This window comes from Rana temporaria, chromosome 8, assembly GCF_905171775.1.
Source record: "Rana temporaria chromosome 8, aRanTem1.1, whole genome shotgun sequence".
Lineage (NCBI taxonomy): Eukaryota > Metazoa > Chordata > Amphibia > Anura > Ranidae > Rana > Rana temporaria.
This window is the reverse complement of record NC_053496.1, coordinates 167,599,397-167,723,245: the sequence shown is the minus strand read 5'-3', so window position 1 is coordinate 167,723,245 and position 123,849 is coordinate 167,599,397. Positions and strand designations below refer to the sequence as shown.

At 47.5% G+C, this 123,849-nt stretch overlaps 4 protein-coding genes across 8 annotated transcripts; 2 read left to right on the top strand and 2 right to left on the bottom strand.

The window, feature by feature from the left end:
- Positions 1–11,190: 11,190 nt before the first annotated feature.
- Positions 11,191–30,686, bottom strand: LOC120909858 (oocyte zinc finger protein XlCOF22-like). 2 transcript variants are annotated; one of them, XM_040321602.1, is made up of 8 exons: positions 30,509–30,686; positions 26,944–27,016; positions 25,004–25,134; positions 21,417–21,522; positions 19,796–19,903; positions 19,566–19,660; positions 15,155–15,260; positions 11,191–12,871 (listed from the first exon to the last, which is right to left on the bottom strand). In XM_040321602.1, exons 2-8 carry the CDS (start codon positions 26,975–26,977, stop codon positions 11,400–11,402), a joined length of 2,052 nt encoding a protein of 683 aa, XP_040177536.1. In that variant the 5' UTR covers positions 26,978–27,016; positions 30,509–30,686; the 3' UTR covers positions 11,191–11,399. The 2 variants fall into 2 exon arrangements, with proteins under 2 accessions (XP_040177536.1, XP_040177537.1); XM_040321603.1 differs by having other exon boundaries at positions 25,034–25,134; positions 30,509–30,685.
- Positions 30,687–34,851: 4,165 nt separating this feature from the next.
- Positions 34,852–45,036, top strand: LOC120909912 (gastrula zinc finger protein XlCGF17.1-like). Of its 3 annotated transcripts, XM_040321723.1 has the most exons (6): positions 34,852–35,006; positions 35,093–35,267; positions 36,621–36,726; positions 39,890–39,999; positions 40,127–40,229; positions 43,613–45,036. In XM_040321723.1, the coding sequence occupies exons 3-6, from the start codon at positions 36,696–36,698 to the stop codon at positions 44,710–44,712; spliced, it is 1,344 nt and encodes a 447-aa protein (XP_040177657.1). In that variant the 5' UTR covers positions 34,852–35,006; positions 35,093–35,267; positions 36,621–36,695; the 3' UTR covers positions 44,713–45,036. The 3 variants fall into 3 exon arrangements, with proteins under 3 accessions (XP_040177657.1, XP_040177658.1, XP_040177659.1); XM_040321724.1 differs by lacking the exon at positions 39,890–39,999 and having other exon boundaries at positions 34,855–35,006; XM_040321725.1 differs by lacking the exons at positions 34,852–35,006; positions 35,093–35,267; positions 36,621–36,726; positions 39,890–39,999; positions 40,127–40,229 and adding an exon at positions 41,327–41,364.
- Positions 45,037–49,889: 4,853 nt separating this feature from the next.
- LOC120909894 (zinc finger and BTB domain-containing protein 24-like) lies at positions 49,890–93,029 on the bottom strand. 2 transcript variants are annotated; one of them, XM_040321691.1, is made up of 8 exons: positions 92,945–93,029; positions 76,097–76,181; positions 75,885–75,976; positions 75,712–75,793; positions 75,140–75,232; positions 70,719–71,138; positions 64,808–65,247; positions 49,890–50,395 (listed from the first exon to the last, which is right to left on the bottom strand). In XM_040321691.1, the coding sequence occupies exons 2-8, from the start codon at positions 76,128–76,130 to the stop codon at positions 49,985–49,987; spliced, it is 1,572 nt and encodes a 523-aa protein (XP_040177625.1). In that variant the 5' UTR covers positions 76,131–76,181; positions 92,945–93,029; the 3' UTR covers positions 49,890–49,984. The 2 variants fall into 2 exon arrangements, with proteins under 2 accessions (XP_040177625.1, XP_040177626.1); XM_040321692.1 differs by having other exon boundaries at positions 76,097–76,186; positions 92,945–93,023.
- Positions 93,030–100,654: 7,625 nt separating this feature from the next.
- Positions 100,655–113,292, top strand: LOC120909870 (gastrula zinc finger protein XlCGF57.1-like). Its single transcript, XM_040321637.1, has 6 exons — positions 100,655–100,747; positions 104,233–104,332; positions 105,455–105,550; positions 107,773–107,933; positions 108,020–108,128; positions 111,473–113,292. Exons 2-6 carry the CDS (start codon positions 104,272–104,274, stop codon positions 112,876–112,878), a joined length of 1,833 nt encoding a protein of 610 aa, XP_040177571.1. The 5' UTR covers positions 100,655–100,747; positions 104,233–104,271; the 3' UTR covers positions 112,879–113,292.
- Positions 113,293–123,849: the final 10,557 nt, after the last annotated feature.

Here is a 123,849-nt window from a genome sequence, read left to right as displayed (position 1 = left end):
AACTGACACCGCCGCCCCCCCCCCCAAAGAAAGCAGTATGTGTATATGTGTGTGTGTGTGTGTGTATATATATATATATATATATATTAGTAAAGAATATAAAAAAAAATGAATTGTAAAAAATAAAATTGTAAAAAAAAAATAACGGACAGTCCAAGCGTCAGTACTGTCAAAATAAAATGTAAAAAAAAGTATCGGTATTCGGTATCGGCGAGTACTTGAAAAAAAGTATCGGTACTTGAACTCGGTCTAAAAAAAGTGGTATAGTGACAACCCTAGTGTGTATGCAAGACGGCTTAAACAGAATTCCGACGGAAAATCCCATCGGAAATTCCAATCCTGTTTACAGGGCATAAGAATGCTGTTTTTATAATTTCCCACTTTTCCAGCTTTTACAAAGTGTTGGCACTGCTCTGGGACAATGAGAGCCAGTGTGTGAAAGTATTTTAAGCCTTTAGCTAAATATTCTTTAAAATGTGTATATTTAAATAATCACAAATAGATTTTTGATGACATTTCTTACTGTTGTTGTTTTTTTTTTTTACATCAAATTACAGAGTATGGCAAACGTGATGCAATACATTTTTTTTTTTTTTTTCATGAAACAGACATAAAGCACGTCAGGCCAAGTGGCCTTGATTTTAAAAACGTATGCCTAGTATACACAATCGGTTTTCCCGACGGTTAAAAGACCGCCGGGAACCGGCTCGGTCCCTTTTTCACCTGTACACACGGCCGGTTTTTCCTGACAGGAAAACTGCCAGAAGAACTTTGGTTGGGAAAACCGTCCGCGTGTATGCTCCCTCGCAGTGTTTCCCATAGGAAAACTGCAGGAAAAAAAACGCTGCGGTTCGCGGCGAGAAAAAAAGAGGACATGTTCTCATTTTTTTTAAACCGCAGTTTTCCTGTTGGGAAAACTGCTAATGAGCATACACACGTCCTTTTTTCCCGGCCAAAGGAAAACACAGCAGTTTTCTCGACGGGAAAAACGATCGTGTGTACTAGGCATTAGGAAGCTTTCATAACAGAATCGATACTGAACAACAACATATGAGAAAGGGAACGTTCATGTAGAGATAACCGGATGGATCTTCTGTAAAGGAGGGTTCCCTGGAAACAATAACAGGGTAGAGATGGGGATGGAAGAGGGGGAGGTAAGGGGTGCAGGGGGGGGATTGCACTAATTATGTAGCTTAATAACACCAAGACTGAGAAAGTAGAAACGGAGCGGGGTGCTCTTGGGGGGGGGGGGGGTGTTTACAATTGTTGAGATACCTGCGAGGTGGGGGTGGAGGGTAGGGTGAAACTTTCGAAGAAGTGTGATGGATTTCAAAAGTTCTCCATTGGCGGAGGTGGCCACTGACCCCGAGTTCAGTTAACAGGCCCCATAGTATGAGAAGGAGGTTTCAAAGTTCTCAAGTTCCTCAGGGGATAGTGTTGATACCATGAAAGCTTGCCATCTGGAGTAGAGACAGTGGGCCAGATCCACGAAGCAGTTACGCTGGCGTATCTATTGATACGCCGCGTAACTTCTAGGTTGCTCCGGCGTATCTTTGTTTTGTATCCACAAAACAAGATACGCCTGAAGCTGGGCTAGATCCGACTGGCGTACGTCTTAGTACGTCGTCGGATCGAAGGTGCATATTTACGCTGGCCGCTAGGTGGCGCTTCCGTCGATTTCCGCGTTGAGTATGCAAATTAGCTAGATACGCGAATCCACAAACGTACGTCCGGTCGGCGCATTTTTTTTTACGTCGTTTCCGTAAGCCTTTTTTCGGCGTAACGTTACCCCTGCTATATGAGGCGTAGCCAATGTTAAGTATGGACGTCGGGCCCGCGTCAAATTTTCCTTTGTGTACGCCGTTTGCGTAAAACGTACGCGAATAGGGCTTTGCGTAGAATGACGTTCACGTCGAAAGCATTGGCTTGTTGCGGGTTAATTAGGAGCATCCGCTCTGGGATACCCCCCACGGACGGCGCCGTTCAGAAAAAACGTAATTTACGTCGGGTCAAGACGTATTAACATAAAACACGCCCCCATCTCATCCATTTGAATCGCGCGCCCTTACGCCAACACAGTTACACTATGCCGCCGTAACTTACGGCGCAAATTCTTTGTGGATACGGGAAATACGCTGTTAGTTACGGCGGCGTAGTGTATCTGAGATACACTACGCTGGACGTAAAGAAGCGCCGCGCTACGTGGATCTGGCCCAGTGTCTGGGTTTTTCATGTTTAAAATCGGTATTGAGTTTGTCCATGAGTAGCAAGTGGAGGAGTTCTCATTTGATCAGAGAGACCTTTTGGATGACATGGGGATGTCCAGTACTTTAGAACAGGGTTTGACAAATTTGCTTGGAATCTAGGAGCCAGCTAAAAAAGTTAGGAGCCAGAAAACGCGCCCCGTCCCGACGAGCTTGCGCGCAGAAGCGAACAAATACGTGAGCAGCGCCCGCATATGTAAACGGTGTTCAAACCACACATGTGAGGTATCACCGCGATTGGTAGAGCGAGAGCAATAATTCTAGCCCTAGACCTCCTCTGTAACTCAAAACATGCAACCTGTAGATTTTTTTAAACGTCGCCTATGAAGATTTTAAAGGGTAAAAGTTTGTCGGCATTCCACGAGCGGACGCAATTTTGAAGCGTGACATGTTGGGTATGAATTTACTCGGCGTAACATTATCTTTCATAATATAAAAAAAAAATGGGGATAACTTTACTGTTGTCTTATTTTTTAATTTAAAAAAAAGTGTAATTTTTTCCCAAAAAAATGCGCTTGTAAGACCGCTGCGCAAATACGGCGTGACAGAAAGTATTGCAACGATCGCCATTGTTAGGATAAAAAATATATATAATGTTTGGGGGTTCTAATTAGAGGGAAGAAGATGGCAGTGAAAATAGTGAAAAATGACATTAGAATTGCTGTTTAACTTGTAATGCTTAACTTGTAATACCAACGGCCACCACCAGATGACGCGAGCTTACACATCTGGTGGTAATAACTTGTAATACCAACAACTCGCCACCAGATGGCACCAGCTCACAAAAAAAGTCGCCAGGACCCTATTTCTAGTCGCCATGGCGACCGGGATTTGTCGAGCCCTGCTTTAGAATGAATTTTCTGGCGACTAGGAGACCTATCAGGATCCAGTCTTTGTGTGGGATACGAGCGTAGGGAGGCCATGTTAGTAGTTGTTTGTCCCAATATCCAAAGATGATAAGTAGTGGGTCTTTTGGCAGTTTCAGCAGGGTTGTACCATAAATGAATGATAGGACTTGATTCCAGAAAGTAGAGATATACGAGCATGACCAAAAGCGGTGGGTTAGTGAGGGTTTGGGATGTTGGCATGGAGGGCAGGTAGCGGAGCCTGGGTTGCCTTTATCATGGAGAAAAAGGATATAGGTACGGTGGGGGATTTTTAGTTGGGTCTCTCCAAGATTCATTGGGGAGCAATTGTAGGGTTTTATTGTATGCAAAAAAGGGGGAGATCGCGCTAAGTATGTGCAAAAATAAGTGAACTATAAACACGTGAATGTTCAAATGAGTAATCAATCCACCACAAAGGCAAATTCATATAAACAATCTCCCAAGTGTATACACCGAATCCACAGGAGAAGAGTGCTTGAAAGGAAAGAACCTCCACCAAGGTTATATAAAGCCTCTTACCGAATGGAAACGATCTCCAAATTATAAGAGATCAAAAACAGCAAGGTAAGAGACGAGGATGGATGATGTCCGATAGGAATCCCAAGACGCTGATAGCCTGTATCCTTAGTATGGGTAAGTGACTCCCGATATGCCATCCAAGGGTATGTAAAAATAGAAGGGGCTCACATAGTGTAAAACCTTCTTTAATCGGTATAAAAACAAGTGGAAATGCACTTACAATTATCCAGAAATCATGGAAAATAAAATCAAGCCAGCCAGCTTAAACACACAGCCCGTATCCGGGTAGAGAATGCCCGGTGACGTCAGAACGCCGCCCCTCCCTACTTTTCGTCACGACAGGACTTGGTCACGGGATTTATTGTAGCCTTGTAGAATTTTGTCCACTATGTCAGGGTCGGGAAAATCTTTGCCCCAATTTGCTGTTGATGAAGACGCTAGTGACCGAGTTGTTTTCTGCAGTAGAGGTTTATATATATATATATATATATATTTATTTTTTTTGTTCAATTTGTAGGCCATGAAGAAACGTTAACTTTGCATTCAGAAGCTGTGAAACCAGAAATGTCTCCAGCTCCGGCTCTACTGTGGACGGGCTCCTCATCCCTGCCCAGGAGACCCCAACCCGTTTCTCCCCTGGTCCACTCCCCTTCTGCTGTAATGCCAGAGGCCTCCACAATCCCTGTCACCTTTTCTCCAAAACTAGAGAGGGGGGAAACCCCTCCATCAGCCACTGGTGCCTCCCCGTCTCCACAGCCATACAGAGAGCAGCAGCAGCTGGAGCTGCAAAGACAGCAGTTGCTTGCGCATCGCCGCACACACCGCGTGATGGAGGTCCAGGTGCGGCAACAGCGCCGCCACTATATGGCTGTGGAGAGGGCCCTAAATGCACTGGTGCAGCAACAGCGTACTTTTACACAAGAAATGGCAGGCATCCATTCAGTGCTCAGGCAGGCAGTCGCCATAATGGGTGAGAGCCGTCTCCACGTTGAACCCGGGGAAAGACGACAGCAGGCGGAGCAGGTGCACGCCTCCACCAATCCCGTTCCCACTGCACAGACCCGGCAAGGGCGAGCAAGAGGAGAAAATGGCAGCCATCCCTGCTGATGGATCACTTTTTATCCTGATATTGTAAATAATTATTTTTTATTTAGTTGTATAGAGCGGGAGGGAGGAATATAGAGATTTAATATTTATTGGGTTGTTCATAGCCAAACCAGTATTACTGTATGTGTCTTTTTGGAAGAAAAAAAACTTTTTTTTTTTTTAATCAACAAGACCATCTTTATTGTGGTCTGTAATTTAAAATACATTTTTTTTTGTTTAAAAAATCAACTGGTTGTTTGTTTTTTTTTTTTTTCCCTAAATCCTCCAAGTATCAAGGTCTATGCCTTCTATGGCTAATTCAGACAGGTTGTTGATTAGGATCTTCTGGCACAAAATGCAACTCATGTCAGGTAAGTCAAAAAGGGAGAGTATCGCCTCTGTTAAACTGACTATAAAAGTAGAATAAATGTGCCAGCATCCCGTTTAATATGAAGAAGGTGAGACCTAGATGAGAATACAAAAGGCTGCTTGAGGCCAATTGACATCAACACTCATAGGTCAACAAAGGGGGGTGTTGGTTGGGACTTTCAAGGCACTGATGGGCAAACAGGTTGGTATAAAAAACAATATTTATTTACATATGACAAAGTACAATATAAAAACATTTAGGCAGGGGTGTATTTAGGTTTTGTGCTGCCCTAGGCCTGACGAAACTTGTGCACCCCCTACTTTATATATGACGCACCCCTTCCTGTCAAGACTACACCCCTTCCTTTTTAAGACCCGCCCTGTCATTTACATGGGACAAGGACAGAGGGACGCATTGGTATGAGGACAGAGGGACAGGGTGGGATGAGGACAGAGGGAGAGGGTGGGGTGAGGACAGTGGGACAGGGTGGGGTGAGGACAGTGGGACAGGATGGGATGAGGACAGTGGGACAGGATGGGATGAGGACAGTGGGACAGGATGGGATGAGGACAGTGGGACAGGATGGGATGAGGACAGTGGGACAGGATGGGATGAGGACAGAGGGACAGGATGGGATGAGGACAGAGGGACAGGATGGGATGAGGACAGAGGGACAGGATGGGATGAGGACAGAGGGACAGGATGGGATGAGGACAGAGGGACAGGATGGGATGAGGACAGGGGGACAGGATGGGATGAGGACAGGGGGACAGGATGGGATGGGGACAGGATGGGATGAGGACAGGGGGACAGGATGGGATGAGGACAGAGGGACAGGATGGGATGAGGACAGAGGGAAGGGATGAGGACAGAGGGATGGGATGAGGACAGAGGAACAGGATGGGATGAGGACAGAGGAACAGGATGGGATGAGGACAGAGGAACAGGATGGGATGAGGACAGAGGAACAGGATGGGATGAGGAACAGGATGGGATGAGGACAGAGGAACAGGATGGGATGAGGACAGAGGAACAGGATGGGATGAGGAACAGGATGGGATGAGGACAGAGGAACAGGATGGGATGAGGAACAGGATGGGATGAGGACAGAGGAACAGGATGGGATGAGGACAGAGGAACAGGATGGGATGAGGACAGAGGAACAGGATGGGATGAGGACAGAGGAACAGGATGGGATGAGGACAGAGGAACAGGATGGGATGAGGACAGAGGGACAGGATGGGATGAGGACAGAGAGACAGGATGGGATGAGGACAGAGCATCGCTTTTTCGCCGCCACCCCCCTCCCCCCCGGAAAGTGCCGCCCTAGGCCTTGTCGGCCTAGGCCATAATACAGCACTGCATTTAGGGACAGACCCCACAGATCAGATCAGATAACAAAACCATCTGTGTCTAAAGGGTGGAGCCAATGACCTCGACCAGTTTCGCGGTTATACCGCTTCTTCAGGATACACGCCCCCCTCCAAGTCATTTGAATTAGGCGCCCTTACGCCCGCTCGTTTGAGGCTACGCCGCCGTAGATTAGCAGGTAAGTAGATTGAAAATCACTACTAGCCTAGTTAATTTACGGCGGTGTAGCCTAAACAGGCTAGGCCGCCCTAAAGATATTCCAATCTCTCTGAATCTACCTATATAGGATTATAAAAGACCCGGGACACTTTTGGGTGCCCCAAAGAGAGTAGTAATGCAGTGCGCTGGTGGTTGTGGCCAAATTGCTCTTGATGACATCATCGCCCCTGCCTACAGACAGCCTCCCGCAGCTCGTGGGTGGCAACAGATGTGTGTTTGACTATCTTGGTTACTTGGGGAGCCACAACCCGGTCTGAATAATGTGTCCGGGTTTCAGGCAGACATGATTCAAATCCCTGACTGTCCGGGTGAATCCTGGACAGGTGGCAACCCTACACTGGTCTCCTACATCTTCTTAGGTGGATTACTCTAACACACGAGCTGAGGCAAGATTTCTTATTTTCAAAAACTTTTATTTAACATAAACCATTAGATATTGCAAAGTCACAACTCCTATAAAGACCAGTGCAGGGTACATAAGGTTAAAAAAAAAATATCAAAAAGGTTCCTCAAATGGAAAAAAAAAGTGTTAAAGCTTGGCATATAAAAGCGCACATGTATGGAAAGCTTTAACCCATAACAGCTAAGGTTCCCATACACTCTAGGAGGATATCCTTAGTCAAATATTGTGTCTCTCGCTCTCATATATATATATATTTATTTATATATATACCGGGCTATAATGCGCCCTGGCGTATAGCGCGCACCCCCAAACTTAAAGGGAAATTCCTGCAAAAAAATTCCGGCGGCCATCGTGGTGTCCTCCCCGCTCGATCCCCGCTGTGTTCGAACCACTGCGCCGACATATACCGAGCGGAGTATAGTCGGGCGGGCTCGGCTCCTCTCGCGTAAAGAACGTACAGGTCGTGACCGTGAGAGGAGCCGAGCCTGCCTGACTATACCCGAGTGTACTCCGCTCGGTATATGTCGGCGCAGTGGTTCGAACACAGCGCGGGTATCGGCGTATATCATGCACTCACGATTTTGCACTGATTTTCAGGGCAAAAAAGTGCGCGGTATACGCCGATAAATACGATATATATATATATATATGAGGCTGTAGAGATTTGTTGTTAATACCCATTTGGTCAAAGCTCTCTTCAAAAGCTAACCAATCATATTACATGTTCCTCTTAACCACTTACGGACCGCCCACCATTGATATACGTCACTACTTTGACATTAAATGCCATTGTTATGGCAGCACATATCTGGCATAAGCCCGGAATTTTCTTCAACGGTGGGCGGTCCACTTTCGGATAAAAGTGGTCTCAGCGGCGGATTCACCGCAAGATCCCTTTTAATCTGCGGCAGGAGAGGTGCCCCACTCCTGCCGCATCCCGGTCGTCTCCGCCGTTTGCCAGATCTGTCGGTAGCAGCAGAAACAAAAATGTCCCCCCCCCCCCCCCCCCCCATAGGCAGGAAGTCGAGTGAAGGAATGATGGCCCCCGACTCCACTATTCCATCCAAAGACGGGAGCAACGTTAAGACACTTTTGCCTAATGGCCTTAAAGGGACAATTGTCATATATATATATATATATATATATATATATATATTTTTATTATTGCTTTAAAAACATAAATGTGAGATCTGAGCATTCTCATAAATGTGAGATCCACGTAACCAGCGTGGAACGCAAATGGCGCCGATATCGGAACCGACGTCAGCAGCCTGCGCCGCTGGATGGATGCCTGGGCTTCTCTTGCAGATCTGTACAACTGTAGTGTGTATCCATGCGCCACCCAGTGGTTGCCGGCGGTACTGCTTCTGATGTATAAAAAAAAGAGACCAGTGATATGTCTATTAAGTTAAAGACCATATAACTCCTATGAAAAAAGCAGAATCAAAGTTTTGATTCTGCTTTTTTCATAGGAGTTAAATGGTCTTTAACAACATTATAGACATATCACTGGTCTGTTTTTTATATATTCATATTTTCAGATAAATCACAGGTTTATTTATTTATTGATTTGGGGGGGGTTTCTGGCATTCAGTTTTTTGAGAATAATGATCTTTAGTCTAAGCAAAAGAATCGTGATTCTCATTCTGACCAGAATCGTGCAGCTCTACTGTAGGCATGTGCCTACAGGCATCCTTCATAGAGGGGTACTCACCAGTGGCGTCGCTATGAGGATGCAAGGCACTTTCCAGAGGGGTGACACCATCAAGTAGAAAGTGAAATCCGACCACAATGATCCCACCCCTCTGGTGGTAGCACGCCACTCCGTCCGCATCATTTACCAACTGTATTGCCTGTCCAAAACTAGTCTGGGGGAGGGGGCAATCGTGGTGCAGGCCACGTGACTCCAGGATGGTCAGTGCCAGACTAGAAGTGCTGTGCACTGATGGAGACGGAGGGAGAGAAAGAGCAAGAATGGGGAGGAATACCAGGGACAGGCAGGAGGAGCTAATAAGTCCAAAATGAAGTTTATTGCAAACATAAATTTTAGTACAAAAAAAACAACATGTTTCAGGAGCCCTCCCTCCTCTTCGTCAGGGCTTGTAAAGATTTGGATCAAATTGTTAGTTCCTTAAGAGATTTTCTTTTCTTGGAATAGTGTATTAACACAGCAACGGCGGTTTGAGCCCATTATTCTCCAGTGTTAATTTTGGAGACCAACATATTTTCATTGACAAATTTCACACTATTTTAGTCGACTAAAACACAATTAAAACAATGCAGAGGACTAAAAAAAACTAAAAACGGCATTTTAGTCAAAAGACTAGGGCGACTAAAGCTAAATTGAAATCGGTACATTTTAGTCCACTAAAATCCAATGGGTTTAGTTAAATTTTAGCATTATTTACGCATTTCTCTCGAATTTTCAATCTCATTATATACTCCTGGAGTAAAAAAAATCTAATATCATCATGTTATTATTTACGGTATTAAGGTTTTAACATGCACTACAGACAGATTTAGCTATTGTGATACATAACGTATAGATCACAACGGCAAAATCTGTGTCAGTAGTTTATTCAAACATTAACCGCTTAAGGACCGCTACACGCCTATTTACGTCGGCAGAACGGCACGGGCAGGCATAAGGGCGTCCCCTTTAACCACTTCCCGACCGCCGCATGTATATGTACGTCCACAGAATGGCACGTACAGGCAAATGGGCGTACAGGTACGTCCTTGCCTTTCCGCGGAACCCCCCCCCCCCCCCCCCCCGCTACATGCGGCGGTCGGATTCCCGCGGGGAGCGATCCGGGACGACGGCGCGGCTATTCGTTTATAGCCGCTATGTCGCGATCGCTCCCCGGAGCAGAAGAACGGGGAGAGCCGTATGTAAACACGGCTTCCCCGTGCTTCACTGTGGCGGCTGCATCGATCGAGTGATCCCTTTTATAGGGAGACTCGATCGATGACGTCAGTCCTACAGCCACACCCCCTACAGTTGTAAACACACACTAGGTGAACCCTAACTCCTACAGCGCCCCCTGTGGTTAACTCCCAAACTGCAATTGTCATTTTCACAATAAACAATGCAATTTAAATGCATTTTTTGCTGTGAAAATGACAATGGTCCCAAAAATGTGTCAAAATTGTCCGAAGTGTCCGCCATAATGTCGCAGTCACGAAAAAAATTGTTGATCGCCGCCATTAGTAGTAAAAAAAAAATAAAAATAATAATAATTAATAAAAATGCAATAAAACTATCCCCTATTTTGTAAACGCTATAAATTTTGCGCAAACCAATCGATAAACGCTTATTGCGATATTTTTTACCAAAAATAGGTAGAAGAATACGTATCGGCCTAAACTGAGGAAAAAAAACTTTGATATATTTTTGGGGGATATTTATTACAGCAAAAAGTAAAAAAGTATTATTATTTTTTTCAAAATTGTCGCTCTATTTCTGTTTATAGCGCAAAAAATAAAAACCGTAGAGGTGATCAAATACCACCAAAAGAAAGATCTATTTGTGGGGGAAAAAAAGACGTCAATTTTGTTTGGGAGCCACGTCGCACGACCGCGCAATTGTCTGTTAAAGCGACGCAGTGCCGAATTGCAAAAACTGGCCAGGTCCTTTACCTGCCTAAAGGTCCGGGGCTTAAAGTGGAGTTCCACCCATAAATATAACATTACATTAGTAGTTTTAAAAAAAATGCCATTAGTCCTTTAAGATAAATTTATTAAGATAGGCAGAATAGTTAATCTTCCCTCTTCCTGCACCTAGGTGCTTAAGCTTCCTAACCTACACCGCACAGACTCCTGGGAATGTAGTGGGTGTAACTTTCCAGGAGTCTGTGCACTCCCCAGTCTCGAAGAGCATGTGCGAGATCTGCAAGGCTGAAATCCAGGAAGTCATACAGTCTGGCTTCATGATGCCCACACTTAAGATGGCCCCAGTCAATTTCTATTTTATAAAGTGTCTAAATGCTGTAACAAAACGGACCTTAGTTTACAGACTAACTTTACTAGAATACATTAAGCTTGTGTATTACAGGGGTATTTATATTTAAAAAGTGAAATTGTGGCCGGAAACTCCGCTTTAAGGGGTTAAAAGTCAGCAGCTACAGGGTTTGTACCATAGCTTCTGACTTTACACAGCTGGACCTCCACTTTAAAACATCAGTAGCATTCAGAACAGGAAAAGGGCTTCTCGGTTGAGTGTATGCTCTTATGGGTAGCCAGATTGGATCGATTGCCAAAACTTTCCGTACATTCTGAAATTAATACGGCTTCCCTCCCGCGTGAGTCTTCTCATGAGCGACAAGTTGTTTTTTCCAAGAAAAACACTTTAAGCATTTTGGACAAGCAAAAAGCTCACTGCCCGTGTGAGCAAACTGATGCGAAATCAGATGGGCTTGCTGCTTAAAACATCGGCCACACTCCGAACAGGAAAACAGTTTCCCAGGTGTATGAGTTTTCATGTGCCCAACCAGAATTGTTCTTGCACGAAAACACTTTCCACATTCCGAACAAGAATACGGCCTTTCCCCCGTGTGAACTTTCCTATGTGTAGTAAGATTTGATTTCCGGGAAAAACATTTCCCGCATTCGGGACACGTATATGGCTTCTCTCCCCCGTGAGTCTTCTGATGCCTGGCGACATCCGATTTCTGTAAAAAACACTTCCCGCATTCGGAGCACGAAAACTGCTTATCGCCGCTGTGCGTCAACTGATGCGAAACGAGATGGGCTCTCTGGGTGAAGCATTTTCCACATTCCTTGCAGGAAAACGGTTTCTCCGAGGTGTGAGTCCTCACGTGACTGATAAGAGTGGACCTTTCGCTAAAACTTTTCCCACATTCTGAACAGGAATGCGGCTTCGCCCCCGTGTGGACTTTTCTATGAGTAATGAGGTTTGATTTTTGGGAAAACTGTTTCCCGCATTGGGAACATGAAAACGGCTTTTCCCCCGTGTGAGACCTCTGATGCTTGGCGAGAGTGGATCTTTCGGCAAAACTTCTCCCGCATTCTGCGCAGGGAAACGGCTTCTCTCCTGTGTGAGTCCTTTCATGTGAAATAAGATGAACTCTCTGCTTGAAACACCTCCCGCATTCCGAACACGAGTACGGCTTCTCCCCCGTGTGACTCCTCTCATGGGAAATTAGGTGGGCTCTCTGGTGGAAACATCTCCCACACTGCAAGCATGAATAGGGCTTCTCCCCCGTATGAACTTTTTTATGCGTGATGAGATTGGATTTCCAGGAAAAACTTTTCCCACACTCGGAGCACGGATATGGCTTTTCCCCTGTGTGAGTCCTTTGATGTCTGACAACGTCTGACTTCTGGATAAAAGATTTACCACATTCTGGACATGAAAACGGCTTGTTGCTGCTGTGCGTTGATTGATGCCTCTGAAGAAGCCATTTTTGAGCGAAACATTTCCCACATTCAGAACACGAATATCTTTCCACCGCTGTGGAAGTCCTCTGGGGGACATGTTCTTCGCGCTCAAAACTCAGACGCGTTTCACCCCCTCTATGAGTTGTATGAGTGACAAGATGGGGGCGATTGGTAAAACTCATGCCATTTGTAGAGGGATGGGATGACACATCTGGATTGTGAGGGGCTGAATGTAAATTTTGAGTAACAGGGTTTTCTTCTGAAAAATCATATGTGATGTCACGGGCTTCTATCTTCTCATCTGCAGAGCTAGTGGCATATTTCTCTATGTTCAATCTCTTGTACCGACCATCTGAAAGGAAAAAGGAGGTTGTATGGGTTATACTTATCAGCTGAATTTATAGCAGTTTACAAACTGCTTTGTAGTAACTAGATAACCACGATGGACATCTGTAACGGTATGGCCGGTGGGACCCAGAGGCTCTTGAAGGATACGGGGGTACTCCTGGTTCAGCTTCACCAATGACTCTTGGGTCTAGGGTCATTCTATGTCCACTAGGGGCATAGGATGACTGAGAACTGATATCTTGAATTACATGAGATGGGACAGTAAGGATAATTCACAATGTATTGCAGGATATCTTTAAATATTACAGGTGGTTAATTCTGAACCCAACAGGTCAATAGGACAGTGATTCATTGGGGGGACACATACTGTTAAGATGTTAATCACCTCCAGCTACCTGGCTGTAGTGATACCGCTTGCTGTGATTGCATTCTATTGTTTATTGTGTTAATTAAGTCTGGCTCCTAAGATATTTCATTGTGCTATGCTAATTGACACTGTATTGTGTGAAAGTCTATTGCTGATAATATGTGATGTGAATTAGCACAATCAATTAGGTAGATTCAGGTACGAAGGCTTAAACTTGCGGCGGCGTAGCTTAGCCTGTTTAGGCTACGCCGCCGTAAGTTAGCTAGGCAAGTACATGATTCTCAATGTACTTGCCTGCTAATATACGGCGGCGTAGCCTAAAGCGGGCGGGCGTAAGGGCGCCAAATTCAAATGTCTTGGAGGGGGGCGTGTTTGATGGTTATGAGGCTTGGCCTTACGTTTTTTTACGTTTTTTATAAACTGCGCATGCGCCGGGCGTCTATATTTCCCAGTGTGCATTGTGGCTACGTACGCCGCACGGGCCTATTGAATTCGACGGGGACGTAAACGACGTAAATCCCGATTCGCGGACGACTTACGCAAACGACCTAAAAAATTTGAATCTCGCGGTGGGAACGGCGGCCATACTTTAACATTGTTATTCCACCTAATAGGTGGAATAACTTTAGGCCTGCTAATGCCTTATGGAAACGGCGTAAATAGACTGCGGCGGCCGGGTGTACGTTCGTGAATCGGCGTATCAACTCATTTACATATTCTACGCCGACCGCAAAGGAAGCGCCACCTAGCGGCCATCCAAAATATTGCAATCTAAGATAGGACGGCGCAAGCCGTCCTATCTTAGATATGTTTAAGCGTATCTCTGTTTGAGCATACGCTTAAACATAAGTGGGCGTAGATTCTGAGTTAGGTCGGCTTATCTACTGATAAGTCGGCCTAACTCTACCTAAATCACTTTAAACCTTCTGCCTTTAGGAGTTATGGATAGCATAACTTTATATCCTCTGGCATTCCCTTTGTGTATACCCTTTAAATACTTTAAAACTATAGATAGTATTTTACAAACCTTTGTTTGGGGAGCTAATAGACAAAGGGCTAGATTCAGCAAGAATTTACGCCGGCGTATCTATTGATACGCCGCGTAAATTCAAAGCTGCGCCGGCGTATCTTCTTTCTGTATTCAGAAAACAAGATACGGCGAAATTAGGCTAAGATCCGACTGGCGTAAGTCTCTTACGCCGGCGTATCTTAGGGTGCATATTTACGCTGGCCGCTAGGTGTCGCTGCCGTCGATTTCAGCGTAGAATATGCAAATGAGCTGGATACGCCGATTCAGAAACGTACGTGCGCCCGGCGGATTTTTTTACGTCGTTTGCGTAAGGCTTTTTCCGGCGTAACGTTACTCCTGCTATATGAGGCATAGCCAATGTTAAGTATGGACGTCGTTCCCGCGTCGAATTTTGAAAATGTTACGTTGTTTGCGTAAGTCGTTCGCGAATAGGGCTTTGCGTAAATTACGTCCACGTCGAAAGCATTGACTATTTGCGACGTGATTAGGAGCATGCGCACTGGGATACGTTCACGGACGGCGCATGCGCCGCTCGCGAGAAAAGTCATTTACGTGAAGTCATGTTTTATTTACATAAAACACGCCCACCTTTTCAGAATTTGAATTCGGCGCGCTTACGCCGGCAGATGTACGCTACGCCACCGTAACTTATGGCGCAGGTTCTTTGTGAATCCAGCCCCAGCCTCACTAAGTTACGGCGGCTTAGCGTATCTCAGATACGCTACGCCCGCACAAACTTACGGCGGGATTTATGAATCTAGCCCAAAGTGTCCTGCCAATGATACTAGTGTTGTAGTGTAAACAGGGCACATAGAGAACAATTGTTTTCTATGTGCCCTTGCAGAACATGTGTAGAAAGACTGAACAGAGCCTTAGTGTTTATTATTCACCTGTGTTGATCTCTGGAGAGATGTCCTTTCCCTTACAAGGCCCATCACTCCTCACATCTGGATCTTCTGCTTCCTCTTTTACTTTACGCTTAAATTGATTGTCGTCCTAAGTAGCACAAAATATCGCAAACAGAAACTATTATTCAAGCCAGAATCAAACATTATCATTTCATCAGCAGTCTGCCAACTGTCACATTGGTTGTGCTCTAAACCAAAATTGTCAAACCATCCAATGGCTGGTGCCATAACAGATCACATGTGCAGCACCATGGCAACTGCAGTATAAACAGAGGCCAAGATGGCAGCTGCCTTGGCTTAAATAGATAGGAGGGTTAAGTCCAGCCTTACAGCGGAGTTTCACCAAAAAGTGTAAACTCCGCTTATCTGCCTCCTCCCCCCCTCTGGTGCCACATTTGGCACCTTTTGGGGGGGAGCGGGTGCCTGCTTTTGACAGGTACCCATCACCCAGTGGTGGAACTACCAGGGTCGCAGCAGTCACACTTACGTCCGGGGCCTGGTGTTCCGCCACGGTGGGATGGACCCCCAAGACAGCAAGAACATAGTTGCCATGCCAACCTACAGGACAGCAACACTACCTCAGGTGCCTGCAGATAACAGTGTGAGGTTTTCACATCGGGACACTGTACACATGTCGAAATAGAGATCCCTACCTACTCCCCGAAAAACAGATCAGGCTCCTCCGGGGACTCGAAATAGAGATCCCTACATACTCCCCCAAAAACAGATCAGGCTCCTCCGGGGACTCGAAATAGAGATCCCTACATACTCCCCCAGAAACCGATCAAGCTCCTTCAGGGACTCGAAATAGAGATCCCTACCTACTCCCCCAGAAACAGATCAGGCTCCTTCAGGGACTCGAAATAGAGATCCCTACCTACTCCCCCAGAAACAGATCAGGCTCCTCCGGGGACTCGCTCACTATTGCTAAGAACATCCCCGCTGCGGAGCCTGTGTTGTACTAATTGTATCAAGTTATTCTCCTGCACACTATGTTGAATTTCCCACCATTTGTTTCCAGGAGGGAAGGAGAAGCAGTGCACAACCAGGAAGTTTTCAGTTATCATGCTGTAAGGCATTGCTTCTGCAGAGGGGGACTCTGAACCCTTTTTTTTGGGTACTGGGCCACATTAATGCTGGACACCACCCCCTTCACTGCTGGGTTTACCTAGAGCCAGGAGAGGGGCATCACCCTGGACCTGGGCTTCTTCTTCTCCTTCACCATGCCCACCTCCCAACACCTGAGACACCAAAATATGCTGTCTACAGTTCCCCCCTGGTGGACTGCCTGGGACATGCCTCCCTCATCAGGATAATCATAGGTGAGTGCATCCTGCTGGTGGAAGGGTGGGCTCACAGGTCAGCATAGTCCAAAAGAGCCCCACAGAACCCAGCATGGCCTGATGGAGAACTACAAGTCATTTTCCATCAGGCCATGCTGGGGTTTGCAGATGTTTATGGGACTTAGGCTGGGTTTACACTTTCTAACTGGCCCAGTGGCAGAGGAAGGAGGAGGGGGGCCGAGGTAGTCACAGCGCAGTCTCCCGAAAGTGGGTGATGGCAGAGGCGTAACTAGAACCTTCAGGACCCTGGTGCAAGAAACTATGAAGAGCACCCTGACCCCCATCCCAGGGCCCTTCCCCATCCTAGTTTCAGAGCCCTTCCCTCAGAGCCCGGGTCCCTTTACTCCCATTCTGCAGCTTCTTATTATTTATGTGGAGTGCTGATGGCGCCCTTCCTAAAATCAAAGCACTGCTCGGCGCACAGGAGTAAGCACAAGAAGATTGGCAGAGGGAAATCAGACAGTAATATTCAATAAAAAGCAGCTGCTTAAAAAATTGTAAACATCAAAAAAGCAGTAAATAAAAGGAAAAAAACTCATAAAAGTCCCATAGTCCAGTAAATGCTGCAGCAGCGCTATTCCAAACCACAGTTTGAAAAAACAATAAACAGTTCAATAATGGTGCAGGTGGACAGAGTAGTTATCAGTGTCTTCCTAAACAAGTGCTCCTTATCACCAAGGGGGGTGTTTCACCACGTGGGGGGGGATGTTCTCCCCTTTTGGGGATGCACTCACCGAAACCGAGGAATAAAATAAGGGAAGACGAAGTCAGCCAATGACGAAACGCGTCAGGGCGTGACCACCATCGTACGACCAGCTGTACTGTGATACTGCCAGGATCAGAAACAGGAAAAGTCAGCTCTTTTCTGTGATGACGTTCGGAGACAGGCACATGCTTGATATTGTTTGCCCTGTGGTACGCATACTTTACAAGGGGACCTGTGGGGTTGAATAAACTTTGTTTAAATGTTATCACACTATATGAGTTTATTTTACTTATATGCCATCACGTTGGGGACCAAAACAATCTAACTGGTGGAGAGTGCAATCCTAGGACAGATGCAGTTGTGTATTCAAGGCTTCCTCGGTTCGGTGAGTGCATCCCCAAAAGGGGAGAACATCCCCCCACGTGGTTAAAACACCCCCCTTGGTGATAGGGAGCACTTGTTTAGGAAGAAACTGATAACTACTCTGTCCACCTGCACCATTATAGAACCGTTTATTATTTGTTCAAGCTTCTTATTATTATCTGGCATTGGGGCCCCTCCCTGCAAAATTGCCCCAAAAAAAAATTAAAAAAAGATGTCATGGACACTCTTTTTCACTTTGTGTTCAGCAAGCAATTCTAGGCAAAGAATTACTTTAATTTAGGGGAGGGCATACATTTAAAATGGGTGTGGTAAAAAAAAAAAAAAAAGAAGTATACAGTGCAGAGCAATGGAGGATATGGTATGCAACAGCAGGGCAGTCAGTGAGCGGTATAGCAGGGCAGTCAGTGAGCGGTATAGCAGGGCAGTCAGTGAGCGGTATAGCAGGGCAGTCAGTGAGCGGTATAGCAGGGCAGTCAGTGAGCGGTATAGCAGGGCAGTCAGTGAGCGGTATAGCAGGGCAGTCAGTGAGCGGTATAGCAGGGCAGTCAGTGAGCGGTATAGCAGGGCAGTCAGTGAGCGGTATAGCAGGGCAGTCGGTGAGCGGTATAGCAGGGCAGTCGGTGAGCGGTATAGCAGGGCAGTCGGTGAGCGGTATAGCAGGGCAGTCGGTGAGCGGTATGACAGGGCAGTCGGTGAGCGGTATGACAGGGCAGTCGGTGAGCGGTATGTCGGAGTAGTCAGTGAGCGGTATGTCGGAGTAGTCAGTGAGCGGTATGTCGGAGTAGTCAGTGAGCGGTATGTCGGAGTAGTCAGTGTCGGTGAGCGGTACAGCAGGGCAATCGGTGAGCGGTACAGCAGGGCAATCGGTGAGCGGTACAGCAGGGCAATCGGTGAGCGGTATGACAGGGCAGTCGGTGAGCGGTATGACAGGGCAGTCAGTGAGCGGTATGACAGGGCAGTCAGTGAGCGGTATGACAGGGCAGTCAGTGAGCGGTACAGCAGGGCAGTCAGTGAGCGGTACAGCAGGGCAGTCAGTGAGCGGTACAGCAGGGCAGTCAGTGAGCGGTACAGCAGGGCAGTCAGTGAGCGGTACAGCAGGGCAGTCAGTGAGCGGTACAGCAGGGCAGTCAGTGAGCGGTACAGCAGGGCAGTCAGTGAGAGGTACAGCAGGGCAGTCAGTGAGCAGTATGATAGGGCAGTCAGTGAGCAGTATGACAGGGCAGTCAGTGAGCGGTATGTCGGAGTAGTCAGTGAGTGGTATAGCAGGGTAGTCAGTGAGTGGCAGGGCAGTCAGTGAGCAGTATGACAGGGCAGACAGTGAGTGGTATGTCGGAGTAGTCAGTGAGCGGTATGTTGGAGTAGTCAGTGAGCGGTATGTTGGAGTAGTCAGTGAGCGGTATGTTGGAGTAGTCAGTGAGTGGTATGTTGGAGTAGTTAGTGAGCGGTATGTTGGAGTAGTCAGTGAGTGGTATGTTGGAGTAGTCAGTGAGTGGTATGTTGGAGTAGTCAGTGAGCGGTATGTTGGAGTAGTCAGTGAGCGGTATGTCGGAGTAGTCAGTGAGCGGTATGTCGGAGTAGTCAGTGAGCGGTATGTCGGAGTAGTCAGTGAGCGGTATGTCGGAGTAGTCAGTGAGCGGTATGTCGGAGTAGTCAGTGAGCGGTATGTCAGTAGTGAACATGCCACGTTCACACCGCTGTGACTTGTCATGCGATTTGACAGTTCCAAATTGCATGACAAGTTACCGTTCACATCACCGCAACTTGCATAGACTTGTGTTACATGAAGTCACAATCCACAATTAAATCGGCAGTGCAAATCGCACTGAAGTGCGGCTATGAAATCGCTTTGAAGTAGTGTGATTTTAAAGCCACACCGGTGTGAACCAGGACTTGGCCCGATACTGTCTACTCTTGTATTTGTTATTATGTAGCATGTTGTACAATCCGCAGTTCAATGTACCTGATGATAGAGGATCTCCAGAGGTTCTTGTGTGAAATCCCAGGAATAGAGAGGACGGGTACATCTCCTTGGTGGACATTCTCCATTTGTTCCATCTTTGAAAAAAAAAAAAAAAACATATAATCCCAAAAGAGTTATATACTCTAAGTGCCGTGCAGCGGGGACAAATGTACAAAATACAACAGCCAATGAAAAATAACCTCTGAATCCGTTCAGTACTTATTGCTCACCTGTGCTGAACCCTATAAGAATGTTCTCCTCTTTAATCCCCAGATGTCCTGCTTTTTCCTCCTCCTCATCCTTGAGGTTTCTCTGAGGGTCTCTGGTGTCTTCGGGATCTGTGAATAAAGATGAGAGTGAAGCCCCCTGTACTGAGATGTATGAGAGACCCCAGAGAGTGTGTGGGGGGGGGGGGGGGGACTGGTCACGTCTCTTGGCTGGTAACACACAATGACATGATGTGAGGAGGAGAGCCGGAGTCTAATAGAGGCTGATGGCTCCTGACTCCCCCACTGGGCACATACTGTCTCCCCATTACTGTCTACTGACAGAGGAGGGGGGAGAAGAAGAGATTGTAGTGACCGAACAAGGAGAATCTGGGGCTCTTCTCCGGATATATAGCCAGATTCAGATAGACTGGCTTAATTTTGAGGCGGCGTAGCGTATCGCATATACGCTACGCCGCCGTAAGTCAGAGAGGCAAGTTCTGTATTCACAAAGCACTTGCCTCCTAAGTTACGGCGGCGTAGTGTAAATGGGCCGGCGTAAGCGCGCCTAATTCAAATGAGGAACAGGGGGTCGTGATTTATGTTAATGACTGGTGACCCGACGTGATTGACGTTTTTAACGAACGGCGCATGCGCCGTCCGTGGACATATCCCAGTGTGCATTGCTCCAAAGTACGCCGCAAGCACGTATTGGTTTTGACGTGAACGTTAATTACGTCCAGCCCTATTCGCGTACGACTTACGCAAACTACGTAAAAAGATAGGCTTGTTCCGACGTCCATACCTTGCATGGGCTGCGCCACCTAGGGAGCAGCTTTATCTTTACGCTGGCGTATCTCTTACGTAAACGGCGTAACTAATTGCGACGGTCGCACGTACGTTCGTGAATCGGCGTATATTGCTCATTTGCATATTCAACGCGGAAAACAACGGAAGCGCCACCAAGCGGCAGGCGGTAAATATGCACCCTTAGATACGATGGCGTAGGAGACTTACGCCGCTCGTATCTTAGCCTAATTTAAGCGTATCTGGTTTCCAGAATACGCTTAAAGCGGATGTGCCACTAAAAACATATATTAAAAGCCAGCAGCTACAAATACTGCAGCTGCTGACTTTTAATATAAGGACACTTACCTGTCCTGGAGTCCAGCGGTGATCGCAGCAGATGACGAGCGATCGCTCGTCACCCTGCTGCTCCCCCCTCCATCCACGGTGAGGGAACCAGGAAGTGAAGCGCTCCGGCTTCACTGCCCGGTTCCCTACGGCGCATGCGCGAGTCGCGCTGCGCCCGCCGATTGGCTCCCGCTGTGTGCTGGGAGCCGAGTGTTCCCAGCATACAACGGGGGACGGACGGAAGGTAAGGAAAAAACCCGTCCTTTGCCCGTATCGTAGGGCCGGAAGTGGGTGCAGATACCTGTCTGTAGACAGGTATCTGCACCCCCCTCCCCCCTGAAAGGTGTCAAATGTGACACCGGAGGGGGGGAGGGTTCCGATCAGCGGGACTCCACTTTAGAGTGGAGATCCGCTTTAAATTTACGACCGCGTCGATTCAGAGTTACGACGGCGTATCTACTGATATGCCGCCGACACTCTATGAATCTAGCTATTAGTGTTTATTACTCACCTGTGCTGATCTCTGGTGGGGTTATTTCCTCCTTAAGCATCTCATCATCCGTCACATATGACCCTTCCGGATCCTCTTTAACTTCCACTTTAATCAGATTTTCACCCTGAAGAATGTTTAAATAGGACATAATCTTATATCTAGTGCCTCCCTGCAAAATATAATATATTATACACACACACACACACAATACTTAAAGTACAACTAAAAGCAATTTTTTTTTCTCAGTATTGGACAGAATAGAGATGGATTGGAACCCCTGTCAGTTTTTATTTCTGTCTATGCACCCATTAACCACTAGCCGACCAGCTGCCGCAGTTATACGGCGGCAGGTCGGCTGTGCGAGATCACGTAGCCTCTACGTCATCTCGCAGTTCAGCCAATAGGGGCGCGCACGCCCCCCGCTCGCCCCTAGTGCCGACCCGCGTGCCCGGCGGGCACGATCACCGCCGGGCACCCGCGATCACTCGTTACAGAGCGAGAACCTGGAAGCTGTGAGTGTAAACACACAGCTCCCGGTCCTGTCAGGGGAGAAATGACAGATCGTCTGTTCATACAATGTATGAACAGCGATCTGTCATTTCCCCTAGTCGGTCCCACCCCCCCTTCAGTTAGAACACACCCAGGGAACATACTTAACCCCTTCCTCGCCCCCTAGCGTTAACCCCTTCCCTGCCAGTGGCATTATTATAGTAATCAATGCATTTTTATAGCACCGATCGCTATAAAAATGACAATGGTCCCAAAAATGTGTCAAAAGTGTCCGAAGTGTCCGCCATAATGTCGCAGTACCGATAAAAATTGCTGATCGCCGCCATCACTAGCAAAAAAAAAAATCATAAAAATGCCATAAAACTATCCCCTATTTTGTAGACGCTATAACTTTTGCGCAAACCAATCAAATGCTTATTGCGATTTTTTTTTGACCAAAAATATGTAGAAGAATACGTATCGGCCTAAACTGAGGGGAAAAAAAAAAATCGCTTTTTTATATATTTTTTGGGGATATTTATTATAGCAAAAAGTAAAAAATAAATTTTTTTTTCAAAATTGTCGCTCTATTTTTGTTTATAGCGCAAAAAATAAAAACCGCAGAGGTGATCAAATACCACCAAAAGAAAGCTCTATTTGTGGGGAAAAAAGGACGCCCATTTTGTTTGGGAGCCACGTCGCACGACCGCGCAATTGTCAGTTAAAGCGACGCAGTGCCGAATCGCAACAAGTGGCCGGTCATTGACCAGCAATATGGTCCGGGGCTGAAGTGGTTAAGGAGATCCACTCTATGCCATACCACTGCTGATGTTATTTGTGCGTAGCACATAGCCTGTATACGCACCTTTGATTGCCGTGCAGCAAGTGGAATAGGATCATCCGCCAGTGCTTATACTTTCAGATATACCCCACTTCAGGGGTTGACAAATTTGCTTGGAATCTAGGAGCCAGCTAAAAAAGTTAGGAGCCAGAAAACGCGCCCCGTCCCGACGAACTTGCGCGCAGAAGCGAACACATACGTGAGCAGCGCCCGCATATGTAAACGGTGTTCAAACCACACATGTGAGGTATTGCCGCGATTGGTAGAGCGAGAGCAATAATTCTAGCCCTAGACCTCCTCTGTAACTCAAAACATGCAACCTGTAGAATTTTTTAAACGTCGCTTATGGAGATTTTAAAGGGTAAAAGTTTGTCGCCTTTCCACGAGCGGACGTAATTTTGAAGCGTGACATGTTGGGTATCAATTTACTTGGCGTAACGTTATCTTTCATAAAATTAAAAAAATGGGGATAACTTTACTGGTGTCTTATTTTTTAATTAAAAAAAGTGTAATTTTTTTCCCAAAAAAGTGCGCTTGTAAGACCGCTGCGCAAATACGGCGTGACAGAAAGTATTGCAATGATCGCCATTTTATTCTCTAGGGTGTTAGGATAAAAAATATATATAAATGTTTGGGGGTTCTAATTAGAGGGAAGAAGATGGCAGTGAAAATAGTGAAAAATTACATTAGAATTGCTGTTTAACTTGTAATGCTTAACTTGTAATACCAACGTCCACCACCAGATGGCGCCAGCTCACAAAAAAAAAATGTTTGCCCCCCTTCCAAGCCAAGTCGCCAGGACCCTATTTCTAGTCGCCATGGCGACCGGGATTTGTCGAGCCCTGCCCCACTTGTATGGGACTTCCTCTCCATCGACTGCCACTTTTCCCCCTAGCCTGGGCAAGTTACATTGGGAATATTGCTCCCCATAGTGGCAATTGGAGGACTTCATCTGGTAGTGGAGGGCAGGAGTGTGATAGTGGAAAGGGGGGGGGTGACTCTCCTGAATTCCTTTGGAGTGCAGAAGTTGGGGTGTCCCCTTTTGGGCGCTGATGGTGGCGAGTTGGGATTGTGGTGGTGGCTTTGGTTGGGGTTTTGGGGGGTGCCTCACTGGGGTTCTGGCATGCTTGATCTGCGTTCTATGATGTTGATGTCCAAATAAATGATGATTTTTGTAGCGCTGTTTAGCCTCTGAGGTGCTCTATCCTGGTGTGGTTTTTTTTTTTCTAGATTCACTGGCCCGGATTCAGAACGAAATTACGCTGGCGTATCTATTGATACGCCGCGTAACTTCTAGGATGCGCCGGCGTATCTTTTTCCTGTATTCAGAAAACAAGATACGCCGGAATTTTGCTAAGATCCGACTGGCGTAAGCCTCTTACGCCTTTGTATCTTAGTTGCATATTTACGCTGGCCGCTAGGTGGCGCTTCCGTAGATTTCCGCGAGGAATATGCAAGTTAGGTAGATACGCCGATTCACAAACGTACGTACGCCGGGCGAATTTTTTTTTTTACGTAAGGCTTTTTCCGGCGTAAAGTTACCCCTCATAAAGCAGGGGTAAGTCATGTTAGGTATGGACGTAAGAAACGTACGAACAGCGTCGTATTTAACGTCGTTTGCGTAAGTCGTTCGTGAATAGGGCTGTACGTAAGTTACGTTCACGTCGAAAGCATTGACAGTTTGCGGCGTAATTTGGAGCATGCGCACTTGGAAACGTTCACGGATGGCGCATGCGCCGTTCGTAAGAAACGTCAATTACGTGGGGGTCACAAGTAATTTAAATAAAACACGCCCACATCATCCACATTTGAATTAGGCCCATATACGCTACGCCGCCGTAACTTCGGGCGTAAGATCTTTCAGAATACACTACTCACCTGACTGAGTTACGGCGGCGTAGCGCATATGAGATGCGCTATGCCCGCAGAAAGATACGCAAATCTTTCGGAATCTGGGCCACCATCTCAAATTGTCCCCTTTACATTGAAAGTGAAAGTAACAAAAACAGATTTGGCTTGTCCCTAAAAAAAGGGGGAAATCTTCCAATGGGGACATTAGATCTGGTGACCATGGGAGCCCCACAAGATACCCTTCATTTGCAGAGATATCCTCTCACTTCCTGTTTGGCTATGGGACAGGAATTAAAAGGGAAATCTCCCCAATGGGGCACAGATAGCAAAATATAAACTGACAGGGGATATACGGTAACCCTCCCTTACGCGTTTCCAAAGAGAAACAAAATGTTGCCTATTGTTCTACTTTAATCTCATCTACCTGATCTTCCTGAGGGATCTCCAGATCCTCCTGATCTTCCTGAGGGATCTCCAGATCCTCCTGATCTTCCTGTGTGGAGTCCCGGGAATACAGAGGACATCTCTCTGGGGGGTTTCCGTTACTGGATCCATCTGTAGGAAACACACACTGACTAAATACATTGGCCCAGATTCAAGTAGAATTGCGCGATATTTGCGGGGGAGCAGGGCAACGATTTTGCCCTGCGCCCCCGCAAATATTTTGCGCTGCCCTCGATTCACGGAGCAGTAGCTCCGTGAATTGCGAGGGCGCGCCGGCAAATTTGCCCGGCGTAAGCGCGCGCAAGTTAAATGATCCCGCCGGGGGCGGGAATCATTTAAATTAGGCGCGCTCCCGCGCCGAGCGTACAGCGCATGCTCCGTCGGGAAACTTTCCCGACGTGCATTGCGGCAAATGACGTCGCAAGGACGTCATTTGCTTCTAAGTGAACGTGAATGGCGTCCAGCGCCATTCACGTTTCACTTACGCAAACGCCATGAAATTCAAATTTCACGGCGCGGGAAGGCCGGCTATACTTTAGCATTGGCTGCCCCTACTATTAGAAGGGGCAGCCTTGCGCTAAAAGTAGCCGTACGGAAACTCCGTACCTGGCTTGCGCGGGGACCGCGCAAGCTTGTGAATCAGTGGTAGTATGCAATTTGCATACTACACAATGATACACAATGGGAGCGCCCCCTAGCGGCCCCCGCAAGAATGCAGCCTAAAATCTGCGAGGCATAAGAGCCTTATGCCGCGCAGGTTTTAGCCTGCAGTCGGTGTAACGAGGTTCCTGAATCAGGAGCACTCGTTACACCGGAGCAAGTAAGCAATTGCGCTGCGTAACCTATGGTTGCGCGGGCGCAAGTGCTTCTTGAATCTGGGCCATTGTTTCTCTCTCTTTATATCAGAGGTAGGGATGAGCTCAGGCTCCATGTCCGAACCCATTTTGATTGAGCCCACCGCGAAGCGATCATCTGTACTGCGCCAATCCAATGATTAATGGCTGAGCCCTTCCCTGAAACACAGATGCTCAGCACAGGTGACAGCATCTTGGTGGGCTTGGTCGTGTAAGGTTCGGACTCGGATCTGAGCTCATCCATAAACAGAAGGGCCCAGAATCTCGTACGAGTTACGCCGGCGTATCTCCAGATACGCCGTCGTAACTCTGAGTTGCATGGTCGTATCTATGCGCCTGATTCTTAGAATCAGTTACGCATAGATTTCTATTAGATCCGACCGGCGTAAGTCTCTTACGCCGTCGTATCCAAGTTGCATATTTTACGCTGGCCGCTAGGTGGCGCTTCCGTCGATTTACGCGTCGAATATGGTAATGAGCTAGATACGCCGATTCTCAAACGTACGTGCGGCCGGCGCATTTTTTTTTTAACGTCGTTTGCGTAAGGCTTTTTTCGGCATATAGTTACCCCTGCTCGATGAGGCGTACCAATGTTAGGTATGGACGTCGGAACAGCGTCGAATTTCTCACGTTTTACGTCGTTTGCGTAAGTCGTCCGTGAATGGGGCTGGACGTAAGTTACGTTCACGTCGACTAAGCATTGAGCGGGCGCAATTTAATTTGAAAAATCAACGTGATACTGAGCATGCGCCGATCGCAAAAAACGCCAATCACGTCGGGCCACGATACATCAACATAAAACAAACGCCCACACTAGCCTAGTTGGACTTACGCGGGCTTACGCCGTATCAGATGCACTACGCCGCCGTAACTTAGAGCGGAAATTGTTTCTGACTACGGGACTTGCCGATCAAAGTTACGGCGGTGTAGTGTATCTGAAATACACTACGCCCGCCTAAAGATAGGCGCTTTTTAGTGAATCTGGGCCAAGATGTGTGTATCTAGGATTCTAGGGGGATCCTCAATACTCTTTTCTCCTTTACAAGAAATTAAAGTCTCCTCTTACCCGGTGATGTGAGGGGCGGCCGCTTCTCCATCATGATGTCCTTGAGTCCTCTACCTCTATATGTCCAATGTGCCTAAAATACAAGATAGAATATGAAATCAATATCATTAGAAATGCAAACGCCATTGCCTGTACATGTACTGCTGTGAAATTTATGTTCAAAATGGTGGTATATTTCTGTGGCCTCTCAGTAAAGCCTCGTACACACGATCGGATTTTCAACCAACTTTTCATGGCACAACATTTACCAAACCATGTGTTTGTTCAGCTCTTTACCGCCACCCTTTGGGCAACTTCTGCTATTGTTGGCTGATGTTTAACATTGGTTCTGAGCATGCGTGTTTGTACATCGGCTTTTAGTTGGACCAATTTGCGTACACACGATCGGATAAACCGACGTAACAGATTTATTGCCCAACAATTGGCGAGCATGAACAGCCAACTTTTGTTGTCCTTAATTCAGCCAATAATTGTCTGATGAAGCATACACACGGTCAGATTTTACGACCCAACACATTTCCGTCAGACAATTATGCAGGGGCGTACCTAGAGCATTTGGCACCCGGGGTGGATCCTATATCAGGCACCCCCCCACGTTAAAATGTAAAAACACCCCACTGTGCCCCCTGCATACCTCTGCATCCTTCAATATCTTTTTGCTACTACTGTGTACCCCTCTCCACAACTGCACCTCTGGACCTCTTTACATTACACAGCACCCTGCATCACTGGACCCATTTACATTACACAGCCCCCTGCATCACTGGACCCATTTACATTACACAGCCCCCTGCATCACTGGACCCATTTACATTACACAGCCCCCTGCATCACTGGACCCCTTTACATTACACAGCCCCCTGCATCACTGGACCCCTTTAAAATTACACAGTACCCTGCATCACTGGACCCCTTTACATCTCACAGCCCCCTTCACCTCTGGACCCCTTTACATTACACAGCACCCTGCACCTCTGGGCCCCTTTACATTACACAACACCCTGCACCTCTTTACATTACACAGCCCCTGCACCACTGGACCCCTTTACATCACATAGCCCCCTGCACCACTGGACCCCTTTGCATTACACAGCACCCTGCATCACTGGACCCCTTTACATTACACAGCACCCTGCATCACTGGACCCCTTTACATTACGCAGCACCCTGCATCACTGGACCCCTTTACATTACACAGCACCCTGCATCACTAGACCCCTTTACATTACACAACACCCTGCATCACTGGACCCCTTTATATCTCATAGCACCCTGCACCTCTGGACCCTTTTACATTGCACTGCACCCCTTTTACATTACACAGCCGCCTGCACCTCTGCACCCCTTTACATCACATAGCCCCCTGCACCTCTGGACCCTTTTACACTACACAGCCCTCTGCACCCCTTTACATTACACAGCCACATGCACCTCTGCCGGCCGCCCCCCCCCCCCCACATTTTTTTTTTTTTTTTTTTTTAAATCGGGATGGTGTCACCCCTCTAGCGGGTGTCACCCGGGGCGGACCGCACCCCCCTAGGAACGCATCTGCAATTATGGCCATAAAGTTGAATCTTGTGTACGAGGCTTTAGGCTTTCCTACTTTGGCTTTCCAAATCCTATCCATGGAAGATGAAGATGTATCAGATACCTCTTGGTGCTCCTTTAGGCCCCTTTCACACCTGCGGACCGTATGTCTGCTTTTTCATCCATCCGTTTACAGATGAAAAAGGGACATACATTGATCCCTATGAGATAGCGGGTGTCAGAGGATGAACATCCGCTGACACGCGATTTCATCCGGGTCCGCAATGCTCCGATTCTACAGACGGAGGAAAATCCTATTTCTCTTCCGTTCATAGATGGACACAGCCTTCATTGACATTAGTGTTGTTACTCTGGGGGGTGCTGCTGTGTGCTGCTGTGTTCTATGAGGTGATTTTTACCTCAGTCGGCGGCCATCTTGGAAATATCCTTGGTAACGCTGTGATTCTTCCCTGAGGTGACAGACACAGCACAGCCAGTGCTGCTGTGTTCTATGAGGTGATTTTTACCTCAGTCGGCGGCCATCTTGGAAATCTGCTTGGTAACGCTGTGATTCTTCCCTGAGGTGACAGACACAGCACAGCCAGTGCTGCTGTGTTCTATGAGTTGATTTTTTACCTCAGATGGCGGCCATCTTGGAAATCTCCTTGGCAACGCTGTGATTCTTCCCTGAGGTGACAGACTCAGCACAGCCTCTGGTCTCTTCTACCAGTTTTAGTGCTGTAACAGTTTTAGTGCTGTGAAACGCTGTGAATCTTCCTTGAGGTAACAGACACATCACAGCCAGCACATCAGAGCACACCTCAGCACCCCCCAGAGTAACAACACTTATGTCAATGAAGGCTGTGTCCGTCTATGAACTCAGAGAAATGGATTTTACAGTGAGTACAAAAATCCTATTTTTTCCATCCGTCTGCGGATCGGGTAAACACAGACAGACGTGTTCACCCGATCCCCCCATAGGGGAAAGCGGAGATCTGACAGGGCGGTCCCTGCACAGTGTGTGGGGACCGCCCTGTCATCCGCCGTCTCAGCAGCGAGATCCCCGCTGAGCAAGCAGAGGTTCACGGGGCGAATCATCACGGATCCGTCCTGTGTAAAAGGGCCCTCGATTCTCCCCGCCCGCAATCTCGATTCTCCCCGCCCGCGATCTCCCCGCGGGATGACGCGCGATTTTCGGGGTGCGGCCATAAATGATTCTCACCTGTCCCATGTGTCCCGGAAGTCGCTCACATTACCCATCACCACCATCCTCCAATCCGCAGCAGGAACGCCATCATCCGCCGCCCGCTGCTGCGCCGCATGGCATGCCGGGATATGTAGTCCCGCCTCTGTCGTTAGTGAAGGGGGAGGTCTCCTTGTAGAACTACCAATCCCAGGATTCCTAGCGGGCCTGGTTCCAGACAGTCCGCACAGAGCGCTGGGGGGGCACACAGCGCTGGCACCACCCAGTTCGCACACAGCGCTGGGACCACCCAGTCCGCACACAGCCCTGGGACCACCCAGTCCGCGCACAGCGCTGGGACCAACCAGTCCGCGCACAGCCCTGGGACCACCCAGTCCGAGCACAGCGCTGGGACCACCCAGTCCGCGCACAGCCCTGGGACCACCCAGTCCGAGCACAACCCTGGGACCACCCAGTCCGAGCACAACCCTGGGACCACCCAGTCCGCGCACAGCCCTGGGACCACCCAGTCCACGCACAGCCCTGGGACCACCCAGTCCGCGCACAGCCCTGGGACCACCCAGTCCGCGCACAGCCCTGGGACCACCCAGTCCGCGCACAGCCCTGGGACCACCCAGTCCGCGCACACAGCCCTGGGACCACCCAGTCCGCCCACAGCCCTGAGACCACCCAGTCCGCCCACAGCCCTGGGACCACCCAGTCCGCACACAGCCCTGGGACCACCCAGTCCTCACACAGCGCCGGGACCACCCAGTCCGCACACAGCCCTGAGACCACCCAGTCCGCACACAGCGCTGGGACCACCCGTCTCTCATAATAAGAATACATTATTACCTCCTCCTCAGTGAGCACACACTCTCAGGGGGATTCCACTCTGCACTCAGGGGGTGTCATTTTCTTGGTACTCCGAGTCTTTTCTGCGATGTGTGAAGCTCCCACCCCATTCCATTCATGGCCCCTTCCTGTGGGAACTTAGCTAACCAATCACCATTAATTGTGAAGCAAGAAAAAAAAAAATCACGGACTACAACAAAATGGCCACCCATCCCCCGGTGGAGACAACTCTATTGCTTCATATGTAAACAAGGGCAATAGAAATAATATTACAATTCAAATTAAAGATATTTATCTTGAATTAGATTGTGTATACCTAACCGTTATTAAATTCTCATATTAAAAAAAAAAAAATCTGAAACTTTTAAGTGATTTGCACTACAAGAAAATGGCTGCTGCAAGGAATAGTATAGATAATGAGAAATGATTTGTGCTCTAGTGTATAAGGTCGGAAGTGGACGGACTGTTCTCTAGAGTTCGGCGCCATTTTCTTGAAGCCCGTGCACCCAAAACAATAACTAGAATTTCCAACAGCTAGTGGGGGTGTGAGGTTGGGGAGTGTATTCCCAGTGAGGAGGAGGTAATAATGTCCTCTTATTATGAGAGAAGGGGGTCCCAGCACTCTGTGTGGATTGGATCCTGTCACCTCCACACATCATCATCTTCCTGCAAGTCTTTGGCCCCTATATGTGTCAGGGCGTGATGTCTGTATTCTTTGACTCCTATGGGTCTGGCTGTGAATACACAGAAGGATCTGCTCACTGCTGCAGATGAATCAGTGTGCAAATGTGACACTCTCCAGGTAAATTAGAATTGGCCTGTGTTCCGTCAAAATCGGCGACCTGTCAGATTTGTTAATGTAAGTCAGCGGTCACCAACCTTTTTGGCACCAGGAACCGACTGTGTGCAAGTAAATTGTGCCGTGGGGGGTAAGCGATTTTTCGCTTGCAATTTGTCAGGGCAATGGCTGGTCTTAGCGCTTCAATCATCCCGGCGCCAAGCTTATTACGGTGTCAGGAGGATTGAAACACATTATTTCTATTAGGGTTGTCCCGATACCACTTTTTTAGGACTGAGTACAAGTACCGATACTTTTTTTCAAGTACTCGCCGATACCGAATACCGATACTTTTTTTAAATGTGTCCCCAAATGCAGCCATGTCCCCCCCATATCCAGCCATGTCCCCCCACAAATGCAGCCACGTCCCCCCCCATATGCAGCCATAAAAAACGTGGATGGCTGCGACCTTTGATTTGGGAGTTCTAACCCAAAAATCCAGGGCCGGGCCAAGCTGGCCAAATTCTCCCCATAGATTTCAATGTTAAACAGCTCTCCTAGGGGGGGCAACTTCGGAACCCCAGTAACGGCAAACAATATGGGTTAGAGGTCCAAAACCTTTACAGCAGGTGGTCCTGGGTCCCCTCAACATGACCTCATGGTTTCAAGTCCCTGGAAAGCTTGGCAAGAGAACAGTGGGTTGCCAAGCTGGCCGGGTTTTTGCCCCTGTACAGCCAAACCACAAGTGAAAGCCAGTTTAATCTTCTCCTGGTGGTGGGCCTTGGGGGGATGGGGAGTCTGATCCCTACAGCTGGGAGGATGGGGAGTCTGATCCCTACAGCTGGGAGGACGGGGGGCTGATCCCTACAGCTGGGAGGATGGGGGGGTCTGATCCTACAGCTGGGAGGACGGAGGGCTGATCCCTACAGCAGGGAGGATGGGGGGTCTGATCCCTACAGCTGGGAGGATGGGGGGTCTGATCCCTACAGCTGGGAGGATGGTGGTCTGATCCCTACAGCTGGGAGGATGGGGAGTCTGATCCCTACAGCTGGGAGGATGGGGAGTCTGATCCCTACAGCTGGGAGGATGGTGGTCTGATCCCTACAGCTGGGAGGATGGGGAGTCTGATCCCTACAGCTGGGAGGACGGGGGGCTGATCCCTACAGCTGGGAGGATGGGGGGGTCTGATCCTACAGCTGGGAGGACGGAGGGCTGATCCCTACAGCTGGGAGGATGGGGGGTCTGATCCCTACAGCTGGGAGGATGGTGGTCTGATCCCTACAGCTGGGAGGATGGGGGGTCTGATCCCTACAGCTGGGAGGATGGGGGGTCTGATCCCTACAGCTGGGAGGATGGTGGTCTGATCCCTACAGCTGGGAGGATGGGGAGTCTGATCCCTACAGCTGGGGGGACGGGGGGCTGATCCCTACAGCTGGGAGGATGGGGGGGTCTGATCCTACAGCTGGGAGGACGGAGGGCTGATCCCTACAGCAGGGAGGATGGGGGGGTCTGATCCCTACAGCTGGGAGGATGGGGGGTCTGATTCCTACAGCTGGGAGGATGGGGGGTCTGATTCCTACAGCTGGGAGGATGGGGGGTCTGATCCCTACAGCTGGGAGGATGGTGGTCTGATCCCTACAGCTGGGAGGATGGGGGGTCTGATCCCTACAGCTGGGAGGATGGGGGGGTCTGATCCCTACAGCTGGGAGGATGGGGGGGGGGTCTGATCCCTACAGCTGGGAGGATGGGGGGTCTGATCCCTACAGCTGGGAGGATGGTGGTGGGGGTGATCCCTACAGCTGGGAGGATGGGTGGTCTGATCCCTACAGCTGGGAGGATGGGGGGTCTGATTCCTACAGCTGGGAGGATGGGGGGTCTGATCCCTACAGCTGGGAGGATGGTGGTCTGATCCCTACAGCTGGGAGGATGGGGAGTCTGATCCCTACAGCTGGGAGGACGGGGGGCTGATCCCTACAGCTGGGAGGATGGGGGGGTCTGATCCTACAGCTGGGAGGACGGAGGGCTGATCCCTACAGCAGGGAGGATGGGGGGTCTGATCCCTACAGCTGGGAGGATGGGGGGTCTGATCCCTACAGCTGGGAGGATGGTGGTCTGATCCCTACAGCTGGGAGGATGGGGGGTCTGATTCCTACAGCTGGGAGGATGGGGGGTCTGATCCCTACAGCTGGGAGGATGGTGGTCTGATCCCTACAGCTGGGAGGATGGGGGGTCTGATCCCTACAGCTGGGAGGATGGTGGTCTGATCCCTACAGCTGGGAGGATGGGGGGTCTGATCCCTACAGCTGGGAGGATGGGGGGGTCTGATCCCTACAGCTGGGAGGATGGGGGGGGGGTCTGATCCCTACAGCTGGGAGGATGGGGGGTCTGATCCCTACAGCTGGGAGGATGGGTGGTCTGATCCCTACAGCTGGGAGGATGGGGGGTCTGATTCCTACAGCTGGGAGGATGGGGGGTCTGATCCCTACAGCTGGGAGGATGGTGGTCTGATCCCTACAGCTGGGAGGATGGGGGGTCTGATCCCTACAGCTGGGAGGATGGGGGGGTCTGATCCCTACAGCTGGGAGGATGGTGGTGGGGGTGATCCCTACAGCTGGGAGGATGGGGGGTCTGATCCCTACAGCTGGGAGGATGGGGGGTCTGATCCCTACAGCTGGGAGGATGGGGGGGTCTGATCCCTACAGCTGGGAGGATGGTGGTGGGGGTGATCCCTACAGCTGGGAGGATGGGGGGTCTGATCCCTACAGCTGGGAGGATGGGGGGTCTGATCCCTACAGCTGGGAGGATGGTGGTGGGGGTGATCCCTACAATGTGTGATATATTGGGGGGGAAGATTTACTAAGACTGGAGAAGACAGAATGTGTGGAGCTGCTCTGCACGGCAACCAATCAGATTCTAGATTTCATTTTCTAAGTTTTACTGAAAATCTGAGGATAGAATCTGATTGGTGCAGATCCTCCCATAGAGGATACAATGTATACACTGAGATCTCATACTCTCATACACTGTACAACGTCCTCCCCTCCTCCGCGGATCCTCCGATCTCAGCAGCAGGCTAGTGTGTGATTAGGGGTGGTGCTGCTGATAATGTCATTAAAACTCTTGCTCCGCCTCCGCCCCGCCCACCCGAGTCTCTGATTTTAGCTTGATCCGCCTACCCCAATTCTAGGATATTCACGGACCAAAAAAAAGCATTTGCGCATTCGCCGTGGACCCGCCATCAGCTGTGCTCCTGACGTACGAGCACCAGAAGTGAGATTTGGCGAGCCGTCAGAATATGTGACGTTCCGTCGCCGCCATCTTGCTACACCTTGTAACACCAGCTCTGCGTTATAATGAAAACCTCGCCCACTGGGCTTTTCAGAGCAACCACTAGAGGGCCAAAGTAAACAACATTCACTCTCAAGAGAGATAGGCGACCATGTCCTCGTAGTTCAAATTATTGTTTCACTTTTTTTTATTTTTTATAATTAACAATAATAACTAAAAATATATATATTTTTCTACATCAGCCTTTATTCTTTTAAGCACAGCACGACAGAAAGTAGCATTTCTTGAAACAGGAAAAAAGCTGTCCTCAGAACAGTCCAGCTGGGTGGCCATTTTGTTGTAGCCCAAAATGAAAGGGAGGAGCTCCAGCAGTGTCAGAATCCTCCTGGTGGGGATGTGATAGTGGAGTGTGTGTTCCCCAGTGAGGAGGAGGTAATATGAGAGAAGGGGGGGTCTCAGAACTCTGTGAAGACTGAATGGGGGGGATAATGTCACTCACACAAATTATGTTCTTGCAGGTCCTTGGAACCTTGGACGGTGAGCTCCGCTGGGGCAGATGCCGCTGGAAGCGCATTCTCAGACAATACGAATATGGGTGAAGATTAGAATGCAGCTGTTCGGACGAAGAAAGGGGGTCTGGGGATCGAACGCTCCCATAGGGTCCGTAGATCATTTAGCACATCATGTGATCAGGTACGTTGCGTGGGGCTTACTAAGCCATCCCCAAGACTGGGCTCACGGTGACCTATTTTATTTTTAAATCTTGTGTTATGTTCATAGTATTTGGGATTCTTAAAGGGGAGCTCCCCCCCCAAAAAATAAATAAAAGTCAGCGAATTATTAACCACTTCCATACCGGTGTATTGTCACAGTTTGATGCCTATCCTAGAATGCTCCGGAAGTCACGTGGCGGCCAACTGCGCATGCGCGATGCGTTCCAAACGCAAATGCGATGCGTTGCAATGGATTCACGACAGTGCACACCAGTGAAACCTCGGTCGGCATCCAGGCTCTTTCCTTAACCACTCAAGGACCGGACCAATATGCAGCTAAATGACCCAAGGGGTTTTTTACAATTCGGCACTGCGTCGCTTTAACAGACAATTGCGCGGTCGTTGCGACGTGGCTCCCAAACAAAATTGACGTCCTTTTTTCCCCACAAATAGAGCTTTCTTTTGGTGGTATTTGATCACCTCTGCGGTTTTTATTTTTTGCGCTATAAACAAAAATAGAGCGACAATTTTGAAAAAAATGCAATATTTTTTACTTTTTGCTGTAATAAATATCCCCCAAAAATATATATACATTTTTTTTTTTCCTCAGTTTAGGCCGATACGTATTCTTCTACCTATTTTTGGTAAAAAAAAATCGTTTATCGATTGGTTTGCGCAAATTTTTAGCGTTTACAAAATAGGGGATATTTTTATTGCATTTTTATTAATTTTTTTTTTTTTACTACTAATGGCGGCGATCAGCGATTTTTTTCGTGACTGCGACATTATGGCGGACACTTCGGACAATTTTGACACATTTTTGGGACCATTGTCATTTTCACAGCAAAAAATGCATTTAAATTGCATTCTTTATTGTGAAAATGACAGTTGCAGTTTGGGAGTTAACCACAGGGGGCGCTGAACGTGTTGGGCTTCACCTAGTGTGTGTTTACAACAGTAGGGGGGTGTGGCTGTAGGTCTGACGTCATCGATCGAGTCTCCCTATAAAAGGGATCACTCGATCGATGCGCCGCCACAGTGAAGCACGGGGAAGCCGTGTTTACATAAGGCTCTCCCCGTTCTTCAGCTCCGGGGAGCGATCGCGACGGAGCGGCTATAAAAAAATAGCCGCGCCGTCGTCCCGGATCGCTCCCCGAGGTAAGCCGCCCGCCGCACGCAGCGGAGGGGGTCCCGACCCGCGGAAAGGCAAGGACGTATATATACGCCCTTCTGCCTGTCCGTGCCATTTTGCGGACGTAAATAGTCGTGGGGCGGGCGTTGAAGTGGTTAAAATGTGTTGTATTAGTATTTCTATTTCCTGTTTTAATTGCAGTGCGAAAATCTTCCCCAACACGGACAGACAGAGAAGTCTTTAGAAAAACTCAAGGATTTCCATAAGGACATCACTATGGAGAATCTTCAGTCTGATATATCATCAGGTAAGAGAGCATTGGGTTTGAGACCAACTTTGTCCCACATTGGGGGGGGCTGAGATGTCTCTTTAGTTTCCTGAGAAAGTGGAAGAAATTGACGTAAAAAACTGATGATGAGAACCAAAATAAAACCATTCACAACATTGGACAAAATGAACGAAGCCTGATTACTCTCTTACGCCGTCGTATCTTAGGGTGCATTCTCACGCCGGCCGCTAGGTGACGCTTCCGTTGTTTTCGGCGTAGAGTATGCAAATTACCTAGTTACGCCGATTCACAAACGTACGTGCGCCCGGCAGTAGTTTTTTACGTCGTTTGCGTTAAGGCTTTTTCGGCGTAACGTTGCTCCTGCTATTAGGTGGCGCAGCCAATGTTAAGTATGGACGTCGTTCCCACTTCGAAATTTGAATTTTTTGCGTAAGTCGTTCGCGAATGGGGCTGGACGTAATTTACGTTCACGTCGAAACCAATGACGTCCTTGCGACGTCATTTGGAGCAACGCACACTGGGATATGTACACGGACGGCGCATGCGCCGTTCGTAAAACACGTCAGGTCATCACATATTAGCATAAAACACGCCCCCCCTTCCGCATTTGAATTACGCGGGCTTACGCCAGCCCCATTTACGCTACGCCGCCGCAACTTACGGAGCAAGTGCTTTGTGAATACTGCACTTGCTCCTGTAAGTTGCGGCGGCGTAGCGTAAATACGTTACGCTGCGCCGCCGTAAGAAGGGGCGCAGCTACCTGAATCTAGCCCATGACCTTTAGGCCAGACTTGCCGTCTTGTAGCTCAGAAGACACAATCAACATTATCACAAATCAACACAGAACTCCTTCACACAATTGCAGTGTTAATTAGCCCAGACTACGATGGCTGAAAGAGAAGCCACACTAGACTCATTTACATTATAACAGACAGGTGGCTGGAGTTGACATCAGCACCTCCTAACAGTATGAATCAGTCAGTCTTTCTAATATGACATATACGGGGTTCCATTTTAAGTAACCCAAGCCACATTCTTAGTCCATTATTTTCTTGCTCACCCTGTGCCCCTAATAGACACAGAGTGGCTTAGACATAAGGGCCCGGATTCACGTAGAAGCGCGCATCTTTGTGCAGGCGTAACGTATCCTATTTACGTTACTCCTCCGCAACTTTGACAGGCAAGTGCAGTATTCTCAAACCAAAGTTGCGTCGGCGTAGCGTAAATAGGCCGGCGTAAGCCCGCCTAATTCAAATGTGGAAGATGTGGGCGTGTGTTATGTCAATTTAATGTGACCCCACGTAAATGACGCTTTTTACGAACGGCGCATGCGCCGTCCGTGAAAGTATCCCAGTGCGCATGCTCCAAATTAACCCGCGAGAAGCCAATGCTTTCGACGTGAACGTAAATGACGCCCAGCCCTATTCGCAAAACGACTTACGCAAATAACGTAAAACGTGAAAAATTTGACGCTGTTCCGACATCCATACTTAACATTGGTACGCCTCATATAGCAGGGGTAACTTTACGCCGGGAAAAGCCTAACGTAAACGGCGTATCTGTAATGCGACGGCCGGGCGTACGTTCGTGAATTGGCGTATCTAGCGGATTTACATATTTCTAGGCGTAAATCAGCGTACACGCCCCTAGCGGCCAGCGTAAATATGCAGTTAAGATACGACGGCGTAGGAGACTTACGCTGGTCGTTGGTCGTTGCGGCGGCGTAGCGTAAATAGGGCGGCATAAGCCCGCCTAATTCAAATTGTGAAGAGGTGGGCGTGTGTTATGCAAATCAACCCTGACCCGAAGTGATTGACGTTTTTTCACTAAACGACGCATGCGCCGTCCGTGGAATTTCCCAGTGTGCATTGCTCCAAAGTACGCCGCAAGGACGTCATTGGTTTCGACGTGAACGTAAATGACGTCCAGCCCCATTCACGGACGACTTACGCAAACGACATCAATTTTTCAAATTTAGTCGCGGGAACGACGGCCATACTTAAAGGGGTGGTTCACCCTAAAAACTACTTTTTTTTATTACAATGGCCCCCCACATTACAATACGATTAAGGCTATTATTATTTTTTTGAAGCTGTACATACCTTTGTACAGCATATTCACCCGTTGCGAGTCCCGCGGGAGTGGGCGTTCCTCACATGTCTGTGATTGACATTTTGACCAAAAACGAGCTCCCCTCCGTCGCGTAAGCCGCGTCACGATTGGCGAAAGGAGCCGAACGGCGATGCGCATGCGCAGTATAGCGCCGACTCGCCGTTCGGCTCCTTTCGACTACCGTGACGCGGCTTACGCGACGGAGGGGAGCTCGTTTTTGGTCAAAATGTCAATCACAGACATGTGAGGAACGCCCACTCCCGCGGGACTCGCAACCCGGATGAATATGCTGTACTAAGGTATGTACAGCTTCAAAAAAATAATAATAGCCTTAATCGTATTGTAAGGTGGGGGGCCATTGTAATAAAAAAAAGTCGTTTTTAGGGTGAACCACCCCTTTAACATCGGTGCGCCGCATATATGCCTCATATAGCAGGGGTAACTTTACGCCGGGAAAAGCCTAACGTAAACGGCGTATCTGTAATGCGACGGCCGGGCGTACGTTTCGTGAATTCCCGTATCTAGCTGATTTACATATTCTAGGCGTAAATCAGCGTACACGCCCCTAGCGGCCAGCGTAAATATGCAGTTAAGATCCGACGGCGTAAGAGACTTACGCCGGTCGGATCTAACAGAAATCTATGCGTAACTGATTAAGTGATTAAGGGGTCAGAGAGGAAGAGCAGGATGTCGTCGTCGTAAGCCGCAACTTTGCAATGTTTGTTTTCGGATATCGATGCCTTTAATGTTGGGATTGGCCCTAAGTTTGCATAGTAGGGGTTATAAGGTGAGTACAAATATTAGAGGGGATAAGGAGCAACCCTGGTTTGTAAACACAGAACTTTGTGTGTGATCGAACTGAGCCGAACCGCAGGTTTCAGCCCAAAATCATTGGCTGAAATCTGCTGCCAAACTCGTGCCCAATCACTGCAGGTCGGCAGGGGGGCACATGCACCCCAAACCCGAAGGCAAGCTGGTAATGTACATTACCGAACCTGCACCTGCCACCCGTTCGCAGTATATTCACTGTGAGTGGTTGGCAGGAGGTTACAGTGTGTGTTTCCTACAGATGGGTCCAGTGGCAGAAGTACACCAGAGAGCTGTCCCCGTCCTCTGTATTCTCCGGATTCCTCAGAGGAAGATGTTCACATCCTAGAAGATAATCTGGTAGATGAGCAGGTAAAAAAAAAGTAGTGCTCTAAAATGTAAAAGATCATCTTTTCAATGTTCTGCAGATGTCTCCAAGAGATACTGTTATGTTTAATATGAGATGACATATGTGCAATTTTTATTTTGTGTCATTTAGGATGAAAATCTGGTTTATGTCAAAGTTGAGGTTAAAGAGGAATCGGATGAGGCAGATGGGGGGAGTGATAAGGTGGAGGAAATGCCTGTAGAGATCGGCACGGGTGAGTATTAAACCTTAAAGTGCTTGTAAACCTCAGACATGAAATATGAATAAAGCATATCCCCCTATAGCAGGCCCGGGGGCCACATGTGGCCGCGGGGCCCTCTGATGTGGCCCGCGACCTCCTGCTCTGGGATGGAATAGAAAACTGTTATTAACCACTTCCCGACCGCCGCATGTATATGTACGTCGGCAGAATGGCACGTACAGGCACATTGGCGTACATGTACGTCCCTGCCTAGACGTGGATCGGGACCCCCCCCCGCTACATGAGGCGGTCGGGAAGGGACGACGGCGCAGCTATTCGTTTATAGCCGCCCCGTCGCGATCTCTCCCCGGAGCTGAAGAACGGGGAGAGCCGTATGTAAACACGGCTTCCCCGTGCTTCACTATGGCGCTGATCGAGTCGAGTGATCCCTTATATAGGGAGACTCGATCGATGACGTCATTCCTACAGCCACACCCCCTACAGTTGTAAACACACACTAGGTGAACCCTAACTCCTACAGCGTCCCCTGTGGTTAACTCCCAAACTGCAACTGTCATTTTCACAATAAACAATGCAATTTAAATGCATTTTTTGCTGTGAAAATGACAATGGTCCCAAAAATGTGTCAAAATTGTCCGAAGAGTCCGCCATAATGTCGCAGTCACGAAAAAAATCGCTGATCGCCGCCATTAGTAGTAAAAAAAATTTTTTTTATAAAAATGCAATAAAACTGTCCCCTATTTTGTAAACGCTATAAATTTTGCGCAAACCAACCGATAAACGCTTATTGCGATTTTTTTTTTTTTACCAAAAATAGGTAGAAGAATACGTATCGGCCTAAACTGAGGGAAAAAATTTTTTTTATATGTTTTTGGGGGGATATTTATTATAGCAAAAAGTAAAAAATATTGAATTTTTTTCAAAATTGTCGCTCTACTTTTGTTTATAGCGCAAAAAATAAAAACCGCAGAGGTGATCAAATACCACCAAAAGAAAGCTCTATTTGTGGGGAGAAATGGACGCCAATTTTGTTTGGGAGCCACGTCGCACGACCGCGCAATTGTCTGTTAAAGCGACGCAGTGCCGAATTGTAAAAACCCCTTGGGTCATGTAGCAGCATATTGGTCCGGTCCTTAAGTGGTTAAAGGTCAGTTTATTACTTAAATCAAAGTGTATATATGGGCCTATCTTTTTTGCAGTGGTTACTGGGCTGCTTTCAAACTGATCCGCAGGTACAGAGCAGTTTACCTGCGGGTTACCTGCACTGAGCCATAGACTTCTGTTATTACCTGGGAGTTTGGTGAGCTTTCTAAAAGTGCACCAAACCTGCAGAATATAATAGAAGTCTATTGCAAAGTGCAGGCAAGCCAAAGGTACACTGCATTGTACCCGTGATGCAGGTAAACCGCAGCGCATCAGTGTGAAAGCAGCCATGGTCCCCTTTCACATGGTCAGTCCGACAGTCTGACCAATTGGACCCTCCATTCACCTCTAAGTGGTGGCAGACATAAACCGACTTGTGTTCTACCTCCAATACGATCCGCTAAAAAGTGTTGTGGGCGGTGTCCGTGTGCAGTCTGCAGATGCAGACCGGACACGGACATGCCATCCACCCGCTCCGCGCAGTGTGGCCAATTACTAAGTCGCTTAAGTGGCGCTTGCACTTCAAAAGGTTGGGAACCCCTGCTCTATAGTGTGTACTTGTCTCAATTAAGAGCACTAAGTGTCATTTCTGTCTGCTGCCTCCTTCCTCTATCAGCATGAGTCGCTTTTGACAAGTTTTCCTGACACTAAGATAAACACGGTGACATGGGAGGGACCTCCAGCTGATTGACAGCCTCAGCTCTGTTAGCTGAGAATATGTAAATCACTAGATACGCCTATTCACGAACGTACGCCCGGCCGACGCAGTACAGATACGCCGTTTACGTAGGGCATTTTCAGGCGTAAAGTTATTCCATCAAATAGCTGGACTAGTAATGTTAAGTATGGCCGCCGTTCCCACGTAGAAATTTGAAAAATTTACGTTGTTTGCGTAAGTCGTCCGTGAATAGGACTGGACGTAATTTACGTCCACGTCGAAACCAATACGTCTGTACGGCGTACTTTGCCGCAATGCACACTGGGATATGTACACGGACGGCGCATGCGCCGTTCGTAAAAAACGTCAATCACGTCAGGTCACAGTTAATTTACATACAACACGCCCCCCACATCCTCATTTGAATTAGGCGCGCTTACGCTGGCCCCATTTACGCTACGCCGCCGTAACTTAGCAGGCAAGTACTTTGTGAATACAGTACTTGCCTTGCTAACTTACGGCGGCGTAGTGTAAATGCGATACGCTACGCTGCCGCAAGGATGCGCCCGCCTACCTGAATCTAGCTATTTGTGTTTACTATTTACTAGTGCTGTCAGTTAAACGCGTTATTAACGGCGTTAACACAAACCCATTTTAACGCCGTCAAATTTTTTATCGCGCGATTAAGGAGGTTCACCCTTTAAAACATTTTTTTTTTTTGTCAGCACGTACCTCTTAACCCTTTCACGCCGACGGGACACATATATGTGTCCTCGGCGTTCGGGGGTTATACCGGGATGATGCCTGCGGCCGCAGGCATCATCCCGGTACCGTTGTTTAGAGCGGGCGATCGGCTATCCAAACATAACAACCGATGCGGCTAAAAGCCGCTCGGTTGTTATGCCGGAGGAGCGGGAGGGGACATCCCCCCCTCCTGCCGCCTTTCGCCGCTCTGACCGGGCCTCCCGTCCCACCGGGAGACCCGATCCTCCATCCGCCGCGTTCTGTGTTCAGGCGGAGACTGACACTAAGCCGTAAACGGCTTTGATTCAGTCTCCGCATTGAAACCACGGAAGCGGCGTCATGACGTCACTTCCGGGTTTCTCGGCTGCCAATGGCGCCGGATTTAAAAAAGTACACAGTATTCAGAATCGCCGTTTTCGGCGATCTGAATACTTTGAAGTGCAAGGAGGGCTCAGAGGTCTTTTAGACCCCGATCCCTCCATAAAGAGTACCTGTCACCACCTATTGCTGTCACAAGGGATGTTTACATTCCTTGTGACAGCAATAAAAGTGATCAAAATGTAAAAAAATAAAAAAACACAATTTAATATTATAAAAAAAAATAAAAAAAATAAGAAAACAAAAAAAAATGTTTTAAAGGGTGAACCTCCGTAATCGCGCGATTAATCGTGAGTTAAATAACTATGACATTAATGCGATTAATCGCGATTAGAAATTTGAATCGCTTGACAGCACTACTATTTACACTAAGAGGCTTATATATAAATCACTGGTCTTCAAGTAGTTAAAGAACACCCCTTAAAAAAAAAGAATTATCAGGAATCTAAATTTTATCACTTATTTCCTCCAGATGGACGATACAGAAAGTGCAATATGGAGAAACATCACATTATCACTCCAGATGGTGAAACAGAAGATGACGAGATCCTAGAAGAGTATGCAGGGGGAAATCCCATTACGCCAAACCACTCTGCAGAGAAGCCATATTCATGCGACAAATGCAGAAAGCGTTTCACTCAAAAATCTTTTCTTCAGAGACATCAGAAATGGCACAGCGGTGATAAGCCCCATTCCTGCCCTGTGTGTGGGAAATGCTTTACACAAAAATCTGACGTTATCAGGCATCAGAGGACTCACACGGGAGAGAAGCCATACCCTTGTTTCAAGTGCGGAAAATGTTTTTCTCAAAAGTCATTTCTCATAAGACATGAAAAAGTTCACACAGGGGAGAAGCCGTATGTCTGTTCTGAATGTGGGAAGTGTTTTACGGAAAAGTCAACTCTGGTCATCCATGAAAGAAGCCACACCGCAGAGAAGCCGTTTTCCTGCTCCGAGTGTGGTGAATGTTTCCCTAGGAAAGACAGCCTTTTGACACACCAGAGATCTCACACAGGCGAGAAGCCCTTTTCATGCTCTGTGTGCGGGAAATGTGTCTCTTCGAAATCGCAGCTCATTAGGCACCACAGAATTCACACGGGGGAGAAACCCTTTTCTTGTCCAATCTGCGGGAAATGTTTCACCCACAAGTCAAACCTTGTTTATCATGAGAGGACTCACACGGCTGAGAAGCCACACTCATGTCAGGAATGTGGAAAATGTTTTACCCAGATAGGGAACCTTATTTCGCACCAGAGGTCCCATTCGGGAGAGAAGCCATTTTTCTGCGCCGAGTGTGGCGAATGTTTTTCCCGTAAGTCATCCCTTAGCAGGCATAGAAAAGTTCACACGGGGGAGAAGCCCTATACGTGTCTCGAGTGTGGGAAATGTTTCGCCGAAAGGTCACACCTGGTCACACATGAAAGAATTCACACCGGTGATCGGCCATTTTCGTGTTCCCATTGCGGGAAAAGCTTTACGGATAAGTCAGATCTGGTTAAACACATTAAACGCGTTCATGTTCTGGCCATGGAAAATGGGTCTCGGCAGGATCCTTCCGTAGCTGATATCTAAGGTCTCACAGAAGACAAGAGGTCCTTGGGTCGTGACGGGACAGCTCACTTTCAGATGGATGGTTTACATTTGAAATCCCTATAAACAAAACATGTTCTTTAAGATTACTACACCATTTATAAAAAAATTGTACCAAATTTTATTGCATCATAGAAATGTTCAACATCAATAATGCGCATAAGACTTTCCAGAGTTACATTACACATGATTTGTACATAACATAGCAGATGTACATGAATAGCCGGATTCAGGTATACTTACGACAGGGTATCAGTAGCGTAAGTCCGAATCCGCGCCGTCGTATCTTTAAGCGTATTCTCAAACTGAGATACGCTTAACTGTTGCTAAGATACGACCGGCGTAAGTCTCCTACGCCGTCGTATCTTAGCTGCATATTTACGCTGGCCGCTAGGGGCGTGTACGTGGATTTACGTTGAGAATATGTAAATGAGCTAGATACGCCTATTCACGAACGTACGTACACCCGTCGCAGTAAGATATGGCGTTTACGTAAGGCGTTTTTCAGGCGTAAAGATAAACCACCTAAAAGATGGCGCAGCCAATGTTAAGTATGGACGTCGGAACAGCCGTCGAATTTCACGTCGTTTGCGTAAGTCGTACACGAATAGGGCTGTGCGTAAGTTACGTTCACGTCGAAAGCATTGACTATTTGCGATGTGATTTTGAGCATGTGCACTGGGATACGTCCACGGGGGTCACGATTCATTACCATACAACACGCCCACTACCAGCCTACTTTGAATTACGCGGGCTTATGCCGCCCCATTTACGCTACGCCGACGTAACTTAGGGAGCAAGTGCTTTGTGAATACAGTACTTGCCTCACTATGTTACGTCGGCGTAGTGCAAATGGGATGCGCTACGCCGAACTAAAGAAGCGCCGCTCTACCTGAATCTGGCTACAAGTGTTCAAGACTCCTATCTAGATATCCAAATGGAGTCATCTTGCTTGTTCAACGTTTTTCATCAGAAACATTAACACATTAAAAACATTAATGTGAGGGAACAATTAACAATCCATATCCAAAATATAGTTATTCCGCTACATACCCTTGACATTTATCAGAAAATGTTTATCTGCATCAAGCATGAAAGCAATGGGCTAGATTCAGTAAGGCTTACGACGGGCGTATCAGTAGATACGCTGTCGTAAGTCCGAATCCGCGCCGTCGTATCTTTAAGCGTATGCTCAAATTGAGATACGCTTAAATGTTGCTAAGATACGACTGGCGTAAGTCTCCTACGCCGTCGTATCTTATTGCATATTTACGCTGGCCGCTAGGTGGCGCTTCCGTTGATTTCCGCGTAGAATATGCAAATGAGCTAGATACGCCGTTTCAGAAACGTACGCGCGCCCGGCGGATTTTTTTACGTCGTTTACGTAAGGCTTTTTCTGGCGTAAAGTTACTCCTGCTATATGAGGCGTAGCCAATGTTAAGTATGGACGGCGGGACAGCGTCGAATTTTACGTAGTTTGCGTAAGTCGTTCGCGAATAGGGCTTTGCGTAAATTACGTTCACGTCAAAAGCATTGACTATTTGCGACGTGATTAGGAGCATGCGCACTGGGATATGTTTACGGACGGCTCATGCGTCGTTCGTTAGAAACATCATTTACGTGGGTTCATGTTTTATTTACATAAAACACGCCCACCTCTTCACAATTGGAATTAGGTGCGCTTACGCCGGCACATTTACGCTACGCCGCCGTAACTATTTCTGAATACAGAACCTGCCTCACTAAGTTACGGCGGCGTAGCGTATCTGAGATACGCTACGCCCGCACAAAGTTACGGCGGGCTTTATGAATCTAGCCCAATATGCACAACCAATTTAAAAACGAGCAGTGGATGGACCACGCCTCAAATGAAGAAGAACCAGGTCTGGCATGCGTGGTACATTGTGTCACAGTTAACAAAAACTTTAAAGTAAACTCAAAATCCAGATGCACTTTAAGCAGCGAGGATGGCATTACAATCAGCATAGGCTTGGACAAGAAATTTTAAAGCCTTGCCCATGGAACCACTTGGAGCTTACACAGGGCTTGAGGACAATCCCATGGGATGGGAATGAGGGAGGAGAGTGAATACACGTGCTCCCCCCATACCAAAAATTACCAGTTATTTTTTTTTCTCACTGCAGGCGTGTACGCTGGGGTTGTCATTAAACTTAAACTGTTGCTTTAAATTAAAAATCTTATTGGAGTTCCTCTGATTCATTTGACGGCACCTTAAAAAAAAAAGCTCTTTTATTTATTCAGACTTAATTTTTATGATAATTTTTTGATACGCTGCGCGGATCCAATTCTCTCTGGATCTGCCCCTGTGTTTACAAGTTAAACTTTTTTTCTCGCTCTAATGATCGCGGAAATACCTCACGTGTGGTTTGAACACAGTTTTCATATGCGGGCGCTGCTCATGTATGCGTTCACTTCTGCGCGTGAGCTCGTCGGGACGGAGCGATTAAAAAAATAAAAATCTTATTTATTTTACTTTATTTTTACACGGTTTAAAAAAAAAAATGGTGTCACTTTTATTCCTATTACAAGGAATGGAAACATCCCTTGTAATAGAAAAAAGCACGACAGGTCCTCTTAAAGCGGATCTCCACTCTAAAGTGGAGTCCCGCTGATCGGCACCCTCCCCCCCTCCGGTGTCACATTTGACACCTTTCAGGGGGGAGGGGGGTGCAGATACCTGTCTACAGACAGGTATCTGCACCCACTTCCGGCCCTACGATACGGGCAAAGGACGGGTTTTTTTTTCCCCTTCCCGTCCGTCCCCCGTTGTGTGCTGGGAACACTCGGCTCCCAGCACACAGCGGGAGCCAATCGGCGGGCGCAGCGCGACTCGCGCATGCGCCGTAGGGAACCGGGCAGTGAAGCCGGAGCGCTTCACTTCCTGGTTCCCTCACCGTGGATGGAGGGGGGAGCAGCAGGGTGACGAGCGATCGGCTCGTCATCTGCTGCGATCACCGCTGGACTCCAGGACAGGTAAGTGTCCTAATATTAAAAGTCAGCAGCTGCAGTATTTGTAGCTGCTGGCTTTTAATATATTTGTTTAGTGGCACATCCGCTTTAAATACGAGACCTCAGATCTCAAAATTAGACTAAAATGCAAAATTTAGACTAAAGTGTCCAATCACAGTGGGAGCGGCACTCCGGCGACGCACACATGACCCCCTACACCGTATGCACAAAATCACATACAGATACGCGATTTTGCATAGGCGGGCCGACCTGCCGCACTATATGTGCGGCCCGGGAACGGTAAAAGGAATAGCACACATTTAAAAAAAATTATATTCGAAATTTCAAATAGCTTTTGAAGCTGAGAGGAGGCTACAAGTCCACCAAATATTAAGAATGTAAAAGAATATGACCGGCACCATGTGCCAATCAATAGAAAGTAAATCTTCAAATGTGTATCCACATATCCTCAAGGGAACAGAAATGTTACCAGAAATTATGGCTGGACAAAATACAGCCCAACCGGAGTTTTGCCATACAAGTGATTTTTTTACATCCTAACTCAATTTGTGACCGTTGTCTCACGAGACGAGCAGGATTCAAGCCGCTGGTGTGTGCATTTCTGTATCTGGCCAGAGATCCGGTGGCTCCCAGCGCTTCGTGGAGAACTCGGAGACACTTGGAAACACTTGCTCGTTCCCAAGTGTCTCTGAGCATCACCGGCGCCCCCCCCCGCACCTCTGGCCACATACAGTACTGCATAGACCAGCAGTGGCTGTGAAACGGATTATCGGTTTCCATTATTTCCTATGGGGAAACTCGCTTTGATATACAAGTGCTTTGGATTACAAGCATGCTTCTGGAACTAATTATGCTCGTAATCCAAGGTATTACTGTATAGTGATCACAGCTTGCTCCTCCCTCCTCTGAATTCACAGGCCCAGACCACAGATGTCACCTCTTGTATAACCTCCAGGGGACAAGCCAGACTAGTACTGTGACAAAAAAAATCTCATCACACGAGCAAGTAGAATAAAGCCAATGGGCCAGATTCACGTAGAAGTGCGGCGGCGTAACGTATCGTAGATACGTTACACCGCCGCAAGTTTTCATCGCAAGTGCCTGATTCACAAAGCACTTGCAATGAAAACCTACACCGGCGTATGCCCGCGTAATTCAAAGGGGCGTGTGCCATTTAAATTAGGCGCGCTCCCGCGCCGGACCTACTGCGCATGCTCGGTTTCGAAATTCCTGCCGTGCTTTGCGCGAAGTGACGTCATTTTTTCGAACGGCGACGTGCGTAGCGTACTTCCGTATTCCCGGACGTCTAAGGCAAGAATTTTTTTTGGGAAATTTCGACGCGGGAACAACGGCCATACTTTAACATGGGCTGTGTAAAGTTAGGGCAGCTAAAACGACGACTAACTTTGCGACAGGAAACTAGACTAGCAGCGACGTAGCGAACGCGAAAAACCGTTGTGGATCGCCGTAAGTACTAATTTGCATACCCGACGCTGGTTTACGACGCAAACTTCCCCCAGCGGCGGCCGAGGTATTGCATCCTAAGATCCGACAGTGTAATTCAATTACACCTGTCGGATCTTAGGGCAAACTATGCGTAACTGATTCTATGAATCAGTCGCATAGTTAGGAAGCCCCTAAAACAGAGATACGACGGCATATCGGGAGATACGCCGTCGTATCTCTTTTGTGAATTTGGCCCATAGTGCCCATATAAAAGTGAAAGCCGATCAACTCACATAGAAAGTTGTTGCTCGGGATCCGAGTACAGCAGCGTAACATCAGTGCTAAAGGCTCTGCCCCTATGTGTTTCGTCCAATGGGACGTCTTTAGGGGGACCCAAAAATGTTTCACACATGTCCCTGATCAACAATTTAAAGGAGAACAATCCAGATGACTTTCGTAACTATTTATCTTTTGAGCTGTTAATATGTAAAGTTGAACTCCTATTAAAGGAGAAAGGTTTTTTGATGCAGCAAGCTATTAGCGCAAAGCAAAGAGTAGCCAGAGTTTTCAGGATATGAAGCCTTTAATCAGTGCAATAGCTTGGCAGGATAATTTCTGACATGTACTGCCATTGTAAAGGTGCTGTAAGAGTATTTAAAGGTAAGCAAATATCTAATTTATGTAGTTGTATTAATATAATAAAGTGTCAACCACAGAAATAGTAAATTCCAATATAGAAAAGAAATGTCTTTATTAAAACTATGTGTTGAACATCATAACAGGTTAACAGCATTTAAAGAAATAGAAAACAAATTAACTATAGGTTAGTGTAATGTGAATCTTGTGACCATGAAGTCTGTGGGTGCTCCTGAGTGGACATATTCATCGGCCAATTATGAGGACGCTGTGATGTCTGGCCTGATGGTGGTCCATCGGTAGTATACTGCTCTGCAATACGGGTGTTAGATGTAGCTTCTCCCCTTTGGCCTTTGATAAGCAGTTGATAGATTAAGGGTTCCACAATTTGTCTTTGTTGAGGAGGCATGCTGCGCAGTTTGCTAGCAACAAGGCTGCCGAAGATTTCACATTCATCACTTTGTCTTTTAAGGGCAGCCGATGCTTCCTTTAGAAAACTTGCTGTGCCATCTTCATTCAATTTTCTTTTTTTTGCTGTGTGTGTTGTCACAACCGGTAACACTGGCAGTGGTGGGTCTTGGTTGTAAGTTTCCTAGGAAAAAAGAGCAACAATACTGTGATTAGTAGATAGAAGGTGTTGTGTCCTAAAGATAACCGGTTTCATCTTTCCATTATAGTTCCAGAGCAGCTCGAAGGAGTGGAAAGCTATGCTACTGGAAATAAAAAATGGATTTGTGGGATTTCCCTAATTGTGGAGGAGCAATCGATGGAAAACATCTGCCCACCTACGCATTCAGTATCATACAATTACATAGGATTTTCACCACAACATTTTTGTTTTATATGGGCACTATGGCTTTATTCTACTTGCTCGTGTGATGAGTGTTAATTTGGACATTGGCAAAATGGGCATAAATCAGGTCGGGGCATTAGAGAGAAGTGACTTCCAAAGACCAAAAAGTGGCAACTTACATTTAGCGACTGGTGGAAAAACTTTAGAAGGACTAAACTTTGTGTTTGTGGGTGATGATGCCTTTGCTCTTCATGAATGTCCTGTATATTGAAACCATTCCAAAAGTGGAATTTAAGGAGGATCTCTAGCTTTAGTTTCAGCTTAAATAGATTGTTCGGGTCAAGCTGGCCCGAACAAATAATTTCTCTCACCAAAATGTGTGGCCGTTGGATATGCTGTATAAACGGTATGTAGCCAGGATACAGCACTTGTAGGTGCAAGACGGGACCTTCCTGTCTCACACCTGGAACAAAATAGCATTGGTGAGAGCGTCGCTCAGCCATTCATAGAAAGCTTTGTATTATTATTGAATACAAAGCTTCCTCTGATTGGTTGAGTAAGAGATTGTAACATAATCAGCCTGCCTATCTGACTCAGCTAGAGGAAGCATACAAAGCTTTCTATAAATGGCGGAGCTCTGCTCTGATCTATGGCATTTTGTCCCTGGTATAAGACTGGAATGTCTCATCTTGCACCCAGAAGGCAGCCTCATCTACATACAGTTACAGGCCCTGAGCCCAACCAGCCCTCACCCTAGCCTGAAGGCATCGTGTGTCATAGTGAAATGTGGGTGTGGCAAAATTGTGCAAACAGTGTGAGGAGTTTAAAACAGGCCCAGGGGTCAAAAATTATGTAACATACAGAGGTATCAGGTTTATATGATGTACAAAATAGAGGTGTCAGATGTAATGTACGAAGTGGGTAAATGAACAGAGTGCAGGGGTCATAACCGGGCAATGTACATAGTACAAGTGTCAGGAGTAAGTACTGCTTACAGTGCTGGGGTCAGGTATGCAATGTACAGAATGCAAGGGTCAGGGGGTGGGTATGCGTTACACACACCCAACCTCTGACCTTTGTACATTACTCACCTCTGACCCCTGAACTATGTATATTAACCACTGCCAACCGCGCTATAGCAGAATGACAGTTACAATGCGGCCGGCTAGTTCTGGGAGGCTGTCATGATGGGCTCCCTTGATCGCACCTACTGCAGGCGGCAGGCTCTGTGATCACAGTGTCCGGAGGACACTACTGATCACAGATTGAGGTAAAGAACCAATCAGCGGCTCTTTACCACACGATCAGCTCTGCCCAATAACAGCTGATCAAGGATGTAAAAAGAAGCCGGATATCCACACTCCTTTCCTCGTGCTGACAGCATGAGGAGAGGAGAAGAGAGCCAATAACCAGCTTCTCTAAAGGGGAAATGATTATCAGTGCAGTCCAAACGGTGTCCACTGGTGCTGCTAATGTGTGTCCACCAGTGCCACCTATCAGTGCCCATCAGTGATGTCTCAGCAGTGCCCATCAGTGAAAGAAAAAAAATTATCTGATTACAACATTTTATTACAAACTATATTAAAAAAAAAATGTCTTCAAAATTTTCAGTCTTTATTTATTTAGCAAAAAAATAAAGAAATACAATAAAAACAGTGGTAATTAAATACCACCAAAAGAAAGCTCTATCTGTTTGAAAAAACTATATAAAACTTTTGTTCGGGTACAGTGTTTCATGACCGCACAATTGTCATTCGAAGTGTGACAGCGCCGAAAGCTGAAAGTTGGCCTGGAAAAGAAATGGGTAAAATTTTCCAGCAGGCAAGTGGTTAAAGTGCAGGGGTCAAGAGATGGCACCACAAAGTCTTCAGCAATTAAAAAAAAAAAAAAGCTTGCTCGGGTCCCATTTGTTTAGTGGGGGGCTGGGGACAAAATGGGGACTATTTATTGTATTTTTGGGTACAGTGTAGTAATCTGCAGCACGTTTCTTTACAATTTCATTAAAGTCCGTGCTTGCTTGATTGGATTGATATAGAAGAGGTCAGATCTAATCTAATTAATCTGGAACTGTGGTAGAACCAAGTTTACACCCCTTGCAGCTGAAAGTCATTAAACCGTCCTGGGGGCGTGGCTAGGCTTGCAGCGCGGGTGGCAGCACTGTAAGAGAGCTCCGTCACACCCGCAGCTTCCTGACCTGAACGCCGGTGTTCCAAAGCTTGGAAATGAGCAGGCCAACTCACCGTTCCTCTGGGAAAGGATCGAGACGCTCCTCAACGGTGCCAATTGCCTGTAATATACCGGACCTCTTTAGAGCTCAGACGAGATCGAGCCGCGGGGTGGCCACAGCCAAAATAGCATCAATAAGCCACGAGGAGGACTATAGTGAGGAGTCACAATCAGCCTCAGCGGGCATGGTGAGAGACAAGGGTTTGGCGCCTAACTAACTAAGCTCAACAAGGATATCCCGGATCACCCCCTTCTCCTACTCTGATATGTCACTGTTTATGGCAAACATCAAAAATACCTTCTTTCGTGTTCCTACAGGAGACACATTTTAAGTCAGGATCGACACCAAAACTATATGACAAACATTAGCAGATGGTGTACCACGCCCCGAGTCCACTGCATAAATCCAAAAGGTGTGTTAATTTTAATACACAGGCAGATTTTGAATTAGCCTGCCAATACATTGACCCCTTGGGAAGATTTCTCTTCTTACAGGGAACGTGGCTAAAACAAACCCATAACCCTGGCCAATGTATACTTTCAAAAAGAAAAGAAAAAGGAGGGCGCACCGACCTAGTGCATTACCGTTTAAAAGATTTTATTAAATGAAATAAAAACAGTAGTCTACTCACAAAAGGAGTTGTAAAGAGCGCTTGTCAAGCAGTCAAAACTGGTACACAGCATTGCCAGGAAAGCCTGATGACGATACGGATCAGATAGTATCAAGCCGGCAAAAAATGGCTGACGCGTTTCTGGGGCGCACCCCTTTCCTCAGAGCCTAGGTGGTCAGCTGTAGCAGGAGATTTTTTGTGTGCAATGTATACTTTTCAAATACAGGACACCTCGCCTTCTGCCGACATATTGTTGCAGAATTAAAAAGCTTTGTTAAAGTGGAGGTTCACCCAAAATATACATTTTTTAACATTAGATTAAGGCTAATTTTAGTAAGCAGAATCGGGTGTTTTTTTTAAAATGAATGCAGTACTTACCGTTTTAGAGATCGATGTTCTCCCGCCGCTTCCGGGTATGGGCTGCGGGACTGGGCGTTCCTATTTGATTGACAGCCTTCCGACGGTCGCATACAGCTCGTCACAAGTTCCCGAAAGTAGCCCGAACGTCGGTGCGCAGGCGCCGTATAGAGCCGCACCGACGTTCGGCTTCTTTCGGCAACTGGTGACGCGTTGTATGCGACCGTCGGAAGGCTGTCAATCAAATAGGAACGCCCAGTCCCGAAGATCATACCCGGAAGCGGCGGGAGAACATCGATCTCTAAAACGGTAAGTACTGCATTCATTTTAAAAAGAACACCCGATTCTGCTTACTAAAATTAGCCTCAATCTAATGTTAAAAAAAAAAATTCGGGTGAACTCCCGCTTTAAGCGTTGTATATAGCTAGGCGGTGACTTCAACATCCCTTTGAACCCCTATAAGATACCTCCAATGTCAAATCGAGTATCACCTACAACATTTTAAAAAAGGGATAAAAACCCAATTGAATTCTCTTGCTCTGGTGTACTTGTGGCGATTCATGCACCCACTGGGAAAAGACTATACCTTTTATTCTGTACCTCATAAAAAACCCACCTGGGCGCCACCCCCTCTCTCCTCTCCACCCTCTTATATGCAGTGAATAGATTCATCTATAGCATGAATCTATCCACGGCCGCCTCCTATTCATATGTCCGGCCCCTTTCAGGGCAACCAGGCACATTACAGGTTAGGTCTTTTTTTTAAGCACCTGATTAGAGCCATAGGCGTCCTGAGCCCACCCAGGTATGTTGCAACAGCGAATGAATATTCACTGTTTTAACACTGATCCTCCTCCCGGCCAATCGGAAAGCGGGTCTGGTACCGTCACCCGATTGGCTGACAGTACAGGTGATCCTATTGAATGCCTTGCAAGGAGGAGAGAAGAAACGCACAGCGTCTCTACGAGAGGAAACAGAGCCGCTCCAGGGACACATCTTGCTGCCATTCACCCACTGACTGACCAGCCACTAAGATGTGGCAAGTGCCAGGCAGACAGTGGGCGGATGTCCTCCTGGTTCAGTCCGCTCTGCTGACCGGGTGGGTTTTGTGCATCTGTGCCGCTGCCACTTAACTCAAAAGATAGCAACACTTGAAGCCTAGCACAAGCAGTACAAAGCTAAATGCTTAGCTAAGGAATTGTCTGATACAAGAGAACAACTACAATCAATGCTTGAAGCGGGAGTTCACCCATAAAGGCCGTTTTTGCTCTTTTACCCTTAGATGGATGCTCATTTAGTCTAGGGGAATCGGCTAGTTGTTTTAAAATCCGAGCATTACTTACCGTTGTAGAGGGCGATCCTCTCCACCACTTCCGGGTATGGGTCTTCGGGACTGGGCGTTCCTTCTTGATTGACAGTCTTCCGAAAGGCTTCCGACGGTCGCATCCATCGCGTCACGAGTAGCCGAAAGAAGCCGAACGTCGGTGCGGCTCTATACTGCGCCTGCGCACCAACGTTCGTCTACTTTCGGAAAATCGTGACGCAATGGATGCGACCGTCGGAAGCCTGTCGGAAGACTGTCAATCAAGAAGGAACGCCCAGTCCCGCAGCCCATACCCGGAAGCGGTGGAGAAGATCGCTCTCTACAACGGTAAGTAATGCTCGGATTTTAAAACAACTACCCGATTCCCCTAGACTAAATGAGCATCCATCTAAGGGTAAAAACAGCATTTTACCGGCGAACCTAATTTCTGGCTAGGGCTTTAAAAAACATTAGAGAAAACCACAACAATTCTAATAAAAATAGTGACGATAAACCTGTCTGAAAGACGGACCAAACTGCAGCGATATTTCATGCCCATTACACTAAGCTTCATAATTTACCACTTTCTCATAAACCGTCAGGTACCATAGGGAATAGAGAGCAGTTACTCAAAAACTAGCTCAGGGAAAGTGGCATGCCCACATTGTCCGCTGCTGAGGTGGACTCCTTGGAGACTCCCATTACTGCAGATGTGCTCTCCTTAGCCTTAAGACAGGCAAAAGCATATCTTAGATAGGTTTAAGTGTATCTCAGTTTGAGAATTGAACTTAGGTTGGCGCAGATTCCGAGTTAGGTCGGCGTATCTACAGATTCCCCTTTTACTTTAGCTCATATAGCTTTATTCCTAAGCCAGGTAAAGATCACCCTGATTGCTCTAACTAGGCTGATATCTTTAATAAATGTTGACTTAAAAGTTTTAGCCAAAATATTAAAAACTATGGGCCAGATTCAGGTACATTTGGACAGGCGCAGCGTATCAGAGATACGCTACACGCCGTATCTTACCTGGCTCTAAGTCGAATCCAGGAAGATTTCGCACGGTAAGTTACGGCGGCGTAGTGCATCTCTCGGCGCGTATTTCAAATTGGGCGGGTAGGGGGCGTGATTCATTTAAATGAAGCGCGTCCCCGCGCCGATTGAACTGCGCATGTTCCGTTTTGAAATTTCCCGCCGTGCTTTGCGCGAAATGACGTCGCACCGACGTCATTTTTTGAACTTCGACGTGAGTTACGTCCTTTCCTATTCACGAACGACTTACGCAAAAAGAAAAAATTTGACGCGGGAACGACGGCCATACTTTAACATGGCAAGTCTATCTATACGCCACATAATAGCAGCTTTAACTATACGCCGGGAAAAGCCGACTAGCGACGACGTAAGAGAATGCGACGGCCGCGTGTACCTTTGTGGATCGCCGGAAAAAGCTAATTAGCATACCCGACGCGGAAAACGATGCAAACTCCACCCAGTGGACGCCGAAGTATTGCACCTACGATCCGAAGGCGTACGCCTGTCGGATCGAAGCCAGAAGCCGTCGTATCTTGGTTTGAGGATCCAAACTAAAGATACGACGCAGCAAATTTGAAAGTACGCCGGTGTATCAGTAGATACGCCGGCGTACTCGCTCTGTGAATCTGGCCCTATGTAATTTATTACAGAAGCTCATATGCCCAGAGCAAGTGGAATTTATGTCAGGGCGTGAAGCCCGTGACAATGTCACAAAGGCTCTTAATCTGATTCATTTGGCTCGAAAAGGTGAAATTGAGGGCCTCCTAATGTTGCGGAGAAGGCCTTCGACCACGTTGCGTGGGACTATCTGTTTGAAACCTGTAAGCACATTGATTCAAGTACGCAGATGCTAGCTTGGATATCAGCCCTATATCAAAAACCGGAGTAATCACATGAAATGAAAATGTCTGAAACTAAATGGTGATGAACCACTAGTGGTGAGTATTGTGGAGAGAACTAGGGTGTAATACCATTAAATAATAATGAAAATAAAAACAATTCAAATACATAAATGAGTATGAGTCCACTCCAAAATATGAAAAGATGGTATAAGTCCACAGACGATAGACACCAGAGTCCTGCGGGACACAAGGGGGCAGATCCTCGTACAGCGGCGCATCTGTACGCCGGGCGCAGCGTATCTAAGATACACTACGCCGCCGTAACTTTTTTTTAAATTTTGAATCCACAAAGAATTTGCGCCGTAAGTTACGGCGGCGTAGTGTATCTCTGGCGGCGTAAGGGCGCAGAATTCAAATGGATGTAATGAGGGCGTGTTTTATGTAAATACGTCGTGACCCGACGTAAACAACGTTTTTTTTTTAACTGCGCATGCGCCATCCCTGGGGGTATCCCAGTGCGCATGCTCGAAATTTAACCGGAACAAGCCAATGCTTACGACGGTGACGTCATTCTACGCAAATTCCTATTAGCGAACGACTTACACAAACGACGTAAAAAATTCAAAATGCGAGGCGGGAACGACGGCCATACTTAACATTGAGTACGCCTCACAATAGCAGCTTTAACTATACGCCGGAAAAAGCCGAACGCAAACGACGTAAAAAAATGCGCCGGCCGGACGTACGTTAGTTCGTGGATCGCCGCAACTAGCTAATTTGCATACTCGACGCGGAATTCGACGGAAACGCCACCTAGCGGCCAGCGGAAAAAATGCACCCAAGATCTGACGGCGTACTAAGACGTACGCCTGTCGGATCGACCCAAGATGCTGTCGTATCTTGTTTTGTGGATCTGCCCCAAGATGTTCAACCTGCCCCAGTTGAAGACCAATAGATTCGAAACGGGTCGGGTTTGCTATTTTTGCCTTCCACATTGCTTTTATATTTCATATTTTGTGATCACTTTTAATTCCATTTTATTATTTCTACATTCGTCATTTGATGTATGATTTTTCGTAAATAAACCTATTTTGGTTGACCTGCACCATATGGAGCAATCTTTGTATTTCATGGTTGACGCCTCTGGTAAGAATACACATCCCCATCATCTCCTTGGGACTGACCCTCCTGCCTGGTTTGCCATCAACGCTTTTCTGTGTGGTTTGGAGTTCTGAGATCCAGCATCCGGCCCCACTTGGCCTCTTCATCTACACAGCCCTGGAGCGGAAGGAACCAAGGTTTCAGAGTCTGTTTGACACACTGCCGTATGGTATGTGTGTCCGGCTGATCCGGTAAGGGTACCCAGCTTTATTTTTGAGAAAGGCTTTCACACTGCAGCGGTGCGCTAGCAGGACCGCTACAAAAGTCCTGCTAGCAGCATCTTTGAAGCGGTGAAGGAGCGGTGTGTTTACCGCTCCTTCCCATTGAAAGCAATGGGAAACCGCGGTAATACCGCCGACAATGCGCCTCTGTTACACCTCCCGTCATACCGCCAGCACACCTCCAACCCCAGTGTGAAAGGGGCCTTACAGACCACTTTTACCTACAGGTAAGCCTAGATTAAGGCTTACCTGTAGGTGCAAGAAATATCTCCTAAACGGTTTAAGAGATATTTGCAAAAAAGACTGGCACCAATGTCTACGGTGCAGGCGCACTGAGCATGCCGTTTCTAACGGCGATCGTGCCGTGACTGGCGGCTCCCCCGATCTAACGGCGATCGTGCCGTGACTGGCGGCTCCCCCGATCTCAGGTAAGTAATTCATAATGAGCTAGTATGCTATGCATACTAGCTCAATATGCCTTTGTCTTGCAGGGTGTATTTTTTTTACTTTTTTTCAGAGGGTTTTCTTCCTTTTTAATTCATTTTCTAATTCAAACCTTTTTTATTTTTTTGTTATACCTGGATATACCTTCATTCTATTTATGTTTCCTCTTTTAAAGACAAGACACCCAATATTGGGTACTTGCAAAAAAATAAATAACTAAAGATGTTTCTGATTTTTAATACACTTGTTATATATTGATCGTTGTATAGCTGTCCTATGACGTTGTTTTATACACCCTTGATGACTATGGGCCGGATTCAGATACCTGAGCGTATCTGTCCGGCCCACGTAACTTATCTCCAATACGTTACGCCGCTCTAACTTTGTGCGCAAGTTCTTTATTCAGAAAGAACTTGCGCCCTTAGTTACGGCGGCGTAACGTATGTGTTGCGGCGTAAGGCCGCGTAATTCAAATGGGGATGTATTATTTAAATTTGCGTTGACCCCGCGTTTTTTACGTTTTATTTGAACGGAGCATGCGCCGTCCGTAAAATATCCCAGTGTGCATTGCTCTAAATGATGCAAGGACGTCATTGGTTTCAACGTGAACGTAAATTACGTCCAGCCGTATTCGCGAACGACTTAGGCAAACGACGTAAAAAATGCAAAACTCGGCGCGGGAACGACGGCCATACTTAACATTAGCTACCCCTCATATAGCAGGGGTAACTATACGCCGGAAAAAGCCGAACGCCAACAACGTAAAAAAAAAAACGCCGGGCGGTTGTTCGTTTCTGAATCGGCGTAAATCCTAATTTGCATATTCCTTGCGTAAAACATACGGAAGCGCCACCTAGCGGTCAACCTGAAATTGTAGCCTAAGATCTGACGGTGTAAGACATTTACACCTGGTGGATCTTAGGGATATCTATGCGTAACTGATTCTCTGAATCAGGCGCATAGATACGACCGGTCGGACTCAGAGATAAGACGGCGTATCAGGAGATACGCCGTCGTATCTCTTTCTGAATCCGGCCCTATATAAATAAGCAGTCCCATTTCTACACACAGGCCCCATTTGTTCAGTCATGGGCCATGGCCAGAAAGGGGACAATTTAATGACTTCCGGGTACAGCAAAATGATCTGCAGCGCTGCTTTTCCTGACCATTAAAATAAAGTCTCTGCTTACTTTATATCATTCCACCAAGGCAGACTGATTCTGTAACCTAAAAGACTTTACAGCGCCGCTCCAAGCAAGAAGTACATCCTCTTTCCCTCCTGGTACTCAGGTATAGGGGTGCCGGCGTTCAACCGTTCACATCCAGCGGTATCAATAGCAAGCATCCGGAATGCCGCTCTCCCACCCGACCAGTGTAAGGTATATTGTACAGCCTCAGCCAGCACTACTTCACCGACCGCACCCTCTGGCGCATTTTGCCCTGTCCACTGGGCCTTAGTCATACAGGAACTCTATGGCTAAGCCCTGGTGGGTGGGGCGAAACGTGTCAGGGCGTGTTCAGTGGAGGAGCACTAGCTGAAGATGTACAATACACCTTACACAGGTCGGGTGGGAGAGCGGTTTTCCGGATGCTTGCTATTGATACCGCAGGCTGGGACTGTCATTTAGTTGTCGGTAAACACGGAACTGCAGATCATTCAGCTGCACCTGAAAGTCATTAAATAGTCCCCTTTCTAAGTCGCCACCCTTGAATCAAAGGGGCCGGGGAAAGGTTTATTTTTTAATTGCTACTGAGTAGGGCTGCAACTAACGATTATTTTCATAATCGATTAGTTGGCCGAATATTGTTTCGATTAGGGTTGTCCCGATACCACTTTTTTGAGACCGAGTACAAGTACAGATACTTTTTTTCAAGTACTTGCCGATACCGATTACCAATACTTTTTTTTAATGTCATGTGACAGTATTTTTTTTTTTTTACAGTGATTTTTTTTTTGTTTTTGTTTTTTAGGGGGGGGGGGTGGATTGTCAGTGTTTTTTTTTATTATTATTATTTATTTATTTTTTAAAAACAAATATTTATTGGAATTTATTTTTTATCAGCCCTGTTGGGGGTCTTTGGAGAGATATCAGGGGTCTTAACAGACCTCTGACATCTCCCCTTTAAGACAGAGAAAGGCACTAAGGACACAGATTCCCCAGTCCCTTTCTCTGCAGCCTCAGCTGAAATGAATGGAGAGAAGCTCCTCTCCATTCATAAACTGAAGCATCGTAAACACAGGTTACGATGCTCAGTTATATGAATGGACAGAGTCAGTGATCACTGATTGTTCATTCTGAAAAGGTAGGAGCCGGGTTTAGCGGCTCCTACCTCCGCTCTCCATCCTGACAAACTGAGGGGGGAGAGAGGACAGCACGGAACACGGGGGAAAGAGCGGACAACACGGAACATGGGGGAAAGAGAGCACAGCACGGAACACCCTGGGAAAAAGGACAGCACGGAACACGCAGGAAAGAGAGCACAGCACGGAACATGGGGGAAAGAGAGGACAGCACGGAACATGGGGGAAAGAGGACAGCACGGAACACAGGGGAAAGAGCGGACAGCACGGAACAGGGTGGAAAGAGAGGACAGCACGGAACACAGGGGAAAGAGAGGACAGCACGGAACACGGGGGAAAGAGAGGACAGCACGGAACACGGGGGAAAGAGGAGGACAGCACGGAACTCGGGGGAAAGAGAGGACAGCACGGAACACGGGTGGGAAAGAGCGGACAGCACGGAACTCGGGGGAAAGAGCGGACAACACGGAACATGGGGGAAAGAGAGCACAGCACGGAACACCCTGGGAAAAAGGACAGCACGGAACACGGAGGAAAGAGAGCACAGCACGGAACATGGGGGAAAGAGCGGACAACACGGAACATGGGGGAAAGAGAGCACAGCACGGAACACCCTGGGAAAAAGGACAGCACGGAACACGCAGGAAAGAGAGCACAGCACGGAACATGGGGAAAGAGAGGACAGCACGGAACATGGGGGAAAGAGGACAGCACGGAACACAGGGGAAAGAGCGGACAGCACGGAACAGGGTGGAAAGAGAGGACAGCACGGAACACAGGGGAAAGAGGACAGCACGGAACACGGGGGAAAGAGAGGACAGCACGGAACACGGGGGAAAGAGGAGGACAGCACGGAACTCGGGGGAAAGAGAGGACAGCACGGAACACGGGTGGGAAAGAGCGGACAGCACGGAACTCGGGGGAAAGAGCGGACAACACGGAACATGGGGGAAAGAGAGCACAGCACGGAACACCCTGGGAAAAAGGACAGCACGGAACACGGAGGAAAGAGAGCACAGCACGGAACATGGGGGAAAGAGAGGACAGCACGGAACATGGGGGAAAAAGAGGACAGCACGGAACACGGGGGAAAGAGCGGACAGCACGGAACAGGGTGGAAAGAGAGGACAGCACGGAACACAGGGGAAAGAGAGGACAGCACGGAACACGGGTGGGAAAGAGCGGACAGCACGGAACTCGGGGGAAAGAGCGGACAACACGGAACATGGGGGAAAGAGAGCACAGCACGGAACACCCTGGGAAAAAGGACAGCACGGAACACGGAGGAAAGAGAGCACAGCACGGAACATGGGGGAAAGAGAGGACAGCACGGAACATGGGGGAAAAAGAGGACAGCACGGAACACGGGGGAAAGAGCGGACAGCACGGAACAGGGTGGAAAGAGAGGACAGCACGGAACACAGGGGAAAGAGAGGACAGCACGGAACACGGGGGAAAGAGAGGACAGCACGGAACACGGGGGAAAGAGGAGGACAGCACGGAACTCGGGGGAAAGAGAGGACAGCACGGAACACGGGTGGGAAAGAGCGGACAGCACGGAACTCGGGGGAAAAAGAGCACAGCACGGAACACGGGGGGGGGGGGGGACAGCACGGAACACGGGGGGGAAAGAGAGGACAGCACGGAACACGGGGGGGGGGGAAGAGAGGACAGCACGGAACAAGGGGGGGGGAAGAGAGGACAGCGCGGAACACGGGGGAAAGAGAGGACAGCATGGAGCACGGGGGAAATAGAGGACAGCACGGGGGAAAGACAGCACGGAGCACGGGGGAAAGACAGCATGGGGGGGAGAAGACTTGCAACTCCCCTGCCTGCCCAGGTATCAGGTGAAGCATCGGAGCATTTCCCCCGAGTACAAGTATTCTGGGAAATGCTTGGTATCGGTACCGATACTATTATCGATATCTGGACATCCCTAGTTTCGATTAATTGATTAAATAGCCTTAAAAAACAAAACAATTTGGGCCAATTTGTTGTTGGGCAGATTACAAAACACAAATTGCCACAAAAACACATGACATGCTTTTCTGCAGCTTCTCCATTGAAGTATATTGAACCAAAAATAAATAAAAAAATAGCACCGTTTTGCGTTAAAAATTCCCCGCCCCTTTCCAAATACGCAGAAGACGAAAAAAAATCATGGATGTGAACGTGTCCCATAGGAAAACAAGTAAATGAACTGTAGTGTGTTTCTGCAAAAAGCACCAAAAAACACAGAGGTGTGACCCAGGCCTGAGATGTTTAGTAACATAATGGGGGTTAAAAAAACAAAAATAAGTACAAAAAGAGCAAATAATCGCTACTGTAAGGGGTTAATTTTTTTACTGTAGGACAGTGAAAGTAATATTTACAGTAGCGATTTGCTTTTTGCAATATAAAAGGCTAATTTTAGTTTTTTTCACTCTACTATGTTACTGGCCGATTAATCGATTATGAAAATTGTAATCGACTAATTTCATAATCGATTAGTTGTCGATTAATCGATTAGTTGTTTTGGCCCCACTACTGAGGGGAAATTACTACAGGGGTGCCCAAAAGTTGCGAGTCCTCTCTCTGCCTCTGGGTCCCCTGTGGAATCAGCAGGGGCGGTGGGTGCTACCCCCTTGTCAGCGGCCCTGGTTAGGGTTGCTGTTGCAGTATTTAGTAGGGTTGTCCCGATAACAGTATCTGTATCCGGACCGATACTGAGCATTTGCGGGAGTACTTGTACTCCCGCAAATGCCCCCGATCTCAGATCCGATACTATACCCCCCCCCCTGCCGCCGTCGCCGCATATCGCAAAGCCGCCGCCTAGTTAATCAGCGTGCGGGGAACATTACAGCTTTCATTTGAATAGCTGTGTGTTCACCGCCGCGTATAGACACTCCCCCTTGCTCAAAGTGCAGATCACTCGTCCAATCCCGAGCAAGGGGGAGTGTCTATACGCGGCGCGGCGGGGAACACACAGCTATTCAAATGAAAGCTGTAATGTTCCCCGCACGCTGATTAACGCGGCGGCGGCATCTAGGTATGGGGAGACATGGCTGCATATGTGGGGGGACATGGCTGCAATATGTGGGGGACATGGCTGCAATATGTGGGGGACATGGCTGCAATATGTGGGGGACATGGCTGCATATGTGGGGGACATGGCTGCATCTGTGGGGGGACATGGCTGCATCTGTGGGGGGACATGGCTGCATCTGTGGGGGGACATGGCTGCATCTGTGGGGGACGGGACATGGCTGCATCTGTGGGGGACGGGACATGGCTGCATCTGTGGGGGACATGGCTGCATCTGTGGGGGACATGGCTGCATCTGTGGGGGACATGGCTGCATCTGTGGGGGACATGGCTGCATCTGTGGGGGACATGGCTGCATCTGTGGGGGACATGGCTGCATCTGTGGGGGACATGGCTGCATATATGGGGGACATGGCTGCATATATGGGGGACATGGCTGCATCTATGGGGGACATGGCTGCATTTGGGGACACATTTAAAAAAAGTATCGGTATTCGGTATCGGCGAGTACTTGAAAAAAAGTATCGGTACTTGTACTCAGTCCTAAAAAAGTGCGATCGGGACAACCCTAGTTCAGTATTGCACTTGCAACCAGCCTGTTCCCAAATTCTGCATTGTTCTAAGAAACAGTTCTGTATTACTGTTAATAAATCTATAAGGTAAATAAGCTTTTCTTGTGGATGACTCTTACCTGCGTATCCGTTATTACTTCTTGCACGTCCATATCCAGCTCAGGGGACATAGAAGAGGAGTCAGAGGTAGTTGGCTGCAAGGTGCACACCGAGTTTCTGGGTACATCCTGGTCATCTAGAAAACGCAGGCTTTCAAAGTACCACAACCGTGGCACATACACGTCATCCGCTCCAGCGCCGGCTTTTTTCGAAGCTTCTATCTTATGGAGCTCCTTCTTGAAAACAGTGCGCAAGTTCGCGATCTTGCCTTTCACGTACTTTTCATCGGCTTTTGCGTAAACCGCGGTGCATAACTCTGCCAGCTGTTTATAGGCCTCATCCCGCTTGCTACGGTTCGAATATTCCTTTGATTTAACTTTCCACAAGCATGGCATATCTCTGTACATGTCAATGAAATACGGCAGAAAATCGGGAGAAGTGAATTTATCAGCCATCGCTGCTGTAAAAACAAAAATGAAAAAGACAGCATTAGATTTCACAAACTAAGATCAACTATATTCAGCACTGCGCTACTTTAACTGGCAATTGTACGGTCATGCAAGACTGCGCACAAATTACATTTATACACTTTTTTTTACACAAATAGAGTTTTCTTTTGGTGGTATTTTTTTATTGTATAAACTAAAAAAAGACCACATTTTTTTAAGAAAAACTATATTTTTTACTTTCGTCTATAAAACATTAGTAAAAATCGAATTTATTCATACATTTAGGCAAATATGTATTCTGCTACTTGTCTTTGGTAAAAAAAAAAAAAGTTATAGCGTCTACAAACAAGAATTGGAATTTTTATAATTTTTTTTCTAATACTAGTAATGTCAGTGATTAACGACTTATAGTGGGACTGCGATAGTGCGGCGGAAAATCTGACACTAACTGATGCTGGGAAGGCCAGTGCTGCCACTGTCACCAGTGATACGAATAAAGGGCCGGATTCATAAAGAGTTACGCCGGCGTATCAGTAGATACGCCGACGTAACTCGGAATCTAAGCCCGTCGTAAGTTTAAGTGTATGCTCAAACTGAGACACACTTAAACCTAGCTAAGATACAACGGCTTGCTCCTCTACTCCCCTGCACAGGTAGGCTGCATAGTGGACACCGGCCGCATGTGGTGGACACGGGCTGCATGTGGTGGACACGGGCTGCATGTGGTGGACACGGGCTGCATGTGGTGGACACGGGCTGCATGTGGTGGACACGGGCTGCATGTGGTGGACACGGGCTGCATGTGGTGGACACGGGCTGCATGTGGTGCACACGGGCTGCAAGTGGTGGACACGGGCTGCAAGTGGTGGACACTGGCTGCAAGTGGTGGACACAGGCTGCATGTGGTGGACACAGGCTGCATTTGGTGGACACAGGCTGCATTTGGTGGACACAGGCTGCATTTGGTGGACACAGGCTGCATGTGGTGAACACAGGCTAAATGTGGTGGACACAGGCTAAATGTGGTGGACACAGGCTAAATGTGGTGGACACAGGCTGCATTTGGTGCACACAGGCTGCATGTGGTGGACACAGGCTGCATGTGGTGGACACAGGCTGCATGTGGTGGACACAGGCTGCATGTGGTGGACACAGGCTGCATGTGGTGGACACAGGCTGAATGGTGGACACAGGCTGAATGGTGGACACAGGCTGCATGTGGTGGACACAGGCTGCAAGTGGTGGACACAGGCTGCATTTGGTGGACACAGGCTGCAAGTGGTGCAAGTGGTGGACACAGGCTGTATTTGGTGGACACAGGCTGTATTTGGTGGACACAGGCTACATGTGGTGCACACAGGCTGCAAGTGGTGGACACAGGCTGCATGTGGTGGACACAGGCTGCATGTGGTGGACACAGGCTGCAAGTGGTGGACACAGGCTGCATGTGGTGGACACAGGCTGCAAGTGGTGGACACAGGCTGCAAGTGGTGGACACAGGCTGCATGTGGTGGACACAGGCTGCATGTGGTGGACACAGGCTGCATGTGGTGGACACAGGCTGCAAGTGGTGCACACAGGCTGCAAGTGGTGGACACAGGCTGCATGTGGTGGACACAGGCTGCATGTGGTGGACACTGGCTGCATGTGGTGGACACTGGCTGCATGTGGTGGACACAGGCTGCATGTGGTGGACACAGGCTGCATGTGGTGGACACAGGCTGCAAGTGGTGGACACAGGCTGCATGTGGTGGACACAGGCTGCAAGTGGTGGACACAGGCTGCAAGTGGTGGACACATGCTGCATGTGGTGGACACAGGCTGCATGTGGTGGACACAGGCTGCATGTGGTGGACACAGGCTGCATGTGGTGGACACAGGCTGCAAGTGGTGCACACAGGCTGCAAGTGGTGGACACAGGCTGCATGTGGTGGACACAGGCTGCATGTGGTGGACACTGGCTGCATGTGGTGGACACTGGCTGCATGTGGTGGACACAGGCTGCATGTGGTGCACACAGGCTGCATGTGGTGCACACAGGCTGCATGTGGTGGACACTGGCTGCATGTGGTGGACACAGGCTGCATTTGGTGCACACAGGCTGCAAGTGGTGGACACAGGCTGAATGTGGTGGACACAGGCAGCCTGCATTGGTGGGCACGTTTACAGTTGTTGTTAATATAAATTTCTTACAACTTAATTCTGCATAAAACATTTAAGTGTCATTTCATGAGATAATTTATGAGGGCATGTTTAGGGGCGGGACATGGCAGGCTGGGTGGGGCAACTGGTGGCGAGTAACCCTTGAGGCTTGGCTAGTAGCTCAGGACTTGAAATTTTGAGCCCTGGGCTTACCTATAGGCAAAAAAGGTGCTAAAAGGGGTATACAACAACTTTAAGTGGTTTAAAAAAAAACATATCCAATTATAAAAAAAATAAATCAAATTCCTTCATAAAATTTAGGCCAAAATGTATTCTGCTACATGTCTGCAATAAAAAAATAAATCACAATAAGTGTATATTGATTGGTTTGTGTGCAAGTTATAGCATCTACAAACTATGGTATATATACTGGAATATACGCACCAGAGCTTTTTTTCTTAGAAAATAGGTGCAGGAACTCAACCACGACCCATCCAGATTTCACAAACAGTAGAAGGGTCTTAAAGGGGCATTAAATACCAGAATTGCTTTACATACAGAGTGCAGAGTTCAGGGGGTTACAAAGCTGTCGCTTGTAAACACAGAAACCAGACTTCTGTGTTTACAAGTGATTGTGGTGAGTAGGCACCAGAGGGTCTGAGCCAGAGGTGGTGGAACTGAGTTCTCCCAAGTTCCCCCTGAAAAAAAGCCCTGTACGCAGCTATAGACGCTATACTGTAAAGGTGGTGATCAGCGACTTATAGTGTGACTAATCAAGTGGCGGGCAATCTGGCCCTAACAGACAGTTGCTGGGAGGGTCATTTTATGGATACTGATGTCGCTAGTGACATTAATACAGTGATCAGATAGAATACTGTACACTAACACTGTACTAATCACACTTCCTGTGCCAAATGGTAAGTGAGAGGAAATCCTGCAAATTAAGGAAATCCCTTGGGGACCCTCAGGTCACCAGAAGTAGTGTTCTTTCCACCTGCTTTTCAGGGAGAAGAAACAGCCAGATCACTGTTTACTGTTTGTAAACACAGAGCTCTGTGCGTGATTGGACACAGCTGATTAGCAGATTTCAGCTGAAATCTGCTGCCAATCTCGTGCTGTGTCCAATCACAGCATGGTTTGGCAGAGGGTGATCTTATGCACACCCCAAACCCGGAAGAAGGCCGCCAGGTACATGTACGTTGCCGAGCCTGCACCTGCCGCCTGTTTGCAGTATACACTGAGTACACCCCTCACATTTTTGTAAATATTTTCTTCTATCTTTTCATGTGACAACACTGAAGAAATGACACTTTGCTACAATGTTGTGTAGTGAGTGTACAGCTTGTATAACAGTGTAAATTTGCTGTCCCCTCAAAATAACTCAACACACAGCCAATAATGTCTAAACCGCTGGCAACAAAAGTGAGTACATATATTGTGAGTACAATAATAACATATTTACAAAAATGTGAGGGGTGTACTCACTTTTGTGAGATACGGTATCTACTTTGAGTTGTCGGCAGGTGGTTAAAGAGAAAGTTGACCCAAATAAAAATAAACCCTGCAAGACAAATGCATAATGAGCCAGTATGCATAGCATACTAGCTCATTATGAAGTACTTACCTGAGATCGAAGCCCCCGCAGCCGACCTTGTTTGCCTCCTCCGTCGCCACCATGTCTCCCGGAGTGACTTCCGGGTATTGTGGCTCCAGCGCTGTGATTGGCTGGAGTTGCGATGACGTCACTCCTGCACATCGGTGCATGTCTTTTGCAAATATCTCCTAAACCGTGTAGGTTTAAGAGATATTTCTTGTACCTACAGGTAAGCCTTAACGTCAGGTGGTTCCTCAAACAAGCCTCAAACACGACTTTGAAAGAAACGGTGGACACAGTGACCATCCACACCAAGACCCTGGCTTCCCAGCCGAGGCGGCGGCGTTCTTTTGAATGCAGAGGCCGGGCGTGACGTCATAACATCGCGCCTGGCCTCCGACGATCATAGAGACTCCGGCGACCGTCTGGTCCTCCGGAAATCTCTATGGTCAAGAACCGGGGCAGGCGGATCCTGTCTCAAACTCACCGATCGCACAGATGAGTCGGTAGAAGCACCAGAGGGTGGTGGACGTTCCCTTTTGCCGCCCGTAAGAACGATCAAGCAGTGGAGCAGCCGCTATGATCATTCCTATGGTGTGCAGAATCGCCGGCAGAAAATGCCGATATCTGAATGATGACTGTAGCTGCACCCATCATTCAGATATCACCGCTCAAAGCCCATGCTGTTAATTTACGGCCAGCGGTTGTTAAGGGGTTAACCACTGAAGGACCCCCTACCGACGATATACGTCGGCAGAATGGCACAGCTGGGCACATCCACGTACATGTACGTGGCTCTTTAAGCCCAGACGTGGGGGCAGGCGCGTGCATGCGACCCGGTCCGAAGCTCCGTGGCCGCGGGACTCGCGGACCCGATCGCCGCTGGAGTCCCGCGATCGGTCCCCAGAGCTGAAGAATGGGGAGAGCTGTGTGTAAACACAGCTTCCCTGTTCTTCACTGTGGCGCCGTCATCGATCGCGTGTTCCCTTTTATAGGGAATCACAATCGATGACGTCACACCTACAGCCACACCCCCCTACAGTTGTAAACACACATGAGGTCACACATAACCCCTTCAGCGCCCCCTTGTGGTTAACTCCCAAACTGCAACTGTCATTTTCACAGTAAACAATGCATTTTTAATGCATTTTTGTTGCTGTGAAAATGACAATGGTCCCAAAAATGTGTCAAAATTGTCCAAAGTGTCCGCCATAATGCCGCAGTCACGAAAAAAAATCGCTGACTGCCGCCATTAGTAGTAAAAAAAATTTTTTTTATAAAAACGCAATAAAACTATCTCCTATTTTGTAAACGCTATAAATTTTGCGCAAACCAAACGATAAACGCTTATTGCGATTTTTTTTAACCAAAAATAGGTAGAAGAATACGTATCGGCCTAAACTGAGGAAAAAATATTATGTTTTATATATTTTTGGGGGATATTTATTATAGAAAAAAGTTAAAAATATTGGATTTTTTTCAAAATTGCCGCTCTATTTTTTTGTTTATAGCGCAAAAAATAAAAACCGCAGAGGTGATCAAATACCACCAAAAGAAAGCTCTATTTGTGGGAAAAAAAGGATGCCAATTTTGTTTGGGAGCCACGTCGCACGACCGCGCAATTGTCAGTTAAAGCGACGCAGTGCCGAATCGCAAAAACTGTCCGGTCTTAAGTGGTTAAACGGCGAGAGGGACATCAGTTGCAGAAAATTCATAAAAAATAAATAAAAAAATGAAGGTTCTCACCTGTGTGTGTTCGGTGGTGAAGGAGGAGTAGATGTTTAAAAGGAAAACACTTCCCACATTCAGAACATGAATACGGCTTCTCCCCAGCGTGAGTTCTCTGATGTACGATGAGACTTTCTCGCCAGGTAAAACATTTCCCACATTCGGAGCAGGAAAAGGGTTTCTTTCCTGTGTGACTCATCTGATGGACGATGAGGTGGTCCTTTTGGGAATAACAGTTTCCGCATTTTGAGCATGCATATGGCTTCTCTCCTGTGTGACTCTTATGGGCGATAACCCTGCGAGTAGAGGGGTTCGATGATAGACCTGCACTGTGATGGGCCGGATGAAGATTTGGCGCGGTGGAGTTTTCTTCCGAGTCGGGCATCACTTCATCATCTAAATAACATTCTTCCATGGCAGACGTTCTGTATTGTCCATCTGAAGAGAGAAAAAAAAAAAGGGAGAAAAAAGGAAAATAAATAAATATAATATAATATAATATAATATAATATAATATATATATATATATATATATATATATATATATATATATATATATATATATTAATATATATATATTAATATATATTTATCCACTTAAGGACCGGACCAATATGCTGCTAAATGACCCAAGGGGTTTTTACAATTAGGCATTGCGTCGCTTTAACAGACAATTGCGCGGTCGTGCGACGTGGCTCCCAAACAAAATTGGCGTCCTTTTTTCCCCACAAATAGAGCTTTCTTTTGGTGGTATTTGATCACCTCTGCGGTTTTTATTTTTTGCGCTATAAACAAAAATAGAGCGACAATTTTGAAAAAAATGCTATATTTTTTACTTTTTGCTATAATAAATATCCCCCAAAAACATATCTAAAAATTTTTTTTTTTCTCAGTTTAGGCCGATACGTATTCTTCTACCTATTTTTGTTAAAAAAAAAATCGCAATAAGCGTTTATCGATTGGTTTGCGCAAAATTTATAGCGTTAACAAAATAGGGGATAGTTTTATTGCATTTTTATTAATTATTTTTTGTTTACTACTAATGGCGGCGATCAGCGATTTTTTTCGTGACTGCGACATTATGGCGGACACTTCGGACAATTTTGACACATTTTTGGGACCATTGTCATTTTCACAGCAAAAAATGCATTTAAATTGCATTCTTTATTGTGAAAATGACAGTTGCAGTTTGGGAGTTAACCACAGGGGGCGCTGTAGGATTTAGTGTTCACTTAGTGTGTGTTTACAACTGTAGGGGGGTGTGGCTGTAGGAATGACGTCGTCGATCGAGTCTCCCTATAAAAGGGATCACTCGATCGATACGGCGCCACAGTGAAGCACGGGGAAGCCATGTTTACATACGCCTCTCCCCGTTCTTCAGCTCCGGGGAGCGATCGCGAGGGGGCGGCTAGAAACGAATAGCCGCGCCGTCGTCCCGGATCGCTCCCCGAGGGAATCCGACCGCCGCAAGTACCGGGGGGGGGGGGTCCCGATCGGACCCCCAACCCACGTCTAGGCAGGCACGTACAGGTACGTTGATGTGCCTGTCCGTGCCATTCTGCCGACGTACATATACATGCGGCGGTCGGGAAGTGGATATATATATATATATATATATATATATATGACATTCCTTAGTCGCGATTAGTCCTGATATACAGTATATGAAAAAATAAAAAAACATAAAGCCCAACTCCAGCCATAACATTTCTTTTAATTGCAGACATGTATTAAAAAAAATAAAAAAAATATAGGATTTACATTTTTCTTTTTTAAAACCAGCACAAGGGACAGTCCTTACCTTTAATGAAAAGCATCCCTTGTGCTAATGCCGACTGTCCCAGTTAAAATCCAAAGTCCTCTATGCCCCTGGGCACGTTCATGTAGGTGAGGGGCGAATATTTACAAGAAGGGATCAGATTTTTCAATGATGGGCAGTGCTGGGGGGCAGAATGTTTATCGATGGCCAAAGAAATTTGCAAAATAAATCTTTATCTGCTATTCATTTTGAATGCTTGCGGGCGTGTTTCGTCAATTGAAGGGCGTCTTTTTCTATATTAAAGATTTCTTTAGCAGATTTGTCTGGCCATCGATAAAAATTCCGCCCCCAGCACTGCCTATCATGTAAATATCCGCCCCCTTCATGCAAATATCCGCCCCCTTCATGTAAATATCCGCCCCCTTCATGTAAATATCCGCCCCCTTCATGTAAATATCTGCCCCTCTCCTACATGAACATGCCTCTGCAACACGAGACCGCAGTTGATCGTAAACTCAGAGGGTCAGTTCTGCGCATGCGCAGTTACGGCCAAGCATTTTTTGATAGGGGACATTTCTCGACAGGACACTGTCATGTGTAATACATGTACATTGGTGAAAGTGATTAAAACTAACATTTGACCAACAGGTGGTCTATAGTCCTAACAGGACTGCATTGGATGATGGAATTGGACTTCAGAACATCCCTAGTTTAGGTAGTTGCTCCAAAATAGAAGCATAAATGAGAACGTGAACGGGTAATATCTTGACGAATGTAACAAGGGGTCAACAGGAGCCAACTCAGGGTATATCTATCAGTTCTGTCTGATAAGGATTCAATCTGTGCTTGACTAGTTTCGCACGAATAGCACTTCTTCTGGAGCTAGACACATCTGATGGAAACTTAGAAAAAAGCAAGGACATAAATAATATCCTTACAAATAACAAAAGATATACAACAATATGAATCTATCTAGTTTATATTAGATACGCAAGCAATTTAGGCAGATTCAGGTATAGTTACGCCGGCGTATCAGTAGATACGCCGTCGTAACTCTGAATCCGCGCCGTCCTACATTTAAGCGTATGCTCAAACTGAGATATGCTTAAATGTTGCTAAGATACGAGCGGCGTAAGTCTTCCTACGCCGTCGTATCTTATCTGTCTATTTACGCTGGCCGCTAGGGGCGTGTACGCTGATTTACGCCTAGAATATGTAAATCAGCGAGATACGCCCGTTCATGAACGTACGCCCGGCCGTCGCAGTAAAGATACGCCGTTTACGTAAGGCGTTTTCAGGCGTAAAGATAAACCACCAAAAAGATGGCACAGCCAATGTTTAGTATGGACGTCGGAACCGCGTCAAATTTTTCACGTTTTACGTCGTTTGCGTAAGTCGTTCGTGAATGGGGCTGGGCGTAATTTACGTTCACGTCGAAACCAATGAGTCTTTGCGGCGTAATTTGGAGCATGCGCACTTGGATACGTCCACGGACGGCGCATGCGCATGCGCCGTTCGTTCAAAACGTCATTTACGCCCACCTCTTCACAATTTGAATTACGCGCGCTTACGCCGGCACATTTACGCTACGCCGCCGTAACTTAGGACGCAAGTGCTTTGTGAATACAGCACTTGCCTCTCTAACTTGTAAATTACATACGCTTCGCCCGCACAACTTTAAGCCGCCGTATGTGAATCTGGCCATTTGTTTTTATTCAAATGTTGTACCCAATATATACTGTGTTAGCTTGTAGTTCTCAATGAATGGCACTGTTGAGTTCTGTGGTAGTTCATTGAGTCTTAGACCCCTTTCACACTGGATCGGTTTGCAGGCGCTATTACGCTAAAAATAGCGCCTGCAAACCGACCCTAAACAGCGGCTGCTGTTTCTCCTGTGTGAAAGCCAGAGTGCTTTCACACTGGAGCGGTGCGCTAACAGGACAGGAAAAAAGTCCTGCTAGCCGCATCTTTGGAGCAGTGTGTATACTGCTCCTTCACCACTCCCGGCCATTGAAATCAATGGGACAGCGCGGCTATACCGCCGGCAATGCGCCTTAGCAGAGGCGCATTGCGGGAGGTTTTAACCCTTTCTCGGCCGCTAGCAGGGGTAAGAGGGCCCCGCTAGCGGCCGAATAGTGCTGCTAAATTGGTCAACTAGACTTAGGTTTCCTACACACGATTGGATTTTCCGACAGAGTTTGTGTGATGATAGGCTGTTGGCAGAAAATCCGACCGTTTGTATGCTCCATCGAACAATTGTTGTCGGATTTTCCGCGGACAAATGTTGGATGGCAGGCTTCTTAAAAATTTTCCTCGAACATCGGTCTGTTGTCGGATCAGACATCAGACAAAAGTCCAAAGTACAAACATGCATGCTCGGAAGCAATGCTCACCAAACACAACATTAGCAGAAGGTGTCCAAAGGGTGGTGCTAAAGAGCTGAAAAACGACGTAGTACCTAACTACGTTTGTGTTTGTTGGCCGACAATTGTGTGCTGTTTGTATGCAAGACAATTTTTGGCCAAAGCCCTTCGGACAAAAGTCAGAGGCTTTGTCTGCAGAAAATGCAATCGTGTGTACGAGGCTTTAAAGAAAGGGAATCTCAAAGCCCTGTGGTCTTGATAAGGATGATTCAGTGGAGCAAATGTTTCTCTTTGTGTATTTTGTGTTTATTGCTCACCTGTGCTGATGTTTAATGGGATTTCCTCCTCTTTAATCCTCACAGGTCCTTCTTCCACCTCAAGACTGACCACTCTCCGAGCAGCTCTGCGGTCTGTGAATAGAGATGAGAGTGAAGCCCCCTGTACTGAGATGTATGAGAGACCCCAGAGAGTGTGTGTGTGGGGGGGGGGGGGGGAGGCTGGTCACGTCTCTTGGCTGGTAACACACAATGACATGATGTGAGGAGGAGAGCTGGAGTCGAATAGAGGCTGATGGCTCCTGACTCCCCCACTGGGCACATACTGTCTCCCCATTACTGTCTACTGACAGAGGAGGGGGGAGAAGAAGAGATTGTTGTAGTGACTGAACAAGGAGAGTCTGGGACTCTTCTCTGGATTGAGATTGCATTCACACCTGAGGGACGCAACGCGTTTGGCAACAAAGTAGCGTATTTGTCTTTTTTGGCACTGAGTCAAGTGCGTTTTTGCAGTTTTTTTTTTGTTGGGGTGCCTTTAAAAAATAATAGATTGTTGTAGTGACTGAACAAGGAGAATCTGGGACTCTTCTCAGGATTTAGTGTTTATTACTCACCTGTGCTGATCTCTGGAGGGGTTTCCCATTCCTCTGGATCTTCTACTTCCTCTTTTATTTCTACTTTAATCATATTTGCACTCTATAATACAAACATACATTTATTGAGTGAGACTGCCTAAGGAAATATTTAATGGATATAAAATATTACCAAGATTCTCAGTGCTACTTACCGCTTGAGGGATCTCCTGATGTTCCTGTGTGGAGTCCCGGGAATACAGAGGACGGGAACGTCTCTCTGGGGGATTCCTGTTACTGGATCCATCTGTAGGAAACACACACTGACTGAATACATTGTTTCTATGTCTTTATATCAGAGGATGTGTATCTAGGGGGATCCTCAATACTCTTCTCTCCTTTACAAGAAATGGAAGTCTCCTCTTACCCAGTGATGCGAGGGGCGGCTGGCTCGCCATCATGACGTCCTTCTACAGATCCTTGTAAATACTCCCACGTCAATACGTCTCGGGCTATACTTGGAACATAATACAGTTTAAAAACATCACATTACAATAAATGAACTTTAAAAAATATGTTAAAAGTGTGTTTTTTTAAGACAAAAAGAAGCGAGGGGCTGTGAAGGGGGGTGTTTTTTTTTTCATTTACAGTACAAACAGCATATAAAAAGTATTGTACAATTAGCATATTGGGGTTTTTATTTTTTAGCTTTCTTTGTGCAATTGGGGAAATGTACATGTTGGAGGAAATTACCACGAAGTTAAGGAAATTCTTTCTTAGGTGTCACTGAAACATGTGTTACCTCATTCTAGTTTCCCTTCGTATCTTGTTCTGGTAACAACTCCAAATATTGGATGATCCCTTTCCTCATCCACCCAAAAGTTTTGGCTTTAGATCCACTTTGGTGGTGCCCAAAACAGCCCTTGAGACATTGCTTTAAAATATGGTTCCTGTCATGGATATGCAATAAAGTCTGGCAGCTTACCTGATCTCCATGTGGTTATTAGAGGCCTGACCCTCCTTCTGACTGTCTTTTATCACCTTGTATTGCTCCACCCTAGGCCATTCCAGGAAGCCTATATTAACCACTGCACTGCTAGTCTGCTTGGCTGTCAGGTCACCTGTGGCCAGGTGACAAGTGCACCCTGTTGGGGTCAGGGATGCACCACAGGGTAGTGAACCCTATGGCCGACTGCTGCGATCAGAGAGGAAACGTGAACCCAAGATCGCCCAGGGCGCGGAGTCTAAAGCCTCGTACACACGATCAGTCCATCCGATGAGAACGGACCGATGGACCATTTTTATCGTGTCAGAACACGGTCGTGTCAGAACACGGTGAAGTAAAACACAACGACGTGCTTAAAAAATACGAAGTTCAATGCTTCCAAGCATGCGTCGACTTGATTCTGAGCGTATGCGTGGATTTTTAACTGATGGTTGTGCCTACTAACGATCGGTTTTGACCTATCGGTTAGGAATCCATCGGTTAAATTTAAAGCAAGTTGGCTTTTTTTTAAAAGATGGTTAAATAACCTATGGGGCCCACACACGATCGGTTTTGACCGATGAAAACGGTCCATCAGACCGTTGTCCTCTGGTTAACCTATCGTGTGTATGAGGCCTAAGACCCAGCTTTGTGTTCACCAGAGCCTCTAGTGGTGAGGATAGCCTTTGCCGCAGCTGGATCCAGGTCGCGATCCCTGGGATCCCCTAGGTCACGCTCCGCAGGGAGAGAGGGGAAGCAGCAAGCAAGACAAGCGATAGTGATGGATAAGCCGAGGTCAGGGCAACAGGCAGACGAGGGTAACTGAGGGACAGGCAAAAGGTCAGGATCACAGGCAAACAGGGACGAGCCAAAAACGGTACACAGGAAGATAATCGTAGCACACTGCAGACAGGAACTAAAACTAACAACACGGTTGAACAGCCAAGCAGACTAGCAGTGCAGTGGTTAATATAGGCTTCCTGGAATGGCCTAGGGTGGAGCAATACAGGGAGGAAGGTGATAAAAGACAGTCAGAAGGATGGTCAGGCCTCTAATGAACACATGGAGATCAGGTAAGCTGCCAGACTTTATTGCATATCCATGACAGTTCCCAACATTTTGGTTCCGGTGCCTCATGTGTTAGGATTGAGTCTCAGCGGCTTCGGAAAGATCGGCATACAAAGCCATTCCCTGCAGCCTTCCGGCGCTTGATTGCCTCACCTCTCTCACTCAAACACCTTTGGGAACAAGCAGATGGACCGATATCTAGTCCATGGTGGTTCCTTCACCCCTGCAGCCTCCCGCCATGCTCACAATCAATATGACGGACGGGGACAGCATGGAATCAATGGGTGCAGAGGGAAGACCCACTCCACGGGCAGCCGCAGGTCTCTCACTCCCCAAGGACAGAGTGGCCCTCCTGCAGTCCTTCGGCAACTCCAAAGCTCTCCAAGTGGATGGGCATAAACTCCTCATGTTTGCAGAGTACTCACAAGAGGTGTCAAGGCGAAGAAAAGCTTTTCGATCTATTTTTGCGGCTCTCTTTCAGAAGGGGTTGAAATTTACACTGGCCTATCCTGCAAAACTTCGCTTCACAGATCCGTCCAGTGAAACAAAATATTTTTCACACCCGAATGAAGCCACCCACTACCTACAGACCTATCTGAATCTGCCAGTAGAGCCACCTTCTCACACAATCTCACCTTGCCAACTTGGCCCTAGGAAGGAACCCTCGAAGAGACCCCACTATGCAGATGACCCAAGTCAGAACAGGCACCGCTAAGCTATAGATGGACTACCCATTTTTAATGGATCGTATCATACACCTTATGCCGCAAGTTATGCCCCTTCTTCTCATGATGTTTGATTATATAGTATTTTGGGGATCCCCCACTTGTCTAACCTGCTCCCAACTGTCTGGTCACAATCATTTTCTAAATATTACTTTCTAATTTGTTGTTTACAGCCTTATGGGGGAAAGATCATATACCCTAGGATAGCATTATGGTGGGGACGCATACTTTGTCCTTCGCATCCACAAATCGGGTTTACATCATCTGCAGCCCGCAGGCAAACACTGCTCTCTTCACCAGTAATGCTGTACCCTCATTGGCGATACACATGTGGAAGAAAGAAGTCAACACTGTTTGGTTTGTTTATGTTATTTTGTGTCACACTCCCTTTACCCCTGTTGGGTTAGTTGTTTTCCTAAACCCTCTTTCTTAAAGGGGTTGTAAAGGTACAATTTTTTTTCCCTGAATAGTTTCCTTTACCTTAGTGCAGTCCTCCTTCACCTACCTCATCCTTTGATTTTGCTTTTAAATGTCCTTATTTCTTCCGAGAAGTCCTCACTTCCTGTTCTTCTGTCTGTAACTCCACACAGTAATGCAAGGCTTTCTCCCTGGTGTGGAGTGTCGTGCTCGCCCCCTCCCTTGGACTACTTGGACCTCCCATGGAGGGAGGCTAAAACCCGCTTCGACCTATGGGCTGATGCTCAGGAAAGAATCCATAAATCTTTGTCAGATCTCCAATATCACACATTTGGAAATAAGGCAGGAAGATTGTTGGCGCGTCTGTGCAAAGGACCCCATACTCCTACCATCATTCAAGCTCTGAAAGACACCCAAGGGAAACTTACTTCAGTCCCCAAGGACATTAATCTCATCCTTGAGCGCTTCTACGCTAATCTATTTGGCCATGACCCCATAGTTGACACCGTTGCAAAATACTTTTTGGCTCAAGTCACTCTCCCATAGGTAGATCAAGCACTCCTAAACCAACTGAATGCCCCAGTCACCCTTATTGAGGTTTATTCAGCCATTGCGACATTGGTCAACGGCAAGGCTCCGGGGCCCTGACGGGTATACGTTGGTATTCTACAAATTGGCCTCTGGCACTGTCTCTCGAGCACTAGCCTCTGTGTATCAATCCATCCTAGATGGAGGACTATACCTCCCGTCGGGTTATCAGAATCATCAAATTAATCCAGAAAAAAGGGAAAGACCCCAAAGAACCGGGATCATACCACCCGATATCGCTACTAAACATTGACTCCAAAATAGTTTCCAAAATTATCGGCAATAGGCTAGCCTTAATATTAATAAACCTAATTCACCCAGCACAGGCAGGCTTCAAAGTCTTCAGTTTTGGAACACGCAAGGACCAACAAGTCCAGCGATGTAGCCATTATCACGCATGATGCAGAGAAAGCGCTTGACAATGATAGCTTTAAATAGTTGCAGTTGATCCTTCGAAGTTTTGGATTCTCTGGCCCCTTCCTTCATCTAATCTCTACTATGTTTTCGGTCCCATCAGCGTTTGTGATTACTGTAGGCCACATCTCTAACAAGATCCAGTTACAAAGGCACTAGGCAAGGGTGCCCCCTGTCCCCCCTCTTTAACCTAGCCTTAGAACCCCTGTCCAGATATCTCTTGTTTCATTCCAGTCTACATGGGGTCACGGTGGGTAATTACAAACTCCACACGGCATTATCCTCATTTTCACCTACCACTTTTTCATGCTTGCCCACCTCCATGGACGACCACATTGGTTTTCCCTAGTCATATATCACCTACTTAAAGGGGTTGTAAAGGAAAAAAATGTTTTCCCTAAATAGCTTCCTTTACCTTAGTGCAGTTCTCCTTCACTTACCTCATCCTTCCATTTTGCTTTTAAATGTCCTTATTTCTTCTGAGAAATCCTCACTTCCTGTTCTTCTGTCTGTAACTCTACACTGTAATGCGAGGCTTTCTTCCTGGTGTGGAGAAAGCCTCTTGAGGGGGGAGGGGGCAAGCAGAAGTGTCAGGACGCCAACTAACACACAGCTCCTTTCTCTATGTGCAAAGTAGAGAGTGTCCTGACTTGCCTGCTCGCCCCCTCCCCCCTCAAGAGGCTTTCTCCACACCAGGGAGAAAGCCTCGCATTACGGTGGTGAGTTACAGACAGAAGAACAGGAAGTGAGCATTTCTCAGAAGAAATAAGGACATTTAAAAGAAAAATTGAAGGATGAGGTAAGTGAAGGAGGACTGCACTAAGGTAAAGGAAGCTATTTAGGGAAAACATTTTTTTTCTTTACAACCCCTTTAAGGATCAAAATAGGTAAACTCCCTTCCTCCTTTCACCACCTTAACTACACCCTCATTTTGAAGTTGATTGTAGAATGGTAAACTTGGGCTGAAATTCCTCTCACATTCTTTGGGAGGTGTCACCTTTTCAAGATGGTTAGGAAACTTCTTTACACCCTCCAAACCATACCACTATTACCAAGACACAAAGATCTCTTTATATGGCATGGTCGACGTACCCACATATTACTCCAGAAATAATTCCTACCTAAACACATAGGGATGGTAAATCTGCCAAATACCAGGTTGTATAATTTAGCTTGCCTCTTAAGAGTGGAGATGGATTGGATAACTCAGTCATCTAGTTACTCCAATTTTGAGCTTGAATCCCCAACGGTAGAACCGCTTGGCCTACCCGCCTTGCTGCACTGTAGAATTCAATGCCCCCCCCCCCCCCCCCCCCCCGAAAATGAAAAACAATCTGCTTATACAAGATACGTTGGTGGCCTGGAGGAAAGTTAGAAAAAAAATGGGTTTTTATCCTCCTGCCATCTTTCTATCCACAGGCACCCTATGTTTCCGCAGGCGCAGCAACATGCGGCGTATAACTTCTGGGCCACACAAGGTCTGACACACTTTGTACATCTTTTTGACCCCTTCTCTGGTAAAGACTTGCCTTTCCCAAAACGAATGAGTCAATTTCACCTGCCTGCCCACCACCATTTGTACGCTCAGCGAACAGTTAACTTCATAGTCAGTGTTTGCCCTTCCAGGGAACGTCGATTTCAAACCTTACTTTTAGGCCTCGTACACACGATTGGTTAACCAGAGGAGAACGGTCTGATGGACCATTTTCATCAGTCCAAACCGATCATGTGTAGGCCCCACAGGTTATTTAACCTTCGGTCAAAAAAAAGCCAACTTGCTTTAAATTTTAACCGATGGATTGCTAACCGATAGGTCAAAACCGATCGTTAGTACGCACAACCATCGGTTAAAAATCTACGTATGCTCAGAATCAAGTCGACGCATGCTTGGAAGCATTGAACTTCGTTTTTTTAAGCACGTCGTTATGTTTTACGTCACTGCGTTCTGACACGATCGTTTTTTTTAACCGATGGTGTGTAGGCGCGACGGACCATCAGTCAGCTTCATCGGTTAACCTAAGACAACGGTCCGTTCTCATCGGATGGACTGATCGTGTGTACGCGGCATCAGACAATCTTTGACACCACAACTGCCTTAAGCTTTCAGACATCTACAAACTCCTGAACTCTCGTCTTACCAAGCCACCGCACCTCTCTCTGCTCGACCGCCCCCTGGGCTAAGGAACTTAACTCACCAGAGGCTGTGGACCATATCCTTGTTGGCTATACCACCACCTGTGCTTTCGTTATTTTGCTTTGTGCCATTTGGCATTTGCATCAGATAATACTCACGGTATTATTGTCTATGATTTTTATGATGTAGAACTCAATAAAGTTTCTTTAAAAAAAAAAAAAAAAGACAGTTTTTCGGGCAACATAACTCTTCTGGACAGAGGAAACACAAATGACTGCCCATGTTCCTAAAGGACTGCCTTTTAAAGATCTGTGGCAATGTGTTTCCTGTCCCAGTAGGAGGAAATCCATCTCTCAAAGGCTATCCTGGCAGACAACTGTAGGAAATAAGAGTTTCAGACAGTGGGAGTTGCCCACCCCACTGCCCTACATCATTTTAATCCTTTCACATGGGTGTCATCAGTTCAGTCATTTTTTTTTTTTTTACTAAGAAAAAACTGATGAATTAAATTTACATCAAGTTGCACTTCAGTTCCCAGCATCCAACATCTGTTTTTGCAGCCTTTTTTTTAGGATAGGTTCACACTTGTGTGGGTCAGGAATTCTAAACCAGGGTTTGACAAATTAGCTTGGAATCTAGGAGCCAGCTAAAAAAGTTAGGAGCCAGAAAACGCGCCCCGTCCCGACGAGCTTGCACGCAGAAGCGAACACATACGTGAGCAGCGCCCGCATATGTAAACGGTGTTCAAACCACATATGTGAGGTATCACCGCGATTGGTAGAGCGAGAGCAATAATTCTAGCTCTAGTCCTCCTCTGTAACTCAAAACATGCAACCTGTAGAATTTTTAAAACAACGCCTATGGAGATTTTAAAGGGTAAAAGTTTGTCGCCATTCCACGAGCGGACGTAATTTTAAAGCGTCACATGTTGGGTATGAATTTACTCGGCGTAACATTATCTTTCATAATATTTTAAAAAATGGGGATAACTTTACTGTTGTCTTATTTTTTAATTAAAAAAAGTGTAATTTTTTCCCAAAAAAGTGCGCTTGTAAGACCGCTGCGCAAATACGGCGTGACAGAAAGTATTGCAACGATCGCCATTTTATTCTCTAGGGTGTTAGGATAAAAAATATATATAATGTTTGGGGGTTCTAATTAGAGGGAAGAAGATGGCAGTGAAAATAGTGAAAAATTACATTAGAATTGCTGTTTAACTTGTAATGCTTAAAGCGGTGGTTCCCCCTTAAAAACAACTTTTTTTTATTCCACTGGCCCCCCACATTACAATCGAATTAAGGCTATTATTTTTTTTTTGCTGCTGTACATACCTTGATACAGCATCTTCACCCGTGCATCCGGGTTGCGAGTCCCGCGGGAGTGGGCGTTCCTCACATGTGTTTGATTGACGTTTTTCGGAAAAACGAGCTCCCCCCCGTCGCGTAAGCCGCGTCACGGTTGGCGAAAGGAGCCGAACGGCGAGTCGGCGCTATACTGCGCATGCGCATCGCCGTTCGGCTCCTTTCGCCAATCGTGACGCGGCTTACGCGACGGGGGGGAGCTCGTTTTTCCGAAAAACGTCAATCAAACACATGTGAGGAACGCCCACTCCCGCGGGACTCGCAACCCGGATGCACGGGTGAAGATGCTGTATCAAGGTATGTACAGCAGCAAAAAAAAAATAATAGCCTTAATTCGATTGCAATGTGGGGGGCCAGTGGAATAAAAAAAAGTTGTTTTTAAGGGGGAACCTCCGCTTTAACTTGTAATACCAACGGCTCACCACCAGATGGCGCCAGCTTACACATCTGGTGGTAATAACTTGTAATACCAAGGGCTCACCACCAGATGGCGCCAGCTCACAAAAAAAGTCGCCCCCCTTCCAAGCCAAGTCGCCAGGACCCTATTTCTAGTCGTCATGGCGACCTGGCGACCGGGATTTGTCGAGCCCTGCATATACCCAATCTGAGTAAATGGATGACATGCGTTTACATCCATTCAGATATGTCTAAATGCAATATTTTTCTGTTTAAAAAACAGTGCTGAACTGCCATGGATGTAGACATTCGTAAACTAACCCACCCGTCCATAGATGTACCTTGTGGGTCAGTCTGGATTTGTCTCAAAAATTCAAAGACAGATCCAGGACTGAACGCCCGTGTGAAAGGGCCCCTTCACATGACGCAACTCCGCTCCATTCAGCAGAGGATCCGTGAGCAGATCCCCTACTGAATCGGGTTTTTTACATCTGTGCCCATTCATTTTGTGTCCGCATTTTGGCCTCGTTAACAAAGGGCAACTACATCAGTGCCCTGTGCAGGGGTGTTTTACCAGCTGGCAGTCCTATTCATGTGTACTGGGACAGAAATTGTGTCCCATTATGACATAAGGCCCTTCTCCACTGATCACTCAGTTTTGCCGGGCGGCCCGGTGTCCTGGTGGTTCCAAACGTCTTCCATTTACAGATGATGGAGGCCACTGTGTTCTTTGGGACCTTCAATGATGCAGAAAAGTTTCCGTACCCTTCCCCAGATCTGTGCCTTGATACAATTCTGTCCGAGGTCTACAGACAATTTCTTGGACTTCGTGACTTGGTTTGTGCTCTGACATGCACTGTTAAGGGCACTTTAGCACTAAAAATAGTGCCTGAAAACTGTTTTACCTGCAGCCCCAGTGTGAAAACCCGAGTGCTTTCACACTAGAGTGGTGCGCTTGCATGACGAGAAAAAAAAAAGTCCTGCAAGCAAAATCTTGGGGTGGTGTATACACTGCTTCTAAACCGCCCCTGCCCACTGAAATCAATGGGCAGCGCTGCCAAAGCGCCTGCAAAGCCCTTCGGCAGCTGCGCTTTTAACCCCTTTTGGGGGGGTTAAAAGCACGCCGCTAAATCTAGAGGCGCTTTATCGCTACCGCCCCCACTGCCTCAGTGGGCCTGGATGGCCCTGCGGACAGTATGGCCCGGATTCAGAAAGACTTACGACGGGCGTATCTGTAGATACGCCGTCGTAAGTCCAAATCCGCGCCAACGCAACTTTAAGCGTATGCTCAAACTGAGATACGCTTAAATGTTGCTAAGATACGACCGGGGTAAGTCTCCTACGCCGTCGTATCTTAACTGCATATTTACGCTGGCCGCTAGGGGCGTGTACGCTGATTTACGCCTAGAATATGTAAATCAGCTAGATACACCTATTCACGAACGTACGCCTGGCCGTCACAGCACAGACACGCCGTTTACGCAAGGCTGTTTCCGGCGTAAAGATACCACTGCTATATGAGGCGCAGCCAATGTTAAGTATGGACGTCGGGCCAGCGTCGAATTTTCCGTCGATTACGTCGTTTGCGTAAGTCGTTCACGAATAGGGCTGTGCGTAATTTAAGTTTTTCACATTGTTGTTTACGTAATTCACGTCGAAAGCATTGGCTTTTTGCGGGTTAATTTGGAGCATGCGCACTGGGATACCTTCACGGACGGCGCATGCGCCGTTCGGAAAAAGCGTTATTTACGTGGGGTCACAATAAATTTACATAAAACACGCCCACATCTTCCACATTTGAATTAGACGGTCTGACAGGGGGGTCCCTGCAGGGGGTTCCAAATCATGTCCAATCAACTGAACTTACCACAGGTGGACTCCAATCAAGTTGCGCAAACATCTCAAGGATGATCAGTGGAAACAATTGTGGAGCTCAAATAAAAAAACTAAAAAAATCCCATGTACATAAGTAACAATACATATGTAAATTATACTTATGTACATAGGATTTTTTTCGGTTTTTTTTAATTTGCAAAGATTTTAAAACAAACTTCTATCACGTTGTCATGATGGGGTATTGTTTGTAGGAATTTTGAGGAAAATAATGAATTTAATAAATTTTTGGAATAAGTTGTAACGTAACAAAATGTAGAAAAAGTGAAGCGATGTGAATACTTTCCGGATGTACTGTAAAAACTTTACCAGTTCTCTGTTAGGCCCCTTTCACACTCGTACGACTTTTTACGAAAGTCACTCGACTTTGACGTGACTTGAAGAAATGCCTGTGTAATCTTGAGGTCTATGGATCTCAAATCGCATCAAAGTGGGACCAAAGTAGTGCAGGGACTACTCTGAAGTCGCTGCGACTTGACGTTGCACAGATATGAACGGTACTCATTGGAAATTGTGTGGTACAACTTGTCATGCGACTTTGCAGTTCAAAATTGCAGGACAAGTCGCACAAGTGTGAAAGGGGCTTTAACCACTTCAATAACGGGCACTTTCCCCCCTTCCTGCCCAGGACAATTTTCAGCTTTCAGCGCTGTAGCACTGTGAATGACAATTGCGCGGTCGTGCTACACTGTGTCCAAACTACATTTTTATCATTTTCTTCCCACAAATGGAGATTGCTTTTGGTGGTATTTGATCACCTCTGTGGTTTTTATTTTTTGCGCTATAAACAAACTAAAAAAGACCAAAATCTTTGAAAACAAAAAAAGTTTTTTTTCTTTTTTTTTATAAAAATTGTTTTTGTTATAAAATTTTGTTTTCTCCTTCACGGATGAGGCTGCATTAATGGGCACTGATGAGGAGGCAACGATATGTAGAATTGATGGGCACTGACAAGCGGCACTGATATGTAGAATTGATGGGCACTGATAGGCTACACTGATATGTGGCACCTTATAAGGAGCTACTCACAGGCATTACTGATTGGCATCTGAAGGGCACTGATAGGCTACACTGATATGTGGCACCTTATAAGGAGCTACTCACAGGCATTACTGATTGGCATCTGAAGGGCACTGATAGGCTACACTGATATGTGGCACCTTATAAGGAGCTACTCACAGGCATTACTGATTGGCATCTGAAGGGCACTGATAGGCTACACTGATATGTGGCACTGATATGTGGCACCTTATAAGGAGCTACTCACAGGCATTACTGGTTGGCATCTGAAGGGCACTGATATGTGGCACCTTATAAGGAGCTACTCACAGGCATTACTGATTGGCATCTGAAGGGCACTGACAGGCATCACCGATGGGGCACCGATTGGCATATTTATGGTCACTGGCACATTTTTGGGCACTGATTGGCACTTTGATGGGCACTGACAGGCGTTACTGATGGGGCACAGACTGGCAGCTTATGGGCACTTCTCCAGGGAGCTGCAGTGATAATCAATGTGCTGATTATCAGCGCAGCCCCTCCGCTCGACATGGAGAGCCGCCGGTCAGCGTGAACCAAGGAAAGCCGTTTACCGGCACTTCCTGGTTCGCACTGATTGGTCACAGCTGATCACGTGGTCAGGAGCACGCGCCAGCGTCCTGTAGAAAATGTTCCCCAGGCGGATTTGGACCCCCTGTACTGCGCAGGCGCGACCCTTGCGCAGTACAAACCTCAACCGAGCCTCCGAAAATAGCCGAACATGTAGAGCTGAGTGTCAGCTCTACACGGCGCATGTGCAATGACTATCACACATATGCCGCACGCTCCCGATTCTAGTGCTACTCCGGGGCGGGGGTGATTTTAACAATCTTGTACACCTCTTGGTGGGGCGTGTTGATGAGCGTAAAACCCGCCCATCTGAGTTAAATGTGCGAATCCGCCCATCAATGCGCCCCGCTAAGATGTGTACTTTATTGTTAAAATCACCCCCACCCCTTGCAGAGTAGCACTAGCATCAGGAACGTGCGGACATATGCCATTGTCATTGCGCATGCGCCGTGTAGTGTTCGGCTATTTTCGGAGACTAGGTGCCGCGCCTGCGCAGTACAAGGGGGTCCTTATCCACCGGGCGGAACTTAATAGTCAGAACACCGGCATGTTTTCCTTAAAGATGACATATGGCGTCCAGTCAGGATAGCAGAACCACCGCCCAGCTGTCATTCTGCTATAGGCCGGGCGGAAAATGTTAACCACTTCCATACCAGGCACTTACGCACCTTCCCGCCCAAGCCAATTTTTTCAGCTTTCAGCACTGTCGCACTTTGAATGGCGATTGCGCGGTCATGCTACACTGTACCCAAACAAAATTGGCGTCCTTTTTTCCCCACAAATAGAGCTTTCTTTTGGTGGTATTTGATCACCTCTGCAATTTTTTTTTTGGCGCAACAACTAAAAAAAGACTGGAAATTTTGAAAAAAATTACGTTTTTATTTTTTTCTGTTAAAAATGTAAATAAGTACGTTTTCTCTTTCAATTTCGGGCACTGATATGGCAGCACTGATGGGCACCGATGAGATGGCACTGATGGACATCGATGAGGTAGTACTGATGGGCACCGATGGCGGCGCTGGTATGCGGCACTGATGGGCACTCATAGGCTGCACTGATGGGCACCCATACGCGGCACAGATGGGCACTCATAGGCGGCACAGATGGGCACTCATAGGCGGCACAGATGGGCACTCATAGGTGGGCACTGGGCATGGATGGGCACTGTGGGGTTGCACTGATGGACACTGTGGGGTGGCACTGATGGATCCATGTTGCCAGTCAGTGCCCATTTGTGGGCACTGATTGGCATCTTTTTTTTTTTTACTGCCCTTTTATTTATTTATTTTTACTGATTTTTTTCTTGCCCTTCTCTGGTGGTCCAGTGTGGCGATCCGGGGGGGGGGGGGGCTGCGCTGATAAAAAATCAGCGCGAACCCCTCGTCAGGAGAGCCGCCGATCGGCTCGCGTCTGTCATCAACGGCTCTTCCTGTTTACATCGTGATCAGCCGTGATTGGACACGGCTGATCACGTGGTAAAGAGCCTCCGCCGGAGGCTCTTTACCGAGATCGGAGATGCAGGGTGTCAGACTGACACCCCGCATCACCGATCGCCGCACTGCGCGCCCCCACGGGCATGAAATCTTTTTATCTCGCACGGTATTTGCGCAGCAATTTTTCAAACGCGTTTTTTTTGGGGGGGAAAAAAACTGTTTCACGTAACAGTAAGTTAGCCCAATTTTTTTGCATAGTGTGAAAGATGAAGTTACGCCGAGTAAATAGATACCCAACATGTCACTCTTCAAAATTGCACACGCTCGTGGAATGGCGCCAAACTTCGGTACTTAAAAATCCCCATAGGCGACGCTTTAATTTTTTTTTACAGGTTGCATGTTTGGAGTTACAGAGGATGTCTAGGGCTAGAATTATTGCTCTCACTCTAACGCTCACGGCGACACCTCACCGGTGGGCGGGATTTACATATGCTTTCGCTTCTGCGTGCGAGCACACGGGGACAGGGGCAGAAAAAAAAAATATTGTTAATTTTACTTATTTATTTTGACATTTAAAAAAAATAAAAATACATTTTTGATCACTTTTATTCCTATTACAAGCATGTAAGCATCCCTTGTATTAGGAATATGACATGACAGGTCCTCTTTACAGTGAGATATGGGGGGGGGTCAATAAGACCCCACATCTCACCACTAGGCTGGGAAGCCTAAAAAAAAAAAAAAAAAACGCGATCACCGCTTTCCCAACCGAAGCAGCGCAGTTTTTTTGAAAGCAGAAGCCGGGCGTGACGTCATAACATCACGCCAGCCTCCGACGATCATAGAGACTCTGGGCCATATTCTGAGTAAGGATACGATGGAGTATCTCAGGATACTCCATCGTATCTCTCTTTTGTGGCCAGCGTATCTATGCGACTGATTCTTAGAATCATTTTCGCATAGATACACTTAAGATCCGCCATGTGTAAGTCACTTACACTGTCGGATCTTAAATGTAATTACTCCACCCGCCGCTAGATGGCGTTTACGTTCAGGTCTCATTTGTTTATGCAAATGAGCCTGATACGCCGATTCCCGAACGAATTTGCGTCGCGTAACCGTCGCTAACGTCGTTTGCGTAAGCGTAAACTTACCCCTGCTATATGAGGGGTAAGTTTACGCAAGTCCCACGTAGGCCATGTTAAGTATGGCGTTGGGTCCGCGTCGTGTTTTCCCGTCGGCTACGTCGTTTCCCTAAGTCGTTCTTGAATACGACTTTACGTCAATGACGCACACGTCGGCGTCATTGACGTTTTACGCCGAGAACTGGAGCATGCGCACTGGGCTATTTTAAGCCCGGCGCATGCGCACTTCGTTAGAATCGGGGGCGCGCTTAATTTAAATAGAAGCCGCCCCTTGGAGTTACGCTTGGCTACGCCGGGCCATTTACACTCCGCCGCCCCAAACTACGGAGCAAGTGTTTGGGGAATACAGCACTTGCTCCTGTAGGTTGGGGCGGCGGAGTGTAAATGGCTTACGCGCCGATCGCATCGGTGAGTCGGGAGAAGCCCCACAGTGGCGGCAGCAGGAGGGGGGACGTCCCCTTTCGCCGCCCGTAAGAACGATCAAGCCGCTATGATGGTTCCTATGGTGAAGGGAATCGCTGGCTGAAATCGACAATATCGGAATGATGCCCGTAGCTGCACCCATCATTCAGATGTACCACCACAAAGGCCAGGACATCATATGACGTACTCTGGGTGCCGATTGGTTATAAAAAAAAAAAAAACAATATTGCTTTTTGACCAGTGTTCATTTTAAGTCAAATCGCAATTTAGTTATAGTGATAGGGGCAGATCCACAAAAGAATTACGCCGGCGTATCTCTTGATACGCCGCGCAATTTCAAATTTTGCGCGTCGTATCTTTGTTTTGTATCTACAAAACAAGACACGACGGCATCTGGGATCGATCCGACAGGCGTACGTCTTAGTGCGCCGTCGGATCTTAGGTGCAATTTTTCGGCGGCCGCTAGGTGGCGTTTCCGTCGAATTCCGCGTCGAGTAGCTTGTTACGGCGATCCACGAACGTACGGCTGGCCGGCGCATTTGTTTACGTCGTTTGCGTTCGGCTTTTTCCGGCGTATAGTTAAAGCTGCTATATGGTGGCGTACTCAATGCCTCGCATTTTGAATTTTTAACGTCGTTTGCGCAAGTCGTTCGCGAATAGGGATTTGCGTAGAATGACGTCCCCGTCTTAAACATTGGCCTGTTCCGGTTTCATTTCGAGCATGCGCACTGGGATACCCCAACGGACAGGGCATGCGCCGTTCAAAAAAAAACTTTGTTTACGTCGGGTCACGACGTATTTACATAAAACACGCCCCCATTACATCCGTTTGAATTCCGCGCCCTTACGCCGCCAAAGATACACTACGCCGCCGTAACTTACGGCGCAAATTCTTTGAGGATTCTAAAAAAAATAAAAAATTACGGCGGCGTAGTGTATCTTAGATACGCTGCGCCCGGCGGAAAGATGCGCCATTCTACGTGGATCTGCCCCATAGTTTTTTGCCAAAAATAATTTTTTAGTCATCTGAATTATTTTAGTCGTATTTTAGTCATCTGAATTATTTTAGCGCTCGGCGTATTTTAGTCATCTGAATTATTTTAGATTTAGTCGTATTTTAGTCATCTGAATTATTTTAGCGTTAGTCATATTTTAGTCATCTGAATTGAAAACTGAATTCCGTTTTTGTTTAGTTTTTGTCACTGAAAACATTGGGCCAGATTCACAGAGATTTCAGATACGCAGCGGCGGCGTAACGTAATCCATTTACGTTACACCGCCGCAAGTTTGCAGCGTACGTGCCTGATTCACAAAGCACTTACCTGTAAACTTGCGGCGGTGTAACGTAAATGCGCTCGGCGCAAGCCCGCCTAATTCAAACGGGGCGGGCACCATTTAAATTTGGCGCGTTCCCGCGCCGAACGTACTGCGCATGCTCCGTCGGGAAAATTACCCGACGTGCATTGCGCTAAATGACGTCGCGCGGACGTCATTTGTTTAGACGTTAACGTGAATGGCGTCCAGCGCCATTCACGGACGACTTACGCAAACGACGTGATTTTTCAAATTTGGACGCGGGAACGACGGCTATACTTAACATTGGCTAGTCCACCTAGAGGGCAGCCTTAGTTTTACGCGACGGAAACGACGTAAAGTTAGAGCGACGGGTAACGCGGACGTTCGTGAATCGCCGTAACTAGTCATTTGCATATTCTACGCCGACCGCTATGGAAACGCCACCTAGCGGCCGGCCTAGAATTGCATCCTAAGATCCGACGGTGTAATTCAATTACACCTGTCGGATCTTAGGGCTAGCTATGCGGAACTGATTCTATGAATCAGTCGCATAGATACGACAAGCGTATCTCAGAGATACGACGGCGTATCAGGAGATACGCCGTCGTATCTCGGCTGTGAATCTGGCCCATAGGACTGTGTCCCAATAGACATGAATGGGACTTCTGGCACGGGGGTGGACGCCACACCTGTGCACCTCCATGCCAGTACAATATGGCCCAGCGCAAGGCGCCAAGGTTATCGCCATGTGTGAATGAGTCCTTACGCAGCGGACACGGAAAGACCAAGACGCCTCCATGGACGGTTGAATGTCCATTTATATCAGGCTAACCTTGATCCTTTAGGTTTACACCCGAAAAGGTGGAAAAAGGGGACGCCGGAATGTTCTCGGAAGTAGACAGGTGCCCCATAGACCCACATAGCACTGCCGATCAGGTCTGCCTGAAAAATCAGGCAAATCTAATCGTAAAGCCCTCCTAAAAGGGCCCTTAGGGGTCGGGAGACTCTGATTGGCTGCTATGGGCAGCAGATGCAGTTCTTCTTTCGGGTGCTTCAGTATACGAGGCTCGTCGTGTTTATATTGATTTGCCAAAAACAACGACCCAAATTTCTGGGGCAGAATCACGGTCCAAAGGCGGCGTTAGCGCTAATTGGCCTTCCCACTTCTATGGAAAACCTATCGCTTTGGCCTGCAGTGCAATAAATCAATACCAGAACAATAAACAAAACCACATCTGGAAGAAAAAACAAAAAAGGCAGACAACTCTATCATCAGGCTACACACCACCAAGCATCTGAAGTAAACATTGCAACTGAAACTCCAGATCTTACTAAAAAAAAATAGATAAAACATATAATAATGCCATAATAGGAAGACAATATTACCTCCTCCTCACCGGACAAACACTCTCCAGCCTCACACCCCCCCCTCCCCAACCAGCAGGAATCTGCAACTAAATCAATGCTGAGCTACAACAAAATGGCCGCCTGCCTCCCTGAGATCCCCTTTCTTCTGCGCTCGCGCGCGCGTCCCCATGGCAACCAGGCACAGCTGGAAGTCCTGGGAATGCGCACAGAACGGAGAGAGAGCCTACAACACCTTATAAGGAAAACCCCGCCCACTGGGCTGCTGAACCGAGCAACCGCTAGAGGGAGAAGTTAACCAACATCTTCCCGTCAGAGGACCCGCGGCCATTTTGTTGTAGTGCAGCTCGAACGCGATAAAAGCATTTTTTTTTTTAATAAAAGCGTTTACACTTGTTATTAACATTAGTGATTTAAATACGGGTTGACTGACTTGAAACTATTTTTATTGAATTAAATAGAAGGAGCCAGCTTGACAGAAACAACGGCCATTTTTGTGTAGTTCAGAGGAAGGAATTTTAATATTACATGATATTTAATTTCCTGATGGGGTTGTGAGGCTGGAGAGTGTGTACCCAGTGAGAAGGTAATAATGTCTTATTATTATTATTATTATTATTATTATTTATTATTATTAATATTATTATTAATATTATTATTATCTGTGTGTTCTGGATGGGGGGATCATGTCACCTCCACAAATCATCATCTTCCTGCAAGTCCTCTGATGTGAAGATTATTACATGGGGGGCTCTGCTGGGGCACAATGTGGAGGTTTTAGGGGTATATACCAAACAGCCATCACATTATGACCACCCACCATAACATAGTTGCTTTGTTTATAGGTATGGCATAGTGGGGGAAGAAAAATGGGTGTGGTTTAGGCTAAATATTGGGCTTGGCTTAAAGGGGGCGTGACTCAAAGTCCCTCCTTACTTCAGATGTCCCCAGCGGAGCACCTCCTTACATCAAATGTCCCCAGCGGAGTCCCTCCTTACATCAAATGTCCCCAGCGGAGTCCCTCCTTACATCGGGTGTCCCCAGCGGAGTCCCTCCTTACATCGGGTGTCCCCAGCATGAGCCCCTCCTTACATCAGGTGTACCCAGCGCAGTCCCTCCTTACATCAGACATCCCCAGCAGAGTGCCTCCTTTCATCAGATGTCCCCATCGGAGCCCCTCCTTACATCAGATGTCCCCAGCGGAGTCCCTCCTTTCATCAGATGTCCCCAGCAGATCCCCTCCTTACATCAGATGTCCCCAGCGGGGTCCCTCCTTACATCGGGTGTCCCCAGCATGAGCCCCTCCTTACATCAGGCGTTCCCCAGCAGAGCCCCTCCTTACATCAGATGTTCCCAGCGGAGTCCCCTCCTTACATCAGATGTCCCCAGCGGAGCCCCTCCTTACATCAGGCGTCCCCAGCGGAGCTCCTCCTTACATCAGATGTCCCCAGCGGAGTCCCTCCTCATATCAGGTGTCCCCAGCGGAGCCCCTCCTTACATCAGATGTCTCCAGCGGAGCCCCTCCTTACATCAGATGTCCCCAGCGGAGTCCCTCCTCATATCAGGTGTCCCCAGCGGAGCTCCTCCTTACATCAGATGTCCCCAGCGGAGTCCCTCCTTTCATCAGATGTCCCCAGCAGATCCCCTCCTTACATCAGATGTCCCCAGCGGGGTCCCTCCTTACATCGGGTGTCCCCAGCATGAGCCCCTCTTTACATCAGGCGTCCCCAGTGGAGCTCCTCCTTACATCAGGCGTTCCCCAGCAGAGCCCCTCCTTACATCAGATGTCCCCATCGGAGCCCCTCCTTACATCAGGCGCCCCCAGCTGAGTCCCTTCTTACATCAGATGTTCCCAGCGGAGTCCCTCCTTTCATCAGATGTCCCCAGCAGATCCCCTCCTTACATCAGATGTCCCCAGCGGAGTCCCTCCTCATATCAGGTGTCCTCAGCGGAGCTCCTCCTTACATCAGATGTCTCCAGCGGAGCCCCTCCTTACATCAGATGTTCCCAGCGGAGCCCCTCCTTACATCAGGCGTCCCCAGTGGAGCCCCTTCTTACATCAGATGTTCCCAGCGGAGCCCCTTCTTACATCAGATGTTCCCAGCGGAGCCCCTCCTTACATCAGGCGTCCCCAGTGGAGCCCCTTCTTACATCAGATGTTCCCAGCGGAGCCCCTCCTTACATCAGACGTCCCCAGTGGAGCCCCTCCTTACATCAGACGTCCCCAGTGGAGCCCCTCATTACATCAGGTGTCCCCAGCAGAGCCCCTCCTTACACCAGATGTCCTAGTAGTAGCGGTGCCTCAGCCTCTATTACAGAACAGAGGCCAAGGGGGAACAAAATAGAGGCGGAGCCGGCTATGTGGTTACAATAGAAATTGAGCTGCGGCGCCACCCACCCCACTTACCATAACAGACCGGCAGCGAGGTGGAGCGCGGCTGTGTGAATCGGAGGTGTAGTAGGGCGGTGGGTGGGCGGCGCCGCAGCAGCTCAGTTTCTAATGTAACTTTACTGTTTTGTTGTTTTAATTCATGTTTTTTTTTTCCAAAAAAGGCGTTAGAATAATTTTTGCGCAAATACCGTGCAAGATAAAAAGTTGCAATGACCGCCATTTTATTCCCTGGGGGGTCTGCTAAAAAAAATATATATATACAGTATGGGGGTTCTGAGAAAATTTCTAGCAAAAAAATTATGATTTTTACATGAAGGAGAGAAGTGCCAGAATATGCGCGGTATGGAAGTGGTTAAAGGATCGGCTACTGATGGTAGCATACCTCCAGAGGTGTAGTGGAGTCCATGCCTCAACAGGTTATGGCATACTTACCAACTGTCCCGAATTTTCCAGGACATTCCCTGGATATAGACCCTTTTCCTGATTTCACTGGGGTAGATTCAGTAAGATTTGCGCAGTTTTTACGTAGGCGCAGGGCACCATTTTTGCCCTGCGCCCCCGCAAATTATCTGCGCTACCCTCGATTCACGGAGCAGTAGCTCCGTAAATTGCGTGGGCGCTCCGGCAAAATGCCGGGCGTAAGCGCGCGCAATTTAAATGATCCCGTAGGGGGCGTGGATCATTTAAATTAGGCGCGTTCCCGCGCCGAACGTAGTGCGCATGCTCCGTCGGGAAACTTTGCCGACGTGCATTGCGGCAAATGACGTCGCAAGGACTTCAAAGTGAACGTGAATGGCGTTCAGCGCCATTCACGATTCACTTACGCAAACGACGTAAAATTTAAACTTTGCGACACGGGAACGACGGGTATACGTAACCTTGCGCGAAACCCGACGTACGCAAACTACGTAAACTGCGTACGCAGGGCTCGCGTAGGGTTGTGAATCGGCGTTAGTATGCAATTTGCATACTATACGCTGACCACAACGGGAACGCCACCTAGCGGCCAACGTAAGAATGCAGCCTACGATATGACTGCATAAGGAGCCTTATGCCAGTCATTTCTTAGGCTGCAGTCGGCGTAACGAGGTTCCTGAAACAGGAGCATTCGTAACGCCGGCGCAGGTAAGCAATTGCGCTGCGTAACTATGGTTACGCAGACGCAATTGCTCTTTGAATGTACCCCACTGTTTCCTGGGAAATGTCCAGAGCAACCTGGTTTTTCACGATTTTTTGCCTGCTGCCGCCACTAGAGGTCCGTGGCCGGCGGAGACAATGTCTCCACCGGCCGCCATTTTTAAGAAGACCAGAAGAAGTACATTCCTTGTAATAGGAATAAAAGTGATAAAAAAAAAATAATTTAGGAAAAAAGTGTAAAAATAAATAAATAAATTAAGTAAAATAAAAAATAAAATATATATATAAAAAAAAAAAAAAATTTAAACGCCCCTGTCCCCCAGTAGCTCACGCTCAGAAACGAACGGCACATAAGTCCCGCCCACATATGTAAACGCCATTCAAGCCACACATGTGAGGTATCGCCACGTGCGTTAGAGTGAGAGCAATAATTCTAGCACTAGACCTCCTCTGTAACTCTAAACTGGTAAAAACCTGTAAAAAAAAAAAAAAAATTAAGCGTTGCCTATGGAGATTTCTCAGTTTCAAAGTTTGGCGCCATTTCATGAGTGTGCGCAATTTTAAAGCGTGACAAGTTAGGTATCTATTTACTCGGCGTAACATCATCTTTCACATTATACAAAAAAATTGCACTAACTTTACTGTTTTGTTATTTTTTTAATTCCTGAAACCGTTTTTTTTCCAAAAAACAAAAGACGTTTGAAAAATTATTGCGCAAATACCGTGCAAGATAAAAAGTTGCAATGACCGCCACTTTATTCCCTAGGGTGTCTGCTAAAAAAAGTATATATATAATGTTTGGGGGTTCTGAGTCATTTTCTATCAAAAAAAATATGATTTTTACATGAAGGAGAGACGTGCCAGAATAGGCGCGGTATAGAAGTGGTTAAAGCGGAACTAAACCTATCGATTTAACGGTTTAAAAAAACAGTTACATTCAAACAATGTATTCAGTCAGTGTGTGTGTTTCCTACAGATGGATCCAGTAAGAGAAATCCCCCAGAGAGATGTCCCCGTCCTCTGTATTCCCGGGACTCCATACAAGAGGATGACGCGTTTCCTTTGAATTATCAGGTAGTAACTTGCGATCTTAATAAAACTCAAAATACAATAGATACTGTTAAAGCTGAATTCCAGGTATGGCAGGTTTTACATAGTTACACTTAAATGTAAGTTTGTATGCATACATCCCAACTGTCCCGGATTCACTGGGACCATCCTGGCGAAGTCCTGGCGAATCAAAGCTGAATCCTTCAACAAGTTCCAGCATTTGGCTCCAGTGACTTGTCTGGTGTCATAACAGATCACCTGTGCAGCACCATGGCAGTTAGACCCCTTTCACACTGCCGACGCCCATAGCGTCGGCGGTAAAATAGCGGTAAAATGCCGCTATTTTATCGTCAGATTTGCGGCGCATTTTGGTACTTTTAACCCCCACTGGTGGCGTATTTCCGGCGGTACCGCGGTGCTGCCCATTGATTTTAATGGCAGGAGCGCATTAGCAGCGGTAAGTTCACCGCTGCTAATGCGCTTCAGAGAAGCTGCTGGCAGGACTTTTTCTGACGCCCTGCCAGCACACCGCTCCAGTGTGAAAGCCCTCAGGCGGACCGATTTCACCGGACAGTCCGTCCGTGTGTACGAGGCCTTATATGCTGTTTGTAAATGAAAAGTTAAAGGGTCACTAAAGGAAAACATTTTTTTTGCTGAAATGACTGTTTACAGGGTATAGAGACATAAAAGTTAACTGATTCCTTTTAAAAATGATTACAAATAGATAAAAATCAATCCTATAATGTGCCTGCAGTTTAGTTTCACTTTTAAACTGGTTTCATGTTCCTGTGAACTAGAGAGACACACAGAACAAAAACAAACAAATCCAGGGCAGTGTTTTGTTTTTAAAATGAATCTGATTGGTTCTGTTAAGTTTTAGACACACAGTAATGACAGCTTAGGCTCCATTCACACCTAGGCAGACAAATTCGCGGCACAAATAGCGGCATTTTGTAACGCGATTTGCGGCGACAAAACGCCGGTATTGTCCGCCTAGATGTGCCCCAGATTGACCCCCTCTATGGAGATGCTTCCCATCTCCTAGCCGAACGCCGAAAGCCGCCTGAAAAAAAGGTCCGGGACCTTTTTTCAGGCGGCAGGCGTCCGGCGTCCGGCGTTCAGCGTGGAGATGTGAACCATCTCCATAGAGGGACATGTGTTTTCATCCCTCTGGCGGCAGCGGCGTAGCACTACAGGCGTAAAAACGCCTAGGTGCGAATGGGGGCTTAGACCACCATGAAAAGCTCCCAGTACTGTGGTTATAAGGAGCCAGACAACCAGGAAGTGTGGAGATCACAGCAGAATTACAGAAACTTCAAAGCAAAAACGAACAATGAGGACATGAAACCAGTACTACAGTAAGGTAAAGGAAGCTATTTAGCTAAAAAAAAAATTCCTTAAGTGATCCTTTAAGAATCCCCCACTTTTTCACTCTTTTTTCAAATACACTTTTTTATGGTAATTTATTCCAGAATGATCTTTTTAAACCATCTTATGTTCCAAGTACAGTCAGAGATGTATTGATGTGGGAGTATTTACAACGGACGTCATGATGGAGAAGCGGCCGCCCCTCACATCACCGGGTAAGAGGAGACTTTCATTTCTTGTAAAGAAGAGAAGAGTATTGAGGATCCCCCTAGATACACACATCGGGCTAGATTCAGGTAGATCAGCGGATCTTTAGATCCGCGTGATCTATCTGATTTAAGATACCCTGCCGCAAGTGGGTAATTCACAAACCACTTACCTCCAAACTTGCGGCGGCGTATCGCAAATCCCCCGGCGGAATTCAAATTCCGCGGCTAGGGGGAGTGTACTATTTAAATCAGGCGCGTCCCCGCGCCGATTTAAATGAGCATGCGCAGTCCGTGAATTTGCCCGGCGTGCATTGCTCCCACTGACGTCACTAGGATGTCAGTGGTTTTGACACTTACGTAAACGACGTCCATCCGTATTACAGAACGATTTACGACGTAAAAAAATTCAAAATCGACGCGGGAACGATGGCTATACTTAACATTGGCTGCGCCTCATAGAAGCAGGGGTAAGTATACGCCGGGAAAGCCGCTACGGAAACGTCGTAACAACACTGCGTCGGGTCCGCGTACGTTCGTGAATTTGCGTATCTCGCTGATTTACATATTATTCAACGTAAATCAGCGGGAACGCCCCCCTTGCCATTTTTAAATTATAAATAAGATCCGACGGTGTAACACAGTTACACCTGTCGGATCTTAGCCATATCTATGCGTAACCTGATTCTCTGAATCAGGCGCATAGATAAGACCAGTGTAAGTCAGAGATACGACGGCGTATCAGGAGATACACCGTCGTATCTCTTTGTGAATCTGGCCCATCCTTTGATATAAAGACATAGGGCTAGATTCAGAAAGAATTTACGCCGGCGTATCTATTAATACGCCGCGTAAATTCAAAGCTGCGCCGGCGTATCTTCTTTCTGTATTCAGAAAGCAAGATACGCCGAAATTAGGCTAAGATCCGACTGGCGTAAGTCTCTTACGCCGTCGTATCTTAGTTGCATATTTACGCTGGCCGCTAGGTGGCGCTGCCGTTGATTTCAGCATAGAATATGCAAATGAGCTGGATACGCCTATTCAGAAACGGTTGTGCGCCCGGCGGATTTTTTTACGTCGTTTGCGTTAGGCTTTTTCCGGCGTAAAGTTACCCCTGCTATATGAGGCATAGCCAATGTTAAGTACGGACGTCGTTCCCGCATCGATTTTTGAAAATTTGACGTCGTTTGCGTAAGTCGTTCGCGAATAGGGCTTTGTGTAAATTACGTTCACGTCGAAAGCATTGACTATTTGCGACGTGATTAGGAGCATGCGCACTGGGATACGTTCACGGCCGGCGCATGCGCCGTTAGCGAGAAACGTCATTTACGAGGGGTCATGTTTTATTTACATAAAACACTCTCACCTCTTGACAATTTGAATTCGGCGCGCTTACGCCGACAGATGTACGCTATGCCGCCGTAACTTAGGGCGCAGGTTCTTTGTGAATCCAGCCCCAGCCTCACTAAGTTACGGCGGCGTAGCGTATCTGAGATAGGCTACGCCCGCACAAACTTACGGCGGGCTATATTAATCTAGCCCAAAGTATTCAGTCAGTGTGTGTTTCCTACAGATGGATCCAGTAACAGAAATCCCCCGGAGAGATGTCCCCGTCCTCTGTATTCCCGGGACTCCACACAGGAGGATGACGCGTTTCCTCTGGATTATCAGGTAGTAATTTAGGGTCTTAATAAAACTCAAAATACAATAGATACTGTTAAAGCTGAATTCCAGGTATGGCAGCCTTTACATAGTTAAGCCCTGTACACACGGGCCAAAATCTCGTCAGGAAAAAAAACGTAGTTTTTCCTGACGAGATTCTTGGCAAGAATCTCTTGCCGGCCGAGTGTACAGCCACTCCGTTCAAAAGAACCGCCATTCTTTTGAATGGCACGAACGCGGTGGCGTCATCGACTACGACAAGCATGCGCTCGTCACATTCGATGCCATCGCCGCCATCTTGCTACACCCTACCTATGCCTAGGAAGCTACCGCGCATGCGTCAAAGTCATTTCGAGCATGCACGGGTTTCCACAGCAACAGGTGAGTATACATACGAACATATTCGCCAGCACACCCCGGATCGTATAAAACGTCCAAAAGTTTAATGCAGTGAAAACATCACAAGGATTGCAACGTTTCGAGGCCGCGCAGGACCTCTTCATCAGGCAAGTGAGGTGAGTATACAGACGCTGCCGAGAATCACAACGAGAAAATAGAGAGCAGGTTCTCTATTTTTCTCGTCGAGATTCTGGGCAGTTTTCTTGGCGAGAAACCTGAAAGCCTCAGGCCTCGTACAGACGGACAGACTGTCCGCTGAAAACGGTCCGCCGGACCGTTTTCAGCGGACATGTCCACGCGGAGATTTCTGTCTGATGGTTGTACACACCATCAGACAGAAATCCGCGCGTACACGATCCGCGGTGACGTGGCCGTGCCTTCGCCATGACGATTATGCGGCGACGTGCGCGGCCCTGGAAGGTCAATGCTTCCACGCATGCGTCGAATCACTGACGCATGCGAGGGATGGCGGCCGATCGGACATGTACGGTGAGTCTGTACAGACGACCGAACATGTCCGATGGACAGGCTTCCAGCGGACATGTTTCTTAGCAGACATGTTCGGTCGTGTGTACGGGGCCTCGTACATACGCTCAGTTTACTCGGCAAGAAAGCTCTGCCAGCTGTTTTCTTGCTGGTTCTTGCCGAGAAAACCGAGCGTGTGTACGAGGCTTTACACTTACATGTAAGTATGTATGCAAACCTTGCAACTTTTCCGGATTCACTGGGACCATCCCATGATTTTATGGAAGTCCCGGCGAATTAAGGCTGAATCCTTGAACGAGTTACGGCATTTGGCTCCAGTGACTTGCCCCGCAGGGGAAGGGCCGCCATTAGGAATTATGGGGCCCCTTACACAGCTTCAGGCATGGGCCCCCTGGAGTAGAGGGGGTGCTGCCGCTTGAAATTGAGAAGCGGGGAGGCTGCCACGAATTGAGAAGCGGGAGGGGGGGGGGGCCCTTTACAAAAAAATAAGAAATAAAAAAATATATATATAAAAATGGGGGGTAGCCATCCGGGGCCCTGGGGACCTCTGGCTTGGCCCTTTAATAAAAAGAAAAAAATATATATAAAAAAAATATATTTAAATGTATTTATTTTTAAAAAGGGGGGTTGCCATCTGGGGCCCTGGGGACCTCTGGGCCCTTTAATAAAATATATATATAACCAGCAAGAAAACAGCTGGCAGAGCTTTCTTGCCGAGTAAACCGGTCGTGTGTACGAGGCTTTCAGCTTTTCCGTGAATTGAGGGCAGCGCAAAATATTTGCGGGGGCGCAGGGCAAAATCGTTGCCCTGTGCCTCCGCAAATAAAGCGCAAATGTACCTGAATCTGGGCCAGGGTCGTTTATAGTCGTTTCTAGGCAGTTGAGTTTAAAAGCATTTTTTGAGAAAAATGACCTTGTTTCCATGGGCTGTAACCAACATGACGTCACAGCCTAGGGCATAGTGATGAGCAGAGGCCATCTTTCCTTTGCCCATCTCTATGCTCAGCCGCCACCAGCTCCAGATCCTTCACTGGAGCTACCGATCGGCCATGTAAGCTCAGGTTTCTCGTCACGAAAACTGCCCAGAAAAGTGGGGAGGGTGGGGAGCGACCTGTCCTGCCGCTTCCAAATGTGACCCAGTGGCAAACACGCTGATCGGACAACTTTTATCAGAAAGACCGGCGCCTGAGGGAAGAAATGATACAGGGTTTATGGCACCTAGCTGCAGCCATAAACCTGGTAATTAACGTTAATTATGTATTTTGCCAGTTAGCCGGTCGGCAGGTGGTGTTTGTAAAACTCAGACATGAAATATGAACAAAGCATATCCCCCTATATTGTACTTGTCTCTATCCAGAGCACTAAGTGTAATTTATGCCTGCTGGTTCCTTCCTCTGGTATCAGCATGAGTTACTTCTGACACCAAGAGAAAAAAAGGTGACAGGGGAGGGAGCTCAAAAGGGAGCCAGATTCTCAAAAGGCTTACGACGGCGCAACGCCATTTGCGCCGTCGTAAGTCCTAATCTGGCCCGGCGTATCTATGCGACTGATTCTTAGAATCAGTTACGCATAGATACCCATTAGATCTGACAGGCGTAAGGCTCTTACCCTGTCAGATCTTAGATGCAATTTTTTTTCCCGCCGCTAGGTGTCGCCTACGTCGTTTTCCCCGTCGTCTATGCAAATTAGCTATTTACGCGAGATTCCCGAACGTACGCACGGTCGACGCAGTGAATTTACGACGTTTCCGTAGCATTTGCGACGTGTAAAGTTGCCCCTGCTATATGAGGGGCAACCAATGTTAAGTATGGCCGTCGTTCCCGCGTCGAAATTTAAAAATGTACGTCGTTTGCGTAAGCCGTCCGTGAATGGCGCTGGACGCCATTTACGTTAACGTCTAAACCAATGACGTCCTTGCAACGTCATTTAGCGCAATGCACGTCGGGAAATTTTAGGGACGGCGCATGCGCAGTACGATCGGCGCGGGAACACACCTAATTTAAATGATCCACGCCCCCTACCTGGATCATTTGAATTAGGCGGGCTTGCGCCGGAGGATTTACGCTACGCCGCCGCAACTTTACAGGAAAGTGCTTTGTGAATCAAGCACTTGCCCGTAAAACTTGCGGCCGCGTAGCGTAAACGAGATACATTACGCCCGCATAGTTTTACGTTAGGATACGAGAATCTGACCCATAGTATATAAAAAAATGTGTAACTCAGAAAAACAAGGTAAACTGGAGATGCAGGGAGCGGATGGGAAGGGAAAATCCAGACAGAAACAAGGGAGAACAGGCACAGGGCAGCAGGATACAGTGAACTGGGCAGGAACAGGATCAATGGCAACAGGCTGTGGCAGCAGCAAAACACTGAAGCATGAGGCACTGTTAGGGGAAGACCTAAATACCCTCCCAGCAGCCAGCATCAGATGGAACCAGATTACTTGAGACTGCTGGCTGTTGGGAGACACCCGCTGGTGGACACTGGAACTGCAACCTTCCGCTCTGGGAAGCACAGTGCCACCAGCAGGTATCTCAGATCCTTACACTAACTATGTGAAAATTGCCATACCTGGTATTCAGCTTAAACTATGACATTGTCTTATCTAGTGTGAAGACCTGATTGTTGTTAAAGTGGAAGATGATGAGATGCTTTTGATGGATGATGAGACCTGCAAGCAGAATGATAATCCTCCAGAGATCAGCACAGGTGAGTAATAAACACTGGGGTAGATTCAGGTAGCAATTGAGTCTGCGTAACCATAGTTACGCAGCGCAATTGCTTACTTGCGCCGGCGTTTCGAATGCTCCTGATTCAGGAACCTCGTTACGCCGTCTGCAGCCTAAGATATGACTGGCATAAGGCTCTTACGCCAGTCATATCTTAGGCTGCATTCTTACGATGGCCGCTAGAGGGCGTTCCCCTAGTGGTCAGCGTATAGTATGCAAATTGCATACTAACGCCGATTCACAACCCTACGCGAGCCCTGCGTACGCAGTTTACGTCGTTTGCGTACGTCGGTTTTTGTGTAAGGCTGCCCCTGCTATTAGCAGGGGCAGCCAATGCTACGTATACCCGTCGTTCCCGCGTCGCGTTTTTGAAAAATGACGTCGTTTGCATAAGTGAATCGTGAATGGCGCTGGACGCCATTCACGTTCACTTTGAAGCAAATGACGTCCTTGCGACGTCATTTACCGCAATGCACGTCGGGAAAGTTTCCCGACGGAGCATGCGCACTACGTTCGGCGCGGGAACGCGCCTAATTTAAATGATCCACGCCCCCTATGGGATCATTTAAATTGCGCGCTCTTACGCCGGGCATTTTTCAGGAGCGCCCACGCAATTTACGGAGCTACTGCTCCGTGAATCAAGCGTAGCGCAGGTAATTTACGGAGGCGCAGCGGCAAAACGTTGCGCTGCGCCTCCGTAAGAAAAGCGCAAAGCTACCTGAATCTGGCCCACTAAATCCAGAGAAGAGTCTCCTTGTTCAGTCACTACAACAATCTCTTCTTCTCCCCCCTCCTCTGTCAGTAGACAGTAATGGGGAGACAGTATGTGCCCAGTGGGGGGGTCAGGAGCCATCAGCCTCTATTAGACTCCGGCTCTCCTCCTCACATCATGTCATTGTGTGTTACCAGCCAAGAGACATCACCAGGAGTATCAGAAAACCAGAGGATCAGCAGAGCTGGGGGTTACTACTAAGCAGGGAATGGGCAGATCGGGGGGGGGGGGTACTACTGAGTGGGGGAGAGCTGGGGGTTCCCACACACACTCTCTGGGGTCTCTCATACATCTCAGTACAGGGGGCTTCACTCTCATCTTTATTCACAGACACCAGAGACACTCAGAGAGATGTCAGAGCTGAGGAGAAGGAAGAAGGACGTGTGAGGATTAAAGAGGAGGACATTCCTATAGAGATTGACTTGGGTGAGTAATGAACAGGTGCTCCATAAGATGCACCTGACCATAAGACGCACCTAGGTCTTAAAGGAGGAAAACAAAAACAAAAATGGCTGCAGGTCCTGCTGAGAGCTGGCTGCGGACCTGTGGGTCTTGCCGGCCGCTGACCTGTGGGTCCTGCTTGCTGCTGGTCTCTAGGACCTGCTGGACCTACAGACCAGTGGCCAGTAGGACACATAGGCCAGCAGGGCCCACAGACTATGGCCAACTCCCAGCAGGACTCACAGTATTGAGGGCTATTTTGAGCTTACTGGGTGGACACTGGGGCAGATTAAATGGATTGTATGGGGAAGGGGGGGTAGATGGGATGTGGGGGTCAGCTGGCCCTGGGGGTGTCAGGGTTTCTCACCTCAGTGATGGCAGCTGCTAGTGCCAGCTTAGCAGGTTCTTGAACAGCCTTCTCCAGTCCTGGGGTCAAGCAAAGTTGCAGCCTAAGCTAGTCACATTGGTCCCAAGTCCCAAATCCCTGGCACACCCTGCCTCCAAGATCCTGGGAGTTGTAGTTCCCTGGCACTCCCAGAATGCAACAGCGTCAGCTAGTTGGCGGTGGCCCGCCGCAGCCAGGCCTCCATGCCCGACTATTCTAACACCGCACCGGCAGTGGTGATGGGGGGGGGGGGGCTGTGGTCAATATTCATTCCTTAAGACACACAGACAGTTCCCCCCATTTTTTTTGGGGGGGGGGGGTTATTGTCTTATGAAGTGAAACATACTGGCCCATATTCTCTCTAAATGTCCGCGGGCGGCGCGTAAGGCATTTACACTCCGCCGCCCCAAACTACAGGAGCAAGTGCTGTATTCCCCAAACACTTGCTCCGTAGTTTGGGGCGGCGGAGTGTAAATGGCCCGGCGTAGCCACGCGTATCTTCAAGGGGGCGGCTTCAATTCAAATTTAGCGCGCCCCCTATTCTAAGTAACTGCGCATGCGCCGGGCTGAAAAAAAGCCCAGTGCGCATGCTCCAGTTCTCGGCGGAAAACGTCAATGACGCCGACGTGTGCGTCATTGACGTAAAGTCGTATTCAAGAACGACTTAGGGAAATCGACGTAGCCGACGGAAAAACACGACGCGGACCCGACGCTATCCGTAACATGGCCTACGTGGGACATGCGGAAACTTACCCCTCATATAGCAGGAGTAAGTTTCCGCTTACGCAAACGACGTTAGCAACGGGTACGCGACGCAAAATAAACAAATGAGACCTTCACGTAAATGCCATCTAGCGGCGGGCGGCGTAATTACATTTAAGATCCGATAGTGTAAGTGACTTACACATGGCGGATCTTGGGCCAGATTCACAAAGAGATACGACGGTGTATCTACAGATACACCATCGTATCTCTGACTTACACTGGTCGTATCTATGCGCCTGATTCATAGAATCAGATACGCATAGATAGGACTAAGATCTGACAGTGTTACACTGTGTTACACTGTCGGATCTATTTTTAAATTTAAAAATGGCGCCGGGGGCGTTCCCGCTGATTTACGATAAATAATATGTAAATCAGCGAGATACGCAAATTCACGAACGTACGCGGACCCGACGCAGTGTTCTTACGACGTTTCCGTATCGGCGTACCCGTCGTATACTTACCCCTTCTTTTATCAGGCGCAGCCAATGTTAAGTATAGCCGGCGTTCCCGCGTCGAATTTGAATTTTTTAACGTCGTTTGCGTAAGTCGCTCTCGAATACGGACGGACGTCGTTTACGTAAGCGTCGAAACCACTGACGTCCTAGCGACGTCAGTGGGAGCAATGCATGCCGGGAAATTTCGCGGACGGCGCCTGCGCATTTAAATCAGCGCGGGAACGCGCCTGATTTAAGTAGTACACTCCCCTAGCCGCGGAATTTGAATTCCGCCGGGGGAGTTAGGATCCGCCGTCGCAAGTTTGGAGGTAAATTGTTTGTGAATTAGCCACTTGCCTCCTAAACTTGCGGGAGCGGATCTTAATTCACGTAGATCGAGCGGATCTATAGATCCGCTGCGCTACGTGAATCTGGCCCCTTAAGTGTATCTATGCGAAAATGATTCTAAGAATCAGTCGCATAGATACACGGGCCAAAAAAGAGAGATACGATGGAGTATCCTGAGATACTCCATCGTAACTTCTCTCAGAATATGGCCCTCTGTAATCATTTACAATATTCTTATTCAAGTCATTGTAGCTTTTCTGTATTTCCTACAGATGGATCCAGTAAGAGAAATCCCCCAGAGAGACGTCCCCGTCCTCTGTATTCCCGGGACTCCACACAGGAACATCAGGAGATCCCTCAGGAGCATCAGGAGATCCCTCAGGAACATCAGGAGATCCCTCAGGAGCATCAGGAGATCCTTCAGGAGGATCAGGTAGATGGAATGTATATGAAAAAGCTGTAGCTTTGGTGTTCAGCTACCAGAAACTGGGAAATAATGTTATTTTGCTGCACATGTAGGAAGAAAGTTGGTATGAATATAAAACCGAAGATACAGATGACAAAGAGATGGACTTAAGGGGTGATGAGCCATGCAAAGCGGAGGGAACCCCTCCAGAGATCAACACAGGTGAGTAATAAATACTAAATGCAGTGGGGGAGACAGGAGCCATCAGCTTTTATTGTACTTTGGTACTTCTGTCAAATGAAACCATGAAAATAATTTGCGCCCGAAGTTACGGCGGCGTAGCTTAAATGTGCCGGCGTAAGCGCGCCTAATTCAAATTGTGAAGAGGTGGGCGTGTTTTATGCAAATAAAGCATGACCCCACGTAAATGACATTTCTAACGAACGGCGCATGCGGCGTCCCTGAACGTATCCCAGTGCGCATGCTCCTAATCACATCGCAAAGAGTCAATGCTTTTGACGTGAACGTAACTTACGCAAAGCCCTATTCGCGAACGACTTACGTAAACGACGGAAAATTCGACGCTGTCCCGACGTCCATACCTAACATTGGCTACGCCTCATATAGCAGGGGTAACTTTACGCCGGAAAAAGCCTTACGTAAACAACGTAAAAAAATCCACCGGGCGCACGTACGTTTCTGAATCGGCGTATCTAGCTCATTTGCATATTCTACGCGGAAATCAACGGAAGCGCCACCTAGCGGCCAGCGTAAATATGCACCCTAAGATACGACGGCGTAGGAGACTTATGCCGGTCGTATCTTAGCAACATTTAAGCGTATCTCAATTTGAGCATACGCTTAAAGATACGACGGCGCGGATTTGGACTTACGACGGCGTATCTACTGATACGCCCGTCGTAAGTCTTTTTGAATCTAGCCCAAAAAGATCAAACATATTGAAAGCCCCCCCCGATATTTTCTACTTTCTATTATAAAACATATCCAATAAAAAAATAAAATCTCTTCACAAATATAGACCAAAATGTATTGCTACATGTCTTTGCTAAGAAAAAATTGTTTATATATTAATTGGTTTGTGTAAACATTATAGCGTCTACAAACTATGGTATATATACTGGAACCTAAAGCGCATTATTTATATTATTACATTGTAATATAAAATGAAATGGTTCAACTCACCATAATGTAGAATCAGTGGGAGCTCCGAGTGTGTCACTTGCCACGTCACCTGCCACCAGATGCAGCTTGTCACTTGCCACGTCACCTGCCACATGTTGCGGATTGTTACTTGCCACACGTTGCGGATTGTCACTTGCCACGTCGCCTGCCACATGTTGCGGATTGTTACTTGCCACACGTTGCGGATTGTCACTTGCCACGTCACCTGCCACATGTTGCGGATTGTTACTTGCCACACGTTTGCGGATTGTCACTTGCCACGTCGCCTGCCACATGTTGCGGATTGTTGCTTGCCACACGTTGCGGATAGTCACGTGCCACGTCGCCTGCCACACGTTGCGGATTGTCACTTGCCACGTCACCTGCTACACGTTGCAGATTGTCACATCACCTGCCAAAAGTTGCTGAATGTCACTTGCCAACCAGTTTCAGATTGTCACTTGCCACGTCACCTGCCACATTTTGCTGATTGTCATTTGCCATGCCACCTGCCACAATTTGCAGATTGTCACTTGCCACATAACCTGCCACATGTTGTGGATTGTCACTTGCCACAAGTTGCGGATTGTCACTTGCCACGCCACCTGCCACAAGTTGCGGATTGTCACTTGCCACGTCACCTGCCACAAGTTGCGGATTGTCACTTGCCACGCCACCTGCCACAAGTTGCGGATTGTCACTTGCCTGCCACCAGATGTAGATTGTCACTTGCCACCTCACCTGCCACACCTTGCGGATTGTCACTTGCCACGCCACCTGCCACAAGTTGCGGATTGTCACTTGCCACGTCACCTGCCACAAGTTGCGGAATGTCACTTGCCTGCCACCAGATGTAGATTGTCACTTGCCACCTCACCTGCCACACCTTGCGGATTGTCACTCGCTAAGGTGGTGTTTTGCTTGTCAGAGTCAGGCAGCAGAGAGATGATTTAATCTCTCTGCTGCCTGCACAGTGAGGGCGGAAGTTACTGCAGGGTTGCAGGGCGGGCGCGGGGCGGTGATAGATGATGTCATCTCTCTGCTTCCCCCGGGTGCCGGCTTGTTGATTGGCCAGCCTCCCTCACACCCACAAAACAGAACAGCTGACCGCCCACTCTCTGACTTTCACTCGCCGCGGAGCTGCCCCCTCAGGCCCCGTACACACGTCTGAGAAACTCGACGGGCAAAACACATAGTTTTGCTCGTCGAGTTCCTTGTGAAGCCGCCGAGGATCTCGGCGAGCCAAGTTTCCTCATTGACTAACGAGGAAATAGGGAACATGTTCTCTATTTGGCTCGACGAGTTCCTCGTCGGTTTCCTCGGCCAAAAGTGTGCACACAAACGGGTTTCTCGGCAGAATACGGCTCCGATCGAGTTTCTGGCTGAATTCTGCCGAGAAACTCGGTCGTGTGTACGGGGCCTCAGACTCTCCGGCGCCCGCTAATTTCGCAACTACCGCCCGCTCAGACTCTTCCGCTCCCGCGAATTCCGCAACTAAAACAAATTTCTCGGGAGCGGCAATTGCCCTGTTGCCCCCCCCCCCCCTGGATCCGCCCCTGCATAGTAAGGCAAAACATATTGGGCCAGATTCACAAAGAGATACGACGGTGTATCTACAGATACACCATCGTATCTCTGACGTAAACTGGCCCTATCTATGCGCCTGATTAATAGAATCAGATACGCATAGATAGGGCTAGATCCGACAGTGTTACAATGTGTTACACTGTCGGATCTTTTTTTCAATTTAAAAATGGCGCTGATTTACGATAAATAATATGTAAATCAGCGAGATACGCAAATTCACGAACGTACGCGGACCCGTCGCAGTGTTCTTACGTCGTTTCCGTAGCGGTTTTCCGTCGTATACTTACCCTTTCTTTTATCAGGCGCAGCCAATGTTAAGTATAGCTGACGTTCCCGCGTCGAATTTAAATTTTTTAACGTCGTTTGCGTAAGTCGTTCTCGAATACGGACGGACATCGTTTACGTAAGCATCGCAACCACTGAGGTCCTAGCGACGTCAGTGGGAGCAATGCACGCCGGGAAATTTCGCGGACGGCGCCTGCGCATTTAAATCGGCGCGGGAACGCGCCTGATTTAAATATGACACTCCCCTAGCCGCGGAATTTGAATTCCGCTGGGGGATTTAGGATCCGCCGTCGCAAGTTTGGAAGTAAGTTGTTTGTGAATTAGCCACTTGCCTCCTAAACTTGGGGGAGCGGATCTTAATTCACGTAGATCGAGCGGATCTATAGATCCGTTGAGCTACGTGAATCTGGCCCATTAAATTTTGTTTTTTTAACAATTACATAACAGAAGTAAAAAAAACGAAAAAGTATTTTTTAGCAGTAATCTTTGTCTTGATTTCTTATTTCCCCCAGATGGACAATACAGAAGGTTTAATGTGGAAGAATATCCCAATATGTCTCCAGGTGGTAAAAAAGAAGATGATGTCACATCTGATTCTTCAGAAGAAAACTCCATGACTGCGAATGTCCACCTAGTGCCTCACAGCGCTGAGTTTTCATCCGATGCCTCTGTGCCAGAAGGGAGTTTCGCTAGCCGCTCACCTCACAGTACTCATGGTGATCCTTTTGCTTGGAGTGAAGAGCTCACCTCGCAACAGAGAGGCAGCAATGGAGAGAAGACGTTTTCTTGTTCCGAATGTAGAAAATGTTTTACGAGGAGGTCCAGTCTTATCGTGCACCAGAGGGGTCACACCGGGGAGAAGCCGTATTCCTGTTCAGAATGCGGGAAATGTTTTCCGGAGCGATCAAGTCTTACTCAGCACGTTAGAACTCACACGGGGGTGAAGCCATATTCATGCTCCGAATGTGGCAAGTGTTTTGCTAAGAAATCTAATCTTATAACACATCAAAAAACACATTCAGAGGAAAAGCCATATTCCTGTTCCGAGTGCGGTAAAAATTTCCCCATCAAGTCTTACCTCGCCAGACACGAAAAAATCCACGCAGGGGAGGACTCCTATACATGTTCAGAATGCGGAAAGTGCTTTTCCCAGAGAAATCATCTCATCTTGCATCAGATTACTCACACCGGAGAAAAGCCATTTTTATGTTCAGAATGTGGCAAAAGTTTTCCTTGCCAAACCGCTTTAATCATACATCAGAGGACCCACGCTGGGGTGAAGCCATATTCATGTCTGGAATGTGGAAAATCATTTTCCCAGAGCAGAAGTCTTACCTACCACCAGAGGACTCACACGGGGGAGAAGCCGTACTCATGTTCCGAATGCAGCAAATGTTTTCCTTTCGAACATTTACTCATTGAACACCACAGAGATCACACGGGGGAAAAGCCATTTTCATGTCCCGAATGCGGCAAATGTTTTACGAAAAAGTCGAATCTTGCTATTCACCAGACGACTCATACAGGAGAGAAACCTTACTCGTGTTCAGAGTGCAGGAAATGTTTTGTTAATAGATCGGATCTTTCGAGTCACCTGGCAACTCATACGGGAATGAAGCCGTTTTCTTGCTCCAGGTGTGGTGAAAGTTTTTCTTACAAGTCCTCTCTTACGAGACACGAAAGGGTTCATACAGGCGAGAAGCCGTATTCCTGTAGCGAATGCGGGAAGTGTTTTGCCCAAAAAGGAACTCTCGTTTCGCATTTAAGAACGCACACGTGTGATGTTCGGTATTCGTGCGTTGAGTGCGGGAGAGTTTTTCGAAGTAAAGCAAACCTGACGGCTCATAACCAAATGCACAAAAGGCTACATCTTGTGTTACATCAAAAGAATAACACAGAGGAAGAGTCCTCAGGCTAAACCCCTTGCAAATCTAAAAAGTAATCTTTTAACCCAACATCAAAAAATCATGTGAATTTGTAAATACTTTTAAGACAAATATCTGAAAAAAACGAACTAATTTAAAGATTCAGGAGACTTGTTGTTTCTGTCTATATATATATATACACACAATTTTTTGTTCATTCATTTTTATAATCCCATTAACTCCTCAAACCAGACTTTTGGTTTTCCAAACGTAAAAACTGTTATTTTGTCACATTTTTACATCCTAAATTATATCTAAAGGATATGAAATGAAAAGCAATGCTTTCTTATATAAAGTATGGCACAATAGGGAAAAAACTGCGCTAACTAAAACAAAGGTAAGCTGTTACATACAAACAAACAAAGTCTAGTAAATAGTGAACAAAAAATGTAGCGCTAAAAAACAATGGCCCAGATTCAAGAAGCACTTGCGCCCGCGCAACCATAGGTTGCGCGGCGCAAGTGCTTACTTGCTCCGGTGTAACGAGTGCTCCTGATTCAGGAACCTCGTTACACCGACTGCAGCCTAAGATATGACAGGCATAAGCCTCCTTATGCCTTCACATCTTTGGCTGCATTCTTGCGTTGGCCGCTAGGGGGCGCGGCCATTGTGATCTGTGTATAGTATGCAAATTGCATACTAACACCGATTCACAAAAGTTGCGCGTGCCCTGCGCACGCAAGGTACGGAGTTTCCGTACGGCGACTTTAGCATAAGGCTGCTCCTACTCATAGTAGGCGCAGCCAATGCTAAAGTATAGCCACCCTTCCCGCTCGTGAAATTTGAATTTCACGTCGTTTACGTAAGTGATTCGTGAATGGCGCTGGACGCCATTCACGTTCACTTAGAAGCAAATGACGTCCTTGCGACGTCATTTGCCGCAATGCACGTCGGGAAAGTTTCCCGACGGAGCATGCGCTGTTCGCTCGGCGCGGGAGCGCGCCTAATTTAAATGATTCCCGCCCCCGGCGGGATCATTTACATTAGGCACCCTTACGCAGGGCAAATTAGCATAGCGCCCGCGCAATTTACGGAGCTACTGCTCCGTGAATCGCGGGCAAATCGAAATATTTGCGTGGACGCAGAGCAAAAATCGTTGCCCTTTGCCCACGCAAATATTGCGCGACTCTACCTGAATCTGGGCCAATGTGAGATGCCAAGTGGGGCACCGACATTAAATGGTGCAAGTGCACATATCTGACTGACATAAAAGTCAGAAATAACGTTCCATGAAAAAGAAAAAACACAAAACATAAAACCAAGTCTCTATTGGGAACTTGAAGTGGATCATCAATTGAACAATTGGTGAAGGGTGTAGGGTGGACCGTTGTCCAATGATTGAAGAAACAAACAGGTGATCAAGTTGTCTGCAGTGATTTATAGAAATCGCAATGATATCAGATGTATGGTAGGTATAAATACGCTTACCGGATGAGTTGGACTCTGATACTGTACAGCAAAAGAGTCAGACGGGCATAGTGGCCGAAACGCGTCGTGTTACGCCATTGAGCACCCCATATTGCTTCATCACGTGATCACTTTTATTGTCATCATTCATGTATGACTTTTACTGAATAAACCTCACCTTGGTTTTATTGACCTGTGCTATTGGAGCCCCCTTTTCTTTATTTCATCTCATGGTCTGACCGGAGCTTCAGCCGAGTTCATTGCTTGCACTCCTGGATACGCAGTCTAAGGATCCCATCCGGAATCCGTTGGAGTTCTACAGCACGCCATTTGAACATCACTGGTTCTCGGTGTCCATGCCAGTTGGAGCTTCATCTACGACTTCCATCCTATACCCGGTTGCAGTGGTCCCGGTTTCCCAATGACCACTATGCCCGTCTGACTCTTTTGCTGTACAGTATCAGAGTCCAACTCATCCGGTAAGCGTATTTATACCTACCATACATCTGATATCATTGCGATTTCTATAGATCACTGCAGACAACTTGATCACCTGTTTGTTTCTTCAATCATTGGACATCGGTCCACCCTACACCCAATTTGTTCAATTGATGATCCACTTCAAGTTCCCAATAGAGACTTGGTTTTATATAAAGTATGGCCCGGATTCACAAAGCACTTGCGCCGACGTATCTCAAGATACGCCGACGTAAGTACAAATGTGCGCCGTCGTATCTATGCGCCGACCCACATACTAAGATACGCCTAAAAATAGGCTTCCTACGACCGGCGTAACTTGCCTACGCCGTCGTAACGTGGGAGCATATATAACGCTGGGCGCATTTGCCGCTCCCATAGATTTTCTATGCACATATGCAAATGAGGGAGATACACCGATTCACGAACGTACTTGCGCCTGGCGCATAATATACGCGGTTTGCGTAAGTCGTACGTTCTGGGTAAAGTTATTCCCCATATATGAGGCGCTACCCATGCAAAGGTATGGACCAGGGAACACAAGCCGTCGTATTTTACGTTGGACGTGAATATGACTGGGCGTAGGTTACGTTCACGCCGTAGGCAGTGATCCGTCGTATCTTAGGCAGATGTTCCGACGTGATTCTGAGCATGCGCAGAAGGATGCGTCCACGTCCCGGCGCATGCGCAGTTGCCGATTCGTATCTGTCTGTCGCTCGGTCCATCATTTGCATGGGGTTACGCCTCATTAGCATGGCTCACGCCCACTTCCACTAACGCCGACTTACGACTTGGAAACCCAGCACAGATTTGGCAGCACTGGCTTTGTGAATCCAGTGCTTGCCTCTCTGCGCTGCGTCAGCGTAGCGTAAAGAAGATACGCTACAGCGGCATTAATATGCGCCAATGTCTGTGAATCCGGGCCTATGTGTCGCCATTGGAAGTTTCCTCCTCTTTTCCGGTTCCAGTTACACATTATTTTTTATTTTTCTATGCTTTCAGTCCTGTTGACAGTGGTCACTAGGACAGACAGTGACTCTCCCCCACAGAAATTCACACAGAGATTAAAGTGATTGTAAAGGTTGTGATTTAAAAAACAAATTAAAAATGTCATACCTGCTCTGTGTAGTGGTCTTCCACAGAGCTGCCCGATCCTCCTCTTTTTAGGTCCCCTGCCAGAGTTCCTGGCTCCTCCCCCCTACCGAGTTCCCCTCAAAAGCAAGCCTTCTGCTATGGGGGCACTTGAGCAGGCTCGCTCATGAGCTTCGCTCCTGTAAAAGAACATTGTCCAGTCACACACAGAGCGTCACTTGCCTCTGCCCCCCACTCTCTCCTCATTGGCTCACTGGCTGTGATTGACAGCAACATTAGTCAATGGCTCCCGCTAATGTGTGAGCCAGTGGAGGTGCGTCCATAGAGGGCGCAGGAGCGCCACCCCCTCTCTCCTGCACCGCTCTATCACCAATAGATAGATTCATGCATTGCATGAATCTATCTATTGTCGCCGCTGCGACCCCCTATTCAAGTGTCCGGCCTCTTGACGGTGCACCTGAATTACAGTGGCGGGGGTGTTTTTGGAAGTGCCTGATTAGAGTTGTCAGCTCTAATAGGCTTCCAAATTGGTAAACAGCGGGCGCAATGTTGTGCGTTTGCTGTTTACACAGTGTTGTGTTAGAGAAGCGAATAAATAGCTTCCCTAACACTGACCTGCCTCTCAGCCAATCAGGTGCACCGGGTCTGGTTACCTGTCACCTGATTGGCTGAAGTGACAGGCGACCAATCATAGCAGAAGACGGGAAAAGGACAGAAGAAGAAATCGAGGACTCGTGGGGGCGCGGAGGACAGCACTGTGACTCGAGACAGGTAAGTGCCGGGCTGGGGGGGGGCACACTGGCAGCAATTGATAGGGCAAACTGGCGGCAATTGATGAGGCACACTGGTGGCAATTAATGGGGCACATTGGCAGCAATTGATAGGGCAAACTGGTGGCAATTGATGGGGCACACTGGCGGCAATTGATGGGGCACACTGGCGGCAATTGATGGGGCACACTGGCAGCAATTGATGGGGCACACACTGGCAGCAATTGATGGGGCACACTGGCAGCAATTGATGGGTCATACTGGCAGTAATTGATGGGGCACACTGGCAGCAATTTATGGGGCACACTGGCAGTAATTGATGGGGCACATTGGCAGTAATTGATGGGGCACACTGGCAGCAATTGATGGGCACAGTGGTGGCAATTGCTGGGCACACTGGTAACAATTGATGGTTACAGTAGCTGCATTTGATGGCACAGTGGCGGCAATTTATGGGCACAATGGCTGCGCTTGATGGGCACAGTGGCTGTAATTGATGTTTTTTATTTCAGTTTGTTTGCGCCCCCCCAAAAAAAATTGAGCACCAGCAGCCACCACAGGTGTGAGCCAATAAGGAAAGAGACCTGGAAGAGCCACTACTCTCATGCACGATTGCTGGATCAAGATAAGGCTCAGGTACTGTGAGCTTTACTTCGATTTTGCAGGTGCCTGACATTGCACCTGTGATCTACTGATCGTGGGTGCAATGCTCTGCAGGCTCCAGAAAATAATAATAATAAATACACATTTATTTATTTTACCTAAAATATGTGCATTAAAGCGGGAGTTCACCCATTTGTTAATTTTTTTTTTCTCCCCTTAGCTTCCTGCTCGTTCGGTCTAGGGGAATCGGCTATTTGTATTAAAATATGATCCGTACTTACCCGTTTTCGAGCTGCATCTTCTTCCGTCGCTTCCGGGTATGGGTCTTCGGGAGCAGGCGTTCCTTCTTGATTGACATTCTTCCGAGAGGCTTCCGACGGTCGCATCCATCGCGTCACTCGTAGCCGAAAGAAGCCGAACGCCGGTGCGGCTCTATACTGCGCCTGCGCACCGACGTTCGGCTTCTTTCGGAAAATCGTGACGCGATGGATGCGACCGTCGGAAGCCTCTCGGAAGACTGTCAATCAAGAAGGAACGCCCAGTCCCGCAGCCCATACCCGGAAGCGGCGGAGAAGATGCATCTCGTAAACGGGTAAGTACTGCACATATTTTAAAACAAATAGCCGATTCCCCTAGAGAAAACGAGCAGGAATCTAAGGGGAAAAAGTGCCCTCTAAGGGTGAACCCCCGCTTTAATTATTCTTTTTTTTTAATGTGAACTTGGCTTTTAGATCCTTGTAGGGTTGCTCACTGTTCCCTACTCTATCCAAAAATGAAAACAAAAAAGGTTAAGCTTAGATGTACTTTAAATGTGTGTGTTTTTTTTTTGGGGGGGGGGGATTATCCCACTACATTACTTAAAGGAGTTGTAAAGGAAAAAAAATTTTGCCTAAAAATAATGGCTCAGATTCACAGAGAGCAAGGCGCACATTACGCCGCCGTAGAACAAACACCGTACGCCAAGCCAACGTAGCGCGGAGAGGCAAGCATTGCATTTAGCAAGCCAGTGCTCCCAACGCTGCGCTAGCGTGGGTTTCGAAGGCGCACCAGACAGGTACGTATCACGAACTGCGCATGCGCCGTGGATGCATGCACAGCACCCCCCTGCTCACAACCACACTGGCACAACTGCCTAAGCTACTCCGGATCACTGCGTACGCCGTGAACATAACATACGCCCAGCCAGACACAAGAATGACGCACAATACGCCGGCTTGTGTTCCCTGGTGCAGACCTGTGCATGTCTGTTGCCGGGTTGCACCTCATTTATGGGGAATAACTTTAACTTTAACTTTACGCCGACATCTCGCGTAGCATGCGCCGGGCCCACGCACGTTCGTGAATCGCTGTATTTACCTCATTTGCATGTTTGAATGGCTAATCAATGGTAGCAGCACCATGCAGCCCAGCCCATATGTGCGCCCACCCTACGCCGGCGTGTGCAAGCTACGTCGGCGGGGTGTAGCCTGTTTTTAGGCAAATGTTGGTTCGCGGGTTTGCCGCACACATACGCCGGCGCACATTTGCACTTACGTCGCCGTAACGTACTTTACGTCGGCGGAAGTGCTTTGTGAATCTTGGCCAATGTCTGCAAGGTAGACAGACAGAATAGTGTAATGATTCTGTTAAAAAACAAGTAAATACCTATTAAATTCCTTCATCTATATCACCTCCGGCGTTCTAGTCTCTGTTCTCTCATTCACTTCCTGGTTTGCGGCGTTTGTTCATGTAAGAACTACATTTCCCAGTATGCATTGCGGCACGCCCAGTAATTCACACCTCCTTGAAGTCTCTAACACGTAGAGAGCGTCCTGCCGCACAGATGTAGTTCCCAGGAGGGGGCGAGCACGTCACTGACCACCGCAGTAAAGCCTCCTGTCACGGTGGTCAGTAAAATCAGACAAGCAGGAAGTGAACAGAACAGAGAAGAAATAGAGCAACTTCTGAGCAAAAACGAACAATGAGGAAGTGAAAAGAGGAATGTCTGCAGGTAAAGGATGCTTATTATGAAAAAAAAAAAATTCCTTTACAACCCCTTTAACCACTTAAGGACCGGACCAATATGCTGCCTAAAGACCCAAGGTGTTTTTACAGTTCGGGACTGCGTCGCTTTAACAGACAATTGCGCGGTCGTGCGACGTGGCTCCCAAACAAAATTGGCGTTCTTTTTTCCCCACAAATAGAGCTTTCTTTTGGTGGTATTTGATCACCTCTGCGGTTTTTATTTTTTGCGCTATAAACAAAAATAGAGCGACAATTTTGAAAAAAATTCTATATTTTTTACTTTTTGCTATAATAAATATCCCCCAAAAACATATATAAAAAATGTTTTTTTCCTCAGTTTAGGCCGATACGTATTCTTCTACCTATTTTTGGTAAAAAAAAAAATCGCAATAAGCGTTTATCGATTGGTTTGCGCAAAATTTATAGCGTTTACAAAATAGGGGATAGTTTTATTGCATTTTTATTAATTATTTTTTTTTTACTACTAATGGCGGCGATCAGCGATTTTTTTCGTGACTGCGACATTATGGCGGACACTTCGGACAATTTTGACACATTTTTGGGACCATTGTCATTTTCACAGCAAAAAATGCATTTAAATTGCATTCTTTATTGTGAAAATGACAGTTGCAGTTTGGCAGTTAACCACAGGGGGCGCTGTAGGATTTAGTGTGTGTTTACAACTGTAGGGGGGTGTGGCTGTAGGAGTGACGTCATCGATCGAGTCCCCCTATAAAGGGGATCACTCGATCGATGCAGCGCCATAGTGAAGCACGGGGAAGCCGTGTTTACACACGGCTCTCCCCGTTCTTCAGCTCCGGGGAGCGATCGCGACGGAGCGGCTATAAACAAATAGCAGCGCCGTCGTCCCGGATCGCTCCCCGAGGGAACCCGACCGCCGCGTGTAGCGCGGGGGGGTCCCGATCGGACCCCCCACCCGCTAGAAGGCAGGGACGTACAGGTACGCCAATGTGCCTGTACGTGCCATTCTGCCGACGTATATGTACATGCGGCGGTCGGGAAGGGGTTAAAGTAGTTGTAAACCTCTGAGATGAAAAAATTCACAAAGTATATATCTTTCTTTAATATGTACTCAATGCAAAGCACCTAGTGTAATTTGTGTCTCTTCCCTCTGCTATCTGCATGAGCCACTTCGGACAGGTTATGCCAACATCCCCGGGTCCCATTAATAAGGGAGGGGAGCTCCAACACAGCCTGTGAATGACTGCCTCAGCTGTGCATGTTTCCCTATGAGACTTTGTAGAGGGGATGTCTCTTTTCCCTCCACTCAGGTTTCAGATTACATTCTGCAAGAGAAGAGGGGAAAGAAAGAGAGGCGCCACCACTGGCCTCCGTTTGTCACCTCCACTACTCTGTGGGTGCAATTGTTGTTTATACATATACATTTTGAATTAACTGTGCGACACCATGCCTGCTTAGTGCAACACTTTCCTTCCCCTATTCTCTTGCAGCTTGTGGTTTCCCAGTCCTTTGTGAGAAGGCAGACTTGCACGCAATGGGGCAGATTCAGGTACCTGCGCGCCTAGTTACGGCGGCGCAGCGTGTTGTATTTACGATACGCCGACGCAACTTACAGGAGCAAGTGCAGTATTCACAAAGCACTTGCTCCGTAAGTTGCGGCGGCGTAGCGTAAAAGGGGCGGCGTAAGCGCGCGTAATTCAAATGTGGAAGAGGGGGCGTGTTTTATGCTAATATATTATGACCTGACGTGATTGACGTGTTTTACGAACGGCGCATGCGCCGTCCGTGTACATATCCCAGTGTGCATTGCTCTCAAGTACGCCGCAACGACGTATTGGTTTCGACGTGAACGTAAATTACGTCCAGCCCTATACGCAAACGATGTAAAAAAATTCAAATTTCGAAGCGGGAACGACGTCCATACTTAACATTGGCTGCGCCTCCTAATAGCAGGAGCAACGTTACGCCGAAAACGACTTACGCAAACGACGTAAAAAACTACCGCCGGGCGCACGTACGTTTGTGAATCGGCGTAACTAGGTAATTTGCATAATCTACGCCGAAAACTACGGGAGCGCTACCTAGCGGCCAGCGTGAGAACGCACCCTAAGATACGACGGCGTAAGAGACTTATGCCAGTCGTATCTTAGGCTAATGTCGGCGTATCTTGCTTTCTGAATACAGAAAGAAGATACGCCGGCGCAGATTTGAATTTACGCGGCGTCCACACTGGATGTCAGCAACCACCAGATAGGCCTACTCTCACTGGCCTAGCAGCTGGTGCGAAGCTCATCAAAGTCTCTGCCACAGACTTGATAAGTGTTGTCAGGCCGTCCCACGATCTTCTGCCACAAGATCGTGTAACCACTCGCACACTTTGTACAGTTCCAATAAAGTACACAATTTACGGTGCTAAGGATCTTTCAGCCAGGCCGGTAGCACAGTGAGGTAAATTTGCCAAGATACGTCCTTCAATTGAATCCCACTGGTTCAGCTTCCTCCCGTAGGTAAGGTAGCGAAGGACCATCCCTGTATTAGTAGGCCCCAGAAACTCCTGGGCCTACTCTCAGTTGTGAGGCCTCGGACCAGCCGGCCCCCGAGGCTACGAAACAGTTCACACATCCCTGAGGCCAGGAGGGCCATCAGGTCAGGATCGGAAGCCCCAGCCAAAACAGCGTCTGTCCCTTAAGTACTCCCCCCCAGAATGCACAGCGGGTTGACCACGCCCCCTGAGCCGCTTCTAGGAAAGAGATACCCAATGCATCCAGCCCGCTGCCTTTCCAACCTTGACCAGTGGTAACAGTGACACCCACTGTCAAGGGGAAAATTGTGCAACCCGGCTGAACTGAAACAGAACCAACAATTTAGCATAATCCTCCTAAGCTAAACTACAGCTCAGGCAACTAAAATTGAACACATAGCGCATACTCAATGGGAGCATGGCGCTACATATATAAATATATATTCAGTGCCTTGCGAAAGTATTCGGCCCCCTTGAACTTTGCGACCTTTTACCTTTTTCAGGCTTCAAACATAAAGATATAAAATTGTAATTTTTTTTGAAGAATCAACAACAAGTGGGACACAATCATGAAGTGGAACGAAATTTTTTGGATATTTCAAACTTTTTTAACAAATAAAAAACTGAAAAATTGGGCGTGCAAAATTATTCAGCCCCTTTACTTTCAGTGCAGCAAACTCTCTCCAGAAGTTCATTGAGGATCTCTGAATGATCCAATGTTGACCTAAATGACTAATGATGATAAATAGAATCCACCTGTGTGTAATCAAGTCTCCGTATAAATGCACCTGCACTGTGATAGTCTCAGAGGTCCGTTTAAAGCACAGAGAGCATCATGAAGAACAAGGAACACACCAGGCAGGTCCGAGATACTGTTGTGGAGAAGTTTAAAGCCGGTCTGCCAGCTGACCTCCTCATACTACAATAAGCAGTAGTTTTTCAGAGGTTAGCGAGAATAACACGAGGGTGCAGGAGATTTATACAGCAGGATGAGTCAGGGCAAGAGGAGCATGTGTGAGGGTGCAGGATATTAATGCTCCCCCGATGAAACGGGGAGAGAGGAACATGTGCGAGGGTGCAGGAGATCGATACTCCTGCACGAGTCGGAGCCAGAGGGAAATGTGTGAGGGTGCAGGAGATCAAGACTCCCAGATGAGATGGTGCGCAAGGAACATGTGTGAGGGTGCAGGAGATCAAAACTCCCAGATGAGTCGGGGCAAGGACGCAAGGGTGCAGGAGATCATCACTCCCAGATGAGTTGGGGCGAGAGGAACATGTGCGAGGGTGCAGGAGATCGATACTCCTGCACGAGTCGGAGCCAGAGGGAAATGTGTGAGGGTGCAGGAGATCAAGACTCCCAGATGAGATGGTGCGCAAGGAACATGTGTGAGGGTGCAGGAGATCAAAACTCCCAGATGAGTCGGGGCAAGGACGCAAGGGTGCAGGAGATCATCACTCCCAGATGAGTTGGGGCGAGAGGAACATGTGCGAGGATGCAGGATATCAATACTCCCGGATGAGTCGGGGTGAGGACGAGAGGAACATGTGTGAGGCTGCAGGAGATCAATACTCCTGGGTGAGTTGGAGTGAGAGGAACATGTGCGAGGGTGCAGGAGATCAATACTCCCAGATGAGTTGGGGTGAGAGGAACTTGTGCAAGGGTGCAGGAGATTAATACTCCCGGATGAGTTGGGGTGAGAGGAACATGTGCGAGGCTGCAGGAGATCAATACTCCCGATGAGTTGGGCCAGAGGAACATGTGCGAGGGTGCAGGAGATCAATACTCCCAGATGTGTTGGGGCGAGAGGAACATGTGTGAGGATGCAGGATATCAATACTCCCGGATGAGTCGGGGCGAGGACGAGAGGAACATGTGTGAGGGTGCAGGAGATCAATACTCCCAGATGAGTTGGGGTGAGAGGAACTTGTGCGAGGGTGCAGGAGATCAATACTCCCGGATGAGTTGGGTGAGAGGAACTTGTGCGAGGGTGCAGGAGATCAATACTCCCGGATGAGTTGGGGTGAGAGGAACATGTGTGAGGCTGCAGGAGATCAATACTCCTGATGAGTTGGGCCAGAGGAACATGTGCGAGGGTGCAGGAGATCAA

Bases quoted from the DNA above. Each gene is read 5' to 3' on its own strand.
- LOC120909858 (XM_040321602.1), bottom strand. From the start codon at position 26,977: ATGATGGAGAAGCGGCCGCCCCTCACATCACCGG. The intron at 15,261-19,565 runs GTACATTGAACT...TGTGCTACTTAG, and splicing joins TGGAGATCCTCTATCATCAG to GACGACAATCAATTTAAGCG. The intron at 12,872-15,154 runs GTGAATAATAAA...TTTTCCTTTCAG, and splicing joins CTCTCCAGAGATCAACACAG to ATGGTCGGTACAAGAGATTG.
- LOC120909912 (XM_040321723.1), top strand. From the start codon at position 36,696: ATGGAGAATCTTCAGTCTGATATATCATCAG. The intron at 36,727-39,889 runs GTAAGAGAGCAT...TGTTTCCTACAG, and splicing joins TCAGTCTGATATATCATCAG to ATGGGTCCAGTGGCAGAAGT. The intron at 40,000-40,126 runs GTAAAAAAAAAG...TGTGTCATTTAG, and splicing joins ATAATCTGGTAGATGAGCAG to GATGAAAATCTGGTTTATGT.
- LOC120909894 (XM_040321691.1), bottom strand. From the start codon at position 76,130: ATGATGGCGAGCCAGCCGCCCCTCGCATCACTGG. The intron at 75,977-76,096 runs GTAAGAGGAGAC...TGTTTCCTACAG, and splicing joins GCCGCCCCTCGCATCACTGG to ATGGATCCAGTAACAGGAAT. The intron at 75,794-75,884 runs GTAAGTAGCACT...TTTGTATTATAG, and splicing joins ATCAGGAGATCCCTCAAGCG to AGTGCAAATATGATTAAAGT.
- LOC120909870 (XM_040321637.1), top strand. From the start codon at position 104,272: ATGCTTTTGATGGATGATGAGACCTGCAAGCAGAATGATAATCCTCCA. The intron at 104,333-105,454 runs GTGAGTAATAAA...CTTTATTCACAG, and splicing joins TCCTCCAGAGATCAGCACAG to ACACCAGAGACACTCAGAGA. The intron at 108,129-111,472 runs GTGAGTAATAAA...TATTTCCCCCAG, and splicing joins CCCTCCAGAGATCAACACAG to ATGGACAATACAGAAGGTTT.